At 56.8% G+C, this 121,896-nt stretch overlaps 4 protein-coding genes across 5 annotated transcripts; 2 read left to right on the top strand and 2 right to left on the bottom strand.

Moving 5' to 3' along the window:
- Positions 1 to 7,636: 7,636 nt before the first annotated feature.
- LOC144726499 (sodium/mannose cotransporter SLC5A10-like) lies at positions 7,637 to 24,239 on the top strand. Of its 2 annotated transcripts, XM_078605283.1 has the most exons (15): positions 7,643 to 7,914; positions 9,457 to 9,528; positions 10,494 to 10,598; positions 12,694 to 12,753; positions 13,401 to 13,505; positions 14,064 to 14,169; positions 17,426 to 17,506; positions 17,650 to 17,855; positions 18,091 to 18,226; positions 18,418 to 18,525; positions 19,753 to 19,903; positions 20,348 to 20,516; positions 21,897 to 22,109; positions 22,381 to 22,471; positions 23,071 to 24,239. In XM_078605283.1, exons 1-15 carry the CDS (start codon positions 7,657 to 7,659, stop codon positions 23,280 to 23,282), a joined length of 2,073 nt encoding a protein of 690 aa, XP_078461409.1. In that variant the 5' UTR covers positions 7,643 to 7,656; the 3' UTR covers positions 23,283 to 24,239. The 2 variants fall into 2 exon arrangements, with proteins under 2 accessions (XP_078461410.1, XP_078461409.1); XM_078605284.1 differs by lacking the exons at positions 21,897 to 22,109; positions 22,381 to 22,471; positions 23,071 to 24,239 and adding an exon at positions 21,548 to 21,876 and having other exon boundaries at positions 7,637 to 7,914.
- A 3,897-nt stretch (positions 24,240 to 28,136) lies between these two features.
- LOC144726500 (growth factor receptor-bound protein 2) lies at positions 28,137 to 35,546 on the bottom strand. Its single transcript, XM_078605285.1, has 6 exons — positions 34,901 to 35,546; positions 34,654 to 34,769; positions 33,170 to 33,267; positions 32,768 to 32,890; positions 29,503 to 29,671; positions 28,137 to 28,515 (listed from the first exon to the last, which is right to left on the bottom strand). Exons 2-6 carry the CDS (start codon positions 34,729 to 34,731, stop codon positions 28,339 to 28,341), a joined length of 645 nt encoding a protein of 214 aa, XP_078461411.1. The 5' UTR covers positions 34,732 to 34,769; positions 34,901 to 35,546; the 3' UTR covers positions 28,137 to 28,338.
- A 3,182-nt stretch (positions 35,547 to 38,728) lies between these two features.
- Positions 38,729 to 95,899, bottom strand: LOC144726502 (voltage-dependent T-type calcium channel subunit alpha-1I-like). Its single transcript, XM_078605286.1, is given in 44 exon segments — positions 38,729 to 39,800; positions 40,974 to 41,518; positions 43,428 to 43,566; positions 43,895 to 44,083; positions 44,661 to 44,798; positions 45,088 to 45,315; positions 45,825 to 45,995; positions 46,985 to 47,106; positions 47,326 to 47,404; positions 47,972 to 48,042; positions 48,674 to 48,807; positions 49,720 to 49,829; positions 50,079 to 50,230; positions 53,821 to 53,877; positions 54,836 to 55,028; positions 55,682 to 55,771; positions 56,586 to 56,711; positions 57,041 to 57,167; positions 57,501 to 57,685; positions 58,018 to 58,086; positions 58,206 to 58,329; positions 58,505 to 58,605; positions 59,555 to 59,782; positions 59,784 to 60,155; positions 61,063 to 61,157; positions 61,376 to 61,460; positions 61,933 to 62,088; positions 62,362 to 62,479; positions 63,406 to 63,591; positions 65,714 to 65,865; positions 66,271 to 66,471; positions 66,605 to 66,779; positions 67,930 to 68,029; positions 69,370 to 70,225; positions 70,732 to 70,881; positions 71,166 to 71,258; positions 71,556 to 71,640; positions 72,128 to 72,363; positions 72,365 to 72,500; positions 72,834 to 72,996; positions 74,362 to 74,459; positions 75,249 to 75,382; positions 76,039 to 76,150; positions 95,257 to 95,899. Coding segments are annotated over 44 exon segments (7,707 nt in total). The 5' UTR covers positions 95,442 to 95,899; the 3' UTR covers positions 38,729 to 39,359.
- Positions 95,900 to 116,949: 21,050 nt separating this feature from the next.
- Positions 116,950 to 120,029, top strand: LOC144726544 (putative G-protein coupled receptor 139). The gene is made up of 4 exons (XM_078605338.1): positions 116,950 to 117,084; positions 117,779 to 118,007; positions 118,594 to 119,746; positions 119,846 to 120,029. The coding sequence occupies exons 1-4, from the start codon at positions 116,950 to 116,952 to the stop codon at positions 120,027 to 120,029; spliced, it is 1,701 nt and encodes a 566-aa protein (XP_078461464.1).
- Positions 120,030 to 121,896: the final 1,867 nt, after the last annotated feature.

Raw genomic sequence — 121,896 nt, 5'->3', positions numbered from 1 at the left:
ATACTGCTTTAAATGGTAAATATACGTCGTGTGTAGTGTAGTGCGAGTGATTGCAGAACGAGTGAGAGCGAAATGTACTGGGAGGCAACGTTTTGGGCAATGGCCCTTAACAATTGAGGAAAAGGCCACCGCCCGAAACGTCACCTTGGCCAGAGTGTCATTGACGACTGCATTGAGTGGTGTTGGTTAACGTGCGTGATCTCAATCGACGCGACTCGGACAGTGTCGTGGCGGTGGCGGCGGTGGTGGCGGTGAGAGAAACCGAGCTGGGCAGGGCGTGCCGGCCAGGCCGGTTTGTGAGCCGCGCCGCCCTCGTCTCCGCCGCCACGAGTTTCGCCCACGCCTCGGAGCCGCTCGCGATGTCTGCCACGGCCGCTGAGGCCGTCGCGGATCAATCACGCGGCGGCCGGCGGGCCGAGGGCTCCACTCCCAGTTCCGTGAGCCCCCCCTAGCGCCGCGTATGTTTCAGTGGCGAGCCTGGTGCCGTATGAAACCCGCCCTGCAGTAATCTGCGTGGCCGGGAAGGCAATGACTCAACCGCTGTCACCTGGCCCTGCCTCCACCACCGACACCCATTGGTGACGATGTGCACGCTACGCGGCGGTCGGTCTGCACCCACCCCGGCACTCTGCTCACCGCACCGCACACGCGCACCGCACACACGCACCGGCACGGCTCACAACGGCTCCTCCTATCCCTGCAGTGCGGGGTCTCCGCAGAGGGGAAACAGCAGTGAGAGTGAGTGTGAGACGGTTTGTGAATGTGTGATAGGGTGGGTAACGTGTGCGTGCGTGTGTGGGTGAGAGTGTGTGGATGAGAGTGTGTGGGTGAGAGTGTGTGGGTGAGAGTGTGTGGATGAGGGTGACGTGGTGTGAATGTGTGATAGGGTGAGTAACGTGTGCGTGCGTGTGTGGGTGAGGGTGTGTGGGTGAGTGTGAGACGGTTTGTGAATGTGTGATAGGGTGGGTAACGTGTGCGTGCGAGTGTGGGTGAGAGTGTGTGGATGAGGGTGACGGGGTGTGAATGTGTGATAGGGTGAGTAACGTGTGCGTGCGTGTGTGGGTGAGGGTGTGTGGGTGAGTGTGAGACGGTTTGTGAATGTGTGATAGGGTGGGTAACGTGTGCGTGCGAGTGTGGGTGAGAGTGTGTGGATGAGGGTGACGGGGTGTGAATGTCTTTGTGGCTGTGAACTCGGCTGCAGGAGGAAGATGTTTCAGTGGCAACTCTACAATACACATTTCCACCACTGCCTACATCATCTCAACACCATCACGAACGTCACTGGAGAATATAACACGATACTTTTTGTTTTTTCGGTAAAGTCACGTAGGTAAAAAATTAAACAAATTAAAATGAAAATAACTCAATTTTATTCACTACAGCAATTTTACTGTGGCGGATCCACCTGAAGACGGAGGCTTGTGTTGCTTTCGAAACGTCGTGACTTAATTTAGTTGTTTTCATTTAAATGTATTTAATGTTTCACCTACGTGACTTTACCGAAAAAAACAAAAGTATGGATCCTTGCAGTCACGAAAACTTCAAATCTAGAATGTGTTACGCAATCACTGAGCCGACACGTCGCGATCTTCCCACGTCTGTCCCTCCACATCAACGCATTCTTACACATCCCACCAGCCGCGCCGCCTCATGGGAGTGATTTTTTCAGCGCCATTGATTTTGTGTGTTTCGTTTGTTGTCCTTCCCCCGCACACAAACCACACTCGCCGATTAGCACGGTTGGCTACATACGGTGCGAAAGAAGTTCAACATACATACACCACAAGCACACCCTTGGTTTCAGCAAGCCTGACACTGCTGATGAGGCACTGAATGTTTAAAACGGTCCAGAGGTTGCTTGTAATAAACCAACACGACTGAAATCGTGCACTCCCAGAAGGCCACGTGACTGATGGGATGTGTAAGAGCAGATACGGGAGGGACTGACTTGTCTGATTCGTGATCATGTAAAGCCTCTCCCCATCGCCCAGCCAACCCCTTCACGTAACTCCACGCTCATTGTCGACAGCCCCACCTCATCACCTGACTTCACCCCGTCATCGAGCACTCACTGCACACGTACTACTCACTGCACTACTCACTACACGACTCACTTACACTGCACTACTCGCTACACGACTCACTTACACTGCACTACTCACTACACGACTCACTTACACTGCACTACTCACTACACGACTCACTTACACTGCACTACTCGCTACACGACTCACTTACACTGCACTACTCACTACACGACTCACTTACACTGCACTACTCACTACACGACTCACTTACACTGCACTACTCACTACACGACTCACTTACACTGCACTACTCACTACACGACTCATTTACACTGCACTACTCACTACACGACTCACTTACACTGCACTACTCACTACACGACTCATTTACACTGCACTACTCACTACACGACTCACTTACACTGCACTACTCACTACACGACTCACTTACACTGCACTACTCACTACTCACTACACGACTCACTTACACTGCACTACTCACTACACGACTCATTTACACTGCACTACTCACTACACGACTCACTTACACTGCACTACTCACTACACGACTCACTTACACTGCACTACTCACTACACGACTCACTTACACTGCACTACTCACTACACGACTCACTTACACTGCACTACTCACTACACCATTCACTTACACTGCACTACTCACTACACGACTCACTTACACTACACAACTCACTTACACTGCACTACTCACTACACGACTCACTTACACTGCACTACTCACTACTCACTACACGACTCACTTACACTGCACTACTCACTACACGACTCATTTACACTGCACTACTCACTACACCACTCACTTACACTACACTACTCACTACACGACTCACTCACACTACACCACTCACTTCACGACTCACTACACGACTCACTTGCACTACACTACTCACTACACCACTCACTTACACTACACTACTCACTACACGACTCACTCACACTACACCACTCACTACACGACTCACTACACGACTCACTTGCACTACACTACTCACTACACCACTCACTTACACTACACTACTCACTACACGACTCACTCACACTACACCACTCACTACACGACTCACTACACGACTCACTTGCACTACACTACTCACTACACCACTCACTTACACTATACTACTCACTACATGACTCACTCACACTGCACCACTCACTACACGACTCACTACACGACTCACTACACGACTCACTTACACTGCACTACTCACGAACCTGGTTCGAGCGAGCGGCTCGTTCTCGGAAGGTTGCAAGTTCAAATCCTGATTGGAGGTTGAATCAGCTCATCATTATCCCTCTTTTTGGGTTCGATAAAATGATCACCAATTTGTGGGTAAGTCAAACGCGGTAGTCCTATGGATGGACTCGCCCTCCCTCCCTCGCACCACTGGGCGCCGCGCGGGGCCGAGTGGAGGGGGGCCGAGTGGAGGGGGGCCGAGTGGAGGGGCGCCGAGTGGAGGGGGGCCGAGTGCAGGGGGACGGGCTCATGGGGGCGGCTGGGGAGGCGCTCGCGCCCCCTGCCGGAGCCCCGCATCGAAGCCCCGTCACACCCCCCCGGGCACGTCAGCGGCGTGGTTCGCAGGGCGGCGGTGGGTTACCTGTGATCCAGCACTGTGGGGGCACTGGCGGAGCCAGTGGGGGGGGGGGGGGGGGGGGGGGGGTGGCACGTGCCCCCCCCCCCAATGATCCAATCGGATCATTGGGTTTTATTAGTAACAAATCGGCATTTTGCGACCCCCACTACCACTGTGTAGCATATTATTAAGTGCCAGGGACTCTATGAGATGATCGTACAATAGTCTCAGTCCATAATTGGCAATAGGTAACGGCAAATCAGTTATAAGTGACCCAGAATTGTGCGCAGTTGCGTACACAGGATATTCACCTTCAGGGAGCGCGATGCCGATCACACGACGCTGTTCGAATTCGACCCTCGATCGACGGCTGCGCCATCGCCGCACACGCGTCGAATAAAAAGCAAGGGACAAGTCCTTACTTCTTACTAACAACTCCTCTATCATGTTTCATTGCTGGAGGGGTTGCCCCCCCCCCGCTACCTGAAAATCCTGGCTCCGCCATTGTGTGGGGGCAGCGAGAGTTGGTGGAGCACACGAATGTTGTGAACTTCTTCTCCACCACCGGCTCACTGCCGCTGCCTTCCCACTCGTCTGTGGGTCGTCCTCGCGCCACTGAGTCCTCTCTCTTCCATGAATATTCTCTGCGTGAGAAGAATCAGCTCGTGCGATTCTTGGCCCGCGGCGTCTCCCGTGGCACGCGGACTCGGGCTACCGGCGCCGTGCTCGCCAGCAACGACGACGAGGAGGCGTGGCCTCGTGAGAGACATATCGAGATGTTTATTGTCGCATTTGCTGAGCACGGGTTTAAAACGCCAAGGGCCAGCAACGATATATATAATAGGTGACGTTTCGGACAATGCTCCTTTTTCATGGAACGAATGGGTAACTGTTCATGAGCCAATTGAAGACTGAATCTGATAACAAGCAGGGCCCCATGGTGCACACTCGGATGTCGTCTCCACCGATGATGCCTCACTCCGCCTCTGCGATGATAATTTCGTCTCTCGAGTTACAGACGCGACCTCTGGAAACCCCGGGGCGCCATGGCGCGGACCCCTCGTCGCGAGGGGTGTTCGGTGTCACCCAATACGCCGACAAGTGAGCTTGCACAACAATATTCATCTCGAACGCACACACACACAAGTACGCACACACCAGTACACACACAAGTACACACACACAAGTACACGCACACACAAGTACACACACACAAGTACACACACACAAGTACACACACGCACAAGTACACACACACAAGTACACACACGCACAAGTACACACACACAAGTACACACACACAAGTACACACACACAAGTACACACACACACAAGTACGCACACACCAGTACACACACAAGTACACACACACAAGTACACGCACACACAAGTACACACACACAAGTACACACACACAAGTACACACACGCACAAGTACACACACACAAGTACACACACGCACAAGTACACACACACAAGTACACACACACACAAGTACACACACACAAGTACACACACACACAAGTACACACACACAAGTACACACACACAAGTACACACACGCACAAGTACACACACACAAGTACACACACGCACAAGTACACACACACAAGTACACACACACAAGTACACACACACAAGTACACACACGCACAAGTACACACACACAAGTACACACACGCACAAGTACACACACACAAGTACACACACGCACAAGTACACACACACACACAAGTACACACACACAAGTACACACACACACGTGCACACACACACAAGTACACACACACACAAGTACACACACGCACAAGTACACACACACAAGTACACACACACAAGTACACACACACACAAGTACACACACACAAGTACACACACGCACAAGTACACACACACAAGTACACACACGCACAAGACAACTACCACTTATCCAAAAAGTTCAACTTATTTTATCGACTCCGGCGGGAAGGATGGTGGGTTGAGTCAACCCCCAATCAGAATTCGATCTCGCGACTTTCGGATTGTTCGCTCCACCGCTGAGCCAGCGCCGGACTCGACAATGGGCGCCAAACGAGGCAGCCGAGATTCGCGCGTAGCGAGCAGAGAGAGCGAGACGGCGAGCAAAGGCGCGGCACTGCAAGTGCTAGCTCACCCCAATGCTGACGGTAGGGCCTCCACTAGAGGGAGATCGAGAGGGAATTTGGTATACTCGCTCACCAGACGTGTTTGGAGAGGTGCGCGTACCCACACGTTACCCCGCCATACGCGAGTTTAACTCAGACGATCATAATCCTCTTGGGAGCAATACAATCAGGACCGTCACAGCGAGTGGATATCGACAGTGGTTGTCCAACATATTAAAACGCCGGATTCTGCCACGGAAATGTCGAATGTCTAGCATCGGCTCAAAATCCAACTGAGATGGTCGCATGAGTGGGTGGACGCGTGGCCCAGCGGTAGCGCATTCGCCACGTGTTGCAGACGTTCAAATGCAGCGGCTGCCCTGGTTATTACTGCGGGTGTCATTCACCACAATGCTACGATGCGCTGATGATTCGCAGTGGATGTGAAAGACCCCCTGACGTCATTCGCAAGAGTAGACCATTGCGTGCCAACGAAAGGGTCCACATTTGCCAAATGTAAAAGTTACCCGCAAATTACGCGATTGGGACTCTACACCCAGCAGCAAACATTGCGCCCGACTGGCAGACTCATGTCCCGAGTCACTCCTGAAAATGAGACCCATCCTGGTATCCTAGGTTTTTACCTGACGACACAAATACACTTTGCGCTTGAAGCCACGACTCTCCGCAGTTACCGCCACGTGGGCCCGGTAGAGGGAAGCATCGGACCGCCCAGCGAGCAGGAGGAGAGCGCCGCCTCCTCCTCCTCCTCCCGCATCCGTCCACCCGCGGCTCCACACACAGCCCTCAGTGGGAGTGCATCATTTCAACAGCAGTGGTTCAACACGAGCAAATATCTTTACCGGTTTCGATAGTCAGTATCTCATCAGCAGTGAGGCTTGCTTGAACCAACGGTCTTTAAGTGGAGATACGGAAATGTGAAGGAGGCAAATTGGCTGCGTCGTTAGTTTGTTATTTATATTCTCTACAGTGACGCGAGTGAATATTCTGCGTTGTGGATTCCAGAGTTTTGCATCGAACCAAGACCCATCTATAACAGAGGAGGCTCCTTGCTGTAACACCGCTACAGAGTTGTGCTTGCTGCTGGAAGTATCCACTCCCGGAAAACCGGGTGGCTGATGGGATGTGTAAAAAAGGATGTTTTATGTGGAGACAGCCACGGGAGGAAGCCAACTCCTGTGCACAGTCACTGTGTGAATCCGGGTCACCTGCTTCGTGCGAACTCATGAGGCACTCGGCCCTCTTCCCGAGCCGATTACCGGTGAGCTCCGTTTCTCTTGCAGCCTCAGCACGTATTTGTGTTTATCATTTATTCAACTGTTCACCTGGATAATCCATTGCGTCTCGTTTGTAAGGGCACCCAGAGAGGCAAACGACACGTACACAGCAAACACATATCTGAACCAGTCCTGGGCCTCCCCTAGGTCGACTCAGCTTCAAATGAGTGCCAGGTGCAATGAGTAAACGTCAGAACTGGGGAGACAAAGGTAGCCAGGCGTGGTGCTGGCCACCCTCTTGTGCCGTGCCGGCCTTCATATGTGCTCGCTAACAGCACTTGTCCCAACAGTGTGTTTAGGTAAAAATGTTAGATCTTTGTCTTTGCCTGTTTGGGTGAGTGTAGCAGCTGTGTGTGTGAGTCTGCCTGTTGGTGGTGGGAGGTCGTGACAGGTGGATGTGCCCTGTACGATGAGATAACACACGGGCACGGCCGGGCGACACATGGCACCACTATCCACCACTCCGACTTTTCCAGACCATTACCTCCCTCCGCCCCCTCCGTGATCCCCGCGAGGGGTTAACGAGGGGAACAAACACGGGGGACGGAGCTCGGCAAGCCGGCGCTGGGGCGAGGGGGGTGTTGTCAATTGCGCGGCGATGCGTGTCCCGGTGTCCCCCCTCCCATCCTGTCCCCCCTCACCGGCCCCGCCGCGAGGGGCCTCACCTCGTCCCACTTGCGTGCTGGAGGCGACAGCAGCAGCAGCAGCAAGGGCCGAGATGGAGGAGGGGAACAGCAGCAGCCACCGCCCGGGGAACGAGACAGAGCCCGGGTACGGGATGGGCGCCTCATTCAGCACCGCCGACATCGTGGTGATCGCCGCCTACTTCGCGCTCAACGTCCTCGTGGGCGTGTGGGTGAGTGTGGGGCCGTGGGGTGAGCGTGGGGTGAGCGTGGGGCCGTGGGGGTGAGCGTGGGTGCGTGGGGTGAGTGTGGGGGCATGGGGTGAGCGTAGGGCCGTGGGGTGAGCGTGGGTGCGTGCGGTGAGCGTGGGGGCATGGGGTGAGCGTGGGGTGAGTGTGGTGGCATGGGGTGAGCGCGGAAGGAGGAGGTGAGGGAGGGGGCAAGATGATGGAGAGTGAGGGTGAGTGAGGGTCGGTGAGGGTCAGTGAGGATGGGTGAGTATGGGCGTCGGTGAGGATGATTGAGGGTGGGCGAGTGATTGGGGCGGTCGCGACAGGTCCAGTGATGGTGGATGAGGGTGGGTGAGGGTGGGTGAGGGTGCGCGACTGCTTGTCATTAAGGTAATGATTCTCTGTATCCAGGGAAGATGACACAAGACCCTCAACTGTTACAAAAACGCGCTGCTGCGTTCGGCTTATTGGGCCAATGAATGTTTAATTCGAGCCCCGTGTGCAGGAGAAAACCCACGCATGCGAGGAGGTAACACGTCACACTCCACACAGCTGGCTTGCTGTATTGCCATCCGATGCTCATCTCGTGGCCCGAGCCTATAACACCTGCCGCTATTCCCACGCAGTCTCCCACACACGCACTCAGCGGGTTTAACTCTTGACGAGCTGGGGCGCATGCATTCAGTCTGCTCCGTTACGCGTTAACAGGGGGCGTGCGCCTTGGACAATGAGTCACCAATTCGTGGCCGTGAGCAGCGGCTTGTGCTGTCTCGGATTTTCATTGGCTCATTGGCCCTGCCAACTTGACAGACACAGACTTTATCTCAGATGGTGAGGTGCATTGAGCTGAGCAACTCTGTCACAAGGACGATCACAATTCATTACCCTGTGCAGTGCTGGCAGTTACAGGGCATTGTAGTTACATAGAGTTACATGGAGGTGCATAGAGTTACAGATATATCTATAGACTTACAGAAAATCGTAGGGTGGTAGTGCAAACTCGCCGGAGCAAAAATAACTCATACATGTTCCAGAGGTACTATCGACATGACGTCCTGATGCCAGGAATCCATTAGGAAATCTCACAGAGCACCACCTAATCTGTGTCACAGAGTGGCCCGTGGAAGAGGGTTTCACATAACCTCTCTCGCAGCCATTCAAGTGGCTTTGTTGTCCTTTCACAGCAAGGGAGGGCACTCTCCCACACGTCATCCTCTATACGATGATCAACCCGATGCTCTGAATATTTAACTCAAGATAATCATTAGCGCCGTCGTGAATCATGTGCTATTTTCATTTTTCGTATTTTTGATATGTTTTTAATTCTCACAATTTAGTGGGAATTTATCCAAATGAAGAGTAATCATCGGTGGCCAGGGCTGAGAGCATCAACTTGCCACAGCTCCCGTGTCATATATTACGAGCCGCGTTGCCTGGGGTCGAACCCCGGGCTCAGCGGTGTCGATCGGCGCTTTCGGATCTGGGCCATCTTCAGGACGAGACCGACTATGTACCATTCCCTCCCCCCCCCCGGGCTCCTTGTAGTCATCGTGCCGCGTGAGCCGCAACACCTTGCAGGGCTACTTCCTCGCCGGGAGGGACATGGCGTGGTGGCCGGTAAGGTGAAGGGCTGAGTGGGGGCGGTCAGGGGAGGGGCTGGTTTGGTTCATCAGGGTTGTTTCCTAACTATGCTACATACTCTATACTACAGCTTAATTTACCCATATCTCATCTACCGCAATATTGTCTGGGCTAATACATATTCTTCCTACCTACATGAATTACACCATGCAAAAGAACTGGCCACCTCATCTAACTACTTGGCACCATTTGCCCCAATGTTCAAGAAGCTCAATATCATGTCCATCTACAACATCAATATACTCAAAATATGCACGTTCATCTCTAAATGCACTTAACTCCAAGACACCGACACCGTGCAAAGTATGCTTTCAGGTTAATTCCAAATTCCATGCATACAACACAAGACACTCTGATAGAACCTTCACCCTCCCCACTGCCGCACCACACAAAGTCAATTCTGCATCAGATACAGAGGTTCACTACTCTGAAATTCTTATCTTCACATTGCCAAAATATCATCATCCCTCAATAACTTCAAGCATAGATTCCGGGTCAGCCTGATGAGCCAAACTACCCAGTAGTCTCCTCCATGTAGCCTAACTCCCACACACACACACACGCATAAGCACACATGCGCACGCAAACACATCGTTTTTTGAACACTGAGTTTAACATGTTTAATTGTAATTAGTATGATTTGTTTAATCGATCGAACAATCTGTTTTGTAAAAACATTGTTATTTTTGTGGAGTGGGTTTCATATACCCCTCTTGAGTTTCCAACCTCACTTGCACACCTTTTGACCTTGTTTATTTTTATTTGCACTGTTTGTTTTTCACTAACTATTCTTGTGCGAATAATAAAATCAACATCAAGGGAAGGGGCTGGGTGGGGACCGGTAAGGGGAGGGGGGCTGGGTGCAGGCTTGCCCCAGTGGGGTGGAGGAGCAGCAGAGTGGAGGTTGAGGTGAGTCCCCATGTCCCCCCGCGTCTGCGCAGATCGGAGCGTCTCTGTTCGCCAGCAGCGAGGGCTCGGGGCTCTTCATCGGCCTCGCGGGGACCGGCGCAGCAAGCGGCATCGCGGTGGCGGGGTTCGAGTGGAACGTAGGGACCACCCCGTACTGGGCACACACCAGCGCGGGATCTGTATGGGGCGTTGGGCGGTGTTAAGAAGACGTTAAGGGAAAGGCTCGGCTGAGTTGAGGCATTTGAAGCCGGACGGTGGTGGCACTCGCCTGTGATGCAGCACTGTGGAGTCAGTGATGGTTGGTGCATCACACAAAAGTTGTGAATTTATTTTCTGTGGGCATCGAGGAGCCATACCCCGGCTCGCCAGCAGACGGCGGTCGAGCAACGTGTGGAAGACACCTATACTCTTATTCCTTTCGGTAAAGTCACGTAGGTAAAAAATGAAATTAAAATTAATAAAAATAATTTTAAGTTCATTTTTTACCTACGTGACTTTACCGAAAGAACTGAATCCTTGCAGTCACGAAAGCTTCAAATCTGGAAGACACCTGTTCTATATCAACATGGGATAGGCCGATCGAGTGTTGGCCCCTCGCACGTGTGGGATTTCTCAGGGTACTCCAGTTTCCTCCCACATGCAAACACTCATTCATTTGCCAATAGCACCTTAATACATAGAGGGCCGCAGAGCTCTGGCGCTACTGTCTCCCACTCGTCTGTGGTTCCTCTTCGCGTTACAAATTGGCATTATTGTTCTTATAGTATGTTCCCAAGTGTTTTAACGGTTTAAAACATCATTTAATTTTGAGCCGCGAGGTCTTAACGGGCAGTGAGACACGCTTCTAGAGTCGCACGGTCGATTCACACCAAACGCGGCCACCCCACCCCACTGCACCAACCCCCCGCATCTCACGGGACTCGCAGGCGCGCGCACGCACTACCCCCTCACTACCCCCTCATTACCCCCTCACTACCCCCATCACTACCCCTCACTACCCCCTCACTACCCCCTCACTACCCCCTCACTACCCCCATCACTACCCCTCACTACCCCCTCACTACCCCCATCACTACCCCTCACTACCCCCTCACTACCCCCTCACTACCCCCATCACTACCCCTCCCACTACCCCTCCCACTACCCCTCCCACTACCCCCTCACTACCCCCTCACTACCCCCATCACTACCCCTCACTACCCCCTCACTACCCCCATCACTACCCCCATCACTACCCCTCCCACTACCCCTCCCACTACCCCCTCACTACCCCCTCACTACCCCCATCACTACCCCCTCACTACCCCCTCACTACCCCCTCACTACCCCCCTCACTACCCCCTCACTACCCCCATCACTACCCCTCACTACCCCCTCACTACCCCTCACTACCCCCTCACTACCCCCATCACTACCCCTCACTACCCCCTCACTACCCCCATCACTACCCCCTCACTACCCCCATCACTACCCCTCACTACCCCCTCACTACCCCCATCACTACCCCCATCACTACCCCCTCACTACCCCCATCACTACCCCCTCACTACCCCCTCACTACCCCCATCACTACCCCCTCACTACCCCCTCACTACCCCCATCACTACCCCCTCACTACCCCCATCACTACCCCCATCACTACCCCTCACTACCCCCTCACTACCCCCATCACTACCCCTCCCACTACCCCTCCCACTACCCCCTCACTACCCCCTCACTACCCCCATCACTACCCCCTCACTACCCCCATCACTACCCCTCCCACTACCCCATCACTACCCCTCCCACTACCCCTCCCACTACCCCCTCACTACCCCTCCCACTACCCCCTCACTACCCCCTCACTACCCCCTCACTACCCCCCTCACTACCCCCTCACTACCCCCTCACTACCCCTCCCACTACCCCTCCCACTACCCCATCACTACCCCTCCCACTACCCCTCCCGCTACCCCCTCACTACCCCCTCACTACCCCCTCACTACCCCTCCCACTACCCCCCTCACTACCCCCTCACTACCCCCTCACTACCCCCCTCACTACCCCCTCACTACCCCTCCCACTACCCCCATCACTACCCCCATCACTACCCCTCCCACTACCCCTCCCACTACCCCCTCACTACCCCATCACTACCCCTCCCACTACCCCTCCCACTACCCCCTCACTACCCCTCCCACTACCCCCCTCACTACCCCCCTCACCGAACCGCGTCTTTCCGATCCTTCCCAGGCCACCTACGTGCTCCTGGCGCTCGCCTGGGTGTTCGTGCCCGTGTACATCTCAGCAGAGGTGGGGCTCCCCCCCCACACACCCTTTCCCCTCCACCCCCTCCCACCCCCATTCCTTTAACCCGCTCGCCCCTACTCCCCCACTCGCCGCCTCGCTGTGTCGACACAGGCCCAAAACGTCAAGCAGCCAGCAACAAACAGCACTAAGTTGCGATACTGTACTCCGTTGGCAGTGGTGCACAAATAACACAACTCACCACATTCACCAATACCACTGTGGGGGGGGGGGGGGGGTTACAAACATGATGTATAACAGGCGACTTTTCGAGTAGGAAAGGCCATTGCCTAAAACGTCGCCCAGTAGATACGTTTGTTTTTAAGACCACACACAAATAGTGTCCCTGACAAATGTGTTGAGTTTTCTGGAATAGGTTCGGGGGTTCACGCGTTTCTTGCATTGAGCAAAGTGATTATTATTATTCTAAGAGCTTGGGGGAAAGGGACGACGATGGGAGGAGGGAATTCCACCGTGAAGCAGAGCGAGAGAAGCAGCAGAAGGGGAAGTGAGATGACCTGCAGTGCGGTGAATGGTTGGGTGAATGAATGAGTGGATGAGAGAGTGGGTCAGTGAGCTCGGGGCTGGGAGCTCCAAATCAGGTTCGACTCCAGGTCCCAGCGAAGGGCGCGTCGCGCTGTGTGGGGCTGCAGATCGTGACGATGCCCGAGTACCTGCAGAAGCGTTTCGGCGGGGAGCGCATCCGCATGTACCTGTCCGCGCTCTCCCTCCTGCTCTCCGTCTTCACCAAGATTTCCGTGAGAGTCGCGCCCCGCGTCTCCCCCGCGCCCCCCGCCTCTCCCACACACACTCCGCGCACATTCCGCGCCCACCCTCCCCCTCCTCACTTCATGCTCTTGTCATGTTAGTGGCCAGGTCACTCTTGCACACGAGACTCTCTTGGGCTCTCACCTGGTTACACACTCCCTGTGTCTCCACACAAATACTGCCCGTTTTAGCCTGAACGGGTTACACACTCCCTGTGTCTCCACACAAATACTGCCGTTTTAGCCTTAACGGGCTGTTGCGGCAAGCAAGTGCTCATCTTAGCGAGCATCTATTCAGGCGAGCACGGTACGAGGTGGTGTGGCCAGGACCACGCCAGGCCGCATTTGTCTCACCAGGGCTGATGATTACACGCCAAATCAAGTACTCAATTAAGACTGAGTTGACTTGGGAGAGGACCTCGCCCCGTTCAGATTGTCGTCACCGTTGATAGCCATAAGCGGAAATTCAACTCGGGATGCCGGGTTGATAAGAGCAGTGCGCTAGCCACGTCGCAACCAACCCCTCGCCCACCCTCGCCCCGCCCGCAGACCGACCTCTACTCGGGGGCGCTGTTCATCCACGTGTGTCTCGGGTGGAACCTCTACCTCTCCACGGTGCTCATGCTGGTGGTGACAGCACTCTACACCATCGCGGGTAAAGCCAACGGGCCGCATCACCGGCGCCATCAGGGCTGGTGGAGTAGGGGTGGTGGAGTAGGGGTGGTGGAGTAGGGGTGGTGGAGGAGGGGTGGTGGAGGAGGGATGGTGGAGTAGGGGTGGAGTAGGGGTGGAGTAGGGGTGGTGGAGGAGGGGTGGTGGAGGAGGGGTGGTGGAGTAGGGGTGGTGGAGGAGGGGTGGTGGAGGAGGGGTGGTGGAGGAGGGGTGGTGGAGTAGGGGTGGTGGAGTAGGGGTTGAGTAGGGGTGGTGGAGGAGGGGTGGTGGAGTAGGGGTGGTGGAGGAGGGGTGGTGGAGGAGGGGTGGTGGAGGAGGGGTGGTGGAGTAGGGGTGGTGGAGGAGGGGTGGTGGAGTAGGGGTGGTGGAGGAGGGGTGGTGGAGGAGGGGTGGTGGAGGAGGGGTGGTGGAGGAGGGGTGGTGGAGGAGGGGTGGTGGAGGAGGGGTGGTGGAGGAGGGGTGGTGGAGGAGGGGTGGTGGAGTAGGGGTCGTAGAGGAGGGGTGGTGGAGAAGGGGTTGAGTAGGGGTGGTGGAGGAGGGGTGGTGGAGTAGGGGTGGTGGAGGAGGGGTGGTGGAGGAGGGGTGGTGGAGGAGGGGTGGTTGAGTAGGGGTGGTGGAGGAGGGGTGGTGGAGGAGGGGTGGTTGAGTAGGGGTCGTAGAGGAGGGGTGGTGGAGTAGGGGTGGTGGAGGAGGGGTGGTGGAGGAGGGGTGGTGGAGTAGGGGTGGTGGAGTAGGGGTTGAGTAGGGGTTGAGTAGGGGTGGTGGAGGAGGGGTGGTGGAGGAGGGGTGGTGGAGTAGGGGTGGTGGAGTAGGGGTTGAGTAGGGGTTGAGTAGGGGTGGTGGAGGAGGGGTGGTGGAGATGGGGTGGTGGAGTAGGGGCGGTGGAGGAGGGGTGGTGGAGTAGGGGTCGTAGAGGAGGGGTTGAGTAGGGGTGGTGGAGGAGGGGTGGTGGAGTAGGGGTGGTGGAGGAGGGGTGGTGGAGTAGGGGTGGTGGAGTCGGGGCGGTGGAGTAGGGGTGGTGGAGATGGGGTGGTGGAGTAGGGGCGGTGGAGGAGGGGTGGTGGAGGAGGGGTGGTGGAGGAGGGGTGGTGGAGTAGGGGCGGTGGAGTAGGGGTGGTGGAGGAGGGGTGGTGGAGGAGGGGTGGTGGAGGAGGGGTGGTGGAGATGGGGTAGTGGAGTAGGGGTGGTGGAGGAGGGGTGGTGGAGGAGGGGTGGTGGAGGAGGGGTGGTGGAGTAGGGGCGGTGGAGTAGGGGCGGTGGAGGAGGGGCGGTGGAGGAGGGGTGGTGGAGTAGGGGTGGTGGAGATGGGGTGGTGGAGTAGGGGTGGTGGAGGAGGGGTGGTGGAGGAGGGGTGGTGGAGGAGGGGTGGTGGAGTAGGGGTGGTGGAGGAGGGGTGGTGGAGTAGGGGTGGTGGAGGAGGGGTGGTGGAGGAGGGGTGGTGGAGGAGGGGTGGTGGAGTAGGGGTGGTGGAGATGGGGTGGTGGAGTAGGGGTGGTGGAGGAGGGGTGGTGGAGGAGGGGTGGTGGAGGAGGGGTGGTGGAGATGGGGTGGTGGAGTAGGGGTGGTGGAGGAGGGGTGGTGGAGGAGGGGTGGTGGAGATGGGGTGGTGGAGATGGGGTGGTGGAGTAGGGGTGGTGGAGTAGGGGTGGTGGAGGAGGGGTGGTGGAGGAGGGGTGGTGGAGATGGGGTGGTGGAGATGGGGTGGTGGAGTAGGGGTGGTGGAGTAGGGGTGGTGGAGGAGGGGTGGTGGAGGAGGGGTGGTGGAGATGGGGTGGTGGAGTAGGGGTGGTGGAGGAGGGGTGGTGGAGTAGGGGTGGTGGAGTAGGGGTGGTGGAGGAGGGGTGGTGGAGGAGGGGTGGTGGAGGAGGGGTGGTGGAGATGGGGTGGTGGAGATGGGGTGGTGGAGATGGGGTGGTGGAGGAGGGGTGGTGGAGTAGGGGTGGTGGAGTAGGGGTGGTGGAGGAGGGGTGGTGGAGGAGGGGTGGTGGAGATGGGGTGGTGGAGATGGGGTGGTGGAGATGGGGTGGTGGAGTAGGGGTGGTGGAGTAGGGGTGGTGGAGGAGGGGTGGTGGAGGAGGGGTGGTGGAGATGGGGTGGTGGAGATGGGGTGGTGGAGTAGGGGCGGTGGAGATGGGGTGGTGGAGATGGGGTGGTGGAGATGGGGTGGTGGAGGAGGGGTGGTGGAGGAGGGGTGGTGGAGTAGGGGTGGTGGAGTAGGGGTTGAGTAGGGGTGGTGGAGGAGGGGTGGTGGAGTAGGGGTGGTGGAGTAGGGGTGGTGGAGATGGGGTGGTGGAGTAGGGGTGGTGGAGTAGGGGTGGTGGAGTATGGGTGGAGTAGGGGCGGTGGAGTAGGGGTGGTGGAGTAGGGGTGGTGGAGTAGGGGTGGTGGAGATGGGGTGGTGGAGTAGGGGTGGTGGAGTAGGGGTTGAGTAGGGGTGGTGGAGGAGGGGTGGTGGAGGAGGGGTGGTGGAGTAGGGGTGGTGGAGTAGGGGTGGTGGAGTAGGGGTGGTGGAGTAGGGGTTGAGTAGGGGTGGTGGAGTAGGGGTGGTGGAGGAAGGGCGGTGGAGGAGGGGTGGTGGAGGAGGGGTGGTGGAGGAGGGGTGGTGGAGTAGGGGTGGTGGAGTAGGGGTGGAGTAGGGGCGGTGGAGTAGGGGCGGTGGAGTAGGGGTGGTGGAGTAGGGGCGGTGGAGTAGGGGTGGTGGAGGAGGGGTGGTGGAGATGGGGTGGTGGAGTAGGGGTGGTGGAGATGGGGTGGTGGAGTAGGGGTGGTGGAGTAGGGGTTGAGTAGGGGTGGTGGAGGAGGGGTGGTGGAGTAGGGGCGGTGGAGTAAGGGTGGTGGAGGAGGGGTGGTGGAGATGGGGTGGTGGAGTAGGGGCGGTGGAGTAGGGGTGGTGGAGTAGGGGCGGTGGAGTAGGGGTGGTGGAGGAGGGGTGGTGGAGATGGGGCGGTGGAGTAGGGGTGGTGGAGTAGGGGCGGTGGAGATGGGGTGGTGGAGTAGGGGTGGTGGAGGAGGGGTGGTGGAGTAGGGGCGGTGGAGTAGGGGCGGTGGAGTAGGGGTGGTGGAGGAGGGGTGGTGGAGTAGGGGCGGTGGAGTAGGGGTGGTGGAGTAGGGGTGGTGGAGTAGGGGCGGTGGAGTAGGGGCGGTGGAGTAGGGGCGGTGGAGATGGGGTGGTGGAGGAGGGGTGGTGGAGTAGGGGTGGTGACTGCGTCTCTCTGGCCTCACCCCATCGTGATCCTCAGGGGGCCTCGCTGCCGTCATCTACACGGATGCGCTGCAGACGGTCATCATGATCATCGGGGCCGTGATCCTCAGCGTGTCCGGTATGCGGCCTACACTCCCTGACCCCCTCTGACTCTCCCTCTGCTCCCCCCCTCCACCCCAGTCCCTTGCCCCTCCACTCAATCCCCTTGCAACCCTTTCACATGACCCCCCTTGCTCCCCACTCGCACCTTCTCGTTGGCAGCATTCCGACAGATCGGGGGCTACGCGAGGCTGGAGGAGGTTTACCTGCGTGCGATACCAGCGCGCATCATCCCCAACGCCAGCTGCCACTTGCCGCGCGCCGACGCCATGCACATGTTCCGCGACGCGCGCTCCGGGGACCTGCCCTGGCCCGGGATGCTCTTCGGCCTCTCCATCCTAGCCACTTGGTACTGGTGCACGGACCAGGTACGCGACAGCCGCTCTCGCAGTCCTGGGACATCCATCCGAAAGCGGGCGCGAGGCCGTGGTTCCGTTGGTGGAGTGGTGATGTCGTGAATATCTGAACCGGTGCTGGGCCTCGACTCAGCAGTAAATGGGAATCCGCACTGGGGAGACAAATGCCACACTACCCCCTTCTAGGTGCAAACAGCACTTGCCCCAACGACTATGTCGGCTATACGGGTGGCCTTTGTCTGCATAGGTGATCGTGCAGCGCTCGCTGTCCGCCAAGAACCTGAGCCATGCCAAGGGTGGCTCCATTTTGGCGAGCTACCTCAAGATGCTGCCCATGGGGCTCATCATCATGCCTGGCATGATCAGCCGTGCTCTCTACCCCGGTGCGTACCCTCACTCGACTACTCACTATCTCGCTGACAATTAATTCAATATTTCACTCACCCCATCATTATCTCGCTCATTCGCTCTCACTCCACTCCCCCACTCTTAACTTGATGCACCGCCTTCCTCGTCCACTCAAATCACCCGCTCACTCACCCTCTCGCTTCCCTCGCATGCCACTTGCCCCCAGACTCTGTGGGCTGTGTGGACCCGGGCGAGTGTCGCAAGGTGTGTGGCTCGGAGGTCGGCTGCTCCAACATCGCCTACCCCAAGCTCGTCATTGAACTCATGCCCAGCGGTTAGTAGTGCGCGATGGAGGGTGGGTGGCACGGGGGGGGGGATGTGTGCACATACATTTAGGAATCAGAGACGCAATGAGGCGGCGCAAAGTTTCTGACAAAATCAACTCACGACGCATAGGGGATGGATGTGTGAATACACGATGTGTACATGATGTGTGTGTGCATGTGTGTGAGCGTACACACACTGCGTGTATGTTCATTTGTGTGAGATCTTGGGGAAAAGGAAATCCCTCAGATAAAAATATGGTGCAAGATTGGGTTTACCCTGCTGGGCCTGAAGTGTCTGAAATATTGAAGGCAGTATCCACCTCCTGTGAGTGATTGGCTGACGTCCCATCTGTTAAGGAAGTGTCAAGAGCAATACATAGCCTGAGATCAGGTTAAGCTCTAGGCAGAGGTGACCTCTCAAGCGAACTGTTGAGGATGGAACTTGTTGTGCAGTATGTTATATACGACATCATTACAACCATCTGGTCCGCAGGACAGATTCTGCATGATTGGAAGGTTGCCCTGTTGGTCCCCGATTTTTAAGAAGGGGGACCGCACAGATTGTAATAACTAATCAGGAATCTCCCTCCTTAGTGTGCCGGTATAGGTCTTGACAAAGATCATTCAACATCGGCTTGCTGAGAGGCTTGCGGAGCCCAATCTGGTTTCAGAACGAGGCGGTCCTGCATAGACGCCCTACTCTCTGTCCCGTCTGCGACAGGTGTAAGGAATTATAACAGGACCTACATCTCTGCTTAATTAGTGATCCAGATTTAATTGTGTGAGAAGCTCACAGACCTTCGAAAATCTGGACATGGTCCCATTAGTGAGCTCCTCTGGCAGGCAAGGCTCTCGAGAAGTGACGGGCTGATGTGGTACAGAATGTGGATTTGAGTGGACTGCCGATGACTGGTACCAACGGTATTAAGATCGGCACCTGTGGAGGAGGCTCATGAAGGATGCTACGTGGCAATTGGAGGCAGTCGCCCTCCAACAACAACAGAGGGCGGAGGAGCGACGCTCACATGGAGCGAAGCTATGGGTGGATACAACGCAGCAAGTTAGCAGTGGGTCTGTTCTGTGACCTACCAATAACAGTGATCCTTCTATACTTCATGTGATGGCCTCAAAGTGCACCTAGCCTGGCACAAGCACCGTGGTGATGTGACTGTCGCTTAGTGGCGGAGAGCGCGTGTTACTGTAAGTACACTGCGTACGTGCTCGTGTGTGTGCAGGACTGCGAGGACTTATGATCGCTGTGATGATGGCTGCCCTCATGTCCTCCCTCACCTCCATCTTCAACTCTTCCAGCACACTCTTCACCATGGACATCTGGAAGAAGTTCCGGCGCCGTGCCTCTGAGCGGGAGCTGCTGCTTGTTGGAAGGTTGTGCGTGTGCGTGTGTGCGCGGGGAGTAGTGCCGCCGGGGTCCGGTTGCCTTGAGGAAGAGCGAGACGCTGGTGGTGGGAGCGACGGTGGTGGAAAGGTGTTGGGTGCGCTGTGGAGTGTTTTGTGTGTGTGTTGCAGTGTCCGTGTGCGTGGGGAGCGGTGGCGGATCGGTTAACGCACTGCGCTTTGAAACTGGCGACCCGAGTTTGATTTCCACTCATTTCCAACATCGGTGACGAATATCTGAACCGGTCCTCGGTCGACCCAGACTTAAACTAGTACCTGGCACGGTGTAAAAAACATCAGCATTGGGGAGACAGAGGTGTTTATCAACCACCCCTTCCTACGCCGTGCTGACCTTCATAGGTGCTCGCTGACAGTACTTGCCCCGACAGCCTGTGTGGGTTACACAGGGGATCTGTGTCTCTGCGTGCTGCCCAGGCTGGTAACCGTGATACTGGTGGCCGCGAGCCTCGTGTGGATCCCCATCTTACAAAGCGCCAACAGCGGGCAGCTCTACGTCTACATCCAGTCGGTGACGAGCTACCTGGCGCCGCCCGTCACCGCCGTGTTCGTGCTCGCCGTCTTCTGGGAACGCACCAACGAGAAGGTGCACACGTCGTGCGGCGGTGGTGATGGTGGTGATGGTGGTGATGGTGTTGGTGGTGTTGGTGGTGGTGTTGGTGATGATGGTGTTGATGGTGTTGGTGGTGGTGTTGGTGTTGATGGTGGTGATGGTGTTGGTGTTGATGGTGGTGTTGGTGGTGGTGTTGGTGATGATGGTGATGATGGTGTTGATGGTGTTGATGGTGGTGATGGTGTTGATGGTGTTGATGGTGTTGGTGGTGTTGATGGTGTTGATGGTGGTGATGGTGTTGGTGGTGTTGGTGTTGATGGTGTTGATGGTGGTGATGGTGTTGGTGTTGATGGTGAAGGTGGTGATGGTGGTGTTGTTGATGGTGGTGGTGGTGTTGTTGATGGTGTTGGTGGTGATGGTGTTGATGGTGTGGGTGGTGTTGATGGTGGTGATGGTGTTGGTGTTGATGGTGAAGGTGGTGATGGTGGTGTTGTTGATGGTGGTGGTGGTGTTGTTGATGGTGTTGGTGGTGATGGTGTTGATGGTGTTGGTGGTGTTGGTGGTGATGGTGGTGATGGTGTTGATGGTGTTGGTGGTGATGGTGGTGATGGTGTTGATGGTATTGGTGGTGGTGATGGTGGTGATGATGGTGTTGATGATGATGGTGTTGATGATGATGGTGTTGATGATGGTGTTGGTGGTGATGGTGGTGTTGGTGTTGATGGTGGTGATGGTGTTGGTGGTGATGGTGGTGTTGGTGTTGATGGTGGTGATGGTGTTGATGGTGGTGATGGTGTTGGTGGTGTTGATGGTGGTGATGTGGCAGAAGCTGATGCACGCGTGTGCTCACAGGGCGCCTTCTGGGGGATGATGGTGGTGATGGTGTTGATGGTGGTGATGGTGGTGATGGTGGTGATGGTGGTGTTGGTGTTGATGGTGGTGATGGTGTTGGTGTTGATGGTGGTGATGGTGGTGATGGTGTTGGTGGTGTTGATGGTGTTGATGGTGGTGATGGTGGTGATGGTGGTGTTGTGGCAAAAGCGGATGCCCGCGTGTGCTCACAGGGCGCCTTCTGGGGGATGATGGTGGGGCTGGTGTTGATGGTGGTGATGGTGGTGTTGTTGATGGTGTTGGTGGTGTTGATGGTGGTGATGGTGTTGATGGTGTTGATGGTGGTGTTGATGGTGGTGTTGATGGTGTTGATGGTGGTGATGGTGTTGGTGGTGATGGTGGTGATGGTGTTGATGGTGGTGATGGTGGTGATGGTGTTGATGGTGTTGATGGTGGTGATGTGGCAGAAGCTGATGCCCGCGTGTGCTCACAGGGCGCCTTCTGGGGGATGATGGTGGTGATGGTGTTGATGGTGTTGATGGTGATGATGTGGCAGAAGCGGATGCCCGCGTGTGCTCGCAGGGCGCCTTCTGGGGGATGATGGTGGGGCTGGCGCTGGGCGTGATGCGCATGGTGCTCGAGTTTGTGCACCCGCCGGGGCGGTGCGGCGAGGCCGACCTGCGCCCCACCATCGCCCGCCTGCACTACCTCTACTTCGCCATCATCCTGTGCGGCCTCAGTGCCATCGTCATCGTCGCCGTCAGCCTCCTCACCGAGCCACAGCCACGCGACCAGGTGGGTGGGTGGGAGTTGGCAGGGTGGGGGGAGGATGAATGGCGTGGATGGGTTTTGCACGCGCTGAGGGTGCTCATGTGCCTACTCACACACACATATTGCCATGTCTATTCGTGTATATCTGAATTGGGGAGGGAATGGTGGCTGGGCATGGTCCTGGCCACACCACTTCCTCACGTGCGATGCAGGCACGCATCGGTTCTCGCGAACACCACTTGCCTCAGCAGTGGGGGGCTCCACGGGGGGTCCCTTGTGGCCGTGTGCGCGCCAGGTGGTGGGGCTCACGTGGAGGACCGCGTCGCACAGGGCCGCGCGTCGGCGGCGCACTCTCCCCGCCACCACCACCACCCCCCCGCACAAAGGTGACCCTCCCAGGCCTGACCCAACGACCGCCGCCGCACACGCGCACAGGAAATACCCACAAAGTCGATCGCAGGTCACCGCGCTGGGGCGTCAGAGTCCAAGTTAGGAAATGGCACCACTGCAAGCGACTCGTTTGGGACGAAGCGCACAGCAACCGCCGCCCCCTACTGGCACACGAATGCCACAGGTCACTCTTGCAAATGACTCATTCTGGTCTCGAGTTTATACAAGACTAAATACGTCATATATATGTTTTAGAAATGCGCAAGTCCTTTTGTACCGAGCCTATAACACCTGGTATCCCAGGTGCCAACCGGCCTCAACGTTGCACTCCTCACGAGAGCCAGCAAGCAAGTCACATTGATCCCCTCACATTACACACTTTATTTTCCTCGCTTTGCGATTGTTGAATTCCCATCTTCGGGCCCGGACTTTCGACGTGGAAGAGCGCCGTGCCCCGCGTGAACTGGAGGCGAGGTAAAGGTGCAGCCCCGCAATGGTTCCCTTGTGCCACTGCCGGAGGAGCAGCTTCCGTGGCTGGTGTTTGCCACAGCGGACGGGCGCTCACGGTCCCCTCTCCCATCCCCGCCTACTGCAGGTTGCGGGGAGCCTGGCTGCTCTCGCCCCTGGGGGGGGGCCGGCAGGGGACTGTGCGCCGGTGATGCGGCCCCGCCGCCCCCCACCGTGGTGGCCCCGCGGAGCCAGGCCGCGAGGGATGAGGGCGAGCGGCCCCTGTGGGCCCGGGTCTGCTGCATCAACGCCGTCGTCCTAATCGGCGTCAACATCTACTTCTACGGCTACTTCGCTTAGAGGCGTGGCCGTCGAGGAGCAGATGCCACTCACCAGCACGCTCACCGGACTCATAATTACGCACTCACTTCGGCCAGAACGATCCGACGCCCTGCTGATCTGATTGGATGTTTATTGATTAAACTCAACTCTTGTTCAGCAGGGAGCTGCCAAGCTCACACTTGGGGGTGATATTGTTGCTGCTGTGTAATTCCAGTTGAGTAATTTGTAGGTAATTTTTCAGCATTGGGATATTTGGCCAATCCCAGACAACATGTGTGTGTTTTTGCTACAAGAGGAAATCAGAAAACCCAGAGGAAACCCACGCACAGCAGGGGAAACCATACAAACTCCACACAGAGAGGTTCCCGGGTACGGACTCCGACACGACTGCGCTGCCGTCTTGCCGTCTGGTGTGCTGGTCGAGTCTGGAATGGAATCCAACTCAAAGAAGCCACACATCGCGCCTATTCATATTTTACACATCCCATCACTCATGCTGATGAGACGCTGCACTGGTCCACAGTTTTGCTTGTAAATCTTGACTCAAAGCTTTCGTGACTCAGGAATTCATATTCCTTGAGTCTTTCGGTAAAGTCACATTATTTTCTTTGAAGTTATCTACATGGCTTTACCTAAAGACCCAAATAAAATAGATTTTGCTTGTGTTGAACCAATAATGCTCAAATGTTTTGCAGAAGGATGTGGTCAATGGAACGAATCGAGATTATCGACTGCCAATGTCCGCTCCAGCCCCACAATGCGACAGGACACATCCCCACCTCCCAGCAAAGCTCCCCATCGCACCACTCCACGCATACGAATTCTCATCGAAGTGCTCGTTAACGTTACTGCTTACGAGGACCTTAATTGGCATTGGCGATTTTATTGACATGATGCATGTGCTTGCTAAAACAATTGGTTGTGTATGAAACACACTCCAGAAATCCAGCGAATAAAGATCCTGAGGTTCTGTCAGTGAGCAGATTGCGCATGGTTCCAGAAGTCTGCAGGTACCACCTGAATCCCCAACCCTGCCCCCACCACCCAAACTCGAGCACCATTGTGATGTCAAGTCTAAAACGACCAAGTAGTGGTCCCTGGCCTTGCTGGGCAGTGGCTTGGGAGATTGGCATCACGTCCGATGGCTGGCTTGGGACACTGGCATCACTGCTGCCTGTAGGCCAGCCGAGCCACCCATTCCCACTCAGAGGGCCCCATTCATCAATTAGCGACTTGTTGCTCACTGCTCACAGTGGCTGGTCCCTCACCACTTACAGGGGCCTGTCGCGCACCACTCGCAGCAGCCTGTCGCTCACCACTCGCAGCAGCCTGTCGCTCAGCACTCGGTGGTCTGTGACTCGGCACTAAGTGGACTGTCATCACTAAGTGGCCTTGGGCACATCGTCAGCCATGTTCAGTTTCGCAGCGGGAGGAGAGTTAACGAGGAGCTGCTCAAAGTACCTGGCCCACACAGGCCGACAACTCTCCAGGGTCTGATACAAGAGATCCATCGGCCACTTTCAGAGGCTGCTCGAGGTTCACGTTTGGAGCACCCGATCGGCTGGCCAGGGGATCACCGGACACAGGTGACTTGTTAGGGTAGCCAGAAGTGATTTGTAATGAAATATGGTGCTGGTTATTGTGTTGAACTATATTGTAGGAAACTGCACAGTGGTTTTGACAGATCCAGGGCCCGTGTTTGCTCTATGGAAGAGGTGGCGAGTCCCCGTGCACAACCGAGAACAGACGCCTGTGGAGGGGGAGTGGGTAAAGGGAGCATCGCAAGAGGAGCCTGCAGCGTAGCCGGCACCGTGTCCCCCACCGCGGGCAGCAGGGGGCACTCACCGCACTGCGACGTCAGACGCGGCTCACAGACACGCGAGTTTCTGAGCACAAGGCAAAAAACCCCAAAACGCTAATTGGCCAGCAACGATCACCACTGTCAAAGCTGTAATAGGTATCAAGTTTCTTGAATTGAGCAACGTTGAGTTGAACAATGAGACAGAAGGGAATTCCCAAGTGCAGCAGTGCGAGGGAAGAAGCAGAAAGAGAAGCGAGGTGACCTGCAGTGTGGCTCGAGTAGGTGGGTGAGTGTGTGTGTGAGAGGGCGAGTGGGTGGGTGAGTGTGTGTGTGAGAGGGCGAGTGGGTGGGTGAGTGTGTGTGTGAGAAGGCGAGAGGGCGAGTGGGTGGGTGAGTGTGTGTGTGAGGGCGAGTGGGTGAGTGTGTGAGAGGGCGAGTGGGTGGGTGTGTGTGTGAGGGCGAGTGGGTGAGTGTGTGAGAGGGCGAGTGGGTGGGTGAGTGTGTGAGAGGGCGAGAGGGCGAGTGGGTGGGTGAGTGTGTGAGGGCGAGTGGGTGAGTGTGTGAGAGGGCGAGTGGGTGGGTGTGTGTGTGTGTGTGAGGGTGAGTGGGTGGGTATGTGGGTGAGAGGGCGAGTGGGTGGGTGAGTGTGTGTGTGAGAGAGCGAGTGGGTGGGTGAGTATGTGGGTGAGAGGGCGAGTGTGTGAGAGGGCGAGCAGGTGGGTGAGTGTGTGTGTGTGTGTGAGAGGGCGAGTGGGTGGGTGAGTGTGTGTGTAAGAGGGCGAGTGGGTGGGCGAGTGGGTGGGTGAGTGTGTGTGTGAGAGAGCGAGTGGGTGGGTGAGTGTGTGTGTGAGAGGGCGAGTGGGTGGGTGGGTGTGTGTGTGAGAGGGCGAGAGGGCGAGTGGGTGGGTGAGTGTGTGTGTGAGGGCGAGTGGGTGGGTATGTGGGTGAAAGGGCGAGTGGGTGGGTGAGTGTGTGTGTGAGAGAGCGAGTGGGTGGGTGAGTATGTGGGTGAGAGGGCGAGTGTGTGAGAGGGCGAGCAGGTGGGTGAGTGTGTGTGTGTGTGAGAGGGCGAGTGGGTGGGTGAGTGTGTGTGTGAGAGAGCGAGTGGGTGGGTGAGTATGTGGGTGAGAGGGCGAGTGTGTGAGAGGGCGAGCAGGTGGGTGAGTGTGTGTGTGTGTGTGAGAGGGCGAGTGGGTGGGTGAGTGTGTGTGTAAGAGGGCGAGTGGGTGGGCGAGTGGGTGGGTGAGTGTGTGTGTGAGAGAGCGAGTGGGTGGGTGAGTGTGTGTGTGAGAGGGCGAGTGGGTGGGTGGGTGTGTGTGTGAGAGGGTGAGTGGGTGGGTGAGTGGGTGGGTGAGTGTGTGTGTGAGGGCGAGTGGGTGAGTGTGTGAGAGGGCGAGTGGGTGGGTGTGTGTGTGTGAGGGCGAGTGGGAGGGTATGTGGGTGAAAGGGCGAGTGGGTGGGTGAGTGTGTGTGTGAGAGAGCGAGTGGGTGGGTGAGTATGTGGGTGAGAGGGCGAGTGTGTGAGAGGGCGAGCAGGTGGGTGAGTGGGTGAGTGTGTGTGTGTGTGAGAGGGCGAGTGGGTGGGTGAGTGTGTAAGAGGGCGAGTGGGTGGGCGAGTGGGTGGGTGAGTGTGTGTGTGAGAGAGCGAGTGGGTGGGTGAGTGTGTGTGTGAGAGGGCGAGTGGGTGGGTGTGTGTGTGAGAGGGCGAGTGGGTGGGTGAGTATGTGGGTGAAAGGGCGAGTGGGTGGGTGAGTGTGTGGGTGAGTGTGTGTGTGAGAGGGCGAGTGGGTGGGTGAGTATGTGGGTGAGAGGGCGAGTGGGTGGGTGAGTGAGTGTGTGAGAGGGTGAGTGGGTGGTTGAGTGAGTGGGTGGGTGAGTGTGTGTGTGTGAGAGGGTGAGTGGAAGGGTGAGTGTGGCTTGTTGTAACTTGCAGTATTGTGGTTGAACACAGTATGGATGAGACGAAACAGTCTGGTAGATATAGTCCTCAACATGTGTAGAGGAATCAATTAGAAACGTTCGCAGGAACCGTAACCATGGTAGTAGCAACAATAGAAGAGTGATAGGGAGGCGACCGACCAATGCTGAGCGAGCGAGCAACTAAATGAATCAATCACCCTGACTGCTTCACTCTGAATTCTATCCAACGCAGGGCAGTGAGGTAGTGAGTGGAGGCCCTGTGCTTTATTACCAAGTCAGGCTGATGAAAGATCGGCCAATTTTCAACCAGATTGCACCATCACCGGTCGTATGTCGCAACCTCATTGGCTGCTCTGAGAAATTTTGAATGTGGTACCGACCCTGCTGATAAAACTGTTTGGCGGAACTCGCTGAAACGAGGATTTGCAAATCCAATGGGTGTGGGCGTATTGCCCACTGCATGTTGTGATACACGTACAGAAACACGCGTTACATCACGCACCACAGAGCATGGTTGTCACCACCATCAGAACTTCAACTTATGCCACAATTATCTAAAATATTACCTGATTGGATTCTCTAGGAGTAACATTGCATGATCATCATAACAGTACAGACATGACGGAAAGCAAAACAGAGGGCGGAATGTTATTATTGTCGTTATTGTTATAAAAAAATCACAGAAGAATCGTCACACCTGCTACAACAAACCAAACGATGCCAACGCAGCATTAGGCCTGAACGAAGCCAGACACGCAAACGCCCGGGCCGCGCGCCACCCGCGCCAGGATCGCCCCCCCGATGGTGGCGACGCCCTCTCGCCCAAACCCAAGGCCTCGCCCATGATGCGACCCCCACGTCATGGGCCGCCTTCGCATCTAAACCGAGTGTGTTAACGAAGCGTGGGGATTCGCTCTCGCAGGCAGAGGGAGCACGGAGTGAGGGCTCTGTGTTCCCAATGGTGACAAACCGGACCGTGCCGGGCAACGGCAGCGCCGGGCGAGCCGATGCGTGCGCAGGCACGCCATTCCACAACTGTTCCCACACAGCCCCGGGCACATTAGGCAAATTCATCGTGGGCACACGACACCACCCGACAGCTCCCGGGCACCGACAGCCTTTCTGTTGTCTCTACAAAATATCACGTTAAATACTGAGCACTCAATTGTCATTTAATTAGAAAACATGTCGGAAACAATAAACAATTAAAACGGGAGCGACGGAACCGAGACCGGAAGAGTGAGGGCGCAGAGGGGAAGTGTTGCTCGAGTCTCTGCTCCGCGAGCAGAGAGAGAGAGAAGACACGTGGGTCCGGGGAGGGCCAGGGCCGGACCTGCCAGTGTGCCGCGCCAGTTACTTTGCGAGAGTGACGTAATTACGGGGGAACATCCCCGCTCGGCCGTGACACGAGCCCTTCCACCAGTTGGGATCGGAGCTGTCCACCACCGTGATGAAGTCTCCCCGACGGAACCCAAGCTCCCCATCCTCCTGCGGCTCAAAGTCAAACAGGGCCTGCACGCGCGTCGCCGCCTGCAAACAACACAAAGACAGAGATCCCCCATGTGGTCTTAACCAACTGCTGAGGCAAGTGCTGTTGGCGAGCACCTATGAAGGCTGGCACGGCACGAGGGATGGAGCGGCCAGAAACGTGCCTGGCCGCCTTTGTCTCCCCAGTGAAGATGTTTACACACCACACAAGGTCATCATTTAAGGCTGAATCAATGTAGGGGCGGCCCACGACCGATTCAGATATCCATCCCCTATGTTGGCCGTGCACGACAATTGAACTCTGGCCATCGGGTTCGCAGTGCAGTGTGCTAACAACTAGAGACGCTGCACATATGATGGTGAAAAAAAATAACTGGAATCGTGATGTGAACCACGACCCCGCATCGTGAGGGGGCCAATTACTACAAGAAGTAACGGCACAGGCACCGTGCACAGCGCAGGAGCCGCACGGCTGGGCAGCGAGTAGCGTCCACCACCATCACGGTCTACTTCACACAAAGTCGCGATCATGTCGGAAAAACACTCGTGTAGCAGCAGCAGTGAGACACGTGGGTAAACAGTGGTGTGTTTGAACAGCGCTGAGCGGCCAATTACACACAGCTGCTGTTGCTGCCGGCGGTGGTGGCAGCAGCTGAGTGGCAGTGGCTCAACGCTAATCGCCGCCACTCGCACTGCGCACAGACGTTCACTCCCGCCAGCATCACCACCACCCCAACCCAAGCGGTGAATGGGACCACCTCCCGCCCAGTGATAGAAATACCCAGACCCAGCTCTCAATCCCAGGTTCTTAGATGTGCTGGCGTGGCGTATTGATGGCCATTATGATCCCACCGTGTAATAGACACCTAGACAAAGATCTCGAACCCATAATCTCAGTGGTACTGGTGAGATCTTGGAGCGTATCAGAGTTGCCACCACCAGCATCCGGTTAGAGGGTGGTGCGTCAAGTGTGCCTCGTGCCTCCGCCGCCACGCCCAAGCCCCACCCCTCCCCCCACCGGGGGCTCACCTGTGGTAGCTGCTCCATGTCCCGCAGGAAAATCTGCTGCGTCCTCGACACGGACGTGCTGCGGTGATACTCCACCAGCTCGTTCAGGGAGTTGAACTTGACGACCCACAGGAAGTATTTCCCTGCACCGTCCCGCAGCACCTTAAAATGCTGCACGTCGTTCCCAAACCTGGAACGCACGCAGATAGCTCCCTTGTAGCCCCCCCCCCCTTTTAAGCTGGTGGCATGTGTAAGGTAGAGGGCCTCTGTTTGTTAAAGCTAGCGGGTATTACGACCAGGAAGGTGAATAAGTGTGGTGGGATGTGGCAGGCACCATTCAGGCCAGTGTCTCCTCCAGTGCCGATATTTATAGCGGAGGCTCAGGAGTGGTTCAGAGATCACTGGCCATTGATATGAGCTGCCGCAGGGAATCCAACCCGGGTTGCCACCACGCACGCGCACGCTGAGGCACGTACGTCACAAAGGCAGAAACGCACACACTCAACATATGATCACTTCCCCCGCACTCGATTTTGATGTTTTACTGTAACTTGAGGTATTAAGAATGGTTTTTAAAACTACTTTTTTTCCAGCCAACTTGTTAACTGGAAATTTTATATTAGTTTTGTTCGTGCACTGTTTGCAATATCATCTGTGATATGGTTGTTTTGTTATGATTTCTATTTGGTTATTTTTTGCTCTGACTGGTATTTTGTTGTTTTTGCGCCGATTGCTATTTGAACCTTATGGCAGGACTCCGGGGTCCCGAATAAGTCAAAATTGTAATCAATTTATTTATTTTTGGCGACTCCGTCCCACCGCGCACATCAACGCCACGACCCACCAGAAATCAATCCTCTCGTTCTTCACCAAGCACCCGTCGTTGCCAAAATTGCCAGAATCATAAACAAAACTTTGAAACTTTGATTATAGTGTCGTGTAGAGCTCGTCGAGAGGAATAGATTGCCACATCGTTCGCCTTCAACAGACATAAAATGACGTCGCAACGCAGTTCATGTGAGAGCCGGGGGCTTATGGGACCCCGGGGTCCCGCCATCAGGTGAATTTGCTGCTTTGCTTTACTGCACTTTACGTTCATGTTTTTGCTTCTGTTATTTTGGTGACCTAGGTTGGTCGAACAGTTGCTCTTACAAATGAGATTCTCATCCTGGTCTTTTGAGTTCCCACCTGGTTCCACAAAATCAACTTGAACCATATAAGACAACAACCGCACGCACATGAAGACAACCCTTGAGCCGCGAGAATGCGGGTGGCACAGACTGGAGCAGAAGGGGGCGGACGGCTACAACTTCCTCCTGGGTCACTCGAGCGCGCAGTAGAGGAAATGTTCGTCATAACTAAGCCGCCCTCTCGTCATCCGTTATGAGGGCTAAGAGCACTGCTCTGGGTTAGTTCACATTATTGAAATGAGTTGCGCTCCAAGAAGAGCCGAAAAACGGAAAGGTGGCAAGCAGTGGCAGCCATTTCAGGAATTGAACAGCTCTGACCCAACCTCACCAACTTCTCGAAAGCCTCAAGCAAATCGTTGCCCATTACACAATGTCCCCTGGACTCAATGTTAACCTCCAGATTAGGGGCAATCAGCCACGGAGGGCGGGGCCGGGATAAGCGACACGCCGCTTCCTTGTGGCGACGTCGGCGCAGCGACTCGCTCGGCGCCGCACACGTGGCGGCGGGAATGCCCCGTCGCTGACAGGCTGAGCAGATAAGGCAAATAACCAGGACCGTGGTGTGAAGTCCTTGTGGTCGCCGGTGGTGATGGCGCGTGGGTGAGAGGCGTGCGGGGGGTTTGAGGCCAAGTGTAAGTGCAGGATGGGGTGGGGGCCGCACGCCCACACTGCAGGAAGCGGCACCCAGGAAAACGTGGGCAAGCAGCCTGGGTCGTCACTAGAATTGGTTTGTTCTGTCTAGAAAAGTATAATTAAACTGGATAGTACTGGTTTGCCACATGTACAGAGGGCATTAAACAACCTATTTAGCTTGATTTAGCCGAGCAGCAAAGGCAGATGCCATATTGGTGCAATAGCACACTAGACTTTCAATATAGCAAGAGTAGACCAAATACCCACTGGAGCTCCCTCTAGTGGAGGCTCTTCTATCAGCATTAGCGTGAGCGAGCAATTGAAGGGCTGCATCTTTACCTTTTAATTGAGACACAATGACAAATGAACCACGCAGTGACTTAGTCAGCCAGAGATTTGACGTCAGCATGAGCCAATCAGTACATTTGTTACTCACGTTCCTGGAATTGGTTCCTGGTTTTCAGAACCGATAACCTATTTTTAACACGGTGACCAGCGTACCGGTTACGAGTTAACAAGTGCGCACGCCACACGAAGCGACGCTCCCCAGGAACGCAGGATCGTCGCTCACACTGGGCCGGCCGCTCGTGCTTTACCGCTATCCCCCCACGGCTCCAAAAGAGGAAACAATGCCGCTCGCGTAACAGAATCCACGGCATGCACCCACACCAGCATGCTCCGGATAAGACCTGGCGACAGCCAGCAGCAGCTCCCATCACAATGTCTACTTATAGAGCCCCCATATTCCTTGTCGTGGCTTGGCTCTGACTCGGCTTCGAACGTGGCCCAACTCGAGCTGGAGCTGCTCAATTGCTTTCAAAGACATCCCAACGAGAGGTTCGGCGTGGCTCGCGTAAATCCCGAGTGCGGCTGGGACCACTCTGACAGCCGGCTCAAGTCAAACGTAGGGCTTTGAGCCGGCTCATGCCAGGCTAGAGCCAAGTCAGAGCCAAGCGGTGACTGAGACTACGGGCCATAGTGTACACGGTGTACGTCGCGAAAGGCACAGTTCACGAGACATGACAAGCGACATGCAGGTGCACGCCCACACACACAACATGTGCACAGATGTACCGGTACTCGCGCATACAAAAAGACAGCAACACACACCCAGCTCGACGTTGCCAGCCATTGATCACGTGTGAGATTTATCATCCTTGGGTGCGTTTCTGCCCTTGCAATGCACGTGTCTGGGTATAAGTCTGTGTGCCTCCTTGCTTGCTATGCAGGCCTTCATAGGTGGTCACTAATAGCATTTGCCTCAAAAGCCTGGTAAGGCTTCACAGGGGATCTATCTTTGTAGTGGGGAAACGAGGTTGTTCCCCTTGACAACTCAAATCAGTGCCCCAACTGTGAACATTTGGAAGGACCCTCCTGAACGAGCCCTGAGACTAAGTGCAGCTATCCTGGGTGAACCAAGTGAAATAACCAGGACAAAAGACGTACACGCGTGCCGCACTCACTTCACCGACAGGGAGAAGTCCCCTGGAGCACTCTCACTCTCCCGCACCAGGAAAGCGCCATCAAACTTCTGCCGATTGAGCATCTCCTCTGCCTTGACGCGCGGGATTTTCCCAGTAAACCATCTGCACACACTCACACGTTCCCTGTGTTAGCAAAGCCGCACACCCGCCCATATCCACCAACACACCCATAATACCCACCACCATACCCCTCCCCACCACTCATAATACCTAAACATATCCACACAATAATACCCAACCATAATTGATTTGGGCAAATTACGAAAAAAAATCAAGGGTTACAGAAACAGCAATATGGATGACTATTGCACGTAAATAGACGAGGGCATGTGTCCAGTATGACTGCGGGTGACGTGATCATGAAGGCTGGGGCTCGCTCACAGGTGGGGCTTCATGTCGATGTAGTTCTTGGGTATGAATCCATCGCGTCCGTTCAGCTCTGCCTTGTACCAGTTCTGGTCGCAGTCTTCGTTCAGGACCTGCCACGTGAAGCCAGGGAGACCCACGTTAGCCTCGTACGAGCATTCCTCGGGGACTCGCGAGTCCAGCAGTGCTTCACGTCTGTTCTAGAACTATTGTTATACAATTATTACCGTTGTTGACCTGGGAAAGCCTCACAAAACGACAAGACTGTTTCAGCAGAGTCCTGCCAGGCTTCCGTAGTATCGGCGATGTTGCTATGTGTCATTCCATTTTGAGTAATTTGCAAGAAATGTTTCAGCATTAGGATGTTTGGCCAATATCGATTACATTCTATGTGTTTTTCGCTATCGGAGGCAACCGGCTAACCCACAGAAAACCCACGCAGAAGAGGGGGAGAAACACACCCACTTCACATAGCACGCACCCGAGTCGGGAATCGAACCCAGGTCTGTGAGGCGCAGGTGTTACCACTGCGCTACTGGCCTGCCACCCGCCACCACAGACACGAACCTTGACTATGTACACTTCCATTTACCGCCCTTGTCAAGCCACTATTGAACGAAGGCCTCTCCACGACACGTCGGTACATGGAGGTTGTTTGACCATGTTGATGAAGATGGTAGTTCAGCATTAGTTCAAATATCTCTCGCCAACGTTGCTAGTTATGGCCGTAAGTTGAACTCGGTTCGCCAAGTTTAGAGCAAAGTCCGCAAACCAAAGTGCCACCATCCTCACAATTAATTACACGACCCTAAATGGTGGTTGCTGTTGTTTCAAATATTTGTCATATCTATTCTGAGATTCCATCTGTATGTATGTACTTGTTTTTTTACTAATGTAACCGACTGTGAATTCCACTTCTCAGTATACATTTGCTGACTTTCAATGTGTTCTACGCAGTGTACACCGACTTACTCAGTGTAAGTGTCCGTCAGTGTGTGGTGGCGATCAGTGTGTGTGGCGTATATGTTGAACTTCTTTCGCACCGTACGTAGCCAACCGTGCTAATCGGCGAGTGTGGTTTGTGTGCGAGCGTGTTGCATGTCGGAATTGTGGTTGCCTGTGGCGAGTTTGTTGTGGAGTGTTTGAATTGGGGTGTGTGTAGTTAGGGCCGTACGCGTTGGGTGGACAATATGGTACGGTGGTTGTCGTGTGATGTATGTGGTGTAGCTGTAGTGTGTATGGTGTATACAGTCTTATTTGGGTACTGTGTGCGATGTGCTGTGTATAGGTCGACTCAGCCTCGAATGGTGCGGCCTGTGGTTGTGCTGGCCACCCACCCACCCAGTCGTGCAAACCCTTCACAGGTGCTCGCTAACAGCACATTCTCCTACAGTCTGTTCAAGGCTATACACGGGGGAGCTTTGTCTCTGGACGTATGGAGGTGGGAGTGCGAAGTGTTGTAGTTCGTGGTGGGACGTGGGCGGTGATGGGAGTGTCGCCTTGAGAACGTCGCTCCGCTTGAAGCTCAGCTCGTCCTCGGCTGTGGCGTTGAAGTCGTATTTGGCCACGGCTTCCATGTCCCCGAGCGAAGGCCCCGCTCGGCCTCACACGAGACCTGAGATCAGAGGGGGGGGGGGCAATCACAGGGACCACTCCATCGGTTACTCAGCTCCACTCTCCCCGTCAGTCTCTCCTCGCTTTGCCCGGAGAGCGCGTACGGTGGGGTACGGGGAGAGACGGACTCACTCGCTCTCCTTGTTGTCCTGGGCCTGGTTCCTCCTGGTCCCAGTTGGTTCCGCCTGCTTCGTCTCCTTCCTCCTCCTGGCACCGGTCCCGACCCTTCCGGCTCCCTCCCGGTGCTGCTCCCTCCTGGTCCCTGTTGGTCCCTCCTCGCCGCGGACACCGTTGATCTCCGTCACCGCAGACTCTGCTGGTCCCTGTCGCTGTGGTCCCTGTCGCTGTGGTCCCCGTCACCGCGGACTCTGCCAGTCCCTTCTGGTCCCCGTTGGACCCTGGTGGTCCCCGTTGGGCCCTGCTTGGTACCCGTTGGGCCCTGGTTGGTCCCCGTTGGGCCCTGGTTGATCCCCGTTGGGCCCTGGTTGGTACCCGTTGGGCCCTGGTTGGTCCCCGTTGGGCCCTGGTTGATCCCCGTTGGGCCCTGGTTGGTCCCCGTTGGGCCCTGGTGGTCTCCGCCGATCCTCGCTCGCCGCAGGCCCCGCTGGTCCTGGTCCCTCTGAAGTCCGAGCCGAGGCTTCCGCCACTTCCGCGTGAGGCGCGCGCCGACCAAAGTCTCGCGAGAGTTTCCGCGTGAGGCGCGCGCCGACAAAGTCTCGCGAGAGTTTCCGCGTGAGGCGCGCGCCGACCAAAGTCTCGCGAGAGTTTCCGCGCGCGTTCCGGAGTCACGAACCGCAGGCCAAGTCTCACGAGATCACGGGGGATATAAGTCACGCGTTGCCAGACCGGAGGGTTTACCTCGCACCGTGGCAGGGCCGATCCGCTCACGGGCACTCAGGTGGCTGCACGATGTCTCAGGGGTTCACGGGGACGATCTGAAGTTTGAGGGAACTCGCAGCGGCTCACGGGAGTTCGAGGGGTCTCGCAGGGGGTCGAGGGGCACCGCGGGTGCCCGGGGAACTCAAAAAGGTCGGAACGCTACTTGGTCTCAGCGGGTTGGGTTCTCGGCCCCTTTCCCACTGGCACATCCGAGCTGCGCCAGCGCGGGACCCTTACGGTATATGTTGTTTTCCACTTGCTATTTGCCGTACCAAACCGTGCTACGCTGGCCTCGGATGACATCTGAGTGCTCAAGGAGAGGCGCCAGGGGGGAGGAGGAACGAGCGGGAAGGCGGAGAACTGGCCATTTATACCCCCCTCGCCACAAGCTCTGCGACCTTTGTTATACGAAGATGTTTTCGGCCAATTAATGAGTGTTTACACGTGGGAGGGAGCCCCAGTGCCCTGGGAACCCCCATGCATGACGTGCTGTAGGTAGCAGCGCTCTCCTGCGGATGGAAGCAGGTGGGGTCCACACTTCCATGCTGCACCTCGACGCCCACAGGGAAGAGGATTTCACAACATGTGTGTGATCCAACAACCCTGACTGCCTCCTCCACGGTGCTGGGCCAGAGCTGTTGTGTTCGCCACCACTGCCTGGACGAAGATGCATCGTGACATGGCCCCTTCTCGCCGTGGCGCGCTGCCCAAAGGCCACCCCGCGACTTGAATGCCGCGGTTCACCCTCCTCTGTGTGTGCGCGCTCTCGTCAACATGCCGACGCTGCTGCCGGGGTCGTTCCAAGCGTGCACCTCCTCCCCGTTGTGTGCGCACTTCTCAGGGTTTATTCCAGAGAAGTGTGGCGAGTGTGTTGTGACCTGCAGTGTGGTGGCAGTTGAGCACAGGGTGGTGGACCGAGCCCTGAACATGGGCGGATGAGTACAGCAGCGAAGTTCACGTGGATCATGGTGGTAGGGATAGAAGAGTGATAGGGAGGCGACCAACAGCTGGTGAGGTGACTGAGATTAATCAGTTCCGGATCATCATTCGCCCGGACTGATGACTTCCTCTGAATTATATCAAGTGGGTGCTCCCCCCAGATATGACAACAGGATTTAAACTTGGGACGAATGTGTCCTCTGTGTCGCAGCTCTAGCAACTGCGCTCTGTGTAGCGATGTAGTCATCATCGTTCTGAATTAGATGGCACGGAACAGAAAACCCGGCCTCTTCCATGCCTCCTTAGCTAGATAAGTATTCTTCTTGGTTCTTTCGGTAAAGTCACGTAGAATGGAAATAATAAAATAATAAAAATAAACCAATTAAAACATTCTCACGACGTTTCGGCCACAACGCAAGCAGCCGTCCTCAGGTGGAGAACAGGTCTGTCGAGAAGATGAGTATTACAGTGCAGCCATCCCATGACAGATGTTCATCAACCCTCACTACATTGCATTGCAACTCCGCCGATAAACGCACACACGCGTGGTAACGTTGGTGTCTCGGAGAAACTGACACATCGCATCTTTGTTCAATAAATCAGCTGGAGAGAACACATACAAAACCGCACTTTGTGTATATTCACGCGCGCTCGCAACTCAACGTGTGCACGTGTGTGTGTGTATAGCGTGCTCAGTTACACAGGGAAGCTATGGGTACCAACCACGTGTACACAAGAAGCCGCGGGGCTGCGTGGACACAACTTGCTCCCCTTAAATGGCCCTCTGCCTCATCGTTATGGAGGAAGAGGTGGAGGGTTGCACTGCAAGGGGCCTGGGTAGAAATGCCACGGGATCTGAGAGGTCAGGTTTTGAGGGGGCCAAGGGCTGGTACTGGGGTCGCCATCCGTCCAGGTTTGACCCGGACAGTCGAGGAATCGGCATCAGCTGTGTTCATCCAACAGGAAAGAATTTGTACCGAGATCTTGTGGTGGCAATGTGTTCAAATGCAAAGTGGTTCTGATAGACCGAAGCGGACTGAGAAAGATGTCCGGGCTTGCTCTGCGTAAAAGGGGGCGGACACTCATGGCAACACGTCCTGGGGGAGCCTGGGGACTGAGTGGTTGTTGTTGACGTTGTGGCAAGGAAGGGAAGAGGAGTTGCGGCAGCTGTGTTCCATGCGTGGCGGGTGGGCGGTGTCCAGTTGTGGTAAGCGGTTGGTGAGTTGTGGTAAGCGGTTGGTGAGTTGTGGTAGGCGGTTGGTGAGTTGTGGTAAGCGGTTGGTGAGTTGTGGTAAGCGGTTGTTGAGTTGTGGTAAGCTGTTGGCGAGTTGTGGTAGGCGGTTGGTGAGTTGTGGTAGGCGGTTGGTGAGTTGTGGTAAGCGGTTGGTGAGTTGTGGTAAGCTGTTGGCGAGTTGTGGTAGGCGGTTGGTGAGTTGTGGTAGGCGGTTGGTGAGTTGTGGTAAGCGGTTGGTGAGTTGTGGCAAGCGGTTGGTGAGTTGTGGTAAGCGGTTGGTGAGTTGTGGTAAGCGGTTGGTGAGTTGTGGTAAGCGGTTGGTGAGTTGTGGTAAGCGGTTGGTGAGTTGTGGCAAGCGGTTGGTGAGTTGTGGTAGGCGGTTGGTGAGTTGTGGTAGGCGGTTGGTGAGTTGTGGTAGGCGGTTGGTGAGTTGTGGTAGGCGGTTGGTGAGTTGTGGTAAGCGGTTGGTGAGTTGTGGCAAGCGGTTGGTGAGTTGTGGTAGGCGGTTGGTGAGTTGTGGTAGGCGGTTGGTGAGTTGTGGTAGGCGGTTGGTGAGTTGTGGTAGGCGGTTGGTGAGTTGTGGTAAGCGGTTGGTGAGTTGTGGTAGGCGGTTGGTGAGTTGTGGTAAGCGGTTGGTGAGTTGTGGTAGGCGGTTGGTGAGTTGTGGTAGGCGGTTGGTGAGTTGTGGTAAGCGGTTGGTGAGTTGTGGCAAGCGGTTGGTGAGTTGTGGCAAGCGGTTGGTGAGTTGTGGTAAGCGGTTGGTGAGTTGTGGCAAGCGGTTGGTGAGTTGTGGTAAGCGGTTGGTGAGTTGTGGTAAGCGGTTGGTGAGTTGTGGCAAGCGGTTGGTGAGTTGTGGTAAGCGGTTGGTGAGTTGTGGCAAGCGGTTGGTGAGTTGTGGTAAGCGGTTGGTGAGTTGTGGCAAGCGGTTGGTGAGTTGTGGTAGGCGGTTGGTGAGTTGTGGTAGGCGGTTGGTGAGTTGTGGTAAGTGGTTGGTGAGTTGTGGTAAGCGGTTGGTGAGTTGTGGCAAGCGGTTGGTGAGTTGTGGCAAGCGGTTGGTGAGTTGTGGCAAGCGGTTGGTGAGTTGGCCCTTAGGCTCTGGGCCCTCCTCTCCCAGTGCGCGTCTTTGTGAAGCCGCGTGCACATCGCAACCCGCAGTCCGAGCCCCATCGAGGGCAGCACCACAGTCTCGCACACAGATCCTGCGGATGGCAGATCTTCACGATGTCTTTAAGATTGACTTCGCCATGGACTTCATTATTTAACTATCAAATCTACCATCATTTCAACCATCGCCAAATACATTTCACCATCATGTTACCAGCATTATTTTCCACGAAAGAAATACCATGAATTCTACCATTGCACCATCATCTTCATCAATTCCACCATCATCTTCACCATAACGTGTTAATTATAACATCGATAGTGTTGTTTGTTGCTGACCACTTGACATGGTGGGCCTGTGCTCAGCAACTGTTTAAGAAAACACTAAAACTATCATCATCTTTACCATCAGCGTCACCATCACCGTCATCTTCATCATCTCGGCCGCCTGGGTGCCGATAGGCATGGTGGATCTGACCCCGGCCCCACTGTCCGCTCCGTGGCGCCTGATCCCAAATGCCCCCGGGCCCTCGGGCCCCCATGCCGCTCCCTCTCCTCGCTGCCCCCCACTGCTGCCCCTCGCCGTCCGCACGATCCCCTGGTGCCGGCACGAACCGCGCCTCCATCCTCCTCCTCCCCGGGCTCCGCGTCAGCAGCTGCAGCCTCCGCTGGACCCGGCCGCGTCCCCCTGGGACCCGCGGGGCCCACGGCAGCCCCACCGGCACGGACCCTCGGTGGGAGGCAGCAGTGACGTGGGGGCAGCGGAGAGGGCGCGGTGGGGTCGCGGGAGGTGGACTGGCGTGACCCGCGTCCCCACAGATACGAAGAAAGGGACCTCATCCCCACGTTCTCCTGGGACCCCGTCTCGGCGGCCCCCTGCGGAGGGGGTGGAGGAGGGGGCGCCGAGGGCGAACAGGGGTCAGGAGTCGCACCGGAGCTGTTGAAACATTCACGACGCCAGGTAGACAGAATGGTGTGCGCCGCCTTAGAAAGAGCGCCTTCGAGTTCAGACTCGGGGGCAGTGGCCACGCTCCTGCTGTCTCACAGCAGCAAGACCTGGGTTCGATTCCCGACTCTGGTGCTTTCCGAGTGGATGTTCATGTTCTCTCCTTGTTCTACACGGGCTCCCTCGAGGTTCTCCGGTTTCTTCCCGGGGCTAAAGCACACACACAGTGTGACTGGTGTTGACCAAACATCCCAATACTGAGAAAAACATTTGGGATTACACACGGCAACATGGCCCCCGACTACAGCGGACCTTCCTTAAAATGAGTCTTGAGACTCGGTGAGGTTTTCCTGGGTAAACTCGTGGAATTATAACATCGTGACAACAAAGCCTTGTAAATTTAGGAAAGAACCGATGAGACGCCAGGACATTTGGTCGTCAGCTGTCCAAGAGCCAAAATAATCAACGGACAGGAGCATCATGAACGGCAAAAGCATTGAGTAACATTGATAGATGATCATTTGTATGATTATTTATATAATTATTCCCAACTTCACTGAGTGTCATGACTCCTTTCGAAGGGCCTTTCTAAGTTGTCGGAGGAGGAGGGCAATGCTGCTCGTGTGTGTTCCTATTTTAATCATTTGCTTTATAATAATTGTTTTGGTAATTTTATACCAGGACGCCGGCAAACAGTGGCGTGCTCTTTTAGAATGACGTCAGGGTAACTTAAACGTCCACTGTGAGTGAAGCAGACGCGGCGAGTTGTAGTTTACGATGACGCACACCGCAGCAATCGCCAAGGGCGGCTGCCGGCTTCGAACGGCGAACGCAACAGCAGCAACGCGCGGTGAGCCTCGATCCCACTGAGCCGCCGCGTCGCCGCCGCCGCCGCCTCAAAGTGGCGATGCAATCGCACAGCAAACAGCTGGGGGTCGGCCCGCCTGGGGTTCCACTACGATGGTTGAACTGGTTCAAATCTGCTTCGGAAGGTTCGGTTCTGCTCAACCGCTTGTCAAAAACTGGTATAAACCGATAAAAAAATGTCACATTCTCTCGAATGCAACAAAACTAAGCGGTAACGATGTTGGTGTCAAGTTTACCTCTCTGTTGCTGTGACTCAGTGGCGAGGTGGACGCCGCTGAGTGTGGGTGACTCAGTGGCGAGGTGGACACCGCTGAGTGTGGGTGACTCGGTGGCGAGGTGGACACCGCTGAGTGTGGGTGACTCAGTGTGGAGGTGGACACCGCTGAGTGTGGGTGACTCGGTGGGGAGGTGGACACCGCTGAGTGTGGGTGACTCAGTGGCGAGGTGGACACTGCTGAGTGTGGGTGACTCGGTGGCGAGGTGGACACCGCTGAGTGTGGGTGACTCAGTGTGGAGGTGGACACCGCTGAGTGTGGGTGACTCGGTGGGGAGGTGGACACTGCTGAGTGTGGGTGACTCGGTGGCGAGGTGGACACCGCTGAGTGTGGGTGACTCGGTGGGGAGGTGGACACCGCTGAGTGTGGGTGACTCGGTGGGGAGGTGGACACCGCTGAGTGTGGGTGACTCGGTGGGGAGGTCACCATGGGGTCTGGCCTCTCTGATGCACGTGGGGGGCACGTCCCCTCCGGGCTTGGCTCAGACACAGGAAATGCGGCAGGGCCTGCACAGAATGGGCAGATGTCAAAATCACTGCGGTGGTGACCCCCGTGCCTGACAGCAGCAAACACCTGGGGAGCGATAGTGTAGCGGTTAGCACGCTGCGCTATGAATCCGGTGACACGAGTTCGATTCCCGCTCACGGCCAACACCAGTGACGATTATCTGAACCGGTCCCGGGCCCCCCCTAGGTCGACTCAGCCTCAAATGAGTACCTGGTGCGGTGTGTAAACATTGCCACTAGGGAGACAAAGGCGGTCGGGCGTGGTGCTGGCCACCCACCCCCTCGTGTACCGTTCCGGCCTTCATAGGTGCTCGCTAACAGCACTTGCCCCTACAGTCTGTTAAGGCTATATGGGGGATCTGTGTGAGTGATGGAGTGTGCGTGAGTGAGTGTGAGTGTGTGTGCGTATTGGAAGCACCGAGTGTAGTGGTCAGTGCACTGTGCTTTGAACCCGCCGACTTCAGTTTGATTTCAACTCTCGACGAATATCAGTGACAAATATTTGAACTGCTTCTGGGCCTCCCCTAGGTCAGTGTTTTAACTTGCTGACTCGTTCCTACTGGACATCTGTGAAAAATAGCCTCATAGCTCATCGGATTCCTCCAGGATATCTAAAGATTCCAGATAAATAAAGATTCTGAGCTTAAAATGAGTACCTGGTTTGGTGTGTAAACATCAGCACTGGGGAGACAAAGGTGTCCAGGGGTGGTGTCAGTCACCCACCTCGTGTGCTATGGACACCTTCAAAGGTCACTAGCGGAGCCAGAAATCCCTCATTTTGATCGGATCATTGGGGTTTATTAGTAATAAATCGGCATTTTGCGACCCTCACTGCCACTGTGTAGCATAGTATTAAGTGCCAGGGACTCTATGAGATGATCGGACAATAGTCTGAGTCCTTAATTGGCAATAAGTAACGACAAAGCGGTTATTAGTGATTCAGAATTGTGCGTAGTTGCGTCTACAGAGTCCACGACTTCCCTGAAGGCATTCACCTTCAGCGAGAGCGATGCCGATCACACGACGCGGTTCGAATTCGACCCTCGATCGATGGCTGCGCTATCGCCGCACACGCGTCGAACAAGTCCTTACTGACCACGCCTCCGTCATGTTTCATTGCTGGAGGGGTTGCCCTCCCTACTTGAAAATTCTGGCTCCGCCATTGTCAAAGGTGCTCCCTAATAGCACTTGCCGCAAGTCTGTTAAGGCTATGAGGGGGATAGTTGTCTTTGTGTGTGGAGTTTGCCCCCCTGTTCTGCATGGGTTTCATCTGGGGTTTCCGATTCCGTGCCATAGCTTAAACACACGCTACGCCCTCTAACTGACATTATATATGTCTTTGGGTTCGGTCACGCGGTGGTTTATTGCCAAAATTCGCGTCGTTTATCCTCCACGACGTTTACAATAATACACACGTGCCAGATTATGCCTGGTAAAGCTCCTCCGCCTCGTGACCGGTGTCTCGAGACTTCCCACGACTCAACTCGACGTGCGCCGACGTTTCGCTCAGATTGCTGTGAGCGAGGGCTGGTGGATCGCGCGCGAGACTCCCTGCCGACTCGTGGGTGGAGGTCGCCCTCTGCTGTCTCACAAAGGAAGATCAGTCCCCTTTGTACGTAGATTGTTACTCTCCCCGCCTCCGGCACTGCGGCTTCCTCCCACGTGTAGAAACGCTCGTTAATGGAGTTGGTCAAACATCCCGATATAGAACCGCAGAGCTTGGGCAATTACCGGCGCGGGTTCTGGCTGCCCTTGCGCCCTTCTCTGGGTTCCTCCCGCGGCTCAGTGCGGACGCCACCGTCGAGCGCTACAAGCTCTTTGGCGGCGGCGACGCCGTGAGACTCAACATCGCCATCGTCATTATTATTGTTACGAGTGACACTGCTGAGACGTGGATGACTTCACTGGCCTGTGGCCGTGGCTGGGCAGGGGGCCCCGTGTCGCGTTCGCCGATGTGAGTCGCCGTGACTCGCGGGCCGACTCTCCCCTTGCCCAGCGTTGGGCACAGGGACCAAGTCACCTCCCCGTGCCACCGGGCTCTCTCCAGCCTACAGGGGGTGCAGGGGACACGTCTGGTCAGTGTGGAAGAGGAGAGGAGACCAAATACCGCCTTGAGCTCCCACGAGTGGAGGCCCTTTTGCCAGCAGTGGCGGTGGTAGACACTTGCAGGGCTGCACCGTTACCTTTTGACTGAGAAACGATGACAAGTAAACCACTGAGTGACATCGCCCGCCCTGCGGTTTGCATATCAGCGCGAGCCCAGCAGTTCGCTCGCTGCTCACGAGTTACCAGTAGCGAATCGCAAACCGATTCTTGTGACCGGAGCAGAACGCGACACACGCGGCGACCGCGGGCCCCGGGGCTGCCGATGCTTACGCCGAGAGGCCGCCGTGCGGGCCCCCGGGGAAGCAGCGGCGAGGGGGCAGGGGGCGGCGAGGACGCGGAGGGCGACGACGATGACGATGGAGGGGACGGCGCCGAGCGGCGGCGCTGCGGCTCCGGGGACCACGATCGCTCCGACAGGTCGGAGGTCACGGACAGCGCCTCCATCTCGGCCAATGGGATCTGCACGAGGCCCGGACACGCGCACACTCGCCACCATCAACCCTCACCAACATCGACCTCACTACCACCATGATCCTCAACACCATCACCAAGTTGACCCTCATCGCCTTCACGCTCACCATCACCACGCTCGGCACAATCACCACCACCATCACCTTCATCACCCTCATCATTACTACCCTTACCAACATCACCACCCTCACCCTCACCACGCTCACCCTCACCACGCTCACCCTCACCACGCTCACCATCACCACGCTCACCCTCACCACATTCACCCTCACCACGCTCAGCACAATCACCACAACCATCACCTTCATCACCCTCATCATTACTACCCTTACCAAAATCACCACCCTCACCCTCACCACGCTCACCCTCACCACGCTCACCCTTACCACGCTCACCATCACCACGCTCACCCTCACCACACTCACACTCACCACGCTCAGCACAATCACCACTACCATCACCTTCATCACCCTCATCATTACTACCCTTACCAACATCACCACCCTCACCACCATCATCATCATCATCGATGTCTATGTAGTCCCCGTGCCCCTGTGCGTGGAACCTTCGGGGAGCCGGGCGGTCCCTGGGTGGAGCTCAGGCCGTAGGAGCGGCACACGGAGCCCGACAGGTTGTCCATGAGCAGCAACTCGGCATCCACTGCGTCCACCATCACCAGCGACAGGTCCGACGAGAACCGCAGCTACACACAGCCGCACGGTCACCATGACTACCGCACAGCCGCACCGTGACTACCGCACAGCCGCACAATCACCATGACGAACGCACAGTCCACGTCATCATGACTCCCACACAGCCGCACGGTCACCGTGACTACCGCACAGCCGCACGGTCACCGTGACTACCGCACAGTCGCACCGTCACCATGACTACCGCACAGCCGCATGGTCACCGTGACTACCGCACAGCCGCACCGTCACCGTGACTACTGCACAGTCCACGTCGCCGTGATGACCACCTCCTGCACTCACCCGGGTCCCCGGCCGCCACGAGGGGGACCCGCCCAGGGAGACGCGCTCCCCCTCGGCCCCCTGCCCCCACTGGGACCACCCGGTGTCAGCGCTGTGCCGCCGGGGGGACCGGCTTCCCGTTCCCCGCGGCGTCGGGGAGGGGGCCTCCCTGCGCGGGTCCCTTTCGGGCCCGAGGGGGCCCCCCTCGCCCTCCGTGGTGTCTCCATCCACATCGTCATCGTCGTCGTCCTGGATCCACACACAGCGCGCGTGAGAGTGGGGCGCTGTCAGTCGACCCACGGCACCTGGGCCTGTCCCGTGACCTCCTGCCAGCGAGCCATCCACACCTCGCGGGGCCTCGACGTGCACCTAGCCTGGCACAAGCACCGTGGTGACGTCGCCGGAACTTCGTGGCGAATGAGGGCTGTTGTTGGTGCGGTGGTGTCGGTGGTGTGGGTGGTGTGATTAACGTGGTGTGCTGGTGCTCGTGGGTTTGTTGATGTTCGTCTGCTGTTCGATGTAATCACTGATGGTGGCGGCTGGCCGCGGCTCTTGTGGGTCGTTGTGGTGGCACTTGTGAGGGCAGCAAGTTGTAGTGATTGTTGCAGGTTTTGTTCGATGTTGCATCTTGTTTTACGCTATTCTTCCGCTGTTTGTTGTGGTGGCTGTGGTTATTGATTGCGGTGGTTGTGGTGGTTTTCCATGGTAATTGTGGTGGTTGTTGTGGTGGTGATGGTGGTGGTTGCGGCGGACCGTGCCTGGTTGCTCTCCTCCAGGTGCTTCATGAGCACGGCCACCACCACGTTCACGAGCACGAACTGCGCCGTGAGCACGAACGTCACGAAGTAGACGGGCGAGATGAGCGGGAGGTGCGCCACGCAGCCCGGGGGCTCCGCGGGGAGCCCGGCCCCGCACTCTCGCAGCGTGTCCTGCGCTCCCCACACACACAGACCCACGCTCCACCACCACACTCTACACACACACAGACACACTCTATACACACACACAGACCCACGCTCCACCACCACACTCTACACACACACAGACACACTTTATACACACACACAGACACGCTCCACCACCACACTCTACACACACACACAGACACGCTCCACCACCACACGCTCCACACACACACAGACACGCTCCACCACACTCCACACACACAGACACACTCCACACACACACAGAAAGACACGCTCTACCACCACAGTCTACACACACACAGAAAAACGCTCCACCATCACACTCCACACACACACACAGAGACACGCTCCACCACACTCTCCACACACACAGAGACACGCTCCACCACCACACTCTACACACACACACACAGACACGCTCTACCACCACACTCTACACACACACACACACAGACACGCTCCACCACACTCTCCACACACACAGAGACACGCTCCACCACCACACTCTCCACACACACAGAGACACGCTCCACCACCACACTCTACACACACACACAGACACGCTCCACCACCACACTCTTCACACACACAGAGACACGCTCTACCACTACACTCTCCACACACACAGAGACACGCTCCACCACCACACTCTCCACACACACACAGACACGCTTCACCACCACACTCTACACACACACACAGACACGCTCCACCACACTCTCCACACACATAGAGACACGCTCTACCACCACACTCTACACACACAGAGACACGCTCTACCAACACACTCTCCACACACGCGATCCACACTCTGCCCTCACTCTCTCCCGGGACACAGCAACACCGCGACCCCCTCTGCTGCTGCCGCCGCGCTCCCCCCACGACTCCCCGAGTCGGGGCTCCTCTCATCTCCCCGTGTGCGTCTCTGTGTCTCCGCCTCGGCGAGGCTCTCCTGGAAACACAGCGCGCGAAGGACACCCCCCATGCGCTACCTTCATGATGCCATTCCAGTTGTCGCCCGTGGACACGCGGAACAGCGTGAGGAAGGCCATGCCGAAGTTTTCGAAGGTCGCGTGACGGGTAAGGCCCTCGCAGGGGGTCTCGTCGTCACAGACTGCGTGGGCAACCACAGCAAGCCACAGGCGCCCGTAAGCAACGACAGAAATCCTGGGACAACCACAGGCGACTATGACCTCACATCACAAAAGGCAATCACGACAAGTGAGCATAGGATGAGGAGTGAATGAAAAGCGAGAGAGAAGTGAATGAGACGGTGATGGGGTGAAAGAGAGGCGTGAGTGGCGGAGAGTTGAGTGGGCAGGGAGTGACTCACTCAGGCGGCCAAACAGCTCGACCCCCAGGGCCGCGTAGATGAAGAAGAGCAACAGGAAGAGGAGGCCAAGGTTCCCCACCTGCACCGCGCACACACGAGCACAGCCTCCGATACCGGCTTCGTCACAGGAACGTGGAATTACCTCGCGTGGAAAAGAAGCCCGCGGCTCCACGCGCGATCCCGGCCACGAGAGGGGTCGCGACATCACGGACCACTCACAGCCGCATCCCCTTCCTCGCCATGTTCCTCCTCCATTCACTAATCTTCACACATCCCATCACTCGCGCCTCGAAACAACAAGGGCTTGGACTCGATTCTTGACTCGGACACCTTTCTGTGAAGAGTTTCTATCCCCCCCCCCTCTTCTGCAAGTGTTTCCTCCGGATATTCCGGTTACCTCCCATAGAAAAAGAATAATGTTACTGGGATTGGCCAAACCACACACCCCAATGTTGAACAATTACTTGCAAATTATTCAATCGAGACCTCACTCAACAGCAACATCACTCACTCCTTCGAAAACATGGCAGGACCCTCCTGAAAAGGTAACTTGAGACTCAGTGACGCTTTCTTGGGTTAACAAGCAGAATGATGATGATGATCTCTGAGTGTAGAGCGATGGCCGGAGCCGGAGCTCGCCTCACACCTGTGGCAGCGCCTGCACCACGGTGTCGATGAGGGAGCGCATCCCTGTGGCTGTCTTCAAGAGCTTGAGCACTGGGGACACGGGCACATCGGGGCACGGGGGCACGGGGTCATAGAGACACGGGGTCACGGAGACACAGGAACACAGGGTCACGGGGACATCGAGGCACGGGGCACGGGGACATCGAGGCACGGGGTCACGGGAACACGGGGACACAGGGACACGGGGACATGGGGACATAGAGGCAGGGGTCATAGAGGCACGGGGTCACGGGGACATGGGGTCACAGGGACATGGGGTCACGGGGACATGGGGACATCGAGGCACGTGGTGACAGGGACACGGAGGCACGGGGTCACGGGGGCGCGGCGACTCGCAGGGCTGAGGCCGCTTTGCGGGCACGGAGGCGTGCCGTGCGACTGGCTCAGGGTAGCTTCGGCCCAGCAGCCACCCCACACCCTGGTTACCATAGTACCAGTTACCCTGGTTACCCCACGCCCTTGTTACCATAGTACCAGTTACCCTGGTTACCCCACGCCCTTGTTACCATAGTACCAGTTACCCTGTTTACCCCACACCCTCGTTACTTTGGTACCAGTTACCCTGGTTACCCCACACACCAGTTACCCTGGACACTGGTTATCCCGGTTACCACGGTGACCCGGACGCGCATCACCCCGGGTGGGGGGGGGCGGTGGGTACCGCGGGCGATGCGCAGTACGCGCATGATGCGCATGATGGTCGGGTTGATGGGCAGCGATGCATTCATCTCGATCTCCTCCAGCGTGATGCCCATGATGGACAGCAGCACGATGCCGAGATCCAGCTGGTTCCACCTACACGCACGCGGCCACAAGACAAAGATCACTCGCGTAGCCTTCACAGACGGTAGGAGCAAGTGCTGTTAGCGAGCTCCTATTAAGGCCGACACGGCACACGAGGGGTTGAGTGGCCAGAAACCCCGCCCGACCGCCTTTGTCTCCCTCGTGGCTATGTTTACACACCGCACCAGGTACTCATTTTATGCTGAGTCAACCTAGGGGAGGTTCAAGACCGGTTCAGATAATCGTCACTGGTGTTGACCGTGAGCCTCAATTCGAAACCGGGTCGCCGGATTCGTAGCGCAGCACGCTAACCGCTGTACTGTCGCTCCCCACGCACGGCCACACCGACACATACATCACATACATATACACTCACCACACACTATATACATGCCCTTAATACACAATTCGCAACATGCGGTCAAAGAACGCGTTGTTTATTTTACGACTATAATTATTATCACCACGCTTGATTACTCACGAAAGCGTCACCGAGTCCCAAGACTATTTTCAGGAGAATCCTATCAAGTGTTCACGGTAGAGGGCGATGCTACTGCTGTGTGTGTGTGAGATCCCAACGGAGTAATTTGCAGATAATCTTGTTGTGATTGGAATACTTTTGCCGATACCAGTGGCATTTTGTGTGTGTGTGTTTAGCTGTGGCGGAAAACTGGGGAACAATGACGAAATCCATGCAGAGCAGATGGAGAAAATACAAAACTCCAAACAGAAAAGCACCCGAGTCAGGAATCAAACCCAGGCTCTTTTTGTGAGGCAGCACGAGTGTTACCACTGCACCATCCTACCACTCAAATCTGAAATATACATATATTGAAAAATGGCGTTGTGATTCGATGGAAATTATGAGGTCCGTGGTGAATGGCCGGAGGAATGGTGAGGGAGGGAGGCGAGTGGGCCCTGCACCTGTCCTTGAAGTATCTTCGTATGCCAAACGCCACGAGCTTGAAGGCCGCCTCCAGCACGAACACCGTCGTGAAGAAATAGTTGCAGTACTTGAGCGCCTCCTCCAGCGACTGCGAGACACGAGCGAGTGTCACCACCCCCACTCTCCCCATGGCCCTGATCCCATAGGCTAACATGTGAACACGGAATGGCCATGGGTTAACAATGGGAAACAGAATTAGTCTGTCTAACACATAGGCTTAACACGTATACTTAGTCTGGGCATTCTTTCTCCTGCCATTCGTTTTAGTCTATCCCCCCCTGAGCGTCACTACCGCCCTCCCCCCGCCCCCCCCCCCCACCACGACTGTGGGCCACACCCTGGGCTGGTCGTAGTGCTCCATGGCCATGGTGACGACGTTGAGGCCGATGACCACGGTGATGAAGAGGTCCAGGTAGCTGGACGTGCACGCGCCGTGAACGAGCATGCGAGTGCGCGAGTAGTCAGCGTAGTACGGCTTCTGCTGCGCTTCTGCACGCGCGCACACGCAGGGAACACGCGCACACAGACAAAGGTCTCCGTGTAGCCTTTAACAGACTGTTGGGAAAGTGCTGTTCGCGAGTAGCATCTATTAAGGCCGGCACGGCACACGAAGGGGTTGTGTAGCCAGTACCATGCCTGTTTACACACCGTACCATGTACTAATTTAAGGTTGATTCGACCTAGGGGAGGCCCAGGACCGGTTCAGATATTTACCACCAATGTTGGCCATGAGCGGGAATCGTAACTCGAGTAACTGGGTTCACGCATTGCGCTAACCACTGTGCTGCTGCTCCCCACACTCGCCACAATGTACACACAGCGATAAGCAGACATCCAGGCGCACACGAATGCACACGGCCACACACACGTGTACACGCTGATGTACGCCGCACACCCAGGTGGACAGACGAGAGCTGTCAAAGTCGGGTTCGCACCCCCCGGCCGCTCCCCCCGACCGAACGCTCCCCCACTTCCATCTACCCACGGACGCCGCGCTGCGTTCACGCGTCGATCAGGTACCGCACGGAAGGGGACACTCAGGGGGGGCGCCATGGGAATGCCAACGAACGATGACAAATAAAAAATAAATGAGATGCGATGATGACATTTCATAGAAACTGATCGCCTAGCAAATTATATTTACCCTGGCGTAATTGGCCCGAGCCCCGCATGTTTCATTGAGATTCGAGACATGTCCCACGGCGAAGGTCCCGTCGACCCCACGTTTAAATTATTCACACGGTAAGGGGGCGGGGGGGGCTGCATGGGAGCGGACCTGACTTCACTCGCCCACAGTCACTACCACTCTTTCCCTACTCACCCTACTCACTACCCAGAGAGAACGGACCACCGCTAATCAAAGGAATATGTCCACACATAGCTACGCATGCCACGTAACACGTGCCTCTAAGAATCTACTTTGCTCACACTCTCAAACGACAACACACTACTCACTCACCACACCCACACACCACACAGCAGGTCACAACAACACTCACCACACTGCAAGTCAAATCACACCCACTCATCAGCACACTCCAGGTCACTGCTCCCTCCCACTGTCTCTGTTCCCAAGTATTACATATTCGATATTACAACCTGGATGGTACTGTATGTCGTTGGCAGTTGACGCTATCGACCTTTAGGCTTGTGCTCATAAACTGTGTTTAAAGAAACTGAAAGACATGACCAAAGAGCCGAAAGTATTATAATGCGCAATAAATACAACACATAGCACCTGTGCAAAATAATTCTATTGCGAGTCTAGAGGTCTCTTGATTTTCTCACCTAGTTGAACTCAACTTGAAAATCATAGTTAGTGTGAACAATACATTGTAATTGCTGCTTACGGATTGCATTAACTTTAATAAGATCAGCACCATGGACAGCGCCTCTACCTCTAAGAGGGATCAGCGCCATGGACAGCGCCTCTACCTCTAAGAGGGATCAGCACCATGGACAGCGCCTCAACCTCTAAGAGGGATCAGCGCCATGGACAGCGCCTCAACCTCTAAGAGGGATCAGCACCATGGACAGCGCCTCTACCTCTAAGAGGGATCAGCACCATGGACAGCGCCACTACCTCTAAGAGAGATCAGCACCATGGACAGCGCCTCTACCTCTGAGAGGGATCAGCGCCATGGACAGCGCCTCTACCTCTAAGAGGGATCAGCACCATGGACAGCGCCTCTACCTCTAAGAGGGATCAGCACCATGGACAGCGCCTCTACCTCTAAGAGGGATCAGCGCCATGGACAGCGCCTCTACCTCTAAGAGGGATCAGCACCATGGACAGCGCCTCAACCTCTAAGAGGGATCAGCGCCATGGACAGCGCCTCTACCTCTAAGATGGATCAGCGCCATGGACAGCGCCTCTACCTCTAAGAGGGATCAGCACCATGGACAGCGCCTCTACCTCTAAGAGGGATCAGCACCATGGACAGCGCCTCAACCTCTAAGAGGGATCAGCACCATGGACAGCGCCTCTACCTCTAAGAGGGATCAGCGCCATGGACAGCGCCTCTACCTCTAAGAGGGATCAGCGCCATGGACAGCGCCTCTACCTCTAAGATGGATCAGCGCCATGGACAGCGCCTCTACCTCTAAGAGGGATCAGCACCATGGACAGCGCCTCTACCTCTAAGAGGGATCAGCACCATGGACAGCGCCTCAACCTCTAAGAGAGATCAGCACCATGGACAGCGCCTCTACCTCTAAGAGAGATCAGCACCATGGACAGCGCCTCTACCTCTAAGAGAGATCAGCACCATGGACAGCGCCTCTACCTCTAAGAGGGATCAGCACCATGGACAGCTCTTCAACATATCATTTGTGGCCAGGTCGCTTCTGAAAAATAAGTTAATACCTCAGTGGGATTTGCCTGGTAGGATGCGGATGGTTTAGTTGTATTTGTGTTTGTTTGGGTCATGTATTTGTGTTTGTGTGATTTGTGTTTACCTTCTTGTAATTTGCATTACTATCATATCGTTGTACTGTTTGTTGTTGTAACGTTCTTACCCGCCCCGACTATATATCTGTGAAAAACAGCTTTGTAGCTCATCGGATTCCTCCAGTATGAATAAATATTCTGATTCTGAACCTCTGAGAGAGATCAGCACCATGGGCAGCGCCTCTACCTCACGCACAACTCGGCAGAGCTTCGGGTGCAACTGTCAGGGACCGTGAGCTGCTATTACATCGAACACAATGCTAAGCACTCGGATGCTGTCACACGCAACATGAATTACCACTGCATTATGACAGGGCGTAAAAGAAACACTCAAGGGGCCATCCAAGCGTTGGTAAAGGCGATGGCTTTCAGGATAGCAATAACTGACGTCATTCTTCATGACACCCGACATGGCCCGATCGTTACGCGCCCTAACGCAAAAATCAATTATGAATCATCACAATGGCTGCGAGAACCCGCGAGTTGACTTCACATTGACCCCGCCATGGCCTCCTGGTCCTGCTATGACCGCGTGACAGGGCCCACGTGCTCCACCCTGATTCCACGAAGCTCCGCCTGAGCGCATTCCACTCCGCGTCCCGCAGGCGCTGGCCTCAGGCCTCATCATCCCAGGGGCAGAATGAAGCGAAAGTCGCTCGATTCCTCTCACGGCCCCCACCCCAGCCCCCCATCATCGCCTCGGGCCACCATCTGCAGGTTACAACACTTCTCTCCATGCCCCCCCCCCCCGCTGCACTTTTGAACTCCTTCCTTCCATCGTCTCTTCCCCTGCCCCTCCCCACGCTCTTACGATGATAATAATGATAACCTCGCACACTCTGGGACGTATTAGAATGTTGATAGCAGTGTTGTTTGTTGCTGGCTGATTGGAAGTTTTGGGCCTTTGTTCAGTGTCGCACAGCGGACGGAAGAGATTGGCATACGTGATAGCTCCGTGACTAGGCTCGAACCTATGCACACCAGCAGAACTATCGCCGTGAGGCCGGGAGAGGTGGCGTAAGGGTTGGGTACAGGGAGGTGAGGAGGGGGGTGGCCTTCCCTTGCCGGGGGGAGGGGGCCGCGGGATCGCTGTGGGGTGGAGTGGCGCCCGTGGTGGTATGCATGATACCTTTAGGGTTTTTGTGAGCGCCCTGCTTAGCGCGTCTCCCCCCCGCGTCCTTTCCGTCTGGAGGCAGACACGGAGAGCAGCCAGGGGTTAGGCGCCGCGCACACCGCCGCTCTCGGCGTCTCCCCGCCGTGCGTGCGGTACAAGCATGCTGCTCCCCCAACACGCTGCTGCCTCCCATTGTCGCGCCCCCAATGAACCCACCCACCGCCAATTAAGCCGTGCGCTCGCAGCGGCGCGGAGAGACGAATGGCCGAGGGGGGAGGGGGCGTGGAGGTGGGGTCGCAGCGGGAACCGAAATCGATCGGTTCCGCACTCGCGAAGCCAGAGCTCGAACCAGGAGGGCACTTGGTCGGGTTCAGATTGGCGCGCGGTTCCGGATTGGTCACGCAGGCCCCCGGGCGGCCAGGCCGGCGACCCCAAGCCGTGACCGCGGCGACCCCCGGGCGCGACCGAGCGAGGATAGAGGTCGCAGAGAGAATCCACGGCTATCGCCGCCCGCGGCCCGGCGACGCGGCGGCATCGGGGGGACGCGAAGCGCGGGGTGCAACGTCGGGGATTCTACCCCCCACCCCACCCCACCCCTCACACGCAGCTACCACCGACCCCGCCCCCACGCGCGTGCAGAGCAGAGCGGAGCGTGCGTCATGAATGGCAGCGTGGGGATGCGTGGGGCGATGTGGATGGGTCTCAGCAGCGAGCGGTGCCATGCGGGTGGAGCGACCATGCGCTGCGCGGGGACGGTGGACGGGGTGCGCGGAGACCCGCGGCGCCGCCGCGCATTCATCCCGGACCGCGACGGAGCCCGAGTCGAGCCGAGCGCCTCGTCGCTCGCCCGCCCTCATTCCCCTCTCGCGTGAACCAGGCCCCGCACCCTGCACGCAGTCCGTGCCTCGCGTCTCCCAGTCTCTCTCCCGACCCTGTCGCAGCTCCCCGATGTCTCCGCCCCGCCTCTCCCCCCACCTCCCCCCCTTCCCTATCTCGAGTCCCCATGCATCCTCCCCCCCACCCTTCTTACTGCGCCTCCGTTTCTCTGCCCGGCGGAGTCGCTTCTCCTCGCGGAGCCGCGTCTCCTCGGCCTCCTGGTGCTGCCGGCACTTGTGGAAGTTCTCCACCACGACGCCCACGAACATGTTGAGCACGAAGAAGCTGACGAGCAGTAGGAAGGAGATGAAGTAGAGCAGCATCCACGGGTTGTGGTTCCGCACGGGCTGCACGCGGGCACAACACCCAGCAGTGCAACTCGCTACCAGCAGCAGCAACCACCATTTAACAACAACAACAACAACAAGTGGGGATAGCGACGCCAGGCCCGGTGCACTGTCTCCTGTTAAAGCACCACGAGATGTACTGCTCATGTCGGGGATTATTCGCAGTGAGGGGCAACGCTCGCAATGCGTTTCCCAAGCGAGTAATTTGCGGTCTAATTTCTCTAATTTGGAGCATTACACCGGGACACAATATGACCTACTCCTCTTCTGATGATGTCCGGGGATCTTTAACGTCCACTGTGAGTGAAGCAGATGGTGCAGGGTTAATGCCACGCATCCCAGTGTGATGATGCATACAGTGCGTGATGCTGTGTGTGAGGATGCTGTGTGTGAGTGATGTCACTGTGCTTGATGCTGTAACTGGTTTCTATGAGCGATGATAATGACACCTGCAGTATTTACCAGGGCGGCCCGCCGAATTCAAACTGCGGACCTCCGCAGTTTGAAGCAAATCCGCAGTAGCATGAGAGAGGCTGTGCACCGGCATCTCCCCCCTCCTTCCTCCCGTCACCCCCAGCCCTCTCCCCGCGTTCAAACAACAAACACCACTGAGCCCCCAGCCCCGAGCCACGGGTTTGTTCCGGGTTCCTCACCTGCAAATCCTCACCCACGGCGTCCAGGCCGTCGTACATGATGTTCACCCAGCCGTCCTTCGATGCCAGCACGAACAGGGACATGAGCGCCTGCGGGACACGGGACATCAGACACAGCCACGGGCACGCATCCCACGGGTCACGGGTCACAGGAGAGGTCTGTGGGGGGGGGGGGGGGGGGTCGCCACCTCTTCCATACACAGCGAGCCCGGACACGGGTCTAGACATTCGGCCGAAGCCTCTTGGCACCACTGCGCAATCACCAGCACCAGATCTCGGTACACATCAATCCTTGCCGTTCGAATACAGCAGACGCCGATTCTTGGTCAAACACGGCGGTAACCTTAGTGGCTGGGTGAGTGGGTGGGCAGGTGGGTGAGTTATTAAGTGATTTTTGGACGACGGATAAATGAGTGTTTTCGGTAAAGTCACGTAGGTGAAAATAAAAATAATAATAATAAAAAAAATAGAATAAAAATGGAAATAACTAAATTAAATCACGACGTTTCGGGCGCAACACAAGTGTCCGCCATCAGGTGGAGACAACCACCGCGAAGGCATGGCTGTAGCCATCCCTTCGGCAAACTCCAGCGATTGCTTTGTCGCTGTGGTTGTCCCCACCGTCGTGATTTAATTTAGTTATTTTTATTATTATTTTTATTTTCACCTACGTGACTTTACCGAAAGAACCAAAGAGTATGGATCATTGCAGTCACGAAAACTTCTAATCTAGAATAAATGAGTGAGTGAGTGGGTAAGTAGCAACCTTAGGTTTGAGGGGGGGGAGGTCAGGGGAAGGCTCGAGAGTAGGGAGGAGGACAGCATGGGGAGGGATGAGGGAGGGAGGTAGGAGATAGAGAGAACAAGGGGGAGGGATCAGGGGGAGGATGGAGGGCGGCCTCACCTGCCCCAGGTTGTCAAAGTTGTACTTGCGGCGCACCCAACGGTAGTGCGCACGCGCGCAGTCAGCACGGCTCGTGATGTTCCGGGTGTCCGTCCCCTCGCAGAAGTAGAACTTCCCCTTGAAGAGCTGCGGGGGGCATGGGGGCACGAGGGGTGACGATCGATTTTCGCCGCACCGCACTCCGCATGAACGGTGCCACAACGCTCCACCCGCTCGCTTGCCACGAACGCCGCGGCCCCACGAGGAAGGACCGGTAGTGGCCCTTCCTCAGAGCACAAGCCACGTGCTATGAAGAAGGGCTAAAGTCTTCCAACGCGTCCCCTCAACATGGACGTGTGGAGGAAGAGAAAGCCAAGATTTCCTCTAGAGCTTGCTCTTCAGCCAGCAGAGGAAGGTGGTGGTGGCGATGGCGGGTGAGGAGTTGAGGGTGAGGTGGAGGTGGGGGCTTTCGGCACCTGTACCCCCAGGATGCCGAAGATGATGAAAAAGGCGCAGCAGATGAGGACGATGTTCCCAATCGGCTTCAATGACGTGATCAGCGTCTCCACCACGAGCTTCAGGCCCGGCGCGCGGCTGATCACTCTGGAGGAGGTGTGGGGGGGGGCATCGATTATCAAGGTTGGCTATGTACAATGCGAAACAAGTTCAACATACATACATACCGGACGAGAGGGGCTGCAGCGTGATGCCACCAGCATTGGGTTCAGTCAGTCTGACTTTGCTGATGAGGCACCGAATGTTGAAGCCGGTCCAGAGCCTTGATGGCATTAAACCAGCCGAGTGGCTGAAGGGATGCGTGGTATAGCTGTTGCATGTGGAGGGACAGATGTGTGAAGGAGGCGCAATGCCTGCTCAGGTATTGTGCGACTGACCACGTGGGTCACTGACCCCCTCCCCCGACCGCTTCCCCCTCACCGCAGGGGCCGCAGGGTGCGCAGGAGCCGGAGCACGCGCAGGATACCCAGGATGCGCGCGCCTCCCGACGAGGCGAGGGACACGACAATGTCCACGGCGGAGACGAGGACCAGGAGCCCGTCCAGCAGGTTCCACGAGCTGCGCAGGTACGCGCCATCCCCCAGCGCCAGGCCCAGCGCCGTCACCTGCACACCGGAGCAGGCGGGGCCAGGGAGGGGGAGGGGGGAGGGGGGGAGTAGCGGGCCAGAGGCTCCGGTCATCCCGGCCGTGACCCCCGCCGCAAGGCATCACCGAGCGAACGACCAGGGTCTCGATGCGATGGACGATTTTGTTTTGACGCAGGTATTGAACACAAGCCCAAATCCCCAAAACGTCTAGCAGTCAGCAACAAACAGCACTTTCAAAGTTGTAACAGGTTTACTTATGTGAATGCTAGAGCGCAAGTTTGTGTGAGTGTGTGCGTGCTTGAAGAGAGGCTACATTTCAGCCACGTCCCCGAGGAGCGATGCCGCCGCACCTTAATAGCCATCTCAGTGACGAAGGCGGCGGTGAAGATGTAGTTGGAGACAGTGAGGAAGACGCGCTCCTGCGCACCACGGCAGCGGGGGGGGGGGGGGGGGGGGGGGGTACGGTGATTGTGAGCGCACACCGGGGGGCTCGGAGCGTGGGTTGGGGGGTAACGGGAAGGGAGCGGGAGAGGCTCACGGCGCTGTAGCTGGGGATGTCGGGCCGCTCCAGCGCAATGGTGATGCAGTTGAGGAAGATGAAGAGCAGCACCACGTGGTCAAACACCTTGTGCGCGATGATCTTGCGGCACACCCAGCGGAACCTGCACTCCGCGGGGGGTGGGGGGGGGGGCAGCGCAGGGGGGTGGGTGTGTGTGAATGTGTCTGTGTGTTCCCGACCTCAGGCTGTGTGTGTGAGACTGTATGTGTGTGGGTATGTGTTGGGTACCCGGGGGATCTTTGTCTGCGTGTCTGTGCGAGTGCGGTGCAGCGCCCTACCGGTTGTGCGGGTGGAACACGTAGAGCGACCAATCCGCGCGCACCACGCAGCAGCGCGGCCGGTAGCGCTGGAGGCGGCGGCCCAGCCGGAACCACCAGCGCTGAGGACACGCACAGACACACGCACATCATGCACACCATCAGCATACACACCATCAGCATACACACCATTATCGCTTTCATAATCCTGAGGGGACACTTTAGCCAGCATCTAGGACAGGAGGTTATAGAAGGCACCTGACTCATCAACCTTGTCTGCGTTCTTCTACGGATATATTCATTTTCGGTGGAGGTGGAAACCATATCACCATTCCTCCCCTCCGGTTCATGGGGCAAGCTAACAGTAGCATGGAACTCACAGATTCCCACACCTCGACTCCACATTTTGTTCAAAAGAGCCACTCCCTGTTGTTCCCTGCCTCGAGTGGAGGACTGTCCACCCTTCGTAGTGAACGGAACCGAAACCGGCCCACCAGACCTTCAGTAAACCACGGAGGCCTATGTGGTACCAGTCGAGATCCCGACAGAAGACTGGCAGCCTCTCATCCAAGGTGAGTGTTCAAACACCCGATGTGGCCATGCGCAGTGCTTTCCTGCTGTTTCTGGAGGAACCCGGAGCTCTGCCAAATGGGGTTTGGCCAGGAGACGTTATAGACGCCTGTCACCCCGGGGCCTCTGGCACAAGCGTTGTTTTCACCATCCTAAGTGTTATTTTTTGTAGTTTAAATTAATGTGGTTAGCAGTGCCGCGTACCCATTCAGAGCCCCCGTTGGCCACCACAGCGCCTGCTAGCATCCCATGAGGGTAAAGGGCTAATTAGCATAATCTTTCCCTCCAATGATATTGCACACGATACATCATCGAGGTTACCGAATGGCAACCGCCAAGGAGGTAGGGGTCATTTGCCAGGTGTCACAAACAGCACAACACACACGGCACGCAGAGTTCACACTCATGTGGTAGACGTGGCAGAGAATGTAGTTTCACTCTGGGGAATACGAGATTGATGATGATGATTCTGCTGCAGATTCCGATTCCGATGAGGCTCACATCGTCAATATCATCCAGGGGGTCTGGCGGCGCATGTTTGGCCGAGCCATGGGGGGGTGTCTTCCCATTGCAGTCGGGCAGAGACAGGTGCAGCGCCACGGGCATGAGCAGGGGCAGCGGCAGTGCGGGCCGGTGCAGGGCCACGCGCACCGCCGCGACGTCGTGGGGCGCCGCTCCGGGCGCCGCGGGGGGCGAGGCGAGAGGCAGCAGCAGCGTGGGCGGGGGGGGGAGGGGGCGGGGGAGGGGGCCGTGCCCCCTCCCGCGCCCCCTCCCTCGCCCCCTCCCTCGCCCCCTCCCTCGCCCCCTCCCTCGCCCCCTCCCTCGCCCCCTCCCTCGCCCCCTCCCTCGCCCCCGCGCCCTCGTCCCCGCCGCTCGCCGCCCCCGGCGCGTCGATGAACTCGTGGTCGTCGCCGTCGTCCGGCGAGAGCAGCGAGCGGCGCTCCCCCTGGCGGCGGGGGGACCCGGCCCCGCCTCGCGACCCACTCGACCTGCGGGCTGCTCGGGGCCCCGGGCCTGCGACGAGGACAGCCGCCCCCACGAGAACCCCGGGGCCCCCCGAGATTCCTTCGCCGACAATGCACGCGGAAGCGTCGAGGACGACCTGCTCACCGGCGTGAAGGAGAGAGGCAGGGGGGAGAGGTAGGGAGAGGCAGGGAGAGTTCGGGAGAGCGCGGAGAGTTCGAGAGTGCCAGAGAGGGGCAAGGAGAGCCAGGGAGAGAGACATGGAGCTAGCAATTCCAGGGTTGCACATTCACATTTTAACAGATCTTTATTTGATTGTTTTTGCTCAAAATTAATTTTGCTTCAGTGCTGTGCTGTTTTCTTTTGTTTCCCTTTTGTCATTTTGGTGACCCAAGTAATGCTTGCAAATGAGCATCATCCTGGTCTCTAGAATTCTTACCTCTTGCCATAAAATAGACTTGAATCTTAACTTAAGACACAAGGGGAAATTAACCACGCGGTGATTTAGGCCTGCCGCCGTGCGATTTGTACGTCAGCGTGAGCCAATTGGTTCGTTCGTTACTCATAGGGCGCTGTTAAATACCTCGTGATGTTAAATACCTCGTTTGGTATGCAGGCGGTCGTGGTTTCGATCCCGACCCCGACCCCGGCTGTATATTTGAAGTTTGTATGTCTCTCCCCATGGTCGTGTGGATTTTTCTCCGGGTCCTTTTTTTCCCATTCACATTTAGAATCATGCGCTTAGAGTATTTGGCTACTATATATTCACACGTGATAAGCCACTTCGTTGGGCTACCATTTGTGGTCAGGCCGCTTCTGAAAAAGAGCTGTACAGCTCAGTGGGCCTTGCCTGGTAGAATAAAAATAGTAAAATGTTCCGCTGGAATATGTTTTATGTTGAACTTCTTCCAACACAGTACGGAGCCAACCATGCTAATCAGTGGCACGGGAAATATGTTCCTGGTTCCCGGCTTCCGGATTTGGTAAACGGTTTTCAAAAATACCGGTAAGCGGTTCTCGTGTGGGAACTTTGCAGTGGTACCCACGTGGTGCCATGGCTCCCCCACGGGAGAGGAGGCGGCGTCCGTGGGGGCCGGCCCCCCCACCCCTTTGGGGTCCGCGTGACCATTTGAGGCCAACACTGCAGGAAGAAACATCATCATCAACATCATCATCACTGTAAATAATCATTCAAAACATCATCATCGTTAATTGTCTGTGGAGGTGATGTGATTCGTGCGCTGTTCCACGACCCTGCCCCTCTGCTGCCCCTCTGCTGCCCCCTAATTTGGGAATCGAGTGGAAGGTGGGAAGGGGGCGGGTAGGGAGGGGGCAGAGGGCGGTGTGGGGGGGGAGCACCTGGGAGCCCTTTAGCTGGGTCCCCCTCCTCGTCCAACGCCGAGCCGCCCACGTCGTCGTCCGAGTCGGAGCGACTCGCGTCTCCCTGGGGGGGGGGGGGGGGGAGACCCCACGTGAGGCGTTGGGACGACGTAAACAACCACAAAGCTCCCCTGTGTAGCCCACTCAGGCTGTATGGGCAAGTGCTGTTAGCGAGTACCTATGAAGGCCGGTATGACTCACGAGGGGATTGATGACCAGCACCACACCCCACCGCCTTTGTCTCACCAGTTGAAGTACCACACCAGGTACTTATTTTAGGCTGAGTCGACATAGAGAAGGCCCAGGAGCGGTTCATATTTTCGCGACTGTTATCGGTGGTGAGCTGGAATCTAACTCGGGTCTTCAAGTTTGTAACGCAGTGCTCCATTGCTCCCGACGCACACAGACACACAAACAGACAGACGGGCAGACCTATGGCGAGACGGACCAGTGGATAGACTTCCACTCACACTCACAGGCAGACTCACACCGAGACAGAGAGACGTGTAGACAGACGCGCGCACAGTGAGGCAGACCTCGGCCTGAAAGCCCTCCACCAGGATGGCCACGAGGAGGTTGAAGAGGACGTAGTTTCCGAATGTCATGAGCGCGATGAAGTAGAGCGCGGCCCAGGGTGAGGAGGAGGCCATGCCGTGGTAGAGCACCACGTTCCAGTCCTCCTGCGTCAGGATCTGCACCGCCGCCCGCACGCGGGTGAGGAACGACACGCGCAGCTCCACACGGGAGCCATCAGAGCCACAAGGGAGCACGCAGAGCCACGGCAAAGGCCGATCGTCTCCTCCACACGGCAGGTCACAACAATACACTCACTCACCCACTGGACCACCCATTCACTCACTCACCCACTCACCCACCCACTCACCCACCCACCCACCCACTCACACACCCACTCACTCACCCACCCACCCACTCACCCACCCACCCAATCACGCACCCGCACGCACCTGGAAGACGGTCACGATGGCCCAAAGGAGCGAGTCGAAGTTCTTGCGGTCGGGGACCGTGTCCCCACTCTCCGTCTTCACGCTGAACTTGCAACCGAAGAGATGCATCCCGAGGATGCTGCGACGCCACGCACACAACGCACATAGTTGTACTATATTATGCTCCAACGCGTCTCCCCGCCTGCCTTCAACAGCCAGCACGGACCCGCGCGGTGAAGTATGGTCAAATTACGCCGATGACCCGCACTGCGTTAGCAGGTGATCATCCATCAGTGGGTCGATTGATGGGCCCTACGTGAGTTTCTACTCAAACGAGCACTGAGGCATTGGTGCTCATCTCCTGTATACAGCCCTCCGGAGCCGGTGGTGAGTCAGCCCAACCCCGGCCGGGATTTGAACTCGCGACCACGTGAGCGTGAGGGGCGTGCGGGGAGGAGGGGCCCCAAAATGTTGACATTTTAATACAGGCCACTGCATTGCTTATAATTAGATATTTCCTCTGGTCAATAAATATCAATATCTGAGTCTCAAGGGGTGGGAGGAGAGGGAGGGAGATCGCCCCTTCCCCCCTCCCCCATTGGATCCGCCCCCAGCCGCCTGCTTCACCGTTGAGTTCCCAGGCCGTCTAGTGCAGAGCGACCCTCGGTGTCATGAGCGTGATGGCTGTCACTGGCAGCTGTGTAGCCGTGACGATAGATGAGATGCATGGGAAACAGCAGTGGGAAAGCGAAGAGAGAAGAGAATGAATGGGGAATAAGGATGTAGGAGGAGAGGGTGGAGGAGGCGACACCAGGGCTCGACGCTACTGCTGCTGCACGGAGAAGCCGCATCTACTCTCACAGGAGGCGGTGGGGGGAGGGGCTCCGAGTGGAAGTGGTAAAACACCAGTCACGTGGTTTACGAGAGGCTTGAGCTGATTTAAATCGAGAGGTGTCGACATGTAGCTGAGAGAGGATGGATGCAGAGTGTGGGTGGTCACACAAGAGTCACGCGATTCCCGGGGGTGCTGTGGCTGATGTAGAGATGTCCCCGCACGCACCGCACCTGAATATGAAGATGAAGAGCATGAGCAGCATGCAGAAGGTGGCGACGTTGTCCATGGTTCTCATGAGCACCACGAGCTGGCGCCGCAGCGCGGGCATGAAGCGCACCAGCTTGAGCACGCGCAGCAGCCGGAACGTGCGCAGCACCGACAGCCCCCCACCCGACTGCCCCACGATCTCGCACACGCTGCGGTGGGAGGGGGGGGCACGGCGAGACACGCGCGGACAAAGGGGGCGTTGGTGTGCCGCCCCACCAAGCAGCTGGAGTTGAGAAATGATTGTTCTAATAAAAAATACTTTTCTATCAATTGTTTAGTTATGTTTTTTATATCTAATGATTATTTCAACACAGTCTGATTTGTGCCTCGGGGAGGTCTCTGGGCGGCTGTGAAGGCGTCCGACTGACAGATACCCCATCAGTCATCGCGATTAGCTTCGCATTGTAGCCACGCCGTTAGAGACACACTCAGGGCGGTGAAGAAGTCGCCCGTGGCTGTGATGAGAGATGATGTCACGACGCGAGGGTACACTGTGCAGATACAGCAGGTCACGGCCTACACGCTCGAGGAGGAAACAACAGCAATGGCGATGGTAGCAATAACACGACGAGGTTTTCCTTAATTAGAACACCACTCACAACAGCCCCACCTAGTGAAAATGTCACGAGCCGCGACTGAATGTGACCATGATATCTCGGCAAACGGTGATGCTGCTGCCTACCACGTGGTTGACGTGAGAGCGTGGTTGTGATGTGGTTAATGTGAGAGCGTGGTTGATGTGGTTGATGTGAGAGCGTGGTTGTGATGTGGTTGATGTGAGAGCGTGGATGTGATGTGGTTGATGTGAGAGCGTGGATGTGATGTGGTTGATGTGAGAGCGTGGTTGATGTGGTTGATGTGAGAGTGTGGTTGTGATGTGGTTGATGTGAGAGCGTGGATGTGATGTGGTTGATGTGAGAGCGTGGTTGATGTGGTTGATGTGAGAGTGTGGTTGTGATGTGGTTGATGTGAGAGTGTGGTTGTGATGTGGTTGATGTGAGAGCGTGGTTGTGATGTGGTTAATGTGAGAGCGTGGTTGATGTGGTTGATGTGAGAGCGTGGTTGTGATGTGGTTGATGTGAGAGCGTGGATGTGATGTGGTTGATGTGAGAGCGTGGATGTGATGTGGTTGATGTGAGAGCGTGGTTGATGTGGTTGATGTGAGAGTGTGGTTGTGATGTGGTTGATGTGAGAGCGTGGTTGTGATGTGGTTAATGTGAGAGCGTGGTTGATGTGGTTGATGTGAGAGCGTGGTTGTGATGTGGTTGATGTGAGAGCGTGGATGTGATGTGGTTGATGTGAGAGCGTGGATGTGATGTGGTTGATGTGAGAGCGTGGTTGATGTGGTTGATGTGAGAGTGTGGTTGTGATGTGGTTGATGTGAGAGCGTGGATGTGATGTGGTTGATGTGAGAGCGTGGTTGATGTGGTTGATGTGAGAGTGTGGTTGTGATGTGGTTGACGTGAGAGCGTGGTTGTGATGTGGTTGACGTGAGAGCGTGGATGTGATGTGGTTGATGTGAGAGTGTGGTTGTGATGTGGTTGACGTGAGAGTGTGGTTGTGATGTGGTTGATGTGAGAGCGTGGTTGTGATGTGGTTGACGTGAGAGCGTGGTTGTGATGTGGTTGATGTGAGAGCGTGGTTGTGATGTGGTTGACGTGCGAGCGTGGTTGTGATGTGGTTGATGTGAGAGCGTGGTTGTGATGTGGTTGATGTGAGAGCGTGGTTGTGATGTGGTTGACGTGAGAGCGTGGTTGTGATGTGGTTGATGTGAGAGCGTGGTTGTGATGTGGTTGACGTGCGAGCGTGGTTGTGATGTGGTTGATGTGAGAGCGTGGTTTTGGTTGGAATACACAAGGACACGCTCCAACCACTACCCTGGAATCCAGTTTCCGTACGGCAGAGGCCTTGCTTAGAAACATCTGGCAGTTCATCAGAATTGTTCAAGAAAGCCTGACTCTGCTGATCAGACATTGCATGTCGAAACCGTTCCAGAGTTTTCTTGTATTACACAAAGGCTGATAAAAGTATGCACTGCCAAAAGGTTATGTGGCTGATGTGATGTGTCAAAAGAATGGTATTTTGTATGTGGAGAGACAGATATGGAAAGGTGGCCAATTGTCTGCTTATTTATTGTCTCGAATTCTCCACAGTGATGCTCGTGATGGTTTTGTGTTAGAGTTTTCAATGGCGGTGGCGGTGATGTTGTGGTACTGGATGGTGGTTGTGGTTTTTATGGTGATTTTTTTGATGGTGGTGGTGGTGACGCACCTAATAATGACGATGATGCCGTCAAAGATGTTGTACTGGTTGCGGATGTAGCCCAGCAGCCCGGACGCCAGCAGCTTGATGAGCATCTCCAGCGCAAAGATGCTGGTGAACACCATGTTGCTGATCTCCAGCAGATTAGTGAGCTCCTCGGGCTGCAGTGGAGGCGGAGGGAGGAAGTGCAGGAGCTGAAACACTCATCTTGCCATTCATTTGAGCGGTGACATGGCCCAGCTCTAGCGCGTTCACCACTTGTTGCAAAGTTTCACGGTTTAAATCCGACAGGCCACCCTGGTAAACACTTCGGTATTAACCAAAAAAACGCACCGGGCGTTTCCACAGTGAGCGTGAAAGATCCTGTCACGTCATTCGAAATAAGTAGGCCATTGTATGCCGACATCATGGTCCAAATTTCACAAATTCGCAAAAATTACACCGCAAATTAGTCAAGTGTATTCACACACTGCTGAAGCCAAATACTGCAGCACCTGAATCTTCAAGATTTACTCGACAGCGCATAGCAGCAGAGAGTGGAGGTGGTGGTGGTGGGGTTGGTGCACCTGTTCGTGGTATTCGATGCCCATGCTCAGGCTGTTGATGAGGATGGCCACCATGATGCCGCGGGTGAAATACTTGCTCTCCACGATCGCGCGGAACCAGCGGCTCACGCGCGCCCATCGAGGGCCCGCGGTTCCCCACGTGCGCGCCCAGCGGGGCCTTACGGCCCCCCATCTGCGCGCTCGCGCGGGGAGCCGGGCCACCTGGCAGAGGAGGGGAGGGCGGCTGGTTAGGGCGCGGCCGAAGCGACTCTGCGGGTTCATGCCGCTGATCCGAGCGGTGCTGTTGCTGGAGGAGGCGATGACGGTGGCACGGGTCAGGGGCAGAGGGACCCACCCGACGAGGTGGCCCCTCCTCGGGCCGATCCTGGTCCCGACGGCCGCTCGGACGCCGGAGGTCCCGGGGGTCCCGGAGGTCCCGGGGGTCCCGGGGGTCCCGGGGGTGCGGGGGTCCCTCTGCCCCGAGCCCCGACCCCGCGTCACTCCCACTATCGCTGTCACTGCAATCGCAGCTGACGGGAGGGGCGGTAGAGGGTTGCGGGGGGCACGGGATATAATTCGAGTCGCGCGCCGCCGCGTCTCTCGCTCAACGCTCAGCATGGTGACCTTTATTAACCGTGACGTGATACAGCGCTTTGAAGGAAATGGGGTTGGTGGATTACACAGAGATTCATAAAATTACCAAACCAGCTGATATGCCAGGTGACCAGATGGTAGTAGGGCAAGAGGGTTTGTGAACCCGTTTGTGCAGACCTTTGAGTGTTCTCCAGTTTCCTCCGACACGAAGCAAACATCACTCCTTAAAAACAGGATTGGCCAAAGTGATGGATGGATCATGACCATGATCCTGACAATCAGTCCTGAGACCCCATACGGCTTTCCTGTTGTAATTGGCCACGTGATCTGGCGATGATGCTGCTGCATTGGCAGCGGTGTACTACCAAAAATAACAAAGCAACTCAACACACTCGTCTATAACACGGTATATAGTATTCGACGTTTCGGGCAATGCCCCTCTGCATAGCATATAGATGGTGCTACGAAGAAGGGTCATTGCCCGAAACTCCGCCTGTTTGATCTGTTTTAAGGCCACAGTGTAATACACGGCCAAGACGTCATCGCGGCCGAGGCTACGGATGTCACCACGACCGCCCGTTATCGCCACCGAGGCCCTCCGCCGGACCTCGCAGATGCTGCGCAGGAGACGCGCAGCGGCCTCCGAAACACTGCCCGACAGCCTCCTCCCACAACCTGCTCCGAGACTCACACGAACCCATGGACTCGCACAGAGAACCATAGACTCACTCAGACACCCATAGATTTGCCCTGACAGTATCCCACGTCTGCCCTTAGGTATTGTCTTCTCCTTGGCGGCCGGACACGTGGAGACCGCGTCACGAAGGTGACCCCCGCACGCCTGGAGGGCTGCTGTGCATGCGTCGCCGCCGTGGCGAAACGCGGCGAGGTCTAGAAAGTCCACGCGGGCCAGGTCGAGGCAGTAAAATATCACTGCATTCATCCCTGATCCAGTGACCCGTGCCCGCCTGGTGAAGGCGGGGGAGGGGGCGGGGGGGTGCGGAGGAGGCGGGGGGGGTGCGGGGGGGGTGCGGAGGGGGCGGGGTGAGGAGGGGGCGGGGTGAGGAGGGGGCGTGGCTCCCTCACTCGGAGCTGTCGGACGGGCAGTGCGGGCAGCGCTGCAGCTCCCGCTCCAGAAGCAGCGAGGGAGACCCGCGGGAGGAGCGGCCCGAGTCGCGGCGCGAACCTGCAGCGCGGACCCACGGGTCACTTACAGTGGTGGTGGTAGTGGTGGTGGTGATTGTGATAATTGTGATGATGGTGGTGGTGTTGGTAGTGGTGATTGTGATGATGGTGGAGTTGGTAGTGGTGACTGGTTAGTGGTCGTGATTGTGATGATTGTGATTGTGATGATGATGGTGGTTAGTGGTCGCTGTTGGACCTGGCAATGGTTGTGTAGGGGATCTAAACAACAGCGGTCAGCCTGGCACACGCACGGACTCGCTACATACAAATACAACGACCCCCGTATCGCACTCAACAGACTGCTGGGGCAAGGGATGTTAACGAGTACCTATTGAGGCCAACACGGCAGACGTTCGCCTTTGTATCCCCAATGCTGATGTGTACAGATCATCATGGGACCTTTCTTGACCAGTATCAACATTTTAGGATTGGTTTGACTCTTTCTGGCAATGAAACAGGTGTGTGTGGTTAATGCCGATACGATTCCTTGCAACGGGTTTCTGTTTGGTGTTTGAACATCTTAGCACCTGTTTTATTGCCAGAAAGGGTGAACCCAATTCTTGTATGTGTGCAGTGACATCGCCGGAGGCCACCAGGCGGTTGGTGCCGTGCCAGCCCCATGGGACACGGGGTGTGTGGGTGCCGCCCGAAGGGTGAGGGTCGTGTGAGGCCACGGCACTCTGGTTGACCCGGGAGGACACGTGACTGGTTAAGTGGACAGAGGGGCCCCAAGAGGGGGGGGCTAGGGGGGGTCACGTGATTGGGACCCAGATCCTTCCAAAGGATTCTGGAAGGTGGGCGTGGCCAAGGGCGGAGCCGGCCACGCCGCAGAGAATAGAAGCCGGGTCCCGAGAGGGACCAGGGTGGTTATTGTTCATCCTGGAAGAAACCCTGAGTCTACGATCTCCGTTCAACGAGTCTCCAACACGTGGACCGGGGCCGAAGCTGTTTCTTCCGGTCCGTAGTAGCAGTTACGTTGTAACTAGTGTAGTAGTGTAGTAACTAGTGTAGTAACTAGTGTAGTAACTAGTATAGTTAGCCTGGTGGTCACCACCTTAGGTTGTTATTCTGTTCAGGGGAAGTTACTCCGTGTGTTGCAACTGAATAAACGTGTTGCCTCCAAAGTCGACGTCTGCGACTCAGTGGAACCCATTGCATGTGTCGAGATCAGTTACTCTTATAACCCCGAGTCGACCCAGGGGAGGCCCATGACCAATTTAGATGTTAGTCACCGATGTTGGTTGGCTGTGAGCGGGGAATCGAACTCGTGTCGCCGGATTCGTAGCGCAGTGCGCTAACCACCGCGCCAGCGCACACACGCACACATACGGACACGCGTACTGCTGTAGGTGCGTGAGAAGCGCCGCAGCCCCCTGTAGGGAGCAATGGAGCCCCCCCTCCCTGGCGCCGCCTTTGCTTTCGCCGCATCCTCGTTCTGTGGGGGGCCCGACGCGATGATGGTCGGGTAGCTGATGGGGGGCGTGACACGTGGCGTGGGGGGAGACAGCGGCTGCTTGACCCCCGTGGGGGGGCAGTCGAGGCGCACGCAGTCGGCGTGGAAGACGCTGTGCACGGAGGCGGTACGCCCCCCGCGCCCACGCACCACCAGGGCCCCGCTCGACCCGCCGGGACCCAGAGGTGCCCCCGCCTCTCCCGCCTCCAGCTGCGGGATCCCGGGCGCCGCCGCCGCCGACTGCTGCTGCTGCTGGCCGCTGCCGTTGCCGATGTGATAGTGGTGGTGATGATGGTGGTGGTGGTGGACCATGTGGCGGTGGACCGACTTGCACGTTCTCCTCCTCCTGCTGCCGCCGCCGCCAGCGAGGGTGCCCCGGGCCGCGCCGCCGTCCCGCCGGTGGTGGTGGTTGTGGTGATGGTGGTGGTGGTGGCGGTGATGGTGGTGGTGGTGGCTGACGTGCCGCCGGCGGTGGCTCTGCTGCTGGTAGTGGTGGCGGAGGAGGGAGGACGAGCGGTGCCGCCGGCAGGAGCAGCGCGGGCGCCGCTTGGCCACGTGGAGGCAGCCGCCGCGCTCCAGGCAGGAGCCGCGCATGGCGGAGCGCGGCTGCGACGAGGAGGCCGAGTTGCGGGCCGAGGAGCAGGCGGAGGAGCAGGCGCCCCACAGGTGCAGCGCGCGTCGCCGCAGCCTCCGGCAGGCGCGCGCGCTGTAGCGCAGCAGCTCCTGGTAGCAGCTGCCCGGCTCCTGGGCGCGCGGGAGGGGTGCAGTGGGGGAGTGCAGGAGGAGCAGCAGCAGAACGGGGGGGGGGCAGGAGTGGGGGCGGTCATGAGGAGGAATTGCAAGAGTCGCCTGGGGGGATCCGCGCGACACTCGATTCACAGAGTAAATTACGCGTTAAATTGACGGCGACGTCTACCCCCACGTGTCACGCACCGCGTGCGTAGTAACGCACGCGGTGCGTGTTTATTACAGTTACTGAGCACACACACAAAACGCCAAACGACCAGCGACGGACAGCACCATGAAAGTCGTAATAGATAAAGATTAGCACGTTTCTTGAATTGAGCAAGGTTATTCTTATGAGAGCTTGGAGGAAAGAGATGACGATGGGAGGATGAACTGTCCCACCTGCAGTGTGATGAGTGGGTGCGTGAACGGGTGACTGAGTCGACTATAATGCATCACAGGGTGTAGACTGGACGTGTGCGAGTGGGTTGGGTGCGTCGACCGGAGCCCCCCCCCCACCACACCTGGTCGCCCCCCGCGCTGTCGATGGAGCTACCGCGCGATCCGAGGCGCGCCCGCTGCTCGTACATCAGCTGGTTCTCACGCTGCTTGGTTTCGGAGAACTGCGTGGCGATGACCACGAGGCACAGGTTGATCATGAAGAACGACCCGACCTGCGCACACACAATGACATCGACCCCCCGTCATCATTAGCATCGTACTGGGGCAAGTGCTGGGCGAGCAACTGTGAAGACCATCACGACACACGAGGGGGTAGGTGGCCAGCACCACACTCAGCCGTACACTTACACGCTGCACCAGGTACTCATTTAAGGCTGAACCGGCCTAGGCGAGGCCCAGAACTGGCTCAGATATTTGTCACTCTTGTTGGCCATGCGTGGGAATCAAACAAACTCCAGATGCTTACCCCCACCCCACGCCCGATCTGCGGACTCACAATGATGAGGAGGATGAAGTAGATGAAGTTGTAGAAGGAGTGCGCGTCCATGACGTAATACATGATGTCCACCCACCCCTCCAGCGTGATCACCTGTCAACAGCACCACCACCACAATCTCCATCATCAACACCACCAGCACCACCACACAAGCATCGTCTAGCGGGTCGCGTCTGGGACGAGAATTAGGGAATTATTCAGTCACTCTCAGTTTGTTGTCCTTCCCCCGAACCTCCGATGAACACGGTTGGCTACGTACGGTGCGAAAGAAGTTCAACATAAAAACATCAAAGATAGCGCAGAGCTTCCGCGGCCCCTGCGGTAATCACCCCCCAACCCCAACTCTCCCCCCCCCTCCCCCCCTTCATCGTCTCCCTCCCCTCGTCTCACCTGGAAGATGGCGATCCACGCGTAGCCGATGTTGTCAAAGTTCACGGAGCCTCCGTGCGGATTCCTCTTCCCGGGGCGGCACTCGCTGGGTGGGAGTGGGGGGGCCAAGAGAAGCGGGCCAGCACCGTGGGATCAAAACTGGGGGATCACGATAGGGGATCGATCCGGGGTGGGGGGGGGGGGTCGAGATTTGGGTGTCTCGGCAAGGGGATCACGATAGGGGATCAATCCTGGGTGGGGGGGGTCAAGCAAAGAGGATGAAGGCAAGGGGATCAATGCCGAGGGGTATAAAGATCCTGTATAGGGGTCCCTTCTCCCTGACGTTCCCTCTCACTCCCCCCCTCTCTCCACCCCTCCCCTCACTCTCCCGTGACTTCTATCAATCTCCATGAGAAACTCGCGAGCGGCTCCAGTTTCATGATTGCTGCTCCCCCACGTGGGGGTAAAGTGTGGTGCGGGGGGGGGGCGAGAGGGTGGGAGGTAATGGAGGGGAAGGGTAGCAAGGTGAGAGCCCGTGGTGGGAGAGGGGGGGGGCGGGGAGCTGAGAGGTGGGGGTTGGGGGGGGGTAGCACCTGTAGTAGCGGCTCCAGTCCACGCACACGGCGCGCCCCGCCGCGCTCTGGTTCTCAGGAATGGACACCATGGCTTGCGCGCCGAGGCCTCCGTGCGGACTGTAGGGGCTGTAGTGACTGTGTGGGCCGTGTGAGCCGTGTGGGCCGTAGGGGCCCGCGGGGCCCGAACCGTTGTGCGGCGCCCCGCCGCTCCGCCGCGCCCCACCGAGGGCGGCCCCCGAGGCGCAGGGCCCCCCCCGCGAGGCGCGACCTCGGCAGGTCGCGGCAGCTGCGTACGCCGTTGTCGCGGGGCAGCGAGCAGATGAAGGGCCGGTCGCTCTCGTCCTCGGTGCGGAACACGGGCGAGAGCGGCAGCGAGGAGCCGTCCACGTCCCTGCGGGCACGGAGACCGCGGCTCAGGTCGTTGCCGCTTCCGCAGAAAACCCGGACCTGTTCCGCGGTCGGCCTGGGTTCCTCAGAACCACTGTGCAGGTAACTCTGATAGAGTTCAACAAAGGTCACCAGCACCACATCTCGGTACAAATCACTTCCTGCCACCCAAACAAAACAGACGCAAATTCCCGGACAGTCCGGGTTAAACCCGGTAAGTTGGTGACCCCATCCACACTTGGTGGTGGTGGTTGCAGAATACACGTGTGGTACTCCTGCTGTAGGTTTGGTTCCGAAGAACTGCACAGGGTCACTCACTCACAGGGACCTCACTCACAGGGTGGCGTTCACCTCGCGCAGGAAGCAGCGGTTGCGCAGCAGGCCGGCCCACAGCTGAACCCCGACGATGCCGAAGATGAAGAAGACGAAGAAGCAGAGGAGCAGCACGTTTCCCAGCATGGGCAGCGTGTCGAGCAGCAGCGTCACCAGGATGCGCATGCCTAGAGGCAGCGCTCACCCTTTCACCCGCTCACCCGCTTACTCCGGCCTCGCGGGCACGGCTCACCCACTCACTTCACTCTCACCTGCCCAGTGAGCAGCCACACACCTGGCATCACTCACACCTGCCTTGAGGGTGAATGAGTGCGCGAGTGAGTGGGTTATTTGGTGAGTGGGTGGGTTAGTGAGTGGGTGAGTAAGTGAGTGTAAGTGGGTGAGTGAGTGAGTGAGTGGGTTATTTGGTGAGTGGCTGGGTGAGTGAGTGGGTGAGTAAGTGAGTGTAAGTGGGTGAGTGAGTGAGTGGGTTATTTGGTGAGTGGCTGGGTTAGTGAGTGGGTGAGTAAGTGAGTGTAAGTGGGTGAGTGAGTGGGTTATTTGGTGAGTGGCTGGGTGAGTGAGTGGGTGAGTAAGTGAGTGTAAGTGGGTGAGTGAGTGAGTGTACGTGGGTGAGTGAGTGGGTTATTTCGTGAGTGGCTGGGTGAGTGGCTGGGTGAGTGAGTGGGTGAGTGAGTGAGTGAGTGTAAGTGGGTGAGTGAGTGAGTGAGTGGGTTATTTGGTGAGTGGCTGGGTGAGTGAGTGGGTGAGTGAGTGAGTGAGTGTAAGTGGGTGAGTGAGTGAGTGGGTTATTTGCTGAGTGGATGGGTGAGTGAGTGGGTGAGTAAGTGAGTGTAAGTGGGTGAGTGAGTGAGTGGGTTATTTGGTGAGTGGCTGGGTGAGTGAGTGGGTGAGTAAGTGAGTGTAAGTGGGTGAGTGAGTGGGTTATTTGGTGAGTGGCTGGGTGAGTGAGTGGGTGAGTGAGTGAGTGTAAGTGGGTGAGTGAGTGAGTGGGTTATTTGGTGAGTGGCTGGGTGAGTGAGTGGGTGAGTAAGTGAGTGTAAGTGGGTGAGTGAGTGAGTGTAAGTGGGTGAGTGAGTGAGTGGGTTATTTGGTGAGTGGCTGGGTGAGTGAGTGGGTGAGTGAGTGAGTGAGTGTAAGTGGGTGAGTGAGTGAGTGGGTTATTTGGTGAATGGCTGGGTGAGTGAGTGGGTGAGTAAGTGAGTGTAAGTGGGTGAGTGAGTGAGTGGGTTATTTGGTGAGTGGCTGGGTGAGTGAGTGGGTGAGTGTAAGTGGGTGAGTGAGTGAGTGGGTTATTTGGTGAGTGGCTGGGTGAGTGAGTGGGTGAGTGTAAGTGGGTGGGTGAGTGAGTGAGTGGGTTATTTGGTGAGTGGCTGGGTGAGTGAGTGGGTGAGTGTAAGTGGGTGGGTGAGTGAGTGAGTGGGTTATGTGGTGAGTGGCTGGGTGAGTGAGTGGGTGAGTGTAAGTGGGTGGGTGAGTGAGTGAGTGGGTTATGTGGTGAGTGGCTGGGTGAGTGGGCGAGTGAGTCTCACTGGGGACGCGGTTGATCGCTCGCAGTGGGCGCAGCACGCGGATCGTGCGGATAGCGGAGAGGCTGACGCTCTCCATGTCCAGCGAGTACTCCAGCATGCTGACGAGGTGGGGAGGACGAGGTGAGGAAGGACGACGTGGAAGGGGGACGAGGAGGGGAGGACGAGGTGAGGGAGGGCGATGTGAGAGAACAAAGAGGGGAGGACGAGGTGGAAGCAGGTGGAGAGGACAAGAAGAGGATGATATGGGGGAGGAGAAAAGGGAGGTTGACGAGAAAGACGACGATGTGGGATGAGAACGGCGAGGGGAGCATGGGGATGAGAGGATGAAGAGCGGGAAAACGAGGTGGGGAGGACGATGGGTGGACGAGGTGGGGAGGACGAGGACAGGGTGCAGAGACTGAGTGAGAGGTTGATGAGCTGTGAGTGAGGGGTAAGCAAGAGGTGAGCAAGGGGTCAGTGGAGGGTGAGTGAGAGGTGAGCTAAGGGGGTGACAACAGTTTTAGAGTTGAGTGTGTGGGGTGAGCGAGGAATGGAAGCGTGTGGTGAGGAATGAGAGTGATGATGAGTGCGGGGTGAGGGTAGAGTGAGCGAGGGGTGAGTGTAGGTGAGTTTAGTGAGCGAGGGGTGAGTGAAGGGTTAGTCATTGCGCGGGGGGAGTACGGGGTGTGTAAGAAGTGAAATGAGAGGTGAGCGCTGTATGAGCGAGGGGTGAGCGAAGGGTGCGTGAGCGGTGAGGGGTGGATGAGGGGTAAGTGATGGTGAGCGTGAGGTGAACTAGGGGTGAGGGATCAATGAAGTTGAGCGCGGGGTGAGCGTAAGGTGAGTGAGGAGTAATGGCGGGGTGAGCGAGGGGTGAGCGAGGGGTGAGCGAGGGGTGAGCGCGCTACCCCGCCAGCACGATGAAGAAGTCGAGGCGGTTCCACGTGTCCCCCAGATACCCCGCGCGGCCCCAGATCCCCAGCGCCATCATCTTGAGGATCATCTCCACCGCGAAGAACGTGAAGATGAAGTCATCGAATGCCTGGAGTGACCACCATTACCACCAAGATTACCACCACCATAACCACCACCATTAACACCATAACCATAAACACCACCATCACCACGATAACCACGACCACCATCATCACCATCACTACCACCCCATCATCATCATCATCACCACCACTATCATCATTGTCATCATTACCATCATAAACGAGTCATTTCTATCCATCAACATAGCCGAACTGAATTCATCATCACACACTCGCACATATCAGAGAAATATCACCCAGAGGATGAGCGTGAACACCACCTGGCAAGGCAGCCGCTGACTTCTTGCCTCCCCTGGAGGCTCCACTTGCAGGACCTGGGGGCTTCACCCGTCGGCCTTACCTAGATGCCTTACCTGGATGCCTTACCTGGATGCCTTACCTGGATGCCTTACCTGGATGCCTTACCTGGAGCAAGTGGGGCCTCACCTGTCGGCCTTACCTGGATGCCTTACCTGGATGCCTTACCTGGAGCAAGTGGGGCCTCACCTGTCGGCCTTACCTGGATGCCTTACCTGGAGCAAGTGGGGCCTCACCTGTCGGCCTTACCTGGATGCCTTACCTGGATGCCTTACCTGGAGCAAGTGGGGCCTCACCTGTCGGCCTTACCTGGATGCCTTACCTGGAGCAAGTGCGGGCTCACCTGCAGCACGCTGCAGCGCTGGGCGCGGCACTGCCCCTCGGCGCACGGCTGGAACATGCCGAGCGTGGCGCAGTTGAGCAGGATCACGAGCATGCTGGCGCGCTCGAACCACGTGCAGTCCGCGGGCGCCGGCGAGTCAAGGAAGGGGGTGTCGGCTCTCGGGCGCGGGTGAATGTGGAGTCTTGGATATGGGGAGACTCGGGTGAGGAGAAACGCACTAATGGGCAGACGCGAGTGTGGTGGAGTTGTGTGGAGGTGGACTTTATGGCGGGAGGGTGAACACGAGGGTCCCCACCTCTTCCACCACCGGGCGAGCCCGGACACGACTCTCGGTCGGCACAGGCCTCTCGGCACCACGGTGCAGTCTCCTGCTGCACGGAGCTGAACACGGTCACCAGCACCAGGTCGCGGTGAAAATCAATCCCCGCGCGCGTGTCGTGGATGTGGCACGGCGGGGAGGCACAGGAGGTGGATCTGACAGTCGTCTCAGTGAACTCGTAACACCTGCGGTCTGTCACGTGACCTTCTGCCAGCGAGCCTTCCACACTCCACGTGATAGCCAGCCTCCGAGTGCACCTAGCCTGGCACAAGCGCCGTGGTAACGTCACCGTCGCTCAGCGGCGAGTGGCGACTGCTGCTGTTGTTGTTGTTGGTGAGCAGCAAAACGCGTGGGTGTGAGGTGGGGTGAGGGCTCGGTGTGTGCTCTTCCGCGTGTCAGCGTGAGATGTGTGCTACGTGAGTGCGTGTGTGTGCGTCAATATGTTCATGCGTCAGCGTGTGTGGCGTGTGTCACTGCTCATCAAGTTTGATTTTGTGCAAGCAGGTGTGAACTGAACACACCAGATTGAGTCGCATTTGCAAGAGTGACCTGGGGAATCCAAATTAACAACAAGAGCCGAATGGCTCACAGGGCTTTACCGAATAAATGAACTGAACTGAATTAAGCAAAGATAAATCATCGCAAAAACAACTGCTTTGTCACGTGAGAATTTTTTTTTATATTAAATTACCTGAAACGTGAGGCAGCTTGGGCAGATTATATTTAAACCCATCACGACACAATCACAAAACGAAGTTACAGAAACATTCAACAGATGTAGGGTGACTATTGTACTGATATGTAAACAGACACAAGGATAGACGAGTCAAATGGACAATGCAAGTCTATGGGTAATGTAAGTGGGTGGGCAGAGGTAGTCGATGGGCAATGGAAATCTATGATGATTGTTAGACTAACATATAAACAGAACCGATATACGGGTGAATAATAACTGCTACGTACGGTGCGAAAGAAGTTATATACAGTGCATACAAGTGAAGCTATTATAACGAATCAATAGATCAGCATCGAACTGTGATTGAGATGGCAGAGGAACCAAGGCTATTTATAAAGCGATGGAATTCCAGGCGGGTGACGCATGAACAGAGAAACCTGCCCAATGTGTCTCCACCGAATCTATGGGCCTCTGTGTGAGTCTGAGGGTCGCTGTGCAAGTCGATGGGTCTCCGTGTTGGTCACAGAGACTGCATGTGGAGCGTCTAGGAGTTTGAGGGTTTTGGTTCTGAATAAACAAACACTGTGGGTAGGTGAGTGACCGAGTAACGCGTGTCAGTGTGTGTCGACTCGAGATGTGGGGAGCGGTGGTGTAGTGGTTAGCGCGCCGCACTATGAACCTGGCGGGCCGAGTTCGATTTCCGCTCACGGCGACCAGCACCAGTAACGATTCTCGGAATTGGTCCGAGGCCTCCCCTCGGTTGATTCAGCCTTAAATGAGTACCTGGTGCGGTGAAGAAACAAAGGCGGTCGTGCGTGGTGCTGGCCACACACCCCCTCGGGTGCCGTTGCGGAATTTGTAGGTGCTCGCTAACAACATTTGCCCCGACAGTATATTAAGGCTTGGCTAGAGATATTTGTCTTTGCATCAGAAATGGACTTGGCCCAATGAGTCACCCTCCGAGTTGAAAGCAGAGGTGATAACCGGTATTGGTGTAAAGATGCCAGTGATGAGTGGAGACGTTGGTTTGTAAGATAAAGTGTGAGTACGAATGAAAGGCGGGATTTAGCGAAGCCAAAGTGGTATTGGAAGTTGATTTGTATCTAATGTCAGTAAAGTCTAGGATAGGCACAGATGCAGCAGCTACCCGATGTTTCCGTGTAAGAGATGAGACGCGGGATTTTCTTGTGTACAAAGTCACCATCCTCATTCTTCATTTGTTATTCAGAATGTCGATCGTGAGGTTTTAAAGTTGAGATGGGAATCGAGCCAGATAATGCAAAGAGACTTGTGTGCGTGATGTGTGTGTATATATTACGTGTGTGCGATGTGTGTGTATATATTTTTGACCCAGTGCCGTGTCGCTGGATGTGTAAATTCCGCTCTCGCGAGGCGCGCAGAATCGGGGCGTTTGGCCATGCGCCGCGATCAGGGTCACGGGAGGCGCGCGCCACGCGCCTGCGTGCGTGTGTGTGTGAGCGTGTGTGTGAGCGTGTGTGCGTGCGTGTATGAGCGTGTATGTGTGAGCGTGTATGTGTGAGCGTGTGTGTGTGTGCGTGCGTGTGTGTGTGAGCGTGCGTGTGTGTGCGTGCGTGTGTGCGTGTGTGTGAGCGTGTGTTCATGATGCTGGCACTTGGTCTGGAGTGATTGGAAGGCATGGGCCAGATCAGCTCAATAAAAACGGTAGGAGGCTGCTAGATTTTTGTGCAGCCCATGGACTTGTAATTACCAACACGCTCTTCCAGCATTGGCGCATCCACACAACATCATGGATGTATGCCGGGTCCAAGCAAGAACATCTGCTGGACTACATAGTGACGGACCAGCGGATGCGAGCCCATGTCATTGACACCAGGACCTACTGTGGAGCTGATCTGCCCTCTGACCATCGACTAGTCATCTGTAAGATGCGCCTGCCATTCTTTCACTCCGGTGGTGGGTGTACACCCAGGACCCCATTCCAACCTAAAGTGGCCTGGTCTCAGTTAGCTGATGAAAGTTGCAAGTGAGAATTTCATCATCGCTTGCAACTGGGGTTGGCATCGTCCCCCACTCCTCCTGATGTCGAGGATAAATGGGCGAGGTTTAGGACTGTGACTCATGCAGCTGCAATGGCTGCTTTGGGTACGCGGTCCAGACCTCCCCAGAGACCCTGGCTGACAGAGGAGGTGTTCAGGATAGTTGAGAAAAAGCGACAGGCCCACTCTAATCGGCTACAGCATCCCACGTCAGAGAATGAGGAGGCTTACCGCAGCCTTCGCTCGGAGGTGCGGAGAGCCGTAAGGCGCTGCAAGGATGGGTGGTGGTCGCGGGCTGCTGAGGAGATGGAGTCTGCCTCAGTGGCCCGCGATCACAAATCACTATTTAACTCCATCAAAAAAGTAACCTGCAGCGCCACACATATTACCATCATTAGGGAAAAAAACGGTGATCCAATCTCCGAGCCCCAGGAACAAGTTTGCAGATTTGCTGAGCATTTCTGTGAGGTCCTGGGGGAGGGGAAATCCCTCAGCCAGGAAAACATCATGGCACAAAGTGGGGATAACCCTGCTGAGGCTGCGGTGCCTCAAATATTGGAAGAAGTCACCCCCTTTGAGTGGCTGGCTGAAGTGCCATCTGTTGAGGAAGTACTGAAGGCGATCCCGAGTCTTAGACCAGGAAAGGCACCGGGCAGATATGATCTCCCAAGCGAAATGCTGAGGGAGGGTGGCGTTTGTGCACAGACTGCCCTACATGACATCATAACAACAGTCTGGACCACTGGACGGGTTCCGCAGGATTGGAAGGATACCCTGGTGGTCCCCCTCTTTAAGAAGGGGGAACGCACAGACTGTAACAACTACAGGGGCATCTCACTCCTCAGTGTGCCAGGAAAGGTCCTGGCAAGGATTATTCAACATTGCCTTGCTAAGCACGCTAGGAGAGGCTTGCGGAGCCCCAATGCGATTTCAGGAAAGGGCGGTCCTGCACAGATGCCATATTTTCTGTCCGTCTGCTACAGCAGAGGTGTAGGGAATTCCAACAAGACCTACATCTCTGCTTTGTTGACCTGGTCAAGGCCTATGATACCATCAGTAGGCCTGGGCTCTGGGTTGTTCTTCGTGTTTTCGGAGTCCCTGACCCTCTGCTCACGATCATTAAGGACCTTCATGATGGTGAGCGGGCCCGGGTAAAACTACCTGTACACCTTGGAGTGCGACAGGGATGTCCTTTGGCTTCCACATTATTTAACATCTATTTTGACCACGTAGTTCGTGAAGCCTTCAATAGCTGTACCGGAGGAATTTCCATTTGGTACAGATATAATGGGAGGCTGATCGATGCCCAGGTGCGATCAAGGGATGGCTCCCTATTGGTCAACCACGTTATGTACGCCGATGATTTGGTAATAGCTGCTCATTCAGAGGAGGAGTTGGAGACGCTAAGAGGTGGGGCCTTACCATCAGACCCACCAAAACTAAGCACCTGCCTGGGTATTTTGTGCCATCGAACACTCCACCTTCACAACTCCAAATCGGTGATGGGGCAATAGTGGAGAGAGTGGAAAGTTTCCTATACCTGGGCAGTGTGCTTATGACCGGCTCCAGTTTAACAGCAGAGGTCTCACTCCGAATCAGTCGATGGGAAATATATTTTCATCGGTTGTGTAACGCTGTGTGGAAGCTACCTGGTCTGTCGCTCCGCACGAAGCTTCAGGTCTTCTCGGCCACAGTCATTCCCTCCCTTCTCTACGCTTGCGAAACGTGGACCCCCCTAATGGAGCATCTTCGCCGGTTGGAAACATTTAGGCTGACCTGTCTACGATCCATCCTGGGTTTAACCAGGCTGGATTGTGTGAGGAGCTCACAAATCCTTGAAAGATCTGGGCAAAGTCCCATCGGTGAGCTCCTCCGGCAGGCAAGGCTGCGTTGGCTGGGTCATGTAGCCCGCATGCCCAGCCACCGCATGCCTAAACAGCTTTTGTTCGGTCGGATCGAGGGGGCTAAACAGGGGCGGCACGGGCTCGAGAAGAGATGGAGTGATGTGGTACAGGAGGACGTGGAGCTGAGTGAACTTGCCGATGACTGGTACCAGCGGTGTCAAGATCGGCCTCTGTGGAGGAGGCTCGTGAAGGACGCTACTGGGCAGTTGGAGGCAGTCGCCCTCCAGCAACAACGGAGGGCGGAGGAGCGACGCTTACAACAACGAGCGGAACGCCGGGTGGCTAAAGCACAGCAAGTTGGCACAGTAGGGGGCACAGGTGGTGCATCAGCCAGTCATCTCAGGCAGTCGACCCGTGGCACCTGGGTCTGCCCCGTGACCTCCTGCCAGCGGGCGTTCGACACTTCACGTGGCCTCAAGGTGCACATGGCCTGGCACAAGCGTCATGGTGACGTCACCGCCACTTCATGGCGAATGGCGGTTGTTGTTGTGAGCGTGTGTGGGTGTGCGTGCGTGTGTGTGCATGTGTGTGTTTATGACCAGTTCCAGTTTGACTCACTCCAAATCAGGCGAGAAGTGTTATATTTTCATTGGCTGCGTAACGCTGTGTGGAAGCTACCTTCCCTGTCGCTCCATACTATAAGCTTGCGAAACCTGGAACCCTCTGAAGGAACATCGGCGCCAGTTGTAAACATTCAAGCTGGCCTGCCCACGACCCATGCTGGGTCTAACCAGACTGGATTATACGAGGAGCTCACGGATCTTTGCAAGATCTGGACACAGTCCCATCGGTGAGCTCCTCTGGTAGGCGAGGCTGCGTTGGCTGGTTCATAGAGCCTGCATGCCCGAAACGTTGCCTATTAGATATCCACCGTGTTCACACGAAACGTGTTGTTCGATTCAAGCAACGGGTCACCTTGTATCCACAATAACTTGAAAGTGCTGTTAGTTGCTGGTCATTTGACGTTTTGGACCTTTGAGTCTGCACTCAGTGTGTTAAATCATGTCAAGGTGCCACCAGCATCAACATCCCACACCACAACCACCATAAGCACAACCGCAATCGACTCGGCGTGTCACCCCGTCCCTCTTCCTGACGACACGAACCACACGGGACCGCGATAATTGACCGCAAATTAGCCCCACCCAGGTGACGTCAGTAGGGTGGGAGGCAGGGTTAATAGGACATAATTGGTCACGTGTCGCCTTAATATGTCACGTGCGCAACGCCTGCCGCCCCCCACAAGGACACTAATTGCAGCGACTTGATGTAAATTCTATTCATTATCGGCGGGCAATTACCTCATTAGGCACGCCCCCCCTCTCCCCCCTCGAGCCATTGCTGCCTTCACACGGACCACCGCGAGCTGTACGCTTCACCCCAATCAGCGTCACCACCACCCTGATCACCCTCAGCAACATCCTTGTAGGTATCAGCAGCAGCATCAGCAGCAGCATCAGCAGCATCGTCATACTCAGCATCAGCAGCAGCAGCAATACTGCTCTGAGCTCTCCGCTGGGGGCAGTGGGTGCCGGGCCCGCGTCTCGTATTGAACCGCGTGAGACCCCCCCACCACCCTCCCCACCGCCCTCGCGCAGCCCCGACCCCCCCCCCCCCCCCGGGCAATCTAAAAACAGATCAGCAGACAATTCGCATCCTCCACGTATTTCTCTCAACATCAAACATTTAGAACATCTACACGCGCGATCTTTCTCACGCCGCCCCACGGCCTTCTGGGAGTGCCCTTTTCAGCAGAACACCCTGGATCGGTTTCGACTTTCAGTGACTCATCAGCAGTCGGGTTCGCTTGAACCATTGCTGATGAAATGCCCGATGTTCGTTTTGTGTTGCCTGCAAATCGACCCCTCACGGCGCGAGAGTGAAGCCGCGAGAGTGTCGCGTGGCGAGTGAGTGTGGTGAGCAGCTGTCTGTGGGGAGCGTGGTGACGGGGTGAGTGAGTGTGGTAAGTCTGGGTAATGTGGTGAGTGGGGTGAGTGTGGTGGATATTGTGTTGTGCATTCTGGTGATTTCACTGTTTGTTGTGGTGAGCGCGGTGAGTCTGGTGAATATTGCGGTGAGCGCGGTGGTTGTGGTTAAGTGTGAGAGCGCGCGTTTAATCTCTGAGGAGCGCAAGGCGATCGATGTTTCCCACAAAAACAACTTCCACATCGACCCGCGCCGAGGATGAGTGAGGGGCAAGCGAGACAGCTCACTCCCGATTCCTCCACCTTGTACGATCCCTTGAAACTGACGAGGAACGCGATTCTCGAAAAAACGCAACCCTTTAAAGATGTGTGGTCTATGGCTCCGACCCTCTCTCTCCCCTCTCTCCCCTTCCACTCGCTCGCCTGTTCAGTCTTTATCCGACCCTCTCTCTCTTCCCCATATCTCCCCCTTCCCCACCTCTATCCCCCTCCCGCCCCCATCTCTTTCTTCTTCTCATTTTTTACGATCAGAGGAAACAAGGAGATGCTCGGTGTAGTCGGCACTTTGCTTCGTTCATCATTTCGTGTTTTTTTCCAATGCTTTGCTTTATGTGCCCCCCCCCCCCACCTTTTTTTAAATGAAATATTTCACAAAAGATGTCACGCTCTTCTCTCCCCCTTCTTACCCCTTCCCTCTCTCTCTACCCCCTCTCTCTACCCCCACCCCCCTCTCTCTCTACCCCCTCTCTCCCTACACGATGTCTATGTTCCCCCTGTTCTCTATGCAATCTTAGTAATTCTCTCTTCTGTCTCCCTCTCCCGCCGCCGCGCCTGTGAGCGCGGCTCCCATCGTCCCCGTCCGCTTATCGCGCCCAGCGCCGTTTGCTTCCCTCACTCACCCCTCAATTTCTCCCCCCCCCCAACTCACACCTCCTCCCCCGTCTCCTCTACCCCAGGAGACCCCGGGCGAGACTCAGCGATTAATCAGGGACGCGTCGTGGTTCTCGGTGTCAATTTGTGGCGGGGGGTGGGGGCTCGTGTCCGGAAACAATTAACAGCGGGGGAAGCCCCCCGCCCCCACTCCCCGCTACAACTCCCCGCCCCAGGGGACCCTCTCATTCCGCAGCTTTGATTAATGGCGCGGGGATGACCCAGAAAGGGAATGTCGGGACACAACTACCGGGGAGGGTGGCGGGGGCACAGCACAACCCACGACACAACGCGCGACACACCCTACCGCTGTCACCACCACAACAATTACCACCACTATAGTCACCACTACCACCACCACAACAATCACCACCACTATAGTCACCACTACCACCAACACCACCACTACAACCACCACCACAACTACCACCACCACTACGATCACTGCCACTACAACCACCACCACTATAGTCACCACTACCACCACCACTACAATCACCACCACTATAGTCACCACTACCACCAACACCACCACTACAACCACCACCACTATAGTCACCACTACCACCACCACCACAACAATCACCACCACTACGATCACTGCCACTACAACCACCACCACTATAGTCACCACCACCAACACCACCACTACAACCACCACCACTATAGTCACCACTACCACCAACACCACCACTACAACCACCACCAATATACGATCACCACCACTACCATCACCACCACTGCGATCACTGCCACTACAACCACCACCACTATAGTCACCACTACCACCACCACTACAATCACCACCACTATAGTCACCACTACCACCAACACCACCACTACAACCACCACCACTATAGTCACCACTACCACCACCACCACAACAATCACCACCACTACGATCACTGCCACTACAACCACCACCACTATAGTCACCACCACCAACACCACCACTACAACCACCACCACTATAGTCACCACTACCACCAACACCACCACTACAACCACCACCAATATACGATCACCACCACTACAATCACCACCACTGCGATCACTGCCACTACAACCACCACCACTATAGTCACCACTACCACCACCACTACAATCACCACCACTATAGTCACCACTACCACCAACACCACCACTACAACCACCACCACTATAGTCACCACTACCACCACCACAACAACCACCACTATAGTCACCACTACCACCAACACCACCACTACAACCACCACCAAAATAGATCACCACCACTACAATCACCACCACTGCGATCACTGCCACTACAACCACCACCACTATAGTCACCACTACCACCACCACTACAATCACCACCACTATAGTCACCACTACCACCAACACCACCACTACAACCACCACCAGTATAGTCACCACTACCACCACCACAACAACCACCACCACTATAGTCACCACTACCACCAACACCACCACTACAATCACCACCACTACAATCACCACCACTACAATCACCACCACTACAATCACCACCACTACAATCACCACCACTACAATCACCACCACTACAATCACCACCACTACAATCACCACCACTACAATCACCACCACTACAATCACCAGCACTACAATCACCACCACTACAATCACCACCACTATAGTCACCACTACCACCAACACCACCACTACAATCACCACCACTATAGTCACCACTACCACCACCACTACAACCACAACCACCACCACTATAGTCACCACTACCACCAAAACCACCACTACCAACACCACCACTACAACCATCACCACGATAGTCACCACTACCAACAACACCACCACAACAACCACCACCACTATAGTCACCACTACCACCAACACCACCACTACAACCACCACCACTATAGTCACCACTACCACCAACACCACCACTACAATCACTACCACTATAGTCACCACTACCACCACCACTACAACCACAACCACCACCACTATAGTCACCACTACCACCAAAACCACCACTACCAACACCACCACTACAACCATCACCACTATAGTCACCACTACCACCAACACCACCACAACAACCACCACCACTATAGTCACCACTACCACCAACACCACCACTACAATCACTACCACTATAGTCACCACTACCACCACCACTACAACCACAACCACCACCACTATAGTCACCACTACCACCAAAACCACCACTACCAACACCACCACTACAACCATCACCACTATAGTCACCACTACCACCAACACCACCACAACAACCACCACCACTATAGTCACCACTACCACCAACACCACCACTACAACCACCACCACTATAGTCACCACTACCACCAACACCACCACTACAACCACCACCACTATAGTCACCACTACAACCACCACCATCGCCATCACGGCGCCGTCGACCCGGTTGAGCGCCATTCGTGGTGGGTCCCGCGCGTCACGTGTGCGCACACACAGACCCAGCTCGCCCTACAACCACGCACACGGTCTGGGCAAGTTCTGTTTGCGAGCATCTACTCGGGTCGCCACAGCACACGAGGGGGTGGAGTGGTCAGTTTCACGCCCGATCGCCTTCGTCTCCCCCATGCCTCCGCCACACACACACCGATCTTGACAACGCCGGTTCCCGTGATCACACCGACTCGGGGAATTCCTGGCAGCTCCACATTCTCCCATCTCCAGCCTGTGCTAGTCACGCGCACTCACTCATCAGCCCATCTCGTAGCCAGCTCGCTTAATTATCTCTATCTGGCCAAACCCTTCTTGGGCATGTCGGTGCTGGGCATGCGGGCTACATTACCCAACCTACGGCAGCCTCGCCTGCTGCTGAAAGAGCTCCACTGTTGCGACTATTTCTCGATTTTTCAACGATTTGTAAGCTGCTCACGCTGCATTTCAGTCGGGTTAACTCCAGAATGGATCGAATGTCTCAAGCGGCACAGATGTTATTTTAAAGGACGCCACGTTTCGCAAGCATAGATACTCATTTGAGGCTGCGTCGACCTTGCGGAGACCCAGGACCGGTTCAAATAATCATCACTGGGGTTGGTGGCCGTGAGCGGGAATCGAAGTCTGGTCGCCGGGTTTTTAGCGCAACGCTAACCGTTGCCCTACCGCTCCTCATACACACACACACGCGTGTACACACACACACCTGAACACACACGCGTGTATACACACACACCTGAACACACACGCGTGCACACACACACACACACCTGAACACACACGCGTGCACACACACCTGAACACACACGCGTGTACACACACACACCTGAACACACACGCGTGCACACACACACACCTGAACACACACGCGTGTATACACACACACCTGAACACACACGCGTGCACACACACATACCTGAACACACACGCGTGCACACACACACACCTGAACACACACGCGTGTATACACACACAGACACCTGAACACACACGCGTGTATACACACACACCTGAACACACACGCGTGTACACACACACCTGAACACACACGCGTGTACACACACACACCTGAACACACACGCGTGTATACACAAATACCTGAACACACACGCGTGCACACACACACACCTGAACACACACGCGTGTATACAAACACAGACACCTGAACACACACGCGTGTATACACACACACCTGAACACACACGCGTGTACACACACACACCTGAACACACACGCGTGCACACACACATACCTGAACACACACGCGTGCACACACACCTGAACACACACGCATGTACACACACACCTGAACACACACGCGTGCACACACACATACACCTGAACACACACGCGTGTACACACACACCTGAACACACACGCGTGTATACACACACACCTGAACACACACGCGTGCACACACACACACACCTGAACACACACGCGTGCACACACACCTGAACACACACGCGTGTACACACACACCTGAACACACACGCGTGCACACACACACACACCTGAACACACACGCGTGCACACACCCCTGAACACACATGCGTGTACACACACACACGCACCTGAACACACACGCGTGCACACACACACACCTGAACACACACGTGTATACACACACACACCTGAACACACACGCGTGTACACACACACATACCTGAACACACACGCGTGCACACACACATACACCTGAACACACACGCGTGCACACACACACCTGAACACACACGCGTGTACACACACACACACCTTAACACACACGCGTGTACACACACACACAACTGAACACACACGCGTGTACACACACACACACACCTGAACACACACGCGTGTACACACACACCTGAACACACACGCGTGTATACACACACACACCTGAACACACACGCGTGTACACACACACACACCTTAACACACACGCGTGTACACACACGCGTGCGCACACACATACCTGAACACACACGCGTGTACACACACACACCTGAACACACACGCGTGTATACACACACACACCTGAACACACACGCGTGTACACACACACACCTTAACACACACGCGTGTACACACACGCGTGCACACACACACACCTGAACACACACGCGTGTACACACACACACCTGAACACATACGCGTGTACACACACACACACCTGAACACACACGCGTGTACACACACACAGACCTGAACACACACGCGTGTACACACACACCTGAACACATACGCGTGTACACACACACACCTGAACACACACGCGTGTACACACACACAGACCTGAACACACACGCGTGTACACACACACCTGAACACATACGCGTGTACACACACACACACCTGAACACACACGCGTGTACACACACACAGACCTGAACACACACGCGTGTACACACATACACCTGAACACACACGCGTGTACACACACACACCTGAACACACACGCGTGTACACACACACACCTGAACACACACGCGTGTACACACACACACACCTGAACACACACGCGTGTATACACACACACCTGAACACACACGCGTGCACACACACACCTGAACACACACGCGTGCACACACACCTGAACATACACGCGTGTACACACACACCTGAACACACACGCGTGCACACACTAACACCTGAACACACACGCGTGCACACACACCTGAACACACATGCGTGTACACACACACACACGCACCTGAACACACACGCGTGCACACACACACATACACCTGAACACACACGCGTGCACACACACACCTGAACACACACGCGTGTACACACACACACACCTTAACACACACGCGTGTACACACACACACAACTGAACACACACGCGTGTACACACACACACACACCTGAACACTTACGCGTGTACACACACACAGACCTGAACACACACGCGTGTACACACATACACCTGAACACACACGCGTGTACACACACACACACACCTGAACACACACGCGTGTACACACACACACACCTGAACACACACGCGTGTACACACACACACCTGAACACACACGCGTGTACACACATACACCTGAACACACACGCGTACACACAAACACACCTGAACACACACGCGTGTACACACACACACACCTGAGCACACACGCGTGTACACACATACACCTGAACACACACGCGTGTACACACACACACCTGAACACACACGCGTGTACACACACACACACCTGAACACACACGCGTGTACACACACACACCTGAACACACACGCGTGTACACACACACACCTGAACACACACGCGTGTACACACATACACCTGAACACACACGCGTGTACACACACACACACCTGAACACACACGCGTGTACACACACACACCTGAACACACACGCGTGTATACACACACACACCTGAACACACACGCGTGTACACACACACACCTGAACACACACGCGTGTACACACACACACCTGAACACACACGCGTGTACACACACACACCTGAACACACACGCGTGTACACACACACACCTGAACACACACGCGTGTACACACACACACCTGAACACACACGCGTGTACACACACACACCTGAACACACACGCGTGTACACACACACACCTGAACACACACGCGTGTACACACACACACACCTTAACACACACGCGTGTACACACACGCGTGTACACACACACACCTGAACACACACGCGTGTAAGCCGCGCGCCGCCGCATTAATATTCATGAGCACGCGCGATCCCATTCGCGCGGAGACCCCGCGCACAAAGACGCGGCGAGATTAAATAAATAAACACGGGGGTGGGGGGCAGGTGTTTCCATGGCGACAGTGACCCCCACAAAACACAACCCCGAGACCTGAAGCGAACCCATGTTACCTACATGCGAGGACAGTCCCCCCCTCCCACCTTTATAGACCCCCCCCCCCCAACCTCCAAGTCTCCCTCCACACCGGACCTAACAAACCCATTCCCCAAGTTCCTCCATCATCAGAACCCCAATGACGACCACCCCACCAGACCCCCACAATACCCCCCCCCTCCCCGGAATGAGCACCGTGGTCGCTTGGCAACCGCACGTCTCGCGGGAGGCGTTAATTGCCGCCGGCTCCGTCTCGAAGCGAAATTAAACTCACGAAACGGCAGACGCAAGCCGCGGTGGCGGCGGCGAGGGGCGTTTGCAGGCCGGGTACATGTACATCCGCAATGGACAGTATGAACACGGCAGGTCTAGCGCGGAGGGCGACGCAACACCTGGAGCACGTGACCCCCTCACAAGACCTGGAGCACGTGACCCCCTCTCAACACCTGGAGCACGTGACCCCCTCACAACACCTGGAGCACGTGACCCCCTCTCAACACCTGGAGCACGTGACCCCCTCACAACACCTGGAGCACGTGACCCCTTCTCAACACCTGGAGCACGTGACCTCCTCACAACACCTGGAGCACGTGACCCCCTCTCAACACCTGGAGCACGTGACCCCCTCTCAACACCTAGAGCACGTGACCCCCTCTCAACACCTGGAGCACGTGACCTCCTCACAACACCTGGAGCACGTGACCCCCTCTCAACACCTGGAGTACGTGACCCCCTCTCAACACCTAGAGCACGTGACCCCCTCTCAACACCTGGAACACGTGACCCCCTCTCAACACCTGGAGCACGTGACCCCCTCTCAACACCTGGAGCACGTGACCCCCTCACAAGACCTGGAGCACGTGACCCCTTTTCAACACCTGGAGCACGTGACCCCCTCTCAACACCTGGAGCACGTGACCTCCTCACAACACCTGGAGCACGTGACCCCCTCTCAACACCTGGAGCACGTGACCCCCTCTCAACACCTAGAGCACGTGACCCCCTCTCAACACCTGGAGCACGTGACCCCCTCTCAACACCTGGAGCACGTGACCCCCTCTCAACACCTGGAGCACGTGACCCCCTCTCAACACCTAGAGCACGTGACCCCCTCTCAACACCTGGAGCACGTGACCCCATCTCAACACCTGGAGCACGTGACCCCCTCTCAACACCTGGAGCACGTGACCCCATCTCAACACCTGGAGCACGTGACCCCCTCTCAACACCTGGAGCACGTGACCCCCTCTCAACACCTGGAGCACGTGACCCCCTCTCAACACCTGGAGCACGTGACCCCCTCTCAACACCTGGAGCACGTGACCCCCTCTCAACACCTGGAGCACGTGACCCCCTCTCAACACCTAGAGCACGTGACCTCCTCACAACACATATATGCAAGTGTTTTCACACATCTCATCAGCCACACGACGATCTGGAAGTGCATATCAACGGCACTGGTTGAACACAACCAGTTTTTATTGTTTGCGTAGGGGGACCGACATGTGAAGGAGGCGAATCGTGTGCGTCGTTATTTATATTCTCCACAACGAAGCGAGTCATGGTCCTGTGTTGTCTATGACAGAGTTCTTGAGCATTGGTTAAAAAAGCCGTGACTTTTGGCGAAACACTGGATGTCCAAACCCGGCGCAGAGTGTTGCTGCTATGAAGCCAATGCTGCTGCTAAAATGACGCACTCCCAGAAGGCCGTGTGGCTGATGGGATGCGTACAAATATCACTGTGACGTCGGGGACGTGGAGGGACGGATACGGCAAGGAGGCGCGCTGTCTGCTTGTGTATCTCGTTACACTAACATCGGGGGTCGCGACCTCATCGCTCGGCTCCTCCTCCGCACCCAAACCAACCCCCTACCCCCAAGTCACCCCCTGCGAGAGATCCGCCCCCCCCCCCCATGTTACCCCCTCGCCGTGAAACAATCGCGATCGAGCCGAGGAGTGGGGCTGCCCCCCGGCCGTCCAGCCGAGCCACGAGTTCATCTCCCTCGCGCTGAGGGCGATCGAACGGGAAGCGGAGCGCGCATCGACTCCCGCCTCACGGCTCCGTGTAACGCAACGCCGCCCCTCACCTGTCCCACAAAGAGGGCTCGGGTCACGTCGCGAGGCGCGCTAATGGGTACGGAGGATCGCGCGGGTCGGCGGGAACCCGGCGTGAGGATGAGAAACTTGGATAATGGGGGGGGAGGGGCAGCAGAGGAAGCTGAGTGAGGGGGGGGGCAGGGCTCGAACCGGAGCACGTCGTGATGATGCAGACACTTGGGTGGAGTAGCACAAACAAAGATCTCCCGTGTAGCCTCGACAGACTATTGGGGCTCGTGTAGTTAGCGAACACTCGTGAAGGCCAACACGGCACACGAGAGGCTGGATGGCCAGCGCCACGCTCAGCGGCCTTTGTCTCCCCAGTGTAGATATTTACACACCGCACCGGGTACTCGTTTAAGGCTGAGTCGAGCTACGTGAGGCCCCAGGACCGGTGCAGATATTCGTCCCTAAAGTGCAGCGCGCTAACCAATGTGCCACCGCTCCTCACAAAAACACAGACACACAGACACACAGGCGGCGTCCGCACGGAGTACATAGCCGACAAGAAGACAACGCCGCGCGACTCACTCCGAACGAGACACACACAGCGAGCGCGGGGGCTCCTCCCTTCAGCGCCGCACTCCTCGTAAATCAGGAATCGTCGTCGGGTTCAACTGCGGAACCTGCGCGCGGCGGGGAGGGGAGGGGCGGCTTGGGGCCAGGCCGCCCGCCTCCCTGCGCAGGGAAGAAGGGGATATTTTTAGATTTCGGGAGAATAGAAAAATCAAAGGACAGAGCTGCGCCAGCCGCGCCACCCACCGCACCGCGCCACCCGCGGTGGGGGCCGCGGACCGAGGGGTGGGGTTGGTGCGTGTGGCCGCGGTGTGGGAAGTGAAGCGTGGGGGGCTATCTCCCGCGGGGGTGGTTGTGGGGGGGTCCCCCCCGTCACGTTGCACGTCTCGGACGCTATCGCCGCGCCACCGTGAGCTGCTGACAGGAGTCGCGATCTGGACGCGACCGCGAGTCCAGCAGAAGCAGCAGCAGCAGCAGCCAGACGGAGCTTCTGTCTTAGCAACGTCCAAGCGGCGCCAAGGGGAACGAGTCGAGTGAGATGAGCGGGAGAGGTGGGCGAGGGCGAGGCCGGTGTGGGAGCCGGGAGAGGCGGCCGCGCCGCGCCGCTTCTCCGTGAAGGCGCCGATTGATTCCGCTAACGATGGCGCTAATTGGTAATTACCGGGCCGGCGCCCGGCTGCGGTTACAGCAGCAGGGACCCCCGCTCCACCCCGACCCCTCGCGGCGACGCGGAACCAGAGCCGCGTAACGAGGGGGCGCCGCTCCTCGGAGAGGAGGGGGAGGCGTCCTCGTTGGCGCTGCAGCACCACATCACCAGCAACACTCACCGCGCGATCATCACCACCGCCATCGCCCTCCCACCAGAACCCCCACATTGCCCATCAGCCTCCCATCTCACAGTGTCCGCCTGCCACGGTCGCCACGTGAGTGAAGGGAGATAGCGGGACAGGAGCGGGAGGGGCGCCTCGGGGTATCAAAGCCCCACGTGACGGGAGTCCAATGATTGACAGCTGCTACCAGCGCAAGGAGCCCCGAGGAGCCAATCAGCGCTCGCGTCTCTGTGGCAACGGCGGCACTTGCGCTGCCGACAAATTGGAGGAACGCAAATCTCAGACGCGGCGGCGGCGGCGCTGCCTGAACAACGGGGGCGGGGTGCCCCCATGGCCCCCTCCCCATGGGGCCAAACCGCTGCGGGGAAACACTCGACATCCGTGCTCCCGACTATGCACGCCGCACTCACGAGGCGCGCTCTCCGCCTGGCACCACTGCTCAGGAATAATGGTCAACAAAGACCACTTTTATTTGTGGTGTGGAGAGACGGTAAGGAGACGGCGAATTCTCTGCTTGGTTATGTATATAACTAGGACTAACAAAGAGAGGGTGCTTGCCTATTAGCATTGGGAAGTTCGCCAGCATTGGCTCAACCAAAGCTTGACTCTGCTGATGAGACACTGAACGACGAAACCGGTCCGGAGTTTTGCTCGTGTGAAACCAAATGCTGATGAAAAACAATCACTCAGAAAGCCGCGTGGATGATGGGATGTGTTAAGAAGATTTGTATTGTTTTATGTGGACAGACAAATGTGAGAAGGATGCGAATTGTCTGCTTGTTTATTTGCTCAATAGAAGGTCGCCTCGCTCCCTCTCCGCTGCCGTCGCTGCAGCGTGGAATTCTCCCCCCGCTCGCCCCCACCGCCCTCCACTTCAGACCATCCATTGTGTTTGAGCAATTTCATGCCCACAACCTCTCTCTCTCTCTCTGCTCTTCTCCGCGGGCTATTGCCCGTGACCATCTCCGCTCTGATATCTGTCTCCCACACAGAGACGCGCGCGTCTCCCTCCATGATGGGCGCCGCGTGTCCCGCTTGGAAGAGTCTACCCCCCACCACCACCACGGTTCTCTGGTGAGTATAGCGGGGGAGGGGGGGTCATTCAAAGTTTGCCTCCAGCCTCAGCTCCCTTCACGACCCAGGAGTCGCGCCGAGCCCCTGGGTAATTTGGTTGGCGCAGGGACCCCCGCGGGCAGAGGGGGTCTCGGATCGCCGCCGCCTCCTGCAGCTGTTTATCCATCGACCCCCCTCCCACCCCCCGACCCCCCCACCCCCCGAACCCCAACGCGCCACCCCCGCCGCGGTCATTCTAGCTCAGTTACATGGACCAATCACGTGGCGCCGAGAGTCAAGGGTAAAATACACTACGGGGGCCTCACCTGTCAGCGCTCGTGGGGGTCAGTGCTAGGGGCAAGGGTCAATGTGCGGGGGGGGGGGGGTCAGTGTGCGGAGGAAGAGATCAGTATGTGGGTGACAGGGTTAGTATGTGTGTGTGTGGAGGGGGGGGGGCTCAATGTCTGTGTGTGTGTGGAGTTCAGGTGTCCCTGTTCCTTGCGTGTTAGTGAGCGGCCACCGCCAGCGAGTGGCCGCGCAACGAGCATTGCCACCATCACCACGAACATCAACCACCACCGCCTCGTCGCGTGTCTACCCGCCCTCCGGCACGCGGGGGAGGGAGCAGCAGGAGGAGGAGGAGGAGGATATGGGTCGCACACGAGGCGGAGACACCACCTGCGCGGGCCGCTCGTCTGCCGCATGCAGAAGAAGGCGACGGGGGCCAACCCGGGGTACGGCAGCGGGGAGGACCCCGAGACATCGCCGGGAACATCCTCCTCCTGGGGTCCCTCGGGGCCCGGGACCTGTTCCGAGGTAGCCGCCTCTTCGGCCATGACCGCGCCGGGCCCTGGGGGACGAGACCGGAGAGCGCGGTGAGGGGGACCTGGTTGATGCTGCAATTTCAGCAACAAAGGAAACGCAGTGCCTAGGCTGGCAGGAGCCCGCGATAGAAATCTGGGGATGCCAGAGACCTAGGGCAGCCTCTCGTTGTGAATGCGGGTGTTGTAAATGGTTCGTGTGAACACGAGTCGCTCGTGACGCGTCTGCTGCTGCTTCTGCTGCTGCTGTTCGCGACGAGCCCGTGTCGCGAACAGCAGCAGCAGCAACGGTGGAGGCACTGGGGTAACGTGGTCACGGGGAAGCGAGTGGCCCTGATGAAGGGGGCCCAGCATCAACGGGGTCCAGGGTCTTGAGCCTCGAACACGCCAGGGTTCACAATCAGACTGCTGCTGCTGCTGCTACAGCGGTAGCGAATGGATCAACACGGCAGATACCACACACACCACACCACACACACTGCAAACACCACACACACCACACGCCGCAAACACCACACACACCACACACACCGCACACTCCGCACACTCCGCACACTCACCACACACCGCACACTCACCACAAAGATAAAGACAAAGATCCCCCGTATAGCCTTAACAGACTGTAGGGGCAAGTGCTGTTAGCGAGCACCTATGAAGGCCGGAACGGTACACGAGGGGATGGGTGGCCAGCACCACGCCCGACCGCCTTTGTCTCCCCAGTGGCGATGTTTACACACCGCACCAGGTACTCATTTAAGGCTGAGTCGACCTAGGGGAGGCCCAGGACCGGTTCAGATAATCGTCACTGGTGTTAGCCGTGAGCGGGAATCGAACCCAGGTCGCCAGGTTCATAGCGCAGCGCGCTAACCGCTACACTACCGCTCCCCATACACTCACCACACCACACACACCACACACACTGCAAACACCACACACACCGCACACACACCGCACACACACCGCACACACCCCACACACACCCCACACACCCCACACACACCCCACACATACACACCACACACCCCGCAAACACGGCACACACAACACACCCCGCACACCCCGCACACCACGCACACCACACACACCACACACACACCGCACACACACACCGCACACACACACCGCACACACACACCGCACACACACAACACACACACCGCACACCACGCACACTCCGCACACCACACACACCACACAGACACACCCCGCAAACACGGCACACACACCACACCCCGCACACCACGCACGCTCCCCACAACACACACACACACCGCACACACACCGCACACACAAACCGCACACCACGCGCACCACACACACCACACACACCACACACACCGCACACACGGCACACACAACACACCCCGCACATCACGCACGCTCCCCACACCGCACACACACACCGCACACACAACACACCCCGCACACCACGCACGCTCCCCACACCACACACACACACCGCACACACACACCGCACACACACACCGCACACACACCCCACAAACACGGCACACACAACACACCCCGCACACCACGCACGCTCCCCACACCACACACCGCACACACACACCGCACACACACTCCACACACCACGCGCACCACGCGCACCACACACCCCACACACACACAGGCCACACACCCCGCGCACACCGCATATAGACAAAGATCCCCCGTATAGCCCACACAGACTGCTGGCGCTGATGTTATTAACAAGCCCCTATGAAGACCGATACAGCACACGAGGGGGTGGTGTGGCGAGAACCACGCTCGGCCACCTTTGTCTCCACAGTGATGATGTTTCCACACTGCACCAAATACTCATTTAAGGCCGAGTTGACCTAAGGGAGGACCGACGACCGGTTCAGATATTCGTCAGGAATTTCGACTGAGTGAGAATCGAACTCGGGTCGTCGGGTTAACAGCGCAATGCGATCACCACTGCACCACTGCTCCCCACTACTTGCGCAAACACAGGAGCACACATTCACCCCGACACTCACCCACCGCTACGCTCACCCGCATCAGCGCTCATCACCAACCGCGCTCGCCCGCAGCTTCGCTCATCTGCACCAGCGCTCACCACCCCGGCGCTCACCAACGTCACCCTTAGCTGAGCTCACCCGTAGCCGAGCTCACCCGTGCTCCCCAGGACCCGTGCTCACCGTCACATGGAATGCGCGATCCGGGAAGGCTCCTCACGGAAACGCGCCGCTCCCCCTCCTCGTCCTCGCTCCCCGTTCTCCCCTCTCCACAGCCCCCCCCCCCCTCTTCTTCCCTCCGCGCGCCGCTCGGCGCGTGGGCGGTCGCGCGCGCCGTGCTTTGTGGCGCGCGGAGCACGTGACCAGACCGCGCGCCTCCGAGCCACCAAATTCACTCTCTCCTCTCTCTCCTCTCTCTCTCTCTCTCCTCCACTCCCGGCGACACTCCCGCCCTCGCTCCACTCTCACTTTCCGCCCCCCTCATGCCCTTTACCCTTTCGTACCAATGATCCTCTCACTTTACACAGCCTCACTCCTCTGTCCTTGATTCTCCTCCACTGCCTTCATCCGCGACGTCCTCTTTCCCATTGCCTCCTCTCTCCATCCATCCCCACGCTCACTCCTTCGCTCCCTCCACTCTCCCCACCCACAACCCCCCTCCCACCTCCGACTCCCCCAACCCCTAATACGAACCCTATTCACCACCTCAACCCGATCTCTAATCCCATCGCCAAGCATATCCCTCACCCCAACCCTAACCCTAATCCTGACCATGGTTAAGTCATAACTGAAAACCTACCCTCGTCCCGAACCCCTAGCCCTGGACACCATCTCTCCTCCTCGCAACCTTTCGCGCTGTGGCCACGCGAAATGCGACCCCCAAGACGCGCGCGCGCCTCTGATTGGCTGCTGCGTTGTTTTTCAGGGCGGCTGTCTGCAGCGCGTGGTTGGGGCGGAGTTGGGGGGCGCTGCTGGGGAAATGACTCGGCCCGTCTGCGTGGAGTCGCCCGTTGTCGGCACGTGGAGTCGCCGTTGTGGGCACGTGGAGTCGCCGTTGTGGGCACGACTCACCTGGCTGGAACTCCTCTGGGGCTCACCTGGGGCTGAGCACGAGGCACGCGGAACAGCCCCTGGCAACAGCAGCGGCTCGCGACGCGTGACCCGCCGCGACCCCCCCAGTGGCCGTGCACCTGGACAGTGCAGACCACGCCTCTCTCGCTCATCATCATCATCGACGTCATCATCGTCGTCCTCACCGTCGTCGTCGTCATCATCGTCGTCGTCATAATCGTCTTCATTATCATCGTCATCGTCGTCTTCATCATTATCGTCATCATCATCATCGTCTTGATTATCATCGTCATCTTCGGTGCGCCACGACTGCCTCGTGTAACATGACACGAGACTCGGGGCACGCGGGGTAAGGTGATTCTCGTGGCAAACAGCGACAATAGCAGCAGCAACAGCAGCAGCAGCGACGCGGGGTAGAGGAGAGACAGCCCCGGCCTCGCTCCACCTCGTCGGCTCTCAGAAGCTCGGCCGGGTTGAGTTTGGTTTCTACTCGAGTTGTTAAATAATAACCTCGTCACACATAACCAGTCCTGAGTGTGAGGATCCGGTAACCGTTTACAGTTTGATGTTAGTCATGAATGCACCGATTGGCTTGTGCGAACGTACAAACGGCACGGCGGCCCAAGTCACCGCGTGGTTCAATTGCTCTCGTTCCTCAGGGGAAAAGGTACAGGCGCAGCCCTGCAAGCTCCTGCTCACGCCACTGCAGGCAGACTGGGTCTCCACTAGGGTTGGGGGTTATTTCGCCTACTCTTCCTCTACTCTTCCACGTTGACGAAACGTGCTGGAAGAGGTGGGAATACCCACACTTTACCCCACTAAATGCGTCCTGCCGTTCATACACCATCTGTGCTGAACGCATTCACACTGCGGCTGCTGCTGCTGTGTGGACGGGGGGGGGGGGGGGGGTGGGGAGAGGGGCTTTGAGAAACGTTCCGCCGTTGTCTCAACTGCCGCGCCCGGAGATAGAATCTCGAACTGGCGACTTCTGCATTCCCAGCCCAGTGCGCTGCTGGCCACTACACCACGGCAGCTCCCTTCGGCCTTCGATGTACGACAGGCGACGTTTCGGGCAATGGCCTTTCAGAGCGCGCTGCGCTCACACGCACGGGCAACGTGGCTTCACAACAGCCACGTGACAATGGTCGATGGCCGCTTGATTTAAATACCCATCACTGCGGCCTGGGAGTCATCACTAGCGCGGAGAAGAGCTCGTCATGAGGAGGTGGAGGAGGAGGAGGAGGATGAATCCGCGCCGGAGTGTGGGACACCCCTCTGCTGCCTCTCATTGCCAAGTCCCGTGACTCCTGGAGGGCTCTTCTACCCTGGTCCCATCCGCCTCTTTATTTCATCCGTTTGATCCCGGCCCGTAGTCAATCGCTGTCCCGGGTTCACGGGGTACACAGCTGTCGTCTCCGTCTGTGTCCCTGTGAAATACAATCACAACATGGCCCAGGGTAGCGCACTCGCCACGTGTGGTTATTCATGCGGGGTGTCTATCAAGCATTGTCAGACTCCGCACCGTTTGATTCACGGCGAACTTCGATATCCAGTGACGTCATTCCCTCGTGTGACGGCGTCAAATTTGCAAAAATGACCCCTGCGAATGACTCAATTCGGATAACAGCGAGCAACATCGGCCACTCCGCGAGAACACCGCGACGCCTTCCTGAGTGGTGACGGTCCTGTGCCATGAGAACGGCGCGAACGCCACGTGCGCTCACGGCAACCCACTCGCACGGAGAGGGTCGCCGACTTGCACATCGCTGGTGGTTGGCGCTCAAAAGAGGGAGTCGGGGCTTCGGGAATCGAGTCAGGGCTCAGAGCGGGATTTGTCTCGACAGGAGTCAGGGTATGGGAGGTGGGGATTGTGGTTCCTACGAGGGCGGGGGGGGTGTTAATTAAAGGTCGTGTGGCGAGGAGGGGACCCGTGCCGCTATTTTCCTCCGAGATGATATCGGACATTGCGCATTCACAGCGAGCCGTGTTGAGACTCGGCGAGACGGGCGGGGTCACGGCCCGCTGGGAAATTCACCCCTCCCCTCACCCCCCTCCTCCTCTCTCACCGTATCACTCCGGGTCTCTGGATGCGCTGGCAATGAGACCGGGAGAGAACGTGAGAGAGGGTGGCTCAGAGGCTCAAGAGAGCAAGATGCAGTCACCAGACGCATCCCCGAAACCCCAAACGCCCGAACCCCACAAAACCGGGCAGCCCGAACCACGTGGGACAGATCCGGCCCGCGACGCCGCGACCACAAGGGAAGAGCCTGCACGTGACATGTATCTGTCACTGTAAGCCAGCTTCTGAGCCGCACTAATCGAGAACTGGAGGGGGATACTTTCTCCTTCGGTAACAGCGGCTCGTGAGCTGCCCGCTCGGTCACGTGGCGTGTTTTCTGAGCGCAAGGTCGAGCTCAGAGTCGCAGCGTGGTGAGGGTCGTGGTTGGCAACCCGTGTCTGGTGGCTGCTGCCCGCGCTTCATCCACACGGAGGGAGGAGAAGGAATCAGGAAGCGGCGGCCGCCAAAGGAATTTGAAAGTCCGACGCGACCCCCGTGAAGGATGCGGTCCCGCGGCCTGGCACCGCACCTTCACACCCGCGGCCTCAATGCTTTCAGGACCACCAGACCCCCACATTCGACAAATCCACAGACAAATTTGGGCCCCCTAGGTCCACGCAGACCCCCAGAAACACGGGACCCCTCACACATACACTCGCAACTGCTCAATCAGGATCCTAAGCCATCCTGCTCCCCATTCAAAACCACCGCGACCCCGTGATTGTAATGCCGGTGCCGAGGTGAGGGAGCAATGTCCCCCGGTAGGTAGACAGAGGTCGGGTGGCGGTTGGTAGAAGTCGGGGGAAGAGACGACGGCTCGGGATTCCAACCTGTAGCTTCCACCTGCAGCTTCCACCTGCAGCTTCCACCTGTAGCTTCCACCTGTAGCTTCCACTTGTAGCTTCCTCCTGTAGCTTCCACCTGCAGCTTCCACCTGTAGCTTCCACCTGCAGCTTCCACCTGCAGCTTCCACCTGCAGCTTCCACCTGTAGCTTCCACCTGTAGCTTCCACTTGTAGCTTCCACCTGTAGCTTCCACCTGCAGCTTCCACCTGTAGCTTCCACCTGCAGCTTCCACCTGTAGCTTCCACCTGCAACTTTCACCTGTAGCTTCCACATGTAGCTTCCACCTGCAGCTTCCACCTGTAGCTTCCACCTGTAGCTTCCACCTGCAGCGTCCACCTGCAACTTCCACCTGTAGCTTCCACTTGTAGCTTCCTCCTGTAGCTTCCACCTGTAGCTTCCTCCTGCAGCTTCCACCTGTAGCTTCCACCTGTAGCTTCCACCTGTAGCTTCCTCCTGTAGCTTCCACCTGTAGCTTCCACCTGTAGCTTCCACCTGCAGCTTCCACCTGTAGCTTCCACCTGCAGCTTCCACCTGTAGCTTCCACCTGTAGCTTCCTCCTGTAGCTTCCACCTGTAGCTTCCACCTGCAGCTTCCACCTGTAGCTTCCACCTGTAGCTTCCACCTGTAGCTTCCTCTTGTAGCTTTCACTTGCAGCTTCCACCTGTAGCTTCCACCTGTAGCTTCCACCTGTAGCTTCCTCTTGTAGCTTCCACCTGTAGCTTCCTCCTGCAGCTTCCACCTGCAGCTTCCACCTGTAGCTTCCACCTGCAGCTTCCACCTGTAGCTCCCACCTGTAGCTCCCACCTGCAGCTTCCTCCTGTAGCTTCCACCTGTAGCTTCCACCTGTAGCTTCCTCCTGTAGCTTCCACCTGTAGCTTCCACCTGTAGCTTCCTCCTGTAGCTTCCACCTGTAGCTTCCACCTGTAGCTTCCACCTGCAGCTTCCACCTGTAGCTTCCACCTGCAGCTTCCACCTGTAGCTTCCACCTGTAGCTTCCTCCTGTAGCTTCCACCTGTAGCTTCCTCTTGTAGCTTCCACCTGTAGCTTCCACCTGTAGCTTCCACCTGCAGCTTCCATCTGTAGCTTCCACCTGCAGCTTCCACCTGTAGCTTCCACCTGTAGCTTCCACCTGTAGCTTCCACCTGTAGCTTCCTCTTGTAGCTTTCACTTGCAGCTTCCACCTGTAGCTTCCACCTGTAGCTTCCTCCTGTAGCTTCCACCTGTAGCTTCCACCTGCAGCTTCCACCTGTAGCTTCCACCTGTAGCTTCCACCTGTAGCTTCCTCTTGTAGCTTTCACTTGCAGCTTCCACCTGTAGCTTCCACCTGTAGCTTCCTCCTGTAGCTTCCACCTGTAGCTTCCACCTGCAGCTTCCACCTGTAGCTTCCACCTGCAGCTTCCACCTGTAGCTTCCACCTGTAGCTTCCTCCTGTAGCTTTCACTTGCAGCTTCCACCTGTAGCTTCCACCTGTAGCTTCCTCCTGTAGCTTCCACCTGTAGCTTCCACCTGTAGCTTCCTCCTGTAGCTTCCACCTGTAGCTTCCACTTGTAGCTTCCACCTGTAGCTTCCACCTGCAGCTTCCACCTGCAACTTCCACCTGTAGCTTCTACCTGTAGCTTCCACCTGTAGCTTCCACCTGTAGCTTCCACTTGTAGCTTCCACCTGTAGCTTCCACCTGCAGCTTCCACCTGTAGCTTTGACCTGTAGCGTTGCGAGCAGTTCCGTGTGACAGATCGGGCTGGGTGGGTGGCTGGGTGGCTGGGTGGGTGTAGAGGCAGGGGAAGGGTTAGGACACAGCGGCTCCTCGTGAGCGGGTGGGTGGACCGTGGTTGGTATTTAGGGCGGGGTGGAACTGTACTCGAGTTGGGGGGTATGGGGCGGATAGTGGCAGCAATAGATGTAGGGTAGGGAGAGGCAGGGAGAGGAAGGGAGTGAGAGGGAGAGGCGGGGAGAGGTAGAAAGAGGTTGAGAGAGGCAGGCGGAGGGAGGGAGAGGTAGGTAGAGGTTAGGGTGTTTGGGTAGAAATAGGGGGTAATGTTGAAGCTATGGTTCTCGTAGGAATACTGAGTATGGTTATGGGTAGATGTAGGGATAGGGGGCAGTGTTAGAGGAAGTATTAAAAGGCGAGGGTAGGTGTAGGGCAGTGTTAGGGTAGGGGAGTAGGAACAGGGGGTGTGTGTAGGGGCAATGTTGGATATCTGGGTCGGGGTATAGGGATCGTTTGCTCGGGATATGGGGTAGGAATAGCAGGTAAGGGGTAGCTGTGGCTTGGAGATCGGTCCCCCTCATCCCGTGCTCGACGCCTCCCCCCACACCTCGTCACATTCCTTCGCTGCTACCGCAATCCTCCTGGACATGAGGAGGAGCAGCAGCAGCAGCTTGGCCTGCATTGTGATGAAGGAACCCGCCACACAACCGGGGCAAGGCGTGGAGCGAGCGGGGGGCGCTCCCCCTGGAGGCGCGGAATTCATTATGCATAATTAATCATCCATGATTGATTATCAGTAATTAATGAGGGCAACTCACCATAACCATGAGTCGTCATCGCGAACCGACGAATCAACCCCCGCGTCCCCGTGCCGAGGAGCCGGCAGCGGATACCCGCGGCAGCTCTCCTGCTTGATCCCACACGACTCTCCTTTAGTGGCGCTCATTCGGGTTGTGGGCTGGGGGGCTGCTGCTGCTGCTGTCCCCCGGGGTCAATAGCCCCCCCCCCCCCACACACACACAACCACGCGCCGCTGCTCGGAAAGTGATATACACCTCCTCCTCCTCCTCTCCCCCTAACGAGGTGTGGATTGCCACACCTCATCATCTGATTTTGATTCATATCTCATCGGGGCACAAGGTGGGACGACACTCAATGATCGAGCCGGACAGCGCGACAGGCACGCGGGCGGTTTGACGGGGCGGTGGCGGTGCGCGTCAGCGGCAGCGCGTCCGCCGCTTGGCAGGCCGCCCTGGTTATCACTGCGGGGGTATGAACCGTACGAATACTGCTGCTACGCGCCGTCTGCTTCACTCGCAGTGGATGTTAAGCATTCTGCGACGGCTTTTGAAAAAAGTAGGCCATTGTGTGTGTGTCGGCATCTGGGTCCGCATTTGCAAACTGCCACCGCCAATGACTCAATTGGCATTGCACGCAGAGACATCGCAATAGCGCCAATAGCAAGTGCAGAAAATGACCACGAATTACCATGAATGATTAGACGGACAGGACGCTCAAGCCGCTCTCACGGGCACGCGTGGAGAGACACGGAGCGCGCAGAGAGAGCGAGAGGGGGGGACTGCTGCTGCTGCCATCACCCTCGCAGCCGCGAGGGTGATGGCAGAGCCATGCGCCCTCCTCCCCTTCCGCACGCTGCTTGCCACCACCACCACCATCTATTATTGTTGTTGATGTTGCTGATGTTGTTGTTGTTGATGCTGGAGGCTGGGGTCTCGGCGGGAGCCCGCCACTCCTATAATCTGCCCAGCGCCAATTAAGCGACTCGCTGATAAGACGGCGCGGACACGCGGAACGGATCCGTTTGGGGAGGGGCCTGGGGGAGAGGGGGGGGGGATAGAGATGAGCGCGAGAGAAGGGAGGATGGGGGAGGGAGAATGGGGGAGGGTGGAGGAGGTGGAGGGAGAGAGATATGAGCGAGAGGGGGCAGGGAAGGAGGAGATGGAGCAGAGAGGGAAAGGGAGAGATGTGAGAGAAGAGGGGGAGGGGACTACGAGGTGGGGGGAGCGAGAGGGGGGGGGTGAAGATGAGGATGGGGGGGGGATGGGGGTGGGGGGTGAGCACCGGATGTGAGGCGCGTGCCACGCGTATCAATATTAATCACGGCATTAACACGACTCTCCACACTCGCCACGCCGAGGAGTCGTCACCACCATACTCCCTCACATCATTATCATCGCCATTCACAATGAGGAATGTAAAGTCGACCCCGAAGCGGTGCCACACTGGGCCGGCGCAGAGGATGTGGGCCCTAATTGGGGCCACTGCGAGCCCACAGCCGTGATCACTCGTGGATCCAAGTGCGCCCAATGATGCGATTTGGTCCTAGAGGGTTGCTACGGGTGGACCCTAAGAGGGCGACGATGGGCCCTAGCGGGGGCAACGAATATATCCTGACGGGGCCACGGATGGGCCCTGGGAAAGAAAGGGCACTGGTGGATCCTTGAGAAATGTAAGAATTGACTCTAAAATTGTATTATAGTGCGCCAATGGTCCCAAAAGAGGGTAAATTATTGACCATGGTGGAAGCTCCAAATGGGCCCCAGTGGTATAAGAGGAATGGGCCCTGATAGGGCCACTGATAACGACTAGGGGGGGCACCAAAGAGACATAGACGTTAATTTATATGGGTTCTAATTGGGCCACATGTGGGCCCTTTCGGGGTCCGTGTGAGGGCCCTAGCGTGGGGGGGGGCTGCTGGGCCCCGGTCCCCGCTATTCTTGGGCCAAACTGAGAGGCGCGCGCATCGCGCGGCTCAGAGCGCGCGCGCGTCGCCATGGCGACCGCGCACATCGCGCTAAATATAGCGACGTACGGAGCCTAGTTACCTGGTTACCATGGGTCTAGTTATCTGGTTACCGCGATCCAAGTTACCTGGTTACCCTGGGCCTCGTTACCTGTTACCCCGGGCCTAGTTACCTGGTTACCCCGAGAAAAGTTACCCGGTTAGCCCAATCCTAATTGTCTGGTTACTCCGGGCCTCGTTATCTGGTAACCTCTGGTCTAGTTCCTGGTTACCATGGGATTGGTTACCTTGTTACCCCGGGACTCGTTATCTGGATACCCCGGACCTAGTTACATGTTTAGCCCGGGTGTAGTTACCTCGTTAACCCGGGTATAGTTACCTTGTTACCCCGGGTATCATTACCTGATTACCCCGGATATTTATATATATTTGCATCGTTACCCCTGCTCTAATTACTCCATTACCGCGGTATATTTATGAATTAACGCAACTCGGATGTTGTAGTTTATCGTACGGAGCGTGTGGGTTGGAGGTGTCTTGACGAGATGGGTTCGTGTGTTGCTGAAGTCCGCTCGTGACGAATGTTTGAGCCGACCCTAGGCCTCCCCTCGGTCAGTGAGTAAACATCGCCACTGGGAAGACAACGGCGGTCGGACGTGGTGCTGGCCGCCCAGCCCCTCGGATGACGTCCCGGCCTTCATCGGTGCTCGCAGACAGCACTTGCCCCATCAGTGTTCCAATGCAATAGAGGAGATCTTCGGTGTGATGAGGTGTGATGAGGTGTGCGTAGAGATGACGCTCCCTGATGAGGTGGGGTAATAATGTGTCCTCATCACCATCATAGACATCATAACAACCATCTTTATCATCACAACCATCGTCGTCACGACTAACATCGTGACATCCACATCAGTGGCGCGGGGTAATGAACTGAGGCACCCCTCTACCCAGACCCGTGAAACTCCTTGTAGCCCCCGAGCGCAAACCCTCTGGGGTCCCGCGGCCCCAGTGCAGCTCGATAGAGCCACCCCACGTTCGGACGGGAACTGCACCGCTAACATGTTCTTAGCACTATGGGAACCTCATTTGCCAGTAAAAATATGATAATTGGTTATTTACCCTTCTATCTGGCAACAAAACTGACACCTTTTTACAAGGAGTCATGTTTGCATAGACCGCAATACCTGCAGTATTATGACTGCAGGTATTGCGGTCTATGCAAACATGACTCCTTGTAAAAAGGTGTCAGTTTTGTTGCCAGATAGAAGGGTAAAGAACCAATTATCATGTTCTTAGCATGTTACACCACACACGTGCTGCAACCCAAACCCACACACTGCCGTGACACAACTTCAACCCGAGCCGAAACACCGACATCTCCTCGGGTCCCTCGCTGCGGCTACACCCAGCGGAGGTCGTGTGACCAGGTGACGGTTGCCATGGTGAGCATGCGTTGGTTGTCGTGACCTGCTATTGGCTGCCGTGGTGACCAGGTGTTGGTTTCCATGGTGAGCTACTATTGGTTACCGTAGTGACCAGGCGTAATGGGCCAAGTGCCCCTCTCGTCGCACGCGTCACTCCCGCGCGTGGCCGCCAGGGGTCACACGCGCGCCGCGCTCGCGCTCCCCAAGGCGCCCGCGGGGCCGTGCTGGAGCGAAGGTGCCACTCGACCAGTCAGCAATGTCGGCCGTGGCGGGGAATCATGTGGCCGGGTTCGCAATGCAGCGGGCCAACCACTGCGCATGGCAGGGCGTGGATTGAGGGGACGATGGTCATGTGGGGATGTGATGTCCACTGAAGAACGTTACAACAACAAACAATCCAAATACATGATAGGAGTGCGAAGTACAAGTGTAATAAACGACTCTGGACCACGATGTCTGTCCCAGTGTCCTTTATTATTCGGTTCGTGCTGTACACCCACACGGCTGTCTTGACTCGGTAGCTTCTCCACGGTGCTGACTCCAATGTCAGCCCGATCCACAACAGCAGCTCTGCTGCTGTTTCTCTCACACAGCCCCCCAACGGCTGTACTCGCTGCTGCTCTTCTCCCTCCGCAGCTCTCGCAGCTTCTTGCTCTCTCTCTCTCTCTCCGCAGCTCCTCCTGGCAGCCACACCGCTGCCTCTAACACGCAGCCCTCCTGGCTGTCTCCTCCCCAGCTGCACACCACTCCGCAGCTTCCTCTTATCTTCGGGGTTGGCTCCCGATGGCCGTCGGCGCCCCCCCCTCTCCACACTCGCCCCCGTGGCCTCTCCACACTCGCCCCCGTGGCCTCTCCACACTCGCCCCCGTGGCCTCTCCACACTCGCCCCCGTGGCCTCTCCACACTCGCCCCCGTGGCCTCACCCTTTTCCATTCACCACCGGACTAACTTCCCCTTCCGGTTTACCCGCTTAAAGCCCCGAACCTTCCCCCCACGTCACATGACTCCACCCCCCGTGACGTCACCTCCGGAAGGTCGCTTACGCCCGCATTACACCACCCTCCCCCGTAGAAAAATCCCAGCCGACCTCGGCTGACCAATAGCAAATCGTAATGCGGCGAACCGAGCTTCCCCCCCTAAAGGACACTAAGCATTTAATGTAACAACAAGAACAACAACAACGCAAAGCACAACAACGCACATCCGCATGTCGTACACGACAGCCCCCCGGCCCCAGGATAGAGATGATGTAATTCCGGGCCGCTTAAGAACCCCCAATAATTACCCAAATAACCGCGATGGACGCCCCAGTATTTACATTTGAACAAGAATATTATTTACACGTGAAACAACAACAACAAAAAAATTTCTGCTCTTACCCACCAGCAGTCTTCCCTTGAGGACCAGCACAGACCTCAGACGTACACAGCATGTACTCACAGTCACTCTCAACAAACCAACAACCCCTAATCGCACACCCTCGCGTGGAGAGCCACGCTCCCCAGCGGTAACGTTAAACTCGCCGTAACCCTCACCGTGGTCGTCAACCCACAGCAACATCCATTTACCATACTCTCGGCTAGTGCCATTTCGGGGATGAGCAGCACTCGGCCATGCTCCTCCCTTACTATCCCATCAGCGATGGACACACACCAGCCTCTTATAGTCTGACGCTTTATAGCCAAGGGAAGATCAATCCCTCGGCAAGGCCAGATATCAACGACCCCCCCCATGGGGTAATGTTCTCTTATAGAGACAATAACGCCCTAACCCAAATCCCGTGAGCCCCCGGCACACCAGGTTCAGTCTGCCACCGCACAACTGAACCATGACTCCCCGAGCCATATGAGCACACGGCCCATTAGTTTAAGACATACCACGGAGGTTTCGCCTCCGGGCTGTCAGGTCAGCCATCAGCCATAGGCCAACGTGACCACCACTCGTGCATCACCCAATCAACAATGGCAGGCATAACAGATGGAATATTTGCCCCACCGAGGTTTTTCCCGCGCGCTCAAAATGGCGGCCCCCTTCGCCCAGCGCGTTCGCGCAATATCTCGCGCGCACTCAAAATGGCGGCCCTTTCCGCAAAGCGCATCGACGCCATACCCCGCGTGTGCGCAAAATGGCGGCCCAACGTGCGAACACGTGGCCAGTTTTCTCCATTCGTGCACCCCAGCTTCCCTTTGCTGGGGGTCACAAATTGCATCCCCCGTCTTATTGTAACAATCCCAACAACGATAGACGCACAGCCCCAGCTTGCTGCGCGCAGCAGTCATCTCGGGGAATTTTTAACCAATTTTTCACCAACCACATTGGTTACACAACCCAACTCGCAAAGCAACTCGTGGCTGCATGCGATCAACCGAATACGCGACGCAACTTGGCGCCAATTTACGGTCCCATTAGCATTAACCTTTGAGACACCCACAACGGCGTCATCACGCACCCTCAAAGCGCGCTCTCTCTCTCACAAAGCGCCGTTACCCATAATATACACAAAATCGCGTGTACATAACATCCATACGACCAAATAATAGGGTCCCCCTCGAATTTGTTACCAATTTCCAACAGGTACGCACAATTAATAACATCCCAACCCCAAAAGTCAATCAATGCATCGCACCCCATAACCGTACAGAACGGTGTAACAGCACATACAGTCAGCATATCGCGATCACACGCGCACATTTAAGCACAATAGCAAGCCGATCTGCAGGTAACCAACACAGCATTAATCCAGTCGTAACATTGCAGCAACAACACAAATATTCTCTCTCTTGCAACAACCACATCGCACATAGCACCTCGCAGCACAATACACCAAAAAAATATATATATATATTTTCCAATTAAGCCCATCGCACAAGGTAACCCACGAGATGATACAGCGCAAGATACCCGACGCTCCCGAGTTAATAATTAACTTCGACATCAATATAACAACTCCACACCGCAGCGCACACACACAATTTAACACTCAGCAAGCACAGCATACTCTCCGTCCATTCTCAACACACGTACACACTTTAATTGACACCGAGCAACAAGCAGATAGCGCGTTCATCGTTATTACACACACATACACACTTTCCGAACCGCGCTCCGCACAATCGAGTCATGAGAGAACAAATCGCCCCCACCCGGCCCTCGAAAGATGGGTGAGGTGTGTGTAAAGGCCGGTTGCGTATCGTTACGACCCGCCCGGGGCTGCAGCAAGAAGAGGACGGCAGGGCGGCAACTTGAGTCGTCTTGCAGAACTCGTTCGGCGACTTGACTGCTCCGTTGTCTCGCACCCGAGCCAGGACGGGAGAGCTCCCGCCCCAGCAGCTGTAGCGTCGTCGTCCTCTCCTCGCAGCTCCCCCTCGCAAAACAGCAGCTCACAGCAGGCTGCTCTCCCCGCGGCACCTCCAGATGGCAGCGCAAGGCTGCCTCTCCGCCGCGATGTTGAAGATGGCGGCGTCTCCCCGCCGCGGTGAAGACAAGATGGCGGCTTCCCGCCGTTTCTCCCCTGCCACGCCCAAGATGGCGTCTTCGTGCCACGTGGCAGATGGCGCTGGCAGCGCAGGCAAGGCGTCGGCCTGCAGACCACCATCGGCTTTCCCCACTGCCGTCGTCGGCGTGGTGAGCTCACACGGTTTCGCCAGCACGATTTTCCAGGTCTCCAGCTGCGCCATCTGTCTCAATCGTAAGTCGGATGATGTAGCAGATGATGGCACAGGAATATTCTTTCTTCCGAGCCGTCTTGACAAGCCGTTTCACTTCTGACACCAGTGTAATAAACGACTCTGGACCACGATGTCTGTCCCAGTGTCCTTTATTATTCGGTTCGTGCTGTACACCCACACGGCTGTCTTGACTCGGTAGCTTCTCCACGGTGCTGACTCCAATGTCAGCCCGATCCACAACAGCAGCTCTGCTGCTGTTTCTCTCACACAGCCCCCCAACGGCTGTACTCGCTGCTGCTCTTCTCCCTCCGCAGCTCTCGCAGCTTCTTGCTCTCTCTCTCTCTCTCCGCAGCTCCTCCTGGCAGCCACACCGCTGCCTCTAACACGCAGCCCTCCTGGCTGTCTCCTCCCCAGCTGCACACCACTCCGCAGCTTCCTCTTATCTTCGGGGTTGGCTCCCGATGGCCGTCGGCGCCCCCCCCTCTCCACACTCGCCCCCGTGGCCTCTCCACACTCGCCCCCGTGGCCTCTCCACACTCGCCCCCGTGGCCTCTCCACACTCGCCCCCGTGGCCTCTCCACACTCGCCCCCGTGGCCTCTCCACACTCGCCCCCGTGGCCTCTCCACACTCGCCCCCGTGGCCTCTCCACACTCGCCCCCGTGGCCTCACCCTTTTCCATTCACCACCGGACTAACTTCCCCTTCCGGTTTACCCGCTTAAAGCCCCGAACCTTCCCCCCACGTCACATGACTCCACCCCCCGTGACGTCACCTCCGGAAGGTCGCTTACGCCCGCATTACACAAGGAAGGTAAACGAATCATTCAAACACAAACAGATCAACTTAACCATCCCCATCCAACCGGACGAAGCCCACTGAAGTATTAATTACTTTTCAAAAGCGACCTGGCCACAAAAAGTGGCTTATTTTGACATGTATGTCAGTAAAATAATATAAATAGTCTCAATGCATGTTTTTAAACGTGATGGGAAAAACCGGAGGACCTGGAGAAAAAATTCACGTGACTACGGGAAGAATATGCAAACTCCAAATATACAAACTCCAAATATACAGCAGCAGGCGTCAGGGTCGGGATCGAACCCCCGAACCTGCGGCATTGCAGGTGAGGACGAAAACATCTCACCACGTGGCACTCCTTAAATTAATGAAGAATATAAATTCAAATTGCATCAACTCCCAAACCTTCGAAAGGCAGTAAAACAACAGCAAAAACAATCACAGACCACACCAAGACAACACACAGTCCCTTAATAAAAAATGTACAAAAAATGTAACTCTCAATACATTCTTATGGACGCTTGTGTTGCGCCCGAGACGTCGTGATTTATTTTATTTTGTACCTACGTGACTTTACCGAAAGAACCTAAGAGTATCTCAATGCATTGTTAAGGATTACATTTACAAAACAAATTGGCAAATGTGGCTGCATCCAACACTAATCTTCTGCTTCAGAATATTTATTAAAGAAAGATTTATGATATTAAGTGAGGAAACAAGGTTGTTCCAAAACGTTGGTGCTGCAGTGGCAAAGGCTTTGTCACAAAGGCTTCGTGTCACCTATTACAATTCCTGTTTTTGGGATAGCTAAAAGGCAATTAGGTTTCTTGGATTTGACAATGGGGTTAATTAATTAGCTAATTATAGCGCAGATTTGCCAACAAGAATATTATGGATGAACAGGGCCCAATTTAGATGTACACTAGTTGAGTCAGTAACCGATAGCAGGCGGTTTAGATATTCGTCACCGATGCTGGCCGTGGGTTTTCTACCCAGCACGTGTAGCCTGAACAGACTGTTGGGGCAAGTGCTGTTAGCGAGCACTTGTGAAGGCCGGCACGGTACACGAAGGAGTGGGTGGCCAGTACCACGCGCGGCCGCCTTTGTCTCCCTCATGCGATGTTCACACACCGAACCAGGTACTCATTTGAGACCTTTGGGGAGACCCAGGACCTGTTCAGATTCGAACTCGAGTAGCCGGTTTCGTAGCGCATGCAGTGCGTTACCTGCTGCGCGACCACTCCACACACACGGGCACTGGCGGAGCAAGTGAGGGGTGGGATCATTGGGGTTTATTAGTAATAAATCGGCATTTTACGACCCCCACTGCCACTGTGTAGCATATTATTATGTACTACGGACTCTGAGATGATCGGACAATAGTCTGAGTCCATAATTGGCAATAAGTAACGGCAAAGCAGTTATAAGTGACTCAGAATTGTGCGTAGTTGCGTCTACAGAGTCCACGACTTCCCTGAAGGCATTCACCTTCAGCGAGCGCGATGCCGATCACACGACGCGGTTCGAATTCGACCCTCGATCGACGGCTGCGCCATCGCCGCACACGCGTCGAATAAAAAGCAAGGGACAAGTCCTTGCTTCTTACTAACAACTCCTCTATCATGTTTCATTGCTGGAGGGGTTGCCCCCCCTACCTGGAAATCATTGCACACGAGCACACACTATTACTCCGACACGCCTCCACGCGGACACAACACACAGCGCGTAATAAGCAATGATGTTAGCGAGCACCTGTTAATGCCTGCGTGTCGTCACACAACGCCGCACATCAACAGGCTTGCTGTTGAAAGTGTGCACTCCCACAAGTGTGCGAGGCTGATGGGGTGTGTAAACACAGCGGCATTTAACTTCACTTGGAGGAGGGCCATCATGTGTGAGGTGGGGATGCGAATCGTTCGCTCATTGTCTCCGTTGATGTCCGCTGAGCGTCCGTGCCCGCGCGCTCCCTCCGCGTCCCTCGCTGGGGAGTCGGGAGTCCGATGCGCGCACTCGCCCCCTCGGCCCCTCCCTTCTTCGTCCTCTCTGCCCCGCCCCCGCCCCTTGTCGCCTCTAAAGGCCGAGTCGTGACCGCTTTGATGACCCCGAGAGAGGAGAGGGGGGGGGGGGTCGAGGACGCGTGGAGCCAGGGGCTTTGGTGCCACGCGGGGGGCGAGGACCGCGAGTGCGAGGAGGCCCTGCAGTGCCACCGGGCCCGGGATGATTGTTCCTTCTGACCGCCGTGAAAATTACCATCCTCGCCGTGCCTACAGAGAGACAGGAAGATATAGAACGAGACGCAGTGTAGAGCAGTAGCGGCGATGGCTGTGTTGCCCATGCATGGGCCGGGGGGGGGGGCAGAGCGTGGGTACCGGGAGCCTGGACGTGAACGTGGTCAGTGGAGTGGCTGGAGCGCAGATGAACACATCAGTGCTGCTGAATGAATGCACTCCGAAAAGGCCGGGCTGATGGGATGTGTTATACTGTTCTTGTGAAATTGAGGGAAATTTAAATTATTTAACCGTTCTGAAAGCCGCAGGCGTAGTGCTCCTTGTAAGGGTATTATCAAGTAAGTATTATCAAGTAAGACACGGTTGAACTGCGTGCCTATACAGTCGATGGGAATTCACTGTGAGCAGCCAATACTAGGTACTGTATTGCGATTTTTGCACCCAAAACGGCAGAATGTACATACATGTACATACATAATGTATATGCATAATTTGCATACTTGATGTACATACATTATCTATATTGATTTACTGTGAATGTTGTAGGTTTAGTTTCCAACACACCGGTGTGCTGAACTAGTAACTATTGGCACGTTTTGTTATCTTGACAAACCTTACTAATTGGCCGTGTCAGATGGTGGCGGGATTAACGACACATTTATATTTATGTGATCGAACACGATTGTTTCAAATTATGGACTGTACTTGTATTTATTTATGTGGAGAGAGAGATATTGTAAGGAAGCGAATTACGTCTTAATTTCGTAAAATATTCCCCATAACGAGGCGAGTGATGATTCTGTGCTGTCTCATTAAGTTTCGTGTTGAACCAAGACCCATATCTAATAGAGAAGGTCCTTGCTTATAAACATCTGGCAGTTCATCAATATTGGTTTAAGCAAACCTGACTGCTGATGAGACATTGAATGTTAAAACCGGTCGAGTGTTGATTGTGTTGAACCAATACTGCTGAAAAGGGCACTCCCAGAAGGCCGCGTGGCTGATGGGATGTGTCAACAAATGGGTACGTGAAACATGTGCACGTGTGTGACGTGTATGTGCGCTGTGCACGGTGTGTTGTGCAGAGTGTGTTGTGCATCGCGGGGTGTGTATCGTGTTGTGTTTAGTGTGCTGTTTGGTGACGGGACTGGTGATGTATCCGTTGATGAGGATGGGACTGGTGATTAATAATTCGCCCTAATTGAGCGCGATCGGGAGCACGTGGCGCTCCACGGGGGGTGCCGGGGTGGGGGCGAGGCGGTGGGGGTCTCCAGATCGAGTCACGCGAGTGGGGGGTGATTGAGGGCCAATGAGCGGCACTGGGGCGACCCCCGCCTACGGCTCCTCACGCATTTTAATGGCGAATTAAGACACCAGCGACAGCAGCCCCATCACCACCATCGTCAACACACCACCCCTCACACGGGCTCCTCTCTCAGCTCAGATGTTTAGCAGCCATGCATGTCACGAGGGAGAGCTAGCCTTCGTGTGGGAGAAACCCCATCACGCATTACCGGGGTAACACTCAAATATCCACACAGATAGATTCAATAATCCATTATTAACCCCAACACGCACCTCCGATTAGCGCGGTTTGTTACATACGGTGCGAAAGAAGTTCAACGTACATAGACAAACCAACCCATAACCTTAATCCTAACCCCAACCCAACCCCTACCCTGATTGCAGCTCGCGCCCCTCCCCTCCGAGTCCCCGGCTCCACTCGCTCGCCCCGGATTCTTCTCCCAGCGCCGAGACCCGCGAACCAAACCGTCACGACCTGCAGGGTCTGTGGGTGTCAGGGTGTGAGGGTCTGTGGGTGTCAGGGTGTGAGGGTCTGTGGGTGTCAGGGTGTGAGGGTCTGTGGGTGTCAGGGTGTGAGGGTCTGTGGGTGTCAGGGTGTGAGGGTCTGTGGGTGTCAGGGTGTGAGGGTCTGTGGGTGTCAGGGTGTGAGGGTCTGTGGGTGTCAGGGTGTGAGGGTCTGTGGGTGTCAGGGTGTGAGGGTCTGTGGGTGTCAGGGTGTGAGGGTCTGTGGGTGTCAGGGTGTGAGGGTCTGTGGGTGTCAGGGTGTGAGGGTCTGTGGGTGTCAGGGTGTGAGGGTCTGTGGGTGTTAGGGTATTGTCGTGGTTAGCGCGCTGCGCTCCAAACTTGGCGAGATCAGTTCGATTCCCGTTCACGGCCACCATCGGTGATGATGATCTGAACCAGTGCTGGACCTCCCTTAGGCCGACTCAACCTCAAATGTGTACCTGGTGCTGTGTGAAAACGTCGCTACCGGGGAGACAAAGGCGTCCGGGCGTGGTTCTGGCTTCCCACCTCCTAGTATGCCGTGCCGCCTTCATAGGTGCTCGCTAAGAGAACTTGCCCCAACATTCTGTTTAGGCTATACGGTGGATCTTTGTCTTCGTGTAGTTGTGACTGGTAAACGAACCCCCGCCTCGGTGGTTGCCGGTGGGTACCGCTGTGGAGTGCGGTGACCGGTGCCATTGGGGGAGGCCGATACCCTTTAGCTGTTACCCCCATGGCGCTCGCGGCCGCTGCAGTGGCCAGCGGGGCTCTGGACGGATGCACGCAGAGCGACTAAACAAGCTGGTGCCGTGCCGTGCCGAGCCGTGCCGAGCCGTGCCGTGCCGTGCCGTGCCGAGCCGTGCCGTGCCGAGCCGTGCCGTGCCGTGCCGTGCCGGCGGCCCGGCGGGCAGTGGTGGATGTCGTCTCCTGGCCAAACCCCATTCGGCGGAGCCAGGAGAGTTCATTCCTCCCCCGCCCCTCGGGATTACTCCAGAAACACCAGGAAGCCAATGCGCCTGGTTATGTGGAATGTTCGAATCCTCACTGCGGAGATGAGGCTGCCATTCCACTGTCGGGAGCTGGACCGGTACCCGTATTGACCTCTGAAATACAATAGGCTGGTTCTGGCGCCAGTCATTGCGAGGGACAGGAAACTGCCAAACAACGGGGAAGTGGTTCTTCGTCTGCACAATGAATGAAGGGCACGTGGGAGCGTGGAGGCAGGCGAGGTGTAGGAAGCTGCGAGACTCGAAGCTCCTGTGGGCTCGCCACCCCAATAACGCCATTCATCGGCCTCCAGTGTTCGCGCTGTCGCGCTCAACAGCGGTGCCACGAGGAGGAGAAGGCGGGAGGGAGGAGCGGGGTTTTGGGAGGGAAGGGGGAAAGAAAGAGAGGGGAGGGGGGAGGGGAGAGGGGAGGGGGCGTTTATAAGCGCTGTGGTGAAGGCGTTGAGCGCGCAGAAGCTCCGTCCGCTCCGCTCTCAATCTGCAACAGCTGACACAGGTGACACGCTCAGGTGAGACACTCAGGTGACACACACAGGTGCCACAGGTGCGACAGCGCACATTAAACACGCGCGTGTCAGGGGCCGTGAGCACCGCGTGTGGATTTTTCAAATGATGGTCGGGTTACCGACACGCGTGCACGCGTGCACTGTGCACGCGTGTGTGTGTCCGTGTGTGTCCCCGTGTGTGTGCGCGTGTGTGTTCGCGTGTGTGTGTCCGTGTGTGTATCCGTGTGTGTGCGCATGTGTCCCAGTGACACGAGTTAAATTCCCGCTCACGATCAACAACTGTGGCGAAATGTCTAAACCGATCCTGTGCTTCCCCAAGATGAACTCAGCCTCAAATGAGTACCGGGTGCAGTGTGAAAACATCGCCACTCGGGAGACAAAGGCGGCCGGGCGTGGTGCTGGCCACCCGCCTCCTTGTGTGTCATGCCGGCCTTCATGCCTGCTAACGGCACTTGCCCCAGCAGTCTGTTAAGGCTACACGGGGGATCTTTGTCTTTGTGTGTGCAGACAGCGGCCGTCATGACGGGCTCCCCGCTGCCCCCCCTCGCCGCGTCGCTGCCCGAGAGGGACTCCCCGCGGTCGCCCCTCCCGGCCCTGCTCGCCTCCCCCCCCACCGCGGAGAACGGCACCTGGGAGGGGGGCCCGGCCCCCCCAGCGTGGTGGGGCGGCGGCACGGGGGGGCTCGGGGTCCTACCCCTCGTCTACTACAGCGGCCTCCTCTCCCTGGGCCTGCCCGGTACGGACACCAGCGCACGCCGGTTTCCACATTCAGCGCCTCATCAGCAGGGTTGGTCTCGGGAGGGGCCGGTGGGGGTGAGGCACGGCCCAGGGTGGGACCCGATCTGGAGATGTGGGGGGCCACGGAAAGATCGCGCACTGGATCGCTCGCTCACCCGTTTATTCTTCCCGTGAGCTTCACTCATTGATTCCTTGTTGAAGACTCGCTCTCTAGCAGACGCTGCCTGTTTCGCCTCGCCCACTCCACTATATTCAATAACCGCCACACTGCAAGTCACAACAGACTCATCCCATCACAAACCCACTCACCCACTCGTCAACCCACTCAGCGCGCTGCAGGTCACCTCGCTTCTCTTCCCGCGCACTGCTCCGCTCTGGAACTCCCCCCTCCTCCCATCGCCTCTTCTCCCCTAGGTCTCACAGTCGTCACCTCGCTCAATTCAACAAACGCATTACCCCTCATCTATTATACAAACAAGAGGTGCTGCTTGTTGCTGGCCATTCTTGGAGTTTTGGGTGGCCTTTGGGCTCGCGCTCCGCAACCGCGATTGATGACCTCCCCCCCCCCCTCCCTCCCTCCCCAGCCAACGCGCTCACGCTGCTGGTGCTGCTGCGGCTGCTGCGCCGCCGCCACAAGTCGTGCTACAGCTACCTGCTGGCGCTGGCCGCTGCCGACACCATCACGCTGCTGCTCGTGGTGCTGCTCGACCTTCTGCTCCTGGGCGGCTGCGGCGGCGCGGCCGGTCTCGGGCCCCCTCCCTCCGCGGCCGCGGTGTCGTCCGCGGGGCCTCCGGGGGCCCTGCTGCGCCTGCTGGGGGTGCTGCAGTTCGGCGCGAACCACGCGTGCGTGTGGACCGCGGTGCCGCTCACGGCCGACCGCTACGTGGCCGTGTGCCGCCCGCTGCGCTACTGCTCCGTGTCGTTCCCGGCGCGCGCGCGGCGCGTCATCGTGTCCGTGTACGCCGCCAGCCTCGCCTCGGCCGTGCCCTTCTACTGGTGGCCCGACGCGTGGGGCCGCGGCGGCGGCGCGGGCGGCTCCCGCGCCGCCGCCGCCGCGCCGCTCCACCGCGCGCTGCTCTGGTTCCACTGCCTGGCCGCCTACTTCGTGCCCTGCGCGCTGCTCCTGGCGCTCAACGGCGCCATCGTGAGACGCCTGCGGAGGCGGAGGGGGCGACGCGGAGTGGCGGGGGGAGGAGGAGGAGGAGGGGGGCGCACGGGGCTGGGCGCGTCGCGGCCGCGCCACGGGAAGCCCACGGCCGTGCTGCTGGCCGTGAGCGCGGCCTTCGTGCTGCTGTGGGCCCCGCGCGTGGCCGTGGCGCTGTACCGCGCGTACGCGCCCCCGGGACGCGACGCGGCGCGCCTGGCGCAGCTGGCGCAGCTGGCGCACATGGTCGCGCTGCTCAACGCCGCCCTCGACTTCTGGCTCTACTGCTTCGTCTCGCGTCGCTTCCGCCGCGCCGCCGCGCTCACGCTGCGCGCCATGGCGCCCTGCGCCGCGCTGCGCGGGGGGCCGCGGCGGCAACGGGGGGCGGCGTGCGGCGCGGACGCCGCCGGGATGAGATCCGGGCGCGCGGCGCGGGGCGCGGGGGGCGCCGGGCCGGGCGGCCCCACTCCCTCGTCGTACAGCGCGGCGATCACCGTGTCCAGCAGCAGCAGCCTCAGGGTCTCGCCGTCGGACGCGCCCGTCGGCTCCACGACGCGCAAACTGCCCCTGCTGCCCGACACCGCGGAACCGGGGCCCTGAGCCGGAGAGACGCGTCTCTGGTTTGCAGCCCCATTGCCTCCGCGCCACAGGTGCCAACGTCTTCTGCTCACGGGGACGCCGCGTGCCGGCAGGAGCCGAGTGCAGCTGACGGGACGCGAGGGCCCTCGTGCGGATCGAGGTGACCTCCTGGGACTTCATGAGGCCACCGTCTTCGCCGTGGCAGACCTGGCCCTCAAGGATCATCCTCGAGTGGTCGCGAGGAGGGCCCGCGTCACCCGGGGGCTGAGGGAGGTGGAGATCGGGCGGAGCGTCTAGAGGAGGAAACGCGGGGACGATGATGATGATGACAGCGAAGAAAGTGACATACGCGATGATAGAAGCACGCTAGTGAAGATTTGTGATCGTCATTGTGATGATGATGGTGGTGGTGTTGGTGGTGATGATGGTAGCGGTGGTATGGACAGCAGTGTTCGCTGCGCCCTTCACTCGCGCTCGTACACGAACCTCTCCCAGGGAGGCTCACATGCTGTTGGGCCAAGTGTTGTTGGCGAGCACCTATGGCAATCGGAACAGCACACAAGCGGGTGGGTGGCTAGCGCCATGTCCGGCCGCCTTTGTCTCCCAGGTGATGATGTTTACAGACAAGGCACCAGGTACTCATTGCACGCTGAGTCGACCTAGGGGAGGCCCAGTGTTGGTTTGAATATCACTCGCCACCGATGTTAGCCTTCAACAGAAGCTCAAGTCGCTGGGTTTGTAGCGCAGTGGACCAACTGCTGCGCCACCGCTCCCCACACAACAACAGCCGCCATTCACCAGAGGTGGAGACGTCACCAGAGTGTTTGTCCCAGGCTTGGTGCACTTTGAAGCCGTCACGTCAAGTAAGGCTCGATGCAGGAGGTCATGAGACAGACCCTGGTGTTATGAGTTCACTGACCGAGATGACTGGGACACACACAAAACACAAATTCCCCATGTAGCCTCCAAGAGACTGTTGGGGCAAGGACTGTTAGCGAGCACATATTAAGGTGAATACAGCATATTGGGGGCTGGCTTCGTCTTCCCAGTGCTGATGTTTACACACCGCACCAAGTACTCATTTAAGGTTCGGTCGACCTTGGAGAGGGCCCAGAACCGATTCAGATAATTCGTTACTGATTTTGGCCGCCCGTGAGCGGGAATGGAACTCGGGTGGCCCGGTTTGTAGCACAGTGCGACAACCACTGCGCCACCGCTCCATCTGGTGCTAAACCCGGACTGGGTTCGAGGAGCGAGGGTCCCATGTGGAGGAGGTAGCAGCCAATCACAGCGCGGGGTGGGCCGGTCGGAGGTGCCGGAGGGCCACCGCCACGGGGCACGTGAGCCGGCATCGTCGCACACGGCCTCGGTGACGAACTCATCGCTCGCGTCTCCGCGGAGACCATATCAGTTAAAACATCATCAGACGTTCTGCCTCCTTCCCACATTGTTTTCTCCACGTAAATAATGAGGCGGGTTTTTTTACACATCCCATCAGCCACACGGCCTTCTGGGAGGGTGATAATTTCAGCAACATTTGTTCAATACAAGCACAAACTCTGCACCGGTTTCGATACGCGGTGTCTCATCGGCAGAGTCAGGCTCGCCTGAACGACTGCTGTGTGTAGACAATGACCCTTTCTCTGTTAGACATGGGTCCTGGTTCAACACACATCTCTGTAATACACAACATTGGGTCATCACTCGCTTCGTTTTGGAGAGCATAAGTGACACGGATGTGGGAAGGGGGCCGATGAACTATCTGCGCATGTGGAGAGTCATCGAGCTCAGGGACGTAGCGTATGGCACTGCTGGTTCCCTGGGTTCGAGTTCTGGTGTCAACCGCCCACTGCGATCGAACCGGGTTCTCAAGGGTGGCGAGTCGGCGGTCTCAGCCCGATGTCACCAATGACCGCACAGAACGCGTAATCAAATTCGCCTATCTACAAAGTCGCAATGCGAGAGCCATTGCGACTTTGGGGAATACAAACCTTGACTCTGAGCGTCATACAACCAACGTCTCTCGCTGTCCCAAGCGGGCAACAGCGCCACTTGTGTTGTTTGGACCAGAGGTCACTTGTATGTATGCATGTTGAACTTCTTTCGCACTTGATATTTCAGAGCCAGCTCCATGCTTTTCAATTCCGCGGGCCGTTCTGTAATA

Source organism: Lampetra planeri, chromosome 23 (genome assembly GCF_965212315.1).
Source record: "Lampetra planeri chromosome 23, kcLamPlan1.2.h2, whole genome shotgun sequence".
Classification (NCBI taxonomy): Eukaryota; Metazoa; Chordata; class Hyperoartia; order Petromyzontiformes; family Petromyzontidae; genus Lampetra; species Lampetra planeri.
Note: the sequence above shows the minus strand (reverse complement) of the source record. Positions and strands in the feature narration are given on the sequence as shown.

Bases quoted from the DNA above. Each gene is read 5' to 3' on its own strand.
- LOC144726499 (XM_078605283.1), top strand. From the start codon at position 7,657: ATGCGTGTCCCGGTGTCCCCCCTCCCATCCTGTCCCCCCTCACCGGCC. The intron at 17,856-18,090 runs GTACGCGACAGC...TTGTCTGCATAG, and splicing joins GGTACTGGTGCACGGACCAG to GTGATCGTGCAGCGCTCGCT. The intron at 20,517-21,896 runs GTGCACACGTCG...GTGTGCTCGCAG, and splicing joins GGGAACGCACCAACGAGAAG to GGCGCCTTCTGGGGGATGAT.
- LOC144726500 (XM_078605285.1), bottom strand. From the start codon at position 34,731: ATGGAAGCCGTGGCCAAATACGACTTCAACGCCACAGCCGAGGACGAG. The intron at 33,268-34,653 runs GCGACACTCCCA...TTCACGTGGCAG, and splicing joins AGCGGAGCGACGTTCTCAAG to GTCCTGAACGAAGACTGCGA. The intron at 28,516-29,502 runs GTGAGCCCCCGG...TGTTGTTTGCAG, and splicing joins ACATGGAGCAGCTACCACAG to GCGGCGACGCGCGTGCAGGC.
- LOC144726544 (XM_078605338.1), top strand. From the start codon at position 116,950: ATGAATGAAGGGCACGTGGGAGCGTGGAGGCAGGCGAGGTGTAGGAAG. The intron at 118,008-118,593 runs GTACGGACACCA...CTCCCTCCCCAG, and splicing joins CCTCTCCCTGGGCCTGCCCG to CCAACGCGCTCACGCTGCTG. The intron at 119,747-119,845 runs GCCCTGAGCCGG...GCGTGCCGGCAG, and splicing joins CCCGACACCGCGGAACCGGG to GAGCCGAGTGCAGCTGACGG.